Source organism: Tachyglossus aculeatus, chromosome 2 (genome assembly GCF_015852505.1).
Source record: "Tachyglossus aculeatus isolate mTacAcu1 chromosome 2, mTacAcu1.pri, whole genome shotgun sequence".
Taxonomy (NCBI): Eukaryota; Metazoa; Chordata; class Mammalia; order Monotremata; family Tachyglossidae; genus Tachyglossus; species Tachyglossus aculeatus.
In genome coordinates, this window is record NC_052067.1 from 15,999,541 (window position 1) to 16,143,719 (window position 144,179).

The 144,179-nt window shown below is 44.5% G+C and overlaps 3 protein-coding genes and 1 non-coding gene across 4 annotated transcripts; all 4 read right to left on the reverse strand.

The window, feature by feature from the left end:
• Positions 1-2,019: 2,019 nt before the first annotated feature.
• LOC119920877 (cytochrome c) lies at positions 2,020-9,701 on the reverse strand. The gene is made up of 3 exons (XM_038741102.1): positions 9,598-9,701; positions 3,353-3,529; positions 2,020-3,221 (listed from the first exon to the last, which is right to left on the reverse strand). Exons 2-3 carry the CDS (start codon positions 3,519-3,521, stop codon positions 3,073-3,075), a joined length of 318 nt encoding a protein of 105 aa, XP_038597030.1. The 5' UTR covers positions 3,522-3,529; positions 9,598-9,701; the 3' UTR covers positions 2,020-3,072.
• Positions 9,702-19,681: 9,980 nt separating this feature from the next.
• On the reverse strand, positions 19,682-61,235 carry C2H7orf31 (chromosome 2 C7orf31 homolog). The gene is made up of 9 exons (XM_038740870.1): positions 61,079-61,235; positions 51,867-52,043; positions 49,202-49,273; positions 42,005-42,034; positions 34,029-34,213; positions 30,430-30,518; positions 22,944-23,118; positions 22,605-22,696; positions 19,682-20,722 (listed from the first exon to the last, which is right to left on the reverse strand). Exons 1-9 carry the CDS (start codon positions 61,210-61,212, stop codon positions 19,928-19,930), a joined length of 1,749 nt encoding a protein of 582 aa, XP_038596798.1. The 5' UTR covers positions 61,213-61,235; the 3' UTR covers positions 19,682-19,927.
• Positions 61,236-98,288: 37,053 nt separating this feature from the next.
• Positions 98,289-102,559, reverse strand: NPVF (neuropeptide VF precursor). The gene is made up of 3 exons (XM_038741801.1): positions 102,371-102,559; positions 100,142-100,542; positions 98,289-98,615 (listed from the first exon to the last, which is right to left on the reverse strand). Exons 1-3 carry the CDS (start codon positions 102,509-102,511, stop codon positions 98,510-98,512), a joined length of 648 nt encoding a protein of 215 aa, XP_038597729.1. The 5' UTR covers positions 102,512-102,559; the 3' UTR covers positions 98,289-98,509.
• A 10,122-nt stretch (positions 102,560-112,681) lies between these two features.
• On the reverse strand, positions 112,682-112,819 carry LOC119925006. Its single transcript, XR_005449678.1, has one exon. It is a non-coding gene; the product is annotated as a small nucleolar RNA SNORA7 (small nucleolar RNA).
• Between the last annotated feature and the right edge of the window lie 31,360 nt (positions 112,820-144,179).

The window sequence follows — 144,179 nt, forward strand, 5'->3', positions numbered from 1 at the left end:
ACTGCGGAGAAGCATCGGAGCTGGAGACGGAGATTTGGGGATCACCCACATAGAGACAGAAGCGAATATGTTCATTCTCCATCCCCCCCATCCTACCTCCTTCCTTTCCCCACAGCAGCTATATATATGTATATATTTTTGTACATATTTATTACTCTATTTTATTTTACTTGTACATATCTATTCTATTTATTTTATTTTGTTAGTATGTTTGGTTCTGTTCTCTGTCTCCCCCTTTTAGACTGTGAGCCCACTGTTGGGTAGGGACTGTCTCTGTATGTCGCCAGTTTGTACTTCCCAAGTGCTTAGTACAGTGCTCTGCACATAGTAAGCGCTCAATAAATACGATTGATGATGAGTGGGTGGAGATGGAAAATAGAAGAGGATCCAGAGCTGAGCCTTGATAGATTCCCAGGTAGAAGGTGGAAGGCAGGGGAAAAGCCTGCAAGAGACTAAGAAAGAGCAGTAGGAGGGTTAGAACCAGGAGAGGACAATGTCAGTGCAGCCAAAGTCAGGTGTTTCCAGAAGCTGGGAGTGGGGAGAGGGTTTGTCAATGGCCTAGAATGCAGTTGAGAGGTTGAAGATTAGGATAAGGCCTTATCGCTTTACTAAACTCACCGGTGACCTTTGAGAGGGCAAGTGTCCGGGGATTTAAGGGAGTCAAGGAGAGAACTGGAGTGGAAGTGGAGGCAGCAGCTTGTTCAAGGAGTTTGAAGAGAAATGGGCAGTATAGTCACGGGAGGTTTTTTTTTAGGATAGGGGATACATGTGCATGTTTGAAAGCAGTGGGGCAGAAGCCAGTGGAGAGTGAACAGCTGAAGATGGTCAGGGAAGGAGAAGCAGCGTGGTTCAGTGGAAAGAGCCCGGGCTTTGGAGTCAGAGGTCATGGGTTCAAACCCCGGCTCCGCCAATTGTCAGCTGGGTGACTTTGAGCAAGTCACTTCACTTCTCTGGGCTTCAGTTACCTCATCTGGAAAATGGGGATTAAGACTGAGGGATTGGGGATTAAGACCGAGGGACAACCTGATCACCTTGTAACCTCCCCTGCGCTTAGAACAGTGCTTTGCACCATAATAAACACAATAAATGCCATCATCATTATTATTATTATTATAAATTGGTAAGGGATGGGGTTAGAGGCACAGGTGGAAGGGGTAGATTTTAAGAGGCAGGAGATACTCTCTTGAGACACTGCTGGGGAAGATGGGAATAGGACAGGGGAAATTTGAAGGAGTACCCACCTGATAGGTTTGCGCTGGGGGAGATACGGGTCCAATAGTCTCTGTCCCACATAGAGGTCAGTCTTAATCCCCTTTTTACAGATGAGGAAACAGGCACAATGAAGTGACTTGCCCAGGGTCACCCAGCAGACGAATGACGGAGCCAGGACTAGAACCCCAGTCCTGACAACTTGACTTCTCTGTTACTGATAAAACAGATATGAATCCCTCTTCCCTCCACCTTGACAGAGTCCAACCTGATCACCTTGTACCTAATCCCAGTGCTTACAATAATACCAGGTTACGTAGTGCACACTTAACAAGCACTATTAAAAAAAGTACTTTGGCTCCAACTACACACCCTTGAGGTATCATTCATCTTGGCCACAGCTGAAATCGAGGTTCCAAAGCAGCACTGAAAGCTACTCTCAATTCCTTCTACCTAATACTTTAAGGACTCATAAAGAGGTCGAAGCTGTAATAAAGCAGGACTTGTCTGCCCCAGAAACATCAGTGTGAGCCAATTTGGTGTACCGACCGTGCCACCAGGCTTGTTTCAAGACATCCTTCAATTGTAAACACTCATATCTTTTAAGACATGGGGCTAAGAAAATGCCCCTCAAACTGAAATTCTGTACACCTTTCCCTCTGTCACAGGGATTTGGAAACTCCTCTCAGAGTCAAATACACTACATGCTTGCTTAGCCAAGATGGTTGCAGGCCATTAAAACAACCTACTTAGCTGCACAACAAAGTAGTTCACAATTATAACTAACTCAAAAACTTTCAGAAAAGGAACTACGTTCAGAAGATTTTTAATTATGTTATTGATCACACCATTTACAAACTGTGTGGATGGTAATCTACACTTCTGACCTTCCAAAGGCGTTTGTTAAGAAAACATGGTACAGTATTCACATGTTCGTCTGCAAATTTTTACATTTTTGAACAACTGGATTCTCTATAGTAACCTTTAAATGAAAGGTGTTATATGCCCCAGTGCTCATAGCTACCATTTAGCTTGATCCGGGTACGCTAAAAAACCAGACAAAAAACTGATCAGGAGTCTGATTTCAATTCCTTCGGCATCAACCCATTAATGCTGGCTTAGCCATTGCTCGATACTTGATTTGGGAAGACCCTTTCCTAGAAACTGGGAAACCAGTATTCTAGGAGATTTGACAAACATATTAAAATGCCTCGGCATTTCTCTAATCAGGTCATAAAACTAGAATTTTACTTAAGCCACAGCAAAATGAATAGGAATCGACTGTGGAACGTCCTACTTTTATTTCTATTCAGTGGCCCGGCCCCTCCATCCCATTCACTTGGGTAGCAGGCTAGGGCACTTTGGCTCTAAATTATTTAAAAGCACCTTTTTTTTGCAGACCACACATAGGGTTTCCTCTCTCATGCAAGGCAATTCAGTTTTCCCCAGTGCTTAAAATAGTTATTTGACTGATACTATTACAAAATTAAAAGAGATTCATTTCTCCTGGGTTCTTCTGAGGGGTGGCGTTAACCATCGTTTCAAGCCGAGACTTCACTAGCCACTAGACTTGGGTAGTCTTGTTTTTTAAAAAAAGTGACACCATTCAATTTAAGTGATTTGGGATGACTACAAAAACACAGAGCGCATGATCGTATTATTTAAAACAAATGCCAATCTGGTTTACACAATTCTTTTTAAGTCATGACTAGAACAATAAATCTGAACAGCCATTTATAACTTTCTGGTCGAGGAGACTAATTGAAGGGTAGAGGTATGGTGCATGTACAAAAAAAAAAAGGAAAAGAAAATCAATCACAGGACACATCCCATTTCTGAAATAAATAAGGCGGGAAACAACTATTACTCCGTGGTAGCTTTTTTGAGATATGCTACCAAGTCTGCCCTTTCACCCTTCTTCTTAATGCCGGCGAAGATCATTTTCGTGCCAGGGATATACTTCTTGGGATTTTCCAAGTATTCCATCAGTGTTTCCTCACCCCAGGTGATGCCTAGACGACAAGTTAGGATAGTTAATTCAACAGACCCAACCGTGGGGAGTTCATACCACAAACGTAGTGAAATATACTGCCCACCTCCCTTCTTAAACAGCCCTTCCCACCATTTCCCTTTCCCCGTTTACCTTTGCTCTTGTTGGCATCTGTGTAACTAAAACCCGGAGCCTGCCCAGTCTTCCGTCCAAACAGTCCATTCAGGTTGGGTCCGGTCTTGTGCTTGCCTCCCTTTTCGACTGTGTGGCACTGGGCGCATTTCTGCACAAAGATCTTCTTACCCTTCTCAAAGTCACCCATTATGAATGCTAAAAATTAAAAGCGTAGTCTATAGTCACCTTTTTTCCCCCAGGGGCAGAATTATTCATCTGTAATCTCCGCGTGTTTCTCAAAAGTTAGCACTGGGTAGAAGATGGGCATTGAGGTTAGTTTTTTTTTTGTTTAATCCCTACATTATTGGTCCCTCTGAACACCTTAATTTTTTTTTTTTTAATACCAACAGGCTTATTTGGGGGGAGGGAACTTTATACATTCACAATAAGCTGCGTGGCTTAGTGGCATGATCACTGATGGGCCTGGCAGTTGGGTCACCTGGGTTCTAATCCCAGCTCTGCCACTTGCTGACTGAGTGACTTTGGCCAAGTCACTTCACTGGTCCGGGCCCCACCTTCTTCATCTATAAAATAGGGAGTACCTCTTGTCCCTCCCTTCCCGGACTGTGACCCATTTCCTCGCCCCGTAGCTCCCACAGTGCAACGAACGAATATTATTCCAATCACCCCAGAAGTGGGGCAAAACCCAATCTAAAGTTCCCCGTATTTATTAGGGGCTAGGTCAGAAACGGGGTCACGATCACCTTATGACCTTCGCTGCAGCCAAGCGGGCCAAGGTCAGAGCGACTCCTAACCATGGCTACTCCGGGGCTCAGGGCGGGGAGGAAAATAGCTCCAAAACTAGCAGGGAAACCCAAGGGGGCCGAGGTGGTTTGGGGGATAACGGGCCTGGAAAGGAATTTGTAGGGGGGCACGCTGCCGGGACAAACCAGGACCTCCCCCAACCCCCAGGACAAGGGTCCGGCATCCGGGTCTTTTTGGGCATTTGTTAAGCACTTACTAAGCGCCAAGCACTGTTCTGTACACTGGGGTGGAGTCAGAAGGTCACGGGTTCTAATCCCCACTCGCCTGCTGTGTGACCTCATCTCCAAAATGGGGACGGAGACTACGAGTCCCACCGACTCACTTGTACTCACCCCAGCGCTTAGGATAGTGCCTGGCACCAAGTAAGCACTTACAACAAATAACCTACTTATATTATTAGTCAAGCGACTCAGGGTGGGCAGAATCCCTGTCCCACAAGGGGCTTAACCCCCATTTTACAGAGGAAGAAACTGAGGCCCAGAGAAGTGACTGGCCCAAGGTCACATGCAGCAGCAGGTAATAATAATAATAATGGCATTTGTTAAGCGCTTACTGTGTGCCACGTACTGTTCTATACACATCAGGGAGGGGATTAGAAACCAGGCCCGGTTATTGGTCAAGTGATTCAGGCTGGACAGAATCCCTGTCCCACACGGGGCTTAACCCCCATTTTACAGAGGAGGAAACTGAGGCCCAGAGAGAAGTGGATGGCCCAAGGTCACACGCAGCAGCACATAATTGTAATAATAATGATAATGATGGCACTCATTAAGCACTTACTATGTGCCAAGCACTGTTCTATAGACGGCGGGGAGGGGATTAGAACCCAGGCCCGGTTATTATTCAAGCGAATCAGGTTGGACAGAACTCCTGTCCCATTCGAGGCTTAAGTCCCCAATTTACAGAGGAGGAAACTGAGGCCCAGAGAAGTGACTGGCCCAAGGCCACACATAGCAGCAGGTAATAATGATAATAATGAGGGCATTTGGTGAGCGCTTACTATGTGCCATGCACTGTTCTATAGATGAACAGGATTAGGACCCAGGCCCTGTTATTATTCAAGCAAATCAGGCTGGACTGATCTCCTGTCCCATACGAGGCTTAAATCCCCATTTTACAGAAGGGGAAGCTGAGGCCTACAGAAGTGATTGGTCTAAGGTCACACGTAGCAGCAGGTAATAATGAGGGCATTTGGTAAGCGCTTACTGTGTGCCAAGTACTGTTCTACAGATGTCGGGAAGGGGATTAGAACCCAGGCCCGGTTATTATTCACGCAAATCAGGTTGGACAGAATCCCTATCCCACACGGGGCTTAACCCCCATTTTACAAAGGAGGAAACTGAGGCCCAGGGGGAAGCGGATGGCCCAAGGTCACACACGGCAGCAGGTAATAATGATAATAATGAGGGCATTTGGTAAGCACTTACTATGTGCCAAGTACTGTTCTATAGATGGCAGGGAGGGGATTAGAACCCAGGCCCAGTTAGTACTCAAGTAACGTGGCTCAGTGGAAAGAGCCCGGGCTTTGGAGTCAGAGGTTATGGGTTCAAATCCCGGCTCCGCCACTTGTTAACTGTGTGACTTTGGGGAAGTCATTTCACTTCTCTGGGCCTCAGTTACCTCATCTGTAAAATGGGGATTAAGACTGTGAGCTCCCCCGTGGGACAACCTGCTTAATAAATGCCATTATTAATTAATTAATTCACGCGAATCAGGTTGGACAGCTCTCCTGTCCCATACGAGGCTTAAATCCCCATTTTACAGAGGGGGAAGCTGAGGCCCAGAGAAGTGACTGGCCCAAGATCACAAGCAGCAGCAGATAATAATGATGACAATGAGGGCATTTGGTAAGCGCTTACTATGTGACCAGCACTGTTGTATAGATGGCGGGGAGGGGATTAGAACCCAGGCCCGTTTATTATTCAAGCAAATCAGGTTGGACAGACCTCCTGTCCCACACGAGGCTTAAATCCCCCTTTTACAGAGGGGGAAGCTGAGGCCCGGGAAAGTGACCGGCCCAAGATCACACGCAGCAGCACATAATAATGAGGGCATTTGGTAAACGCTTACTATGTGCCAAGTACTGTTCTATAGATGGTGGGGAGGGGATAAGAGGACAGGCCCGGTTATTATTCAAGCAATCAAGGCTGGACAGCCCTCCTGTCCCACACGAGGCTTAAATCCCCATTTTACAGAGGGGGAACCTGAGGCCCGGGGAAGTGACCGGCCCAAGGTCACACGCAGTAGTAGGTAATAATCAGGGCATTTGGTAAGCGCTTACTATGTGCCAAGTACTGTTCTATAGATGGCGGGGAAGGGATTAGAACCCAGGCCCGGTTATTATTCAAGCAAATCAGGTTGGACAGACCTCCTGTCCCACACAAGGGTTAAACCCCCATTTTACAGAGGGGGAGGCTGAGGCCCAGAGAAGTGAACAGCCCAAGGTCACAAGCAGCAGCAGTTTAATAATAATGAGGGCATTTGGTAAGCGCTTACTATGTGCCAAGTACTGTTCTATAGATGGCGGGGAGGGGATTAGAACCCAGGCCCGGTTATTATTCAAGCTTATTAGGTTGGACAGAACTCCTGTCCCACACGAGGCTTAAATCCCCATTTTACAGAGGGGGAAGCTGAGGCCCGGGTAAGTGACCGGCCCAAGATCACACGCAGCAGCAATAATGATAACAATGAAGGCATTCGGTAAGCGCTTACTATGTGCCAAGCGCTGTTCTATAGATGGCGGGGAGGGGATTAGAACCCAGGCGCGGTTATTATTCAAGCAAATCAGGTTGGACAGACCTCCTATACCACACGAGGCTTAAATCCCCATTTTACAGAGGGGGAAGTTGAGGCCCGGGGAAGTGACCGGCCCAAGGTCACACGCAGCAGTAGGTAATAATCAGGGCATTTGGTAAGCGCTTACTCTGTGCCAGGTACTGTTCTATAGATAGCGGGGAGGGGATTAGAACCCAGGCCCGGTTACTATTCAAACTTATCAGGTTGGACAGACCTCCTGTCCCACACGAGGCTTAAATCCCCATTTTACGGAGGGGGAAGCTGAGGCCCGGGGAAGTGACCGGCCCAAGGTCACAAGCAGTAGTAGGTAATAATCAGGGCATTTGGTAAGCGCTTACTATGTGCCAAGTGCTGTTCTACAGATGGCGGGAAAGGGATTAGAACCCAGGCCCGGTTATTATTCAAGCTTATTAGGTTGGACAGAACTCCTGTCCCACACGAGGTTTAAATCCCCATTTTACAGAGGGGGAAGCTGAGGTCCGGAGAAGTGACCGGCCCAAGGTCACAAGCAGCGACAGTTTAATACTAATGAGGGCATTTGGTAAGCGCTTACTATGTGCCAAGTACTGTTCTATAGATGGCGGGGAAGGGATTAGAACCCAGGCCCGGTTATTATTCAAGCAAATCAGGTTGGACAGACCTCCTGTCCCACACGAGGCTTAAATCCCCATTTTACAGAGGGGGAAGCTGAGGCCCAGGGAAGTGACCGGCCCAAGGTCACACGCAGTAGTAGGTAATAATCAGGGCATTTGGTAAGCGGTTACTATGTGCCAAGTACTGTTCTATAGATAGCGGGGAGGGGACTAGAACCCAGGCCCGGTTACTATTCAAACTTATCAGGTTGGACAGACCTCCTGTCCCACACGAGGCTTAAATCCCCATTTTACAGAGGGGGAAGCTGAGGCCCGGAGAAGTGACCGGCCCAAGATCACACGCAGCAGCAAGTAATAACGATAACAATGAAGGCATTCGGTAAGCGCTTACTATGTGCCAAGTAATGTTCTATAGATAGCGGGGAGGGGATTAGAACCCAGGCCCGGTTACTATTCAAACTTATCAGGTTGGACAGACCTCCTGTCCCACACGAGGCTTAAATCCCCATTTTACAGAGGGGGAAGCTGAGGCCCGGAGAAGTGACCAGCCCAAGGTCACAAGCAGCAGCAGTTTAATAATAATGAGGTCATTTGGTAAGCGCTTACTATGTGCCAAGTACTGTTCTATAGATGGCGGGGAAGGGATTAGAACCCAGGCCCGGTTATTATTCAAGCTTAATCAATCAATCGTATTTATTGAGTGCTTACTATGTGCAGAGCACTGTACTAAGCGCTTGGGAAGTACAAATTAGCATCACATAGAGACAGTCCCTACCCAACAGTGGGCTCACAGTCTAAAAGCTTAACAGGTTGGACAGCCCTCCTGTCCCACACGAGGCTTAAATCCCCATTTTACAGAGGGGGAACCTGAGGCCCGGGGAAGTGACCGGCCCAAGGTCACACGCAGTAGTAGGTAATAATCAGGGCATTTGGTAAGCGCTTACTATGTGCCAAGTACTGTTCTATAGATGGCGGGGAAGGGATTAGAACCCAGGCCCGGTTATTATTCAAGCAAATCAGGTTGGACAGACCTCCTGTCCCACACAAGGGTTAAACCCCCATTTTACAGAGGGGGAGGCTGAGGCCCAGAGAAGTGAACAGCCCAAGGTCACAAGCAGCAGCAGTTTAATAATAATGAGGGCATTTGGTAAGCGCTTACTATGTGCCAAATACTGTTCTATAGATGGCGGGGAGGGGATTAGAACCCAGGCCCGGTTATTATTCAAGCTTAACAGGTTGGACAGACCTCCTGTTCCACACGAGGCTTAAATCCCCATTTTACAGAGGGGGAAGCTGAGGCCCGGAGAAGTGACCGGCCCAAGATCACACGCAGCAGCAAGTAATAACGATAACAATGAAGGCATTCGGTAAGCGCTTACTATGTGCCAAGTAATGTTCTATAGATAGAGGGGAGGGGATTAGAACCCAGGCCCGGTTACTATTCAAACTTATTAGGTTGGACAGACCTCCTGTCCCACACGAGGCTTAAATCCCCATTTTACAGAGGGGGACGCTGAGGACCGGGGAAGTGACCGGCCCAAGGTCACACACAGTAGTAGGTAATAATCAGGGCATTTGGTAAGCGCTTACTATGTGCCAAGTACTGTTCTATAGATGGCGGGGAAGGGATTAGAACCCAGGCCCGGTTACTATTCAAACTTATCAGGTTGGACAGAACTCCTGTCCCACACGAGGCTTAAATCCCCATTTTACAGAGGGGGAAGCTGAGGCCCGGGGAAGTGACCGGCCCAAGGTCACAGGCGGCAGCAAGCAGGTTAATACTAATGAGGGCATTTGGTAGGCGCTTCCTATGGGGCCAGCACTGTTGTCTGGAGGGAGGGGATTAGAAGCCAGGCCCTGGCTGAGGCAGTGAGGCGGTAGTCCAGTGCTCTGCACACTGTGAGGGCTCAATAAATACGATCGATTGATTGATTGATTGATTGAGGTCACCAGGGCTAGGGGGGGATGACCCTTGGGGGCCTGGCGGTTGTGTCTGTCAGGCCTCAATGAGGCCTAGGCCTCGAGCCTTTCTTCGTCCCTGTTTCCCTCCCTCCATTAGCCGTCACTCACCGTCTTCACAGGCCCAAGCACGTCCGTCGGGCGTCCCCTTCCTCTACCCAAGGACACGCCGTACCCGCCGCTATGTAACCGGCGCGGGTGCAACCTACCCCCCTCCCGTGACGTCACGCGGCGCCGACCAATCCGGCGCCCGCCCCCCGGGCCGCCATTGGCCGCGCCCCCCGTCCTTCAAGGCCGTCGGGCTGGGAGCCCCGCCTGGCCGACCAGCATGGTAGGTTGTGGCGACGGCGGGCCCTCACGCCGTACGCACGCCTTCGGTCAACGTCGGACACCCCGGCCGGGTGGGGCCCGCGCCTTACTGCGCAGGCGCGGTGGAGGAGGCCTCGCGGTGGGCTGCTCTGCTGCGCAGGCGCGGTGGAGGAGGCCTCGCGGTGGGCGGCTCTACTGCGCAGGCGCGGTGGAGAAGGCCTCGCTCATTCATTCATTCATTCATTCATTCATTCATTCATTCATCCATCCATCCATCCATCCATTCATTCATTCATTCGTCTTTATTGAGCGCTTACTGTGTGCAGAGCACTGGACTAAGCTCTTGGGAAGTACAATCAATCAATCAATCGTATTTATTGACCACTCACTGTGTGCAGAGCCAATCTCGTTCACTTCAAGTTTATCCTTTCCTGCCTTAACTCAGCCCTCTCTTCTGCCAGACAAAACTATTTCTCCTCCCTTATTGACACCCATGCCCATCACCCCCGCCAGCTCTTCCGTACATTCAACTCCCTTCTCAGGCCCCCGGTTCCTCCCCCTCCTCCTTCCCTCACGCCCAACGATCTGGCTTCCTACTTCATTAACAAAATTAAATCCATCAGGTCCGACCTCCCCAAAGTCACTTCCCCCCCCTTCTCCAACCCCCTGGCTCTCAACACTCTCTGCTACTCTCCCATCCTTCCCAGCGGTATCCTCAGAGGAGCTCTCCTCCCTCCTCTCAAGTGCTACTCCGGCCACCTGTGCTTCTGACCCCATTCCCTCTCATCTCATGAAATCTCTCGCTCCATCCCTTCTCCCCTCCTTAACTTCCATCTTCAACCGCTCACTCTCCACTGGTTCCTTCCCCTCTGCCTTCAAACATGCCCGTGTCTCTCCCATCCTAAAAAAACCCTCTCTTGACCCCATCTCACCTTCTAGTTATCAATCAATCAATCGTATTTATTGAGCGCTTACTATGTGCAGAGCACTGTACCAAGCGTTTGGGAAGTACAAATTGGCAATACATAGAGACAGTCCCTACCCAACAGTGGGCTCACAGTCTAAAAGGGGGAGACAGAGAACAGAACCAAACATACCAACAAAATAAAATAAACAGGAAAGAAATGTACAAGTAAAATAAATAAATAAATAAATAAATAGAGTAATAAATATGTACAACCATATATGCATATATACAGGTGCTGTGGGGAAGGGAAGGAGGTAAGATGGGGGGATGGAGAGGGGGACGAGGGGGAGAGGAAGGAAGGGGCTCAGTCTGGGAAGGCCTCCTGGAGGAGGTGAGCTCTCAGCAGGGCCTTGAAGGGAGGAAGAGAGCTAGCTTGGCGGAGGGGCAGAGGGAGGGCATTCCAGGCCCGGGGGATGACGTGGGCCGGGGGTCGACGGCGGGACAGGCGAGAACGAGGTACGGTGAGGAGATTAGCGGTGGAGGAGGGGAGGTTGCGGGCTGGGCAGTAGAAGGAGAGAAGGGAGGTGAGGTAGGAGGGGGCGAGGTGATGGACAGCCTTGAAGCCCAGGGTGAGGAGTTTCTGCCTGATGCGCAGATTGATCGGTAGCCACTGGAGATTTTTGAGGAGGGGAGTGATATGCCCAGAGCGTTTCTGGACAAAGATAATCCGGGCAGCAGCATGAAGTATGGATTGAAGTGGGGAGAGACACGAGGATGGGAGATCAGAGAGAAGGCTGGTGCAGTAGTCCAGACGGGATAGGATGAGAGCTTGAATGAGCAGGGTAGCGGTTTGGATGGAGAGGAAAGAGCGGATCTTGGCAATGTTGCAGAGCTGAGACCGGCAGGTTTTGGTGACGGCTTGGATGTGAGGGGTGAATGAGAGAGCAGAGTCGAGGATGACACCAAGTTTGCGGCCTTGTGAGACGGGAAGGATGGTAGTGCCGTCAACAGAGATGGGAAAGTCAGTGAGAGGGCACAGAGAAGTGAAGCGTCTTGCCCAAAGTCACCCAGCTGACAAGTGGCAGAGCGGGGATTGGAACCCATGACCTCTGACCTCTTTCCACTGAGCCTGGGCTCAAAAGAGAAGCCGCGTGGCTGAGTGGAAAGAGCATAAGCCCCCAAGTCAGAAAGACCTGGGTTCTAATCCCAGTTCTGCCTTGAGTCTGCTGTGTGACCTTGGGCGAGTCACTTCACTTCTTTGTGCCTCAATTACCTCATCTGTAAAATGGGGATTAAGACCGTGAGCCCAGGCGGGGAGTGGATTGATCCAGCTTGATTAGCTTATATCCGCCCCAGCACTTAGTACAGCAAATACCCCAGAATAAATAAATACCATTGATTGATTGATAAGGATTTGCAGAAAAGCCACGACTTCCACGTGTCTTGGTTATGAATATATACGGTGTGGAATTAAGAGAAGCAGCGTGGCTCGGTGGGAGCCAGAGGTCATGGGTTCTAATCCCGGCCCCGCAACTTGTCGGCTGGGTGACTTTGGGCAGGTCACTTCACTTCTCTGTGCCTCAGTTACCTCATCTGTAAAATGGGAATTAAGACTGTGAGCCCCAAGTGGGACAACCCGATCACCTTGTATCTCCCCGAAGGAGCTTAGAACAGTGCTCTGCACATAGTAATCAATCAATCAATCAATCAATCAATCATATTTATTGAGCGCTTACTGTGTGCAGAGCACTGTACTAAGCGCTTGGGAAGTACAAGTTGGCAACATATAGAGACAGTCCCTACCCAACAGTGGGCTCACAGTCTAAAAGGGCTTAACACATGCCATTATTATTATTAATTCAAATCATCATCATCAATTGTATTTATTGAGCGCTTCTGTGTGCAGAGGAATTCAAATGCTTGCACATGTATAGGGAGGGGCTTATTTTTAACCCGTTTCCTAAAAGTGGCAAATCCTCGAGGTCCATGAAATCGTCTTAATAGTCCAATTATAGGAGGGCATTTCACCTGAATATATTAAAAGACTCAAAACCGTTCTTCCCGGTTGGCATCCGCAGTTCTAACAAACCTTTTTAATGCTGTTGGTTTGCTGAGTCCACGGGTTTTATCATACCGAAAGTACCATTTTATTGCGCTCTGGCATCGTCGTCGGTGTTGAGCAAGAAATCTCAGAGGGCTTCCAGGGAAATTCGTCCAGTCAGATGATCACGAGCCTCTATATTTAGGTTGGAGATGCACTGATTGAACCAATAAAATGATATTTTATTTAAGACAGGATGGTGTGGGAGAGGTGATTTTTTTTTTTCAAAGTCTAATTAACACCGCCTGTAGAAATGAACTGAGAAGGGTTTTGTATGACATAAAATTTAGAAAGGTAGTTATAAAATTTAAAAAGGGAGACTATTAGGCAATTGGTAAGAGCATATTGATGCAGCGTGGCTCAGTGGAAAGAGCCCGGGCTTTGGAATCAGAGGTCATGGGTTCGAATGCCGGCTCCGCCAATTGTCAGCTGTGTGACTTTGGGCAAGTCACTTCACTTCTCTGTGCCTCAGTTACCTCATCTGTAAAATGGGGATTACGACTGTGAGCCCCCCGTGGGACGACCTGATCACCTTGTAACTGCCCCAGCGCTTAGAACAGTGCTTTGCACATAGTAAGCGCTTAATAAATGCCATTAAAAAAAAAGTGCTGTGATTCATTTACTTTCAGAGTGCATTGTACTATCAGATTTGGGATAAAAGATGTGAGGAAAACATACGAAAGGAATTTAATTCATTAAAAAAAATATTTCATATATGTTACCCACAACATACAGTAGAAGCAGCGTGGCTCAGTGGAAAGAGCAAAAAATATTTCATATATGTTACCCACAACATACAGTAGAAGCAGTGTGGCTCAGTGGAAAGAGCACGGGCTTTGGAGTCAGAGGTCATGGGTTCAAATTCCGCTCCACCAATTGCCAGCTGTGTGACTTTGGGCAAGTTACTTAACTTCTCTGTGCCTCAGTTACCTCATCTGTAAAATGGGGATTAAGACTGTGAACTGATCACCTTGTAACCTCCCCAGCGCTTAGAACAGTGCTTTGCACATAGTAAGCGCTTAATAAATGCTATCAAAACAAACAAACATTGGTGTGACTTTTTAGCATGGCATAATGGATAGAGCATGGCCTGGGAGTTGGGGCATGAGTTCTAATCCTGGCTCCGCCATTTGTCTGCTGTGTGACCTTGGGCAAATCACTTCGCTTCTCTGTGCCTCAGTTATCTTGTCTGTAAAATGGGGATTGAGACTGTGCACCCCACGTGGGACAGGGACTATGTCCAACCTGATTTGCCTGTCTCCACCCCAGTGCTTATTACAGTGCCCGGCACACAGTAAGCACTTAGCAAATACCACTATCACTACTATTATTATTATTATTTTCACTGCCTGAAGTCAGCCCGCTGCTGGAGAAAGTGGACTTTCATAAATGTTTACTCGTAAACTCATTAGTGATCATTTCTACTCCTCCATAATTCAGAACCCAAGAATGTGTGGATAATAGCCTGCTGCTGAAGAAAGTGGAATTTCATTAATGTTTACTGGTAAGCTCATTAGTGATCATTTCTACACCTCCATAATTCAGTCCCCAAGAATGTGTGGATAATATATATTAGGGCGCACGTTATTAAACCTGTTAAGAAAGATTAGGATAAACTCCGATTAGTGCAGATTTTGCATAGCAGTGATATCTGTTAAAGCACTGGGGTAGATACAAAGGTAATCTGATTGGAGAGAAACCCTGTCCAACATGAGGCTCAGTCTAAACAGGAGGGAGAACAGATATGGAATCTCCATTTTAGAGATGAGGAAACTGAGTCACAGGGAAGCTAAGTGACAATAAGGGACATGAACCATGTTTTATTCTCACCTGTGTATTTTTTCCTAGGCCTTGAAACAGTGGTCAGGTCTCTATATAGAGGTGTGGGTCATATCCCACTTCTGACACATAGTACTTAGGGAAGCAGTACGGGTTTGGGAGCCAGAGGATTTGGGTTCTAATCCCAGCTCCGCCACTTAATAATAATAGTAATAATAATAATAATAATAACGGTATTTGTTAAGCACTTACTATGTGCCAAGCACTGTTCATTCATTCATTCATTCAGTTGTATTTATTGAGCATTTACTGTGTGCAGAGCACTGTACTAAGTGCTTGGAAAGTACATTTCGGCAATGGATAGAGACGGTCCCTACCCAACAGCGGGCTTACAGTCTAGAAGGCCCTACTGAGAGCTCACCTCCTCCAGGAGGCCTTCCCAGACTGAGCCCCTTCCTTCCTCTCCCCCTCGTCCCCCCTCCATCCCCCCATCTTAACTCCTTCCCTTCCCCACAGCACCTGTATATATGTATATATGTTTGTACATATTTATTACTCTATTTATTTATTTATCTTACTTGTACATATCTATTTATTTTATTTTGTTAGTATGTTTGGTTTTGTTCTCTGTCTCCCCCTTCTAGACTGTGAGCCCGCTGTTGAGTAGGGACTGTCTCTATGTGTTGCCGAGTTGTACTTCCCAAGCGCTTAGTACAGTGCTCTGCACACAGTAAGCACTCAATAAATCCGATTGATTGATTGATTGATTGATTAGAAGGGGGAGACAGACAACAAAACCAAACCAGTTGACAGGTGTCAATACCATCAGAATAGATAAATAGAATTATAGCTATATAAATAGAAGAGAATTATATCTATTATATAATTAGAATTAAATATATTATAAATAGATAGAATTATAGCTATATGTACTATATAATATATACATTATATATAATAGTACACTGTAATATAATATATATATATAAAATGTGTATATATATCATCATCAATCGCATTTATTGAGCGCTTACTGTGTGCAGAGCACTGTACTAAGCGCTTGGGAAGTACAAGTTGGCAACATATAGAGACAGTCCCTAACCAATAGTAGACTCACTGTTCTAAGCCCTGGGGTAGATACTAAGTAAAGAAGTTGTCCCATGTGGGGCTCACAGTCTTAATTCCCATTTTCCAGATGAGGTAACTGAGGCCCAGAGAAGTGAAGTGACTTGTCCAAAGTCACATAGCTGATAAGTGGCAGAGCCAGGATCAGAACCCTCGACCTCTGGCTCCCAAGCCCGTGCTCTCTCCACTAAGCCACGCTGCTGTGTGACCTCAGGCAAGTCACTTCACTTCTCTGGGCCTAAATTTCCTCAACGGCAAAATGGGGATTCAATAGCTGTTCTCCCTCCTATTTAGACCGTGCGCCCCATGGGGGCAGGGACTCTGTCCAACTCAATTAACGTCTACCTACCTCAGTGCTTAAAACAGTGCTTGACAGATAGTAAGCATTTAACATATACCATAAAAGAAACCAGGGCTCTGCACACAGTAAGGACTTAATAAATACCATTTCTGCTACAACTACTATTATTACGTCACACAGCGGGCAGGTGCAGAACTGGGGTTAGGAGCCAGGTCCTCTCTCAGGCTGGTATTCTTTCCAGTAGGCCACACTTCCACATGAGGTGGGGGATGCCTACTGGGGCTGAACAAAGAACCGCCTAGGACAATCTGGGAGGAAGCCAGGCCCAGCAGAAGTGGCCACGATGTGTAGTGAAGACCACAGCAGCTAACAACTTAAAACCCTGGTGAGTCTTGGAGCTGTGATAGTGGACCCACATTAAGCTACAGTCATATCGGCCAGGTCCAGCCTGTAAAGAAAAAAATCTTTGCTTGTACTTCGTAGTGTGCTGCATCGGAGCGGAGCCCTGGAGGTTCAGAGTCCAGTGGCCGGGACTCTGGACTTCCCAGCAGTATCTTCAGAGGAGATCTCCTCCCTCCTCTCAAGTGCCGCACTCTTCACCTGCGCTTCAGACCCCATTCTCTCCCCCCTTATAAAAACTCTCGCCCCTTCCCTCCTCCCCTCCTTATTTTCCATCTTCAACCGCTCACTCTCCAATGGGTTCTTCCCCTCTGCCTTCAAACGTGCCCATGTCTCCCCCACCCTAAAAAAACCCTCCCTTGACCCCACAGCCCCCGTCAGCTATCGCCCCATCTCCCTCCTACCCTTTCTTTCCAAACTCCTGGAGTGAGTCGTCCACGTTCACTGCCTCGAATTCCTCTCCTCCAACTCTCTCCTGGACCTTCTCCAGTCTGGCTTCTGTCCCCTCCACTCCACCAAAACTACTCTCTCAAAGGTCACCAATGACCTCCTTCTTGCCAAATCTAACGGCTCCTACGCCATCCTAATCCTCCTCGACCTCTCGGCTGCCTTTGACACTGTGGACCACCCCCTTCTCCTCAACACGTTATCCAACCTTGGCTTCACGGACTCTGTCCTCTTCTGATTCTCCTCTTATCTCTCTAGCTGTTCATTCTCACTCTCCTTCACGGGCTCCTCCTCCCCCTCCCATCCCCTAACTGTAGGGGTTCCTCAAGGGTCAGTTCTTGGTCCCCTTCTATTCTCCATCTATACTCACTCCCTTAGTGAACTCTTTTGCACCCACGGTTTCAACTATCATCTTTACGTAGGTGATACCCAAATCTGTATCTCCTCCCCTGTTTTCTCTCCCTCCCTCCAGGCTCGCGTCTCCTCCTGCCTTCAGGACATCTCCACCTGGATGTCCTTCAGACACCTAAAACTCAACATGTCCAAGACAGAGCTCCTTATCGTCCCTCCCAAACCCTGCCCTCTCCCTGACTTTCCCATCACTGTGGACGGCACTACCATCCTTCCCATCTCACAAGCCTGCAATTTTGGTGTCATCCTTGACTCTGCTCTCTCATTCACCTCACACATCCAATCCGCCACCCAAACCTGCCAGTCTCACCTTCATATCGCCAAAATCCGCCCTTTCCTCTCCATCCAAACCGCTTCTGCGTCAGTACAATCACATCCTATCCCGACCGGATTACTGCATCAGCATCCTTTCTGATCTCCCCACCTCCTGTTTCTCCCCACTTCAGTCTATTCTTCACTGCTGCCTGGATTATCTTTCTACAGAGATGCTCTGGGCATGTCACCCCACTCCTCAAAAATCTCCAGTGGTTGCCTATCAACCTCCACTTCAAGAAAAACTCCTCACTGTTGGCTTCAAAGTTCTCCATCACCTTGCCCCCTCCTACCTCACCTCCCTTCTCTCCTTCTACATCCAAGCCTGCACACTCCGCTCCTCAGGTGTTAACCTCCTCACTGTGCCTCGTTCTCGCCTGTCCCGCCGTCGACCCCCGGCCCACGTCATCCCCCTGTCCTAGAATGCCCTCCCTCCTCACATCCGCCAATCACATTTCCCCCTTCAAAGCCCTACTGAAGGCTCACCTCCTCCAGAAGGCCTTCCCAGACTAAGCCCCCTTTTTCCTCTACTCCCCCCCATCACCACAATGTGCTCCCTTTGCTCTGCCCCCCGCCTCACGGCACCTGTGTATCTATATACTTATCTATAATTCTATTTATTTACATTAATGCGTGTTCACTTGTTTTGATGTGTATATATATCTATAATTCTATTTATTTATATCGATGCTATTGATGCCTGTTTGCCTGTTTTGATATCTGTCTCTCCCCTTCTAGACTGTGAGCCTGTAGTGGGCAGGGATTGTCTCTCTTTGATTGCTGAATTGTACTTTCCAAGTGCTTAGTACAGTGCTCTGCACACAGTAAGCATTCAATAAATGCGATTGAATGAATGAATATGCCCTGAACGATGGCCACCTACGATGCTCAATACCAGCATTCTTTTGCTGTTGACCGCCCCAACCCCAGAAATCAGGGCATGGGGGAGAGCAGCTGAAATTGGACTGTCTGGTACAAAACTGAACAAATGGCCACTCTTAAGCTATCCTAAAGATGGATTTCTTTCTCCATAAAATGTTCTTATCTCTGAATCAGAAAGCATTCTTTGGCATGCAAGTGAGCATCATTACAGCAGAATCTCAGGATTCATTTCAATTATTTTAATGTCTTCTTCCCCGCCACCTCCGTACATTGTCACTCCTTGTAGGAAGGGATTGTGTTTGGCAACTCTGCTGCACTGTACTCTCCCAAGCGTGTTCCGTAAACAATAAGTACTCAATAAATACCACTGATTAAGTGACGAGGAGGAGCATAGCCAAGTGGAAAGAGCAGAAACTGGGAGTCAGACAATCTGAGTTCTAATCCCAGCTCCGTCACTTTTCATTCATTCAATCAATCGTATTTATTGAGCGCTTACTGTGTGCAGAGCACTGTACTAAGAGCTTGGGAAGTACAAGTTGGCAACATATAGAGATGGTCTCTACCCAACAGTGGGGTCACTTGCTTGCTGTGTGACCTTGGGCAAGACATTTAATTTCTCTCTTCCTCAGTTTTCTCATCCTTACAGTGGGAATTAAATGCCAGTTCCCCCACCTACTTCAACCGTGAGCCTCATGTGGGACAGGGACTGTTTCTGATCTGCTCATCTTGCATCTAGCCAAACGTTTAGCACAGTGCTCGGTATATAGTAAGCACTTAACAATCTATTATTATTATCTGTGTGAGAATCCATTTGAGGATTATCTGTGGCAGTTTCAAACGCCAGCCTCTGTGGACTCGCTTCCCTTACCTGCTCGCCCGTGGTGGCATCCTCAGTCTTCAACGGGTTCCACTGAACTTAGCCATTCCCTCATTTACCCATATGTCCCCGTGACCCTGCCGAAGTCCAAACCGCCTTTTCCTCCACCCACACCACAATGGCAAAACTATTTTCCCCTTCTCATCGCCCCTACTCCCAATTCCACCACCCCAGTGTGTATGCGCACACACACGCAGACACACACTCAGATGCCAGAGATCCATCCCTTGGCGATACATTTGGCAAAACACCAGTCATCCCCAACAATGCCGCAGAAGTTCTGTAGGTCAGTAGGGAACGAATCCCTAGTGACCTTTTCTTTCTTACTAGGACTTCAGGTTAGTGCTTTGTCCCTCCTCATGACTCCAAGATGGCCTGTGTTGTGCCTGGAAATTTAATTTAATCTCTCAACCTCTTACACTGTTTTTTTTCTGATCCACAAAAATGCAAGAGTGCTTGACTTGAAACGGCAGGGGGAAGAGAGTTTGCGGCAACCCAGCAGTCTTCAGAGCGCTGCAACCCTAAGCAGGGGATTCAGTTCTTTTTTTTCCCTTGCAGTTGTGAAGTTTCCAAGGGACAAAGGAGTATATATCAATTACGGAAATAAAATGAATGGAAGCCGTAGAACTTGTATCTCCTCCCAAAACGATGATTATCCCTGAGGTCTTTTTTGCTTTGTTGGATCGATTCATGGAAGCGTCTGTGCATATCCGTTTTTGAAAAAGAATCCTGACGCTCCATCAGGGACGTCTGAGGGCGAGCCACCTCGGCATCGGTCATGGTGGGTCCCGCATCTTGCTTTTCTTCCAAGTTCCCAGCTTGCTGAGGGGCTGGGAGCGGGCTGGAAACAGGTTCTAAATGGGCGGCTCCTCGGTCTCTTCGATCCCCTGGAAAACCTGGCTTGCCAAGGCTAACCGAGTTTTGCCACACGACGTCCCGACTGTGAGGGCTGGCTTTCATATCTTCATAGAAGATGGGTCCGGGGCCCGGCTCAGACTGCGGTCTTAATGCTAGCTGCCTCCAGTACAAAGACTCTGTCTGGCAGGTGTCGGTGATTTTCGGGAAAGGGTTTACTTCATAAAGCACCACCCGATCACAGTGAGGTGGGAGTCGATAGAAAGCCTGGGGTGGTGGTACTCCCTTGATCTCGTTTTCAGTTTTCGAAATCCGCCCTCTGCATTCCCCGCCGGACGGTGTGCTTGTCTCCATCAGCCTCGGCCCTAGAGCGGTAGCCTGGGAGACGCACAGGGGTGCAGGGGTGCAATCCGGGCGGGAGGGCATTTTATCTCGTGATCCTGACTCATGAGGTCGCCGGCCCTGAAGCAAACGGGCAGTGCGTCCTTCCAGCGGTCTTGGTCGGGAGAAGGACGGATGGGATTTTTCTTTCTGAGGGGGCGGAAAATAGGATGGGAATAAGACTGGCAAGTAAATAATAATTACGGTAATAATAATAATAATAATAATGATAACATTTATTAAGCACTTACTATGTTCAAGGCACTGTTCTAAGCACTGGGGAGGTTACAAGGTGATCAGGTTGCCCCACGGGGGGGCAAACAGTCTTAATCCCCATTTTACAGATGAGGTAACTGAGGCCCAGAGAAGTTAAGTGACTTGCCCAAAGTCACACAGCTGGCTATTGGCAGAGCCGGGATTTGAACCCACGACCTCTGACTCCAAAGCCCGGGCTCTTTCCACTGAGCCACGCTGCTTCTCTAAGCAGCGTATTTGTTAAGTAGGTAAGTAGGTAAGGTAGGTAAGTAGTGTATTTGTTAAGTACCTAAGTAGGTATTTGTTAAGCGCTTACTATGTGCCAGGCATTGAACTAAGCACTAAGGTAGATACAAATTAGTCAGGTTGGACACAGTCCCTGTCCCACGTTGGGGCTCACAGTCTCAATCCCCATTTTACAGATGAGGTAACTGAGGCACAGAGAAGTGAAGTGACTTGCCCCAAATCACACAGCGGACAAGCAGCGGAGCTGGGATTAGAACAATGACCGTCTGACTCCTAAACCAGTGCTCTAGCCACTAGGCTATGCTGCTGAAAGGTTCAAAGACCCTCACCTCTTGACGCTACATAAGAAACCTGAAAGACAGAAATAGTCTCAGGGTTTTAGGTCATGAAAGCCTAAAGATCACAAGGACGAGACTGGGAGTCAGGAGACCAGCTTCTAATCTCGGCTTGGGGTCACTTGGCTTCTGTGAGACCTTGGACAAGTCACTTAACTTCTTGTGCCTCAGTTTCTTCACCTGTAAAATGGGGGATTCATCACCTGTTCTCCCTCCCCCTTAACCTGGGAGCCCCATGTGGGATTGTGTCCAAGCTGAAGATTGGGTAGCTAATCCAGCATTATAGTTCAGTGCCTGGCACGGGATAAGCACTTAATTAGTTCCACCATAACCGATTGATATCTTGTTCACTCTAAGACTCTCCTCACGTTCATTTGAGCATATGGAAAAAACCATATTTCATCCTGTCTCCTCTAATTATAGAATCAATCGAGCAACAGTGGTGTTTACTGAGTGCTTACTGTGTGCAAAACACTGTACTAAGCACTTTGGGAATGGATGAGAGTCTGCATCAACACTCTCATTCTGAAGAGACCACTGCAACCATTCTGCGGCATTGTATTTTATCCTGGTAAAAATATTAATTTCCTATTTAAACTTTTACAAGGGATGAGGCTCTGACCTCAAACTAAATCACTGTCATGAATGCCAAATAATTCAGAGCTGGACCCACCCTTTCACTTCACCTCTAAATCCACACCCACTCAGTCCACAAGAAGGAACTGTAATCACTAAGCTGCTTGTATTTACCTCAAGTAAATACAGCCAACTCTCAATTGTTAAGAATAATTGGAAAAACCTTTGCCAAAATCATCCAGATGCACAGATAATTGCTTAAAATGCAAAGTAGACACTAATTTGCCAGCACTGATTAACATTTCCATTTAAATTGCTATTTAAACTTTCTACCTATGACAATTATTTCAAAAACTGATTGGATGAGGAGAAAACAGAGCAGATACCTTAGAGCAGAAATATGACTGACTAGAAAATGTCTTCCTGTTGTTCACAATATCTGATTCTGGAAATGCATTTTCACTCAGTTTAGAGTGGTAGTGTAGGGCATTTGAAATGGGGCAACTTCCCCTTTGTCTCTCAACAGTGAAACAGTTCATAGAGAAATCAAGAAGAAATAGAAAGGGGGTTGGAAAATTCACAGTTATTTGAATAATTGAGTTTTGACCATATTTACTTACGGGCTCTGAGTCAAACCGTTTCTCTCCAGTTAATTTAGCAGTCTCCTTTTCATGATAATCATCCAGTTCAAGAGGGTTCATGGGCCCTGAACCTTAATGGAAACATTACATGCCATTATTCTTTGGTGAGGAAAAGTAATGAATAGTGTTTAAATCGTCTTGTGGGAAACACGTCCCCAGATTACAAGGAAAGAGCATCGACAACTACCCTCAGAAAACATTTTCACCCCTTCAGTTCCTCAAGGAGTTTGGATAAAGAATTGAAAAAAAAGAATACAGTGGACTAAGCTATGGAACCATGGCCTTCAAAACGCACACATTTATAAGAGAAAATAATACCTGTGAAATCACGCTTGTGAGACGTCATCCAATTGGCTCGCTCCAGATTTCTCTGGATGTTGGCCACTCTTGCAAGGAAACTGGGGTCCCAAATATTTGAATTGGTGTTAGGAGCCAAAACTTTAGGTGGTTTGGGGTAGAATAACTGGTTGCTTCCCTGAACGGATTTAGGAAGCTGGAATACAATACAAATAGAAAGTTGGTGAAATCAAGGTTTTCCGCCAGAGAGGGCTCCAAATATCTGTGTCGAGGAAGATTCCAAAGCACTATTGATCTTATTCCCCCGGCACATGACCAACTTGTACTTCCCAAGCGCTTAGTACAGTGCTCTGCACACAGTAAGCGCTCAATAAATACGATCGATGATGATGATGATCGATGCTACGCATCTTTAAGCCAATTTAAAATTAGTTGCCGTGTCTGTGGGGAACTGCTGTAGTTTTTGAAAGCGACTTTTTCGGACAGATCTCCATTTCTAGTCCATCTTGGCAGGAGTAAATGGAAGACGCTGATGGAGCCATATACCCCTGAGCCTACCCAGAACCCACCCAGGTATTCTACTGTGAGCATATCTGCCTGACGGATAGTTAGCTTTTGGGACTTTTCTAGTCCCCAGTGTGTATGTCCTGGTTGGAGCTTGAAAGTAATGCACAGAGGACAGACAGCTCGGTGGAGAAGGTGGGAGAAGAGCAGAGGGAGCAGCAAGATGCCAAGCAGGGAGATTTCTGACCACGAACAACAAAAAAATCAATCAATGGAATTGATTGATTGGACTCCTACAATGCGAAGAGCACAATACGCTGTATTAAATACACTGTATTAAGTGACTGAACGCAAAAATCCTTACCCTCTACAGGGCAAAACAAATGAAATGCACCAGATAAGAAGAGGAGGAGAATGGAAAGATGGATACATGGATAAGCAAGTGCTTAAATAAGACTGTGTTCGATCCGCTTATATTGACTCTACTCCGGTGCTTAGAACCTAGTAAGTGCTTGACAAATACCTCAGTGATATGGTATAACACTAGACTGTAAGCTCGGTGTGGGCAGGGATTGTCTCTATTGCTGAATTGTACTTTCCAAGCGCTTAGTACAGCGCTCTGCACACAGTAAGCACTCAATAAATATGATCGAATGAATGAACGAATGTGATGATCAAATGCCGTCGAGTTGTTTTCGATTCATAGCAACTTTGTGGATTTTCATCCATAGAGCTTTCTTGGTAAAAAATACAGAAGTGGTTTACCATTGCCTTTTTCCACGTGGTAAAAACTTAAGTCTCTGCCATTGTCTTTGATCAACATTTTGATAACTTGGTCATCTGCCTTTGACTCTTTCCCAGGGTGCTGCCGTCCAGCACAGGTGAATCAGCTTTGATGCTTTGGTTTAGACCTTTTCATTACGGATAACATTGACGGGAGAATATCTCCCAATGACAAAGCTCTAAGCTTCATCGGTGACGCAAATTCTCCTGCCACAATAAGGCGTTTATTCATAGATGAGAGAACAGAACTATATGTATGTTGAAAGAAATGGCTCGGGTGGTTGGGAATGCAGAAACACGGAAGAAGTGTAAGAGTGAGAAGCAGTATGGCCTAGGGGATAGAGCAGAGGCCCGGGAGGGAATCAGAAGGACCTGCATTCTAATTCCGGCCCCATCACTTGCCTGCTGTGTGACCTTAGGCAAGTCACTTAACTTTTCTGGCACTTAGGGAGTTACACTCAAGCTTCTTAGGACCATTTTGAATGCTACCATTGTGGTTTGGGTCAAGTACGGAAGCAGTGTGGCCTAGTGAAATGAGCATGGGGCCCGGGAACCAGAGGATTTGAGCTGTAATTCCAGGTTTGTTCCTTGCCTGCTGTGTCACAACTTCTCGGTGCCTCAGTTTTCTCGTCTGTAAAATAGGGATTAAACTCCTTTCTCCTTAGACTGATCCCCATGTGGAACAGACTGCTTCTGACCCGCTTATCTTGCAACTACCCCAGCACTTAGTACAGTGTTTGGGACATAGTAGGAGCCTAACAAATACCACGATTATTATTATTATTATTATCAGATCAATGAATAGTCCCCTAGTGACCTGAAGCAGTGCATTCCTAAGTGCCTGGTTTCACTCTCGCGACTGACCTGGAACTGGAGAGAACCAGACACCCTGTGTTTTCCGGAGAAGAAATCCTGTATTAAAAGTTGTCTCCAAAAGTGACTCAGGTCTTTTGACCTCCATATATTGCTGATTTTCTACACCAACAAGTGCTTGGGATATTTATGGTGGATGCGCCTACTGAAATGCAATCTACGCAAGAACAGTACAAAGAAACAGTAGCCAACGGAAATATAAAAAGGCTTGCTCTGCGTGAGGGTTATGACACTCAATTCTGAGAAGCAATTGAGCAAACAAAAACTCTCTTAAGAATAAAGAGTTTCTGCTTAAGGGGAAAACTGGCCCCACGGTGATTCCTCTCCTAAGAGGTGAGGGCAGACCACTCTGTATTTGTTACTAGACGTTGTGGTGGCTTGAGGGGCAAAGTAGAATTTTCTGGGAAAACAGGTCTCTAAAAATAATAATGATGGTGTTTTGTTAAGCGCTTACTATGTGCCAAGCACTGTTCTAAGTGCTGGGGTAGATACAAGGTAATTAGGTTGCCCCACGTGGAGCTCACAGTCTTAATCCCCGTTTTACAGATGAGGTAACTGAGGCACAGAGAAGTTAAGTGGCTTGCCCAAAGTCACACAGCTGATAAGTGGCAGAGCCAGGATTAGAACCCACAGCCACAAATTCCCAAGCCCGGGTTCTTGCCACTAAGCCAAGTTGCTTCTCTGAAAAAGGCCTCAGCATATAGGGGACTTTCCCATTTTTGGCACATCTGAGTTTGGATTGTGTTTCAAGAGTAGGTGAGGTTGTGTTACCTGTTGTTGCATGAGTACGTGTGTAAAACATCTAAAGGTATTCCAATTTTGTCAGGCAGCATCTATTTGGAACTGCAGACTCAGTGGCAGGTGAAAAGAATAGTGACCTTCTGAAGGACCTCACATTCCAGATTTTGGCCTGGGTTTAAGATGTGGCCTGGATCTCTGGACCCTGTCCTTCTGCCAGCTTCCAAACCTTCCACTCTCAGCACTAGCCTTGGAAAATAATAATAACAACTGTGGTATTTGTTAAGCACTTTATCATGTGCCAGGTACCGTTCTAAGCGCTGGGGTGGATGCAAGCAAATCGGGTTGCACACAGTCCCTGTCCCAAATGGGCCCCACAATCTTAATCCCCATTTTACAAATGAGGTGACTGGGGCACAGAGAATAGTAATAATAATAATAATAATAATAGCATTTATTAAGCACTTACTATATGCAGAGCACTTTTCTAAGCGCTGGGGAGGTTACAAGGTGATGAGGTTGCCCCGCAGGGGGTTCACAGTCTTAATCCCCATTTTACAGATGAGGGAACTGAGGCACAGAGAAGTGAAGTGACTTGCCCAAAGTCACCCAGCTGACAATTGGCAGAATCAATCAATCAATCAATCAATTGTATTTATTGAGCACTTACTGTGTGCAGAGCACTGTGCTAAGCGCTTGGGAAGTACAAGTTGGCAACACATAGAGACAGTCCCTACCCAACAGTGGGCTCACAGTCTAAAAGGGGGAGACGGAGAACAAAACCAAACATACTAACAAAATAAAATAAATAGAAAAGATATGTACAAGTAAAATAAATATATAAATAGAGTAGTAAATATGTACAAACATATATACATATATACAGGTGCTGTGGGGAAGGGAAGGAGGTAAGATGGGGGGAGAGGGGGGATGAGGGGGGAGAGGAAGGAAGGGGCTCAGTCTGGGAAGGCCTCCTGGAGGAGGTGAGCTCTCAGTAGGGCCTTGAAGGGAGGAAGAGAGCTATCTTGGTGGATGGGCAGAGGGAGGGCCTTCCAGGCCCGGGGGATGACGTGATTTGAACCGGGATTTGAACCCATGACCTCTGACTCCAAAGCCCATGCTCTTTCCACTGAGCCTCGCTGCTTCTCCTTACCTATAATTACCTATGTGGAGTCTCTAGCTAAGTAAATATGGTTACGTGATTACTTACAGTTCTCTAGACTGTAACTCCTCCTCTAGGCTGTAAGCTCCTCGAAGTTGTATTATTCTCTCCCAAGTGCTTTGTACAGTGCAGTCAGCGCTCAATAAATACCACTAATTGGGTGATTTTTGGGTAGTCACGCATTTTGCAAACTCACGCAGCCCCACATCAGCTTAATTGAATAGCCTCCCTTGGAAACATAAGCAGTGCCAGAAAGCAGACAACTGTCTCAACGTAAATGTCTGACAAGGACTTGGAACATCCAGCTTTTTTCCCCGAACTGAGCCTTTCTTTCTTGAGCCGAAGACTGAGGGCCCAGGATGAAATTTCATCCCCAGTGTAATTCACAGGCCAGGAAACATGAGCTCAATTTTCCTGGGCTCATGGGCTGCTGTAAAACTATGACAGGACATGTGGTCATCCTATGACGGGGGCATACATTCTGTGGAGCTCCATGGGACACATGTGTTCATGAGCTGTGGGCCTCCTCTAAAGGGAAGTTGGCCCACCACATTTTGGCCAAGAGCCTTTAAATGAGAAACAATTTTGTCCTCTTAACTGTTGACCCCCTTGGTTTTTCTCTGGAGGGGTAAGTAAGTGAGTCAGGATTGGAACCCAGGTCCTTCTGTCTCCCAGGCCTGTGCTCTATCCACTAGGCCAAGCTGCTTCTCACCTCTAGATGGGCATCAGCTCCTTTCTTAGGTCAATCATTTCCTGCTTCTCTTTAAAGTTTCCCTCAAAGCCTCTTCTCCATTTTAGCCCTCATCTCCATCACCGCTTCCAGGCTTCCTTCTTTTCTCCTAATACATGCCTCCATTTTTCACTCCAAAGTTAAGACTCCAATAATTAATTGGTCAATACAGTCTTGAAAACATTGTTTCTCTACATTAGAAATTTGGTGATTTCTTTCATCTTATTTCTTTTCTCACCTTAAACTCTGCTTTTCCAGTTTAATCTGGGCTTGTGGACAGGGTATATACCCAGGGTAAGGACGTATGGATGCTTAGAAGCAGCGTGGTTCAGTGGAAAGAGCCCGGGCTTGGGAGTCAGAGGTCATGAGTTCTAATCCCGGCTCTGCCATTTGTCAGCTGTGTGACTTCGGGCAAGTCATTTCACTTCTCTGGGCCTCAGTTCCCTCATCTGTAAAATGGGCATGAATACTGTGAGCCCCACGTGGGACAACCTGATGACCTTGTATCCCCCCCACCCAGTGCTTAGAACAGTGCTTAACAAATGCCATTATTATTTATTATTATTTCTTTAGGTTCATTTTTTTCCCCAATGAACATGGCACAGCGCTTATCGATTGTAGGCACATTCCTGCTAGATTGCAAATTCTTTGAGGGCAAGGATTGTTTCTATGTAGTGTTAATTCTCCCTAGTGTTTAGTACAGTGTTTTGCACACAGCAAGCACCCAATAAATATCATTATTCATTTATTTATGTATTTTTTTTTGAGATTTGTTAAGCATTTATTATGTGCCAGGCACTGTACTAATCTCTGGGATGAATACAAGCTAACTAGGTTGGACACGCCCACACCCTACATGGGGCTCACAGACTTACATGAGGTAACTGAGGCACAGAGAAGTTAAGTGACTTGCCCAAAGTCAAACGGCAGAAATGTGGTTGAGTTGAAATTAGAACACTGGATGTCTGTTAGGTCCCTACTCTTTCTACTTGGCCACGCTGTTTATTATTTATTATCAAAAATAATAGTTGTAGTATTGTTGAGTGCCATGTACCAAACACTGAACGATGCAGTAATATTTACTGAGCGCTTAATGTGTGCAGGGCACTGTACTAAGTGCTGTTCCCTGTCCACGCTTCATCATCACCTATGCACTTGTTCCATTCCCCTTAAGCACTTGATATTCATTCCATCCCCAGCCCCACAACATTTATGTACATAGACGCAGTTGCTTCCCCTCTCTGTAATTTATTATAATATCTGCCCATCTCCCCCCTCTAACCCCTTATGTGCAGGGAAAGTAACTATCAACTCTACTGTATTGTTCATTCATTCATTCAATCGTATTTATTGAGCGCTTACTGTGTGCAGAGCACTGTACTAAGCGCTCGGGAAGTACAACTTGTTCTCTTCCAAGTGTTTAGTACAGCACTTAGCACACAGGTGGTGCTCAATAAATACCACTTCATTCATTCATTCATTCATTCATTCAATCATATTTATTGAGTGCTTACTGTGTGCAGAGCACTGTACTAAGCACTTGGGAAGTACAAGTTGGCAACATATAGAGATGGTCCCTACCCAACAGTGGGCTCCCAGTCTAGAAGGGGGAGACATACTAACAAAACATACTAACAAAATAAAATAAATAGAATAAATATGTACAAATAAAATAAATAAATAAATAGAGTAATAAATACGTACAAACATATATACAGGTAGTGTGGGGAGGGGAAGGAGGTAAGGTGGGGGTGATGGGGACGGGGAGGAGGGAGAGACTCCTTGACTGGATGATAAGCTCTGGGGTAGAAACAAGTAAATGAGGTTGGTCACAGTCTAAGTAACTGATTGATGAGAGTTTTGTGACTATGAATTCATTTTCTCTTTTCCTACATCTCCTGGGAAGATCTAAGATCTTAGCTTTTGAGGTGAGGGCAAAACAGAGGACTAAACTAGCTGCTTTCTGAGAATGCAGAGGGCCACTATCCCTGCTTGCATCCTTTTCGAACCATTTAGAGTGTTTCCATTTCAAGTGGATCATTCATTTATTCATTCATTCAATCATATTTACTGATCGTTGACTGTATGCAGAGCACTGTACTAAGTGCTTGGGAGAGTACAGTATAACAACAAGCAGACACACTCCTGCCCACAACGTGCTCATAGTCTAGAGGGGGAGACAGATATTAATATAAATAAATTATAGATATATACACATGTGCTGTGGGGATGGGAGGGAGGATGAATGAAGGAGCAAATAAGAGAGGAGCAGAAGGGAGTGGGAGAAGAAGAGAGAAGGGCTTAGTCAGGGAAGGCTTCTTGGAGGAGATGTGCTTTCAAAAAGATTTTGAAGAAGGGGAGAGCAATTATCTGTTTGATATGAGGAAGGAGGGCGTTCCAGGGCAGAGGCAGGATGTGGGCGAGGGGTCCGTGGCGAGACAGAAGAGACTGAGGGACATTGAGAAGGTTAGCATTAGAGGAATGAAATGTGGGGGCTGTGTTGTAGAAGAGCTGCGAGTTGAGGTTGGAGGGGGCAAGGCGAGTAAGTGTTTTAAAGCCAATGGTGAATGATCAGAATGATAATCAGAAAAGCAGTTAGCTAGCTAGCAGCTAGCACCTCCTATACACTCCATAATACTTTCTGGCAGAGGTTATTTCTTTGTTTTACTTAAAACCAAACAGGCACTTATGCACAAATCAAAGCAGTAGCTACTTACGTGAAAATACATGTGTTGACCTGGCCACCATAAAGGTTTCTTCTGGGAGTCCGAGGGGAAATCAATGACTTCATGTCTGTATGGATTACCTGAAATTTTCAGGAAAAAGCACCGTTGGCTATTACACTATTTGGAGTGCTCTCATGCTCCTGAAAAGTCTGAAACAATTTGGAATCAAGTTTTTACTTGTTCATGCTAAGGACCGAAGGAAAGCAATACGCAGAGACGGACTTACATTTGGGTTAGCATTTCAGAAGGGTTCAGTGTTCCCTTGAGGTCGCTGGACGGAGGTGGTTTTGATTTCTGAGGCGTTTTCCTGATCAGATGGGCTGGCACAGACATTGTCTGGGAAATCCTGTGAGTTTAGCACCCTCTGCTGCAGTACTAAGGAGCTCATCTCAAGTTCTCTGTCAAAGGACTGAAAAAAGCTTCTGAATGCTGTCTGTGTTCTAGACTGTAGGCTCCACAATCAATCATATCTATTGAGCGCTAACTGTGTGCAGAGCACTGTACTAAGAGTGGACGGGATCATGTCTTCCAACTCTATTGCTTTGTACTCTCCCAAGCACTTAGTAGAGTGCTCCACACATAGCAAGTGCTCAGTAAATACCACTTTGATTGACTGATTGGTTTCTGAGGTCCCTCCTTAGTCTATATAGCTTAGCCCCCACAGGCTGACCACCCTTGTAGGGAGCAACTGAGGAGATTGCTAGGATAACGGTTCTTTTACTGATCGGCTTTACGGGGAATATAGCCTGGCCTCCATGGACCCCAAGGTAAATCCTAAGCAGAAAGAAGCTCTGCTCACTCCCGTCTAGGAACCCAGTTATTATTACATTTGTTGAGTGAGAAAGAGTCCGAGCTGTGTGGAAGCCTGCGATACCAAATGCCGTATTCCTGCCGGGAAAGATCTGGGTGAGAGATGGTCAAATTGGCCTCCTGCCACTTAAATCTCCACAGAGAGAAGCAACTGAGGAAGAAAGTGGACTACAGCCTTCCCTCAGCTCCTTCTGGTCTGGATAGCTTCTTATAAATCCAGCCCGTATTTCTGCAGCTAATTAAAATGGGTACAACTGGTGACGGCCCTGAGTTACCCTGCTATGCTAAAACAGGAAATCTGTCTGCGGCACCAAGCTAGTAGATGTTGTTTAAACGGCAGTTTGTTAACCAGTGGAATCTTCTGCGGGACGGAGAGCCATGTCCAGAAGGGCGCTGTGTTTCTAGGTCTTCTGGCTCCAAAGATGTTAATGGTCAGGGTCTGAGACTTGAGGAAAAAGTCTGAGACTGGGAGTCAGGATATCTGGGTTCTCCTCCCCCTCTCCATCCCCCCTGCCTTACCTCCTTCCCTTCCCCACAGCACCTGTATATATGTATATATGTTTGTACATATTTATTACTCTATTTATTTATTTTACTTGTACATATCTATTCTATTTATTTTGTTAATACGTTTGGTTTTGTTCTCTGTCTCCCCCTTCTAGACTGTGAGTCCACTGTTGGGTAGGGACCGTCTCTATATGTTGCCAACTTGTACTTCCCAAGCACTTAGTACAGTGCTCCGCACACAGTAAGCGCTCAATAAATACAATTGATTGATTGATTGATTGATTGTTACTAGTGGTCCAGGGGGCCACCAGACAGACAGTGTGCCAGCAGCAGAATAAACACAGAAAGACACAAGATCTCCAGAGAGAGCCTGCATCAGTCCAGGGCAGATAATCTGGTCATCTCCAGAACTGCTCCAGGGAAAAGATTCCTGCATCTGAGCATCGATGCAGAGATCTCTCAAGGAAAATCACCTCACATACTATCAACGGAAGGGGAGGAATCAGTCCAGTTTACATCATCTGGAGTGAAATTTGAGATTTTTTGGGGTTTCCTGGAGGAATTTCCTTTGAGAAGAGCTTAACAGAGAAGAGATAGCCCCGGATACTATCAGCAAAAGGCAAAGGACTCTGTTGGCCTGGAAATGAAGTGGAGGAGCCTGGGAAGCAGTTGAGCATTTGGATTCCTTTGGCTATAAAAGGCTCCAGGCTTTGCTGCAAAGATGTGCGTGTCTACCAGACGATGCTGGGATGGTGTATCCTGGAATGTGGTGCCCCTGGGTCTCTTTAATAAAGAGGATCTATTGAAAACTATAAAACTGGTGTGTATGGTCACTTTGGCAGTGGTTACCTAGAGGACAGTCCTGTTAACTATGTGGGCCAGAGGGAACAGTTTCCAATCTCAGTTCTGCCACGGCGTGACCTTGGGCAAGTCTCTCTATGTATCAGGATTTCCTCATCTGTAAATTGGGGTTAAAATACCTTCTCTTCTTACCTCTTAAATTTTTGAGCCCCATAAGGGATAGGGACTATGTCTGAACTGATTTTTTTGGATGTACTGTGTGCTTGGCCCGTAAGTGCCTATTAAATACTATAAAAATACCATTGCAGAAGGAGACATGAAGGTACTGAATACTCTTTTTATGGTATTTAAGTGCTTACTATGTGTCATACACTGTTCTGAGGACTGAGGTAGGTAGTAAAAGTTAATTAAGACACAGTTCCTGTCCCACATAGGGCTCACAGTCTAAGTAAGAGTCTAAGTCTAAGTGCTTAGTACAGTGTTCTGCACACAGTAAGCGCTCAATAAATACGATTGATTGATTAAGTAAGAGGGAGAACAGGTATTTAATCCTCATTTTACAGCTGAGGAAACTGAGGCACAGAGAAATGATTAAACTTGCTCAAGGTCACAAAGCAAGCAATTGACAGAGCTGGGATTAGAACCCAGGTCCTCTGACTCCCTCTGACTGTCAGCCTGTGCTCTTTCCATAGGCCATGGAAAGAGTCTAATAGATATTCCCCAAATATCACCAAGTGACAAAATGTTGAATTAAACTCAGATAATAATAATAATGGTGGCATTTATTAAGCACTTACTATGTGCAAAGTACTGTTCCAAGTGCTGGGGAGACTACAAGGTGATCAGGTTGTCCCATGGGAGGCTCACAGTCAATCCCCATTTTACAGATGAGGTATCTGAGGCACAGAGAAGTTAAATGACTTCCCCAAAGTCACACAGTGGACAATTGGCAGAGGTGGGATTTGAACTCATGACCGCTGACTCCAAAGCCCGTGCTCTTTCCACTGAGCCATGCTGTTTCTCTGCTCAGATAACCAAGCAATAGTAGCTGATCCATTAGAGGAGAACCGCTTAATATAGAAAACCATTTTTGGAGGCTATTTTCTTCCTGAACTCTGAATCATTAACAGTCGAGAGGCTCACGTTTGAATTCTGAGAGGGAGAGACTTTCCTTTCCAAGCGTGCCTTAGGAACAACACACTCATTTTCAGAAGAATAAAGACCATGGTACCTGTTAGGCATTTATTATGTATCAAGCACCGTACTAAGTGCTGGGATAGATAGAAGATCGTCAGCTTGGACAGAGTTACTGTCCCAAATGGGGCTCACAGCCTAAGTAGGAGAGAGGGCAGGTTGTAGAGTACTTGGGGCATAGTAAGCACTTAACAAATGCCATCGCTTAATTTCATTATTGATAGATTTTTGAATAGAACAAAACCAGCAGCATCCTGGAAACAGAAAATGGCCTTTACCTTTTGTCTTCTTCAAAACTGTTGCATCATAATTCTTGGTAGGCATGGTGGGAGGGAATGGTTGCTGTCCAGCTGCTAGGATACCCGTGTTTTGATCCCCGGGTGACGTAAAAGGTGGGAACAAAGCACATCTAGGAATGTGAGTGTGATAGGGATGCTCAGTTGGAAATGGCATGCACAGTTGTCTTGGGTTTGGTTTCGCAAAGGGAAAAAAGAAGGAAAATAAATAAGTTAGTAGAATTTAATCCTACTCTACATCAATGAAAATGAAACCATCTTAAAATTGTCACATATTCACCTGAAGAATAAAATCATTTTCTATTAGAAGACCTCTTTTCATTCCAGTTAATGAAACAGTGATTTCATTCATTCATTCATCCAATGAATCATATTTATTGAGTGTTTACCGTATACAGAGCACTGTATTAAGCACTTGGGAGAGTACAATATACAGACACATTCCCTGCCCACAATGAGCTTACGGTCTAGAGGGGTTTACAGAGGAGTCCCTGGTGCCCACAATTTCCCAGGCCAGGGGCACAGCTCAGCTGGAAGGAGACGAGAGGGAGGTGCCTTGTGGACTTGGTCCCAGCTCTACCACTTGTCTGCTGTGTGACCCTGGGCAAGTCGCTTCCCTTCTCTGGGCCTCAGTTACCTCATCTGTAAAATGGGGATTGAGACCGTGAGCCCCAAGTGGGACAGAGACTGTGTCCCACCTGCTTTGCTTGTATAATAATAATGATGGCATTTATTAAGCGCTTACTACATGCAAAACACTGTTCTAAGCACTGGGGAGGTTACAAGGAGATCAGGTTGCCCCACGGGGGGCTCATAGTCTTAATCCCCATTTTACAGATGAGGGAACTGAGGCCCAGAGAAGTTAAGTGACTTGCCGAAAGTCACACAGCTGACAATCGGCAGAGCCGGCATTCGAACCCCTGACTCTTTCCACTGAGCCACGCTGCTTCTCTGGGTAGGGACTGTCTCTATATGTTGCCGACTTGTACTTCCCAAGCGCTTAGTACAGTGCTCTGCACACAGTAAGCGCTCAATAAATATGATTGATGATGATGATGATTCTCTAAATGCTGCGTCCACCACAGCATTTAGTACAGTGCCTGGCGCATAGTAAGCACTTAACAAATACCATCATTATCATTATTATCATTATAAAATGTATGTGCTTTCAGGGCTGTGACCCCAGAGGTGAATCTGGCTCATTTCCACACGTCGTTTGTTTGTTTCCAGTATTTGTTAAGCGCTTTCTACATGCTGGGCACTGTGCTCAGCAATGGGGTAGATACAAGCTAACCAAGTTGGACGCAATTTATGTCCCACAAGAGGCTCATAGTCTTAATCCCCACTTTCCAGGTGAGGTAACTGAGGCACCAAGAAGTGAAGCAACTTCCAACAGCAGACAAGTGGCAGAGTGGGATTAGAACGCAGGTCCTTCTGATTCCCGGGCCCCGCGTCTATCCACTGGGCTGCCACGCTGCTTCTCGGTTGGGGCTTGCCTCCCTCCTGCTGCTGCTGCTGCCTGGGCTGGGCCGGATCGAGCGACGCCCTGGACTTCTGGACTCTGCCACGCTCACGGAGGGGTGGTGGTTCAAGTGCCACTGGGGCAAAATGACGCCCTTTTCCCTAGAAGCCAAGAACTGTGGATGTAATTGCTCCCACAGCATTGGTGCCTGTGAGCGCCAAGGACTGATCCACGTTAATGAAATCTCCTACACTTCCCCTCCGCCGCCACTGTATTCCTATCCCGCTCAATTCAATCATTGACGGGCAAGAAGGGCTCTGACCCTGTTGAAGCTGAGGACCACCCGAAAGGTTTGGGGGAGTCATTTCAATTAGGAATCAACATTTTAATCGACCCCCAGGGCAATGGCTTGTCCAGAGGTGCATTCCTCCCCGGAGCTGATGCCAGAGGGGGAGTCTTTCTAATATCCCTACATCTGCCAATATTCACGCATCACTAGTGACTTTCCCGTCATTGGTCGTATCTCCTTGGGCAAACCTAATGGAAAACTGATTTTTTTTTTGAGAAGCCGCCTCCTGTTTTTAATGACTTTGACAACATTCCCCATGATAACCCACGTCAGCAGGATTTACTGCGGTGCTCTTGGCTATAAGTCAGCAATTAAGGATTCAAAAGTGTTGGGCTATTTTCCCTTGAGAGCGTTTCCCCATAGCAGGGACACCGGGTTGGCTTTAGAACCGCTGCTTGGGGCTGGTGGTTTTGTATTGACTTCTCTTCCACCACTGCCACAGCATGATGGACTCTGGGAGGGGAGGAGAAGGGGAGGCTGCCTTGAGGCTTGTCTGCGAGGGAGAGGGGAAAGAATAGAAGCCTTGCCAACTTGTACTTTCCAAGCACTTAGTACAGTGCTCTGCACACAGTAAGTGCTCAATAAATACGATTGAATGAATGAATGAAGTCTGGAGAAACCCCAAATGCTATCAGTCTGATGAATGTGCTGATGGCAGCACTCATTCATTCATTCATTCATTCATTCATTCATTCAATTGTATTTACTGAGAGCCTACCGTGTACAAAGCACTCTACTAAGCGGTCGGGAGAGTACAATATAACAATAAACAGACAGGCAGAAATCTGAGGCTTCGACTGGCTCGCAATTGCCAAGATCATCTCTGACTCTCTGATAGCTGGGTCCTCAGACATTCAGACCCAGAAAGGGAAAACTCCACCCGAAAATTCCTTTCAGGTAATATGCCAGCCTCCACGCAAACAAGGTCGCTTACTTTTGACTCTCTTTCACTCCTGACATCAACCACTTCATCCCATCCTTCGACGACAATGCGCTAGCTGTTCACCTGTTCCTTGACTGTTCTGCTCCTTTCCCGCTGATGAATAAAATCGACGTCATGGCCCCATAGTGTTCCTCTTTCATTCAGTCATATTTATTGAACGCCTACTGTGTGTGAAGCACTGTACTAGGCACTTGGAAGAGTACAATATAACAACAAACGGACACATTCCCTGCCCATAAGCAGTTCACTCCTCTGGCAGGATGCACTGCTAGGTTGGCAGGTGAGAGTTAACCACTGCAATCGCAGCCCCACGGCACTTAGGTACACATCCGTAATTTATTTGTGTTAATGTCTGTCTCCCCCTCTAGATTGTAAGCTCGTTGTGGACAGGGAATGTGTCTACCAATTCTGTTATATTGAACTACCCCGAGCGCTTAATACGGTGCTCTGCAGACAGTAAAGCTTCAATAAATATGATTGACTGACCGATGGCTATTGCTTCTTAGGGTCTGTGACATCATCAGGCTGTGCTTCCATGTGTCACACTGAAGGACATTCCTTCATTCATTCATTCAATCGCATTTATTGAGCGCTTACTGTGTGCACCGCACTGTATTAAGCGCTTGGAAAGTACAATTTGGCAATAGATAAGAGACAGTCCCTACACAACAACAGGCTCACAGTCTAGAAGGGGGAGACAGACAACAAAACAATAACATCAATAACATCAAAAAAATAGAATTACAGATATATACAAAGCATTAGTAAAATAAATAGAATAATAAATATGTACAAATATACACAAGTGCTGTAGGGTGGCGAGGAGACACACTGTGACATATCGCTGCCCCACTGGGTAAGTCACACCGAATAAAGCAGTGTGGCTCAGTGGAAAGAGCCCAGGCTTGGGAGTCAGAGGTTGTGGGTTCTAATCCTGATTCCGCCACTTGTCAGCTGGGTGACTTTGGCCAAGTCACTTAACTTCTCTGTTCCTCAGTTACCTCATCTGTAAAATGGGGATTAAGACTGTGAGCCCCACATGAGACAACCTGATTATCTTGTATCTACCCCAGTGCTTAGAACAGTGCTTGGCACATAGTAAGTGCTTAACAAAACCATTGTTATTATTATATCATTGCAATGCTGGGTAAGTCAAACTGAATGACACACTGTGACACAACATTGCACCACTGGGTAAGTCAAGGCCCTACTGAGAGCTCACCTCCTCCAGGAGGCCTTCCCAGATTGAGCCCCCTCCTTCCTCTCCCCCTCCTCCCCCTCTCCACCCCCCCACCTTACCTCCTTCCCTTCCCCACAGCACCTGTATATATGTATATATGTTTGTATATTTATTACTCTATTTATTTATTTTACTTGTACATATCTATTCTATTTATTTTATTTTGTTAATATGTTTTGTTTTGTTCTCTGTCTCCCCCTTCCAGACTGTGAGCCCACTGTTGGGTAGGGACCGTCTCTATATGTTGCCAACTTGGACTTCCCAAGCGCTTAGTACAGTGCTCTGCACACAGTAAGTGCTCAATACATACAATTGATTGATTGATTGATATTGAAGGACACACTCTGACAGAGCACTACACCACTGGGTAAGTCACACTGAGTGACACACTGTGACCCATCACTGTCCCTCTGGTTAAGTCACATTGAAGGACACACTGTGACACATTAAGCGCTTAGTACAATTAAGCGCTTAGTACAGTGCTCTGCACATAGTAAGCACTCAATAAATACGATTGATGATGATGATGACACATCACTGCACCACTGGATAAGACAGTGAATGACCCGCTGGCGAAGTCACACTGAATGACCCAATCTCACATAGCACTACACTGCTAAGTCACACTGAACAACACACTACACTGCATGACACACTGTGATGGACCCCTGCACCCCTGGGTAAGTCACACCGAATGACACACTGTGACACAGCACTACATGCCTGGGAAAGCCACACTGAAGGACACACTATGTGACACCACATAGCAGCCTGGCTCAGTGGAAAGAGCCCGGGCTTTGGAGTCAGAGGTCATGGGTTCCAATCCCGGCTCTGCCACTTGTCAGCTGTGTGACTCTGGGCAAGTCACTTCACTTCTCTGGGCCTCAGTTCCCTCATCTGTAAAATGGGCATTAAGACTGTGAGCCCCAAGTGGGACAACCTGATCACCTTGTATCTTCTGCAGCGCTTAGAACAGTGCTTTGCACATAGTAAGCACTTAATAAATACCATTATTACTATTATTATAGCTGCTGGAGAAGTCACACTGAAGGGCACACACTGGAACACATCACAACATCATGGGATAATGGAATTTACGATCTTATTAACAACACTGATTTTATGGATGACCAGGAAGATTTAAACAAACTAAAGAATTCATTCGATCGTATGAAGCCCTTGCATATCGGAGGTTAATTACACTACCTCTTCCCAGAGGCAAGTACTAAACAACCTATCCCTTTTTTCCCCAGGAGGCATTCTATGTTCTCTGGTGCCTCAGAGGAGCGGGTCACTGAGACTCAGCTCTGAGAAAATTTTCTACTTATCCTGCCTCATCAGGGGACCTGGACCTAATTTTCTACTGATGGAATCATCTTGGCACAATTTCAGAACATTCTATTTTCATTATTATTTTCATTAAGTCCTGTGTTAATCACAGAGAAATGAGCAAATGGTAATTTAAGTGAAGCAGCGTGGCTCAGTGGATAGAGCCCGGGCTTGGGAGTCAGGGGTCATGGGTTCAAACCCCGGCTCCACCACCGGTCAGCTGTGTGACCTTGGAAAGCCGCTTAACTTCTCTGGGCCTCAGTTACCTCATCTGTAAAATGGGGATGAAGATTGTGAGCCCCATGGGGGGCAACCTGATCACCTTGTATCCCCCCAGCGCTTAGAACAGTGCTTTGCACACAGTAAGCGCTTAACAAATGCCATCATTATTATTATTATAGTAAGCACTTAACAAATACCACTATTATTATTATTAAGTCACTAAGAGATGATTAGACCCATTGTTGGGTAGGGGCCGTTTCTATATGTTGGCGACTTGTACTTCCCAAGCGCTTAGTACAGTGCTCTGCACACAGTAAGCACTCAATAAATAGTGTAATTTTTTACTCTATTTATTTATTTATTTATTTTTATGTTGCCAATTTGTACTTCCCAAGCGCTTAGTAAAGTGCTCTGCACATAGTAAGCGCTCAATAAATACGATTGATGATGATGATGATGATGATGATAAATATAATTGAATGAATGAATTAGAGCTTAAAGGCCAGCCGGATAGTAAATGGGGGAAAAAATTTGACAAAAACATAAGTCTGTCCATTCCTGTGATTGCATTACTGGTTTAAGGAATCTAAAGTGCTCAGGGCTTTATGTGAGCCCACTGGGGGATATATTAAATGCACTTGCATGTTTTGGTTTCAGCACTACACCCAAGAGTTTTTACTTCACTACCATTTTATTTTACATTTAAGACAGACCTTCACATAGGGGAGATGAGGGTTTTCTGAGGAATGCCCCATTGCTCTGACTGGGGTTTTTGTTTTTTCCTTTCATTTTCAAAGTCTTAATTTGTGGCAAGTGGATTCATTGAACAAAAATGTTTGGTTTCAAATAAAGGAAACTAACTGACAGCCCTGAAAAATTCATGCAATTTTTGTGTTTCCCCTCTCGCACCGCCTTTTTCTTCTCCTCACCTCACCCCTTCCTCCCTTTCCCGTATTATATGCTGTTTTATTCCATCTTTCTCTCTTGGCTTCTCTCTCTCCTCCTTTATGTCTCTGTCTTTCTTCCATTTCTCTATAATTCATTGAATCGTATTTATTGAGAGCTCACTGAAGAGCACTGTACTAAGCATGGGGGAAAGTATAATACAGCAATAAAGATAGACAATCGCTGCCCACAATGACTTGTACTTCCCAAGTGCTTAGTACAGTGCTCTGCACACAGTAAGTGCGCAATAAATACGATTGAATGAATGAATGAGCTCACAGTCTGGGAGGGACGTGGGGGGTGAGGGAGGAATATAGTAATAGTGATATTTGTTAAGTATTTACTATACACCAAGCACTACACTAAGCGCTGAGGTGGATGTAAAATAATCAGATAGGACCCAGTCCTCGTCTCACATGGGGATCCCGGTCAAAGGAGGAATGAATAACAGGTATTTATTTAATGCTTATTTTACAGATGGGGAAAACAAGGCACAGAGAGATGAACCAACTTGCCCAAGGTCACAGAGCGGGCAAGTGGTGGAGCCGGGATTAGAATCTGGATTAGTACCCTGATTTTCAGTCATTTGTTCATTCAATCGTATTTACTGAGCACTTACTGTGTGCAGAACACTGTACAGAGTATTTGGGAGAGCACAGTATAACCATAAACAGATTCATTCCCTGCCCACAATGAGTTTACAGTCTAGAGGGGGAGACAGAAATTAATATAAATAAATAAATCACAGATATGTACATAAGTGCTGTGGGGCTGGGGTGGGGGCGAGCAAGTCAGGGAGACACAGAAGAGAGAGGGAGAAGAGGAAAGGAGGGCTCAGTCAGAGAAGGTCTCTTGGAGGAGATGTACTAGCGCTCAATAAATACGATCGAGTGAATGAATTTCCAGAACGTATTTTTCTCCTCTCTGGTCTCCTGCTGCCTTTGACTGGCAGAAATAAAGCACAGGGAGGATCTGTTTTCTCACCCACCCAAATCCTTTACACTCAGTTAACCCCCCGATTAACCTCAGTTTACCCAGTAGTCTTCCCAGGAGTCCCAATCTATTACAATACATTGGAGGTATTTCCAGCAAGGAATTAGGGAAAAACATGAACTTCTTGGGGCTGAATCTAGAGAGCTAAAAGAAGAGTCCGTGGAGGAAAAAAAATGAAGTAGAAAGATCTGCCATTAAGCCCTTGAAGCCATAGTTATGGAAGCAAGACCTTAAATTTTCTCTGCAGAAACTTTGCCTCCAAGGTGTCACAAAACTCTAGTGTTCACATTAAACACTCACTTGCAGCTGTTAGGACACAGAGCAATAATAAAACGCTACCTGCAGTGTACTTTTCCTGCAAATAGTTCAAAGTGCTTTCATGAATCACATCTCATTTGACCTCCCTTCTTCCTTGTGAGGTAGGTAATAAAACATTCCTGATTACACTAAAAGAGAAGTAATGTAGCATACTCACTCAGCTTCGGTGCTAGGTGGTTTAGGAAGCCTAGGATAAAAAACAAGACAAAACAAAAAATGCCTTAGGTCATTCTCTTTAGAAGGGGCACTTTTTATTCCTCAAACTCGATCAGATGGGAAATCCTGGTGCTTCAAAACAGTCCAACTCCACGCTAATTCATTCAATCGTATTTATTGAACGCTTACTGTGTGCAAAGCACTATACTAAGCATTAATATTACTGTCGACGCTTCTCTTAATTACCCCTCTGGAACTCTGAAACATACTTACGGATCGTAACGCTTTCGTTAGTTTGTTCTTTCTCATGTTTCTTTCCTGTTGGGTTTTGCTCGTTTTTCCCCGCCTCTGACGGGTGAGTCCGGAGGTTATTAATTTTGCTAATTGTTTCTAATGGTACTAGTACACAGGGCAGTGGGGTGAGTTCATATTGACACTGGCTCTCAAAACCCTGGCAGCAAGTCAGAGAGTCACTGACATCAGACCTGTGGGACAATCTTATGACCTGACACAACCTGGGAATGTTGGAAATGTTGCCCAGGTGGAAATGATATTTGAGCACTTTGTGAACTTTCCCCCTTAGTCCAAAATTGCATTTATCTTTTGGTAGTAGATGAAGCGATAATTATAATCAGCCACCGGACTCAAACTTTCCAGTGAGCCAGCCCCGGCCTACCCCTTTTTTCTTTCTCCTTCCTCTACTTCCTCTTTTTTTTCCCTCTTCTCCCCTTTTCCCATTAGAATCCTCTCTCCTTTCCTCCTCTCTTTCCTTTTCACCCCAGCTTCCGGCCCCCATTAGCTTGACTGTGACTGTTTTATTACATTTTATTTTATTTTGTTAATACGTTTTGTTTTGTTGTCTGTCTCCCCCTTCTAGACTGTGAGCCCACTGTTGGGTAGGGACTGTCTCTATATGTTGCCAATTTGTACTTCCCAAGTGCTTAGTACACTGCTCTGCACATAGTAAGTGCTCAATAAATACGATTGATGATGACAGCACTGGTTTCCCCAGTGAAGTGGTCGCTAAGGTGTTCCATCCTAATTTGCCAAGGACGTGGGTGGTATGAAAAATATGGGAGCAAGGAAGGGGCCAAGGATGGGGCATGGAGAGAAAAGAGGGGGCCAGAGAGGCGGCTTGTTCCTTAATTTCCTTCCCACCTTGGCCACACAAAATGAAGGACAATGTGTTGGCTACTGATGGGCAAGCCTTTCCTTTGAATTATTGTTATAAAAAGAATAAAAAAAACTGTGGTATTTGTTAGGTGCTTTTTATATGCCAAACACTCTACTGGGGCAGATACAAGATATTCAGCCTGGACGCAGTTCATTTTCCACATGGGACTCACAGTCATTCATTCATTCATTCATTCAATCACATTTATTGAGCGCTTACTGTTGGGTAGGGACCATCTCTATACGTTGCCAACTTGTACTTCCCAAGCGCTTAGTACAGTGCTCTGCACACAGTAAGTGCTCAATAAATACGATTGATTGATTGATTGATTGCAGAGCACTGTACTAAGCGCTTGGGAAGTCCAAGTTGGCAACATATAGAGATGGTCCCTACCCAACAGAGGGCTCACAGTCTAGAAGGGGGAGACAGACAACGAAACAAAACATATTAACAAAATAAAATGAATAGAATAAATATGTACAAGTAAAATAGAGTAATAAATATGTACAAACATATATATATATATGTTTGTGTATATATATATATATATATATATACAGATGCTGCGGGGAGGGGGAGAGGGAGAGGAAGGGGGGACTGGAGGAGGCCTCCAGTCGTAATCCGAATTCTTCGGATGAGGAAAGTGAGGCACAGAGAAATTGTGACTTGCCCAGATCACACAGTAGGCAAGTGGCAGAGCTGGCTCTGACTCCTAGTCCTATGCCTTTTCTTGTTTTTGTATTTATTAAGCGCTATGTACCAGGCACTGTACTAAGCACTGGGGTAGATACAAGATAATGAGGTTTGCCAGAGTCCTTGTCCCACATGGGGTTCACAGTCTTAATCCCCATTTTACAGATGAGTTGACTGAGGCCCAGAGAAGTGAAGTGCCTTGTCCAAGGTCACACAGCCGACAAGTGGCGGAGCTGGAATTAGAACCCAGGTCCTCTGAAACCCAGGCCTGTGCTTTTCCACTGGGTCGCACACTGTTCCAGTATTGGGCTTTGTGTCCCAAGTACCACTGGGTTGACTAATCCCAAATCCAACTGATCAATGAGATTTTGAATTAAATGTTGGCATGGAATTAACTGTTCAGGTTAAAAGCAAAGGGAAGCAGCGTGTCTCAGTGGAAAGAGCACGGGCGCTTAAAGCAATGCTTTGCGCATAGTAAGTGCCTAATAAATGCCATAAAAAAAGTCAGAGGTCACGGGTTCAAACCCCGGCTCCGCCAATTGTCAGCTGTGTGACTTTGGACAATTCACTTAACTTCTCTGTGACTTAGTTACCGCATCTGTAAAATGGGGATTAAGACTGTGAGCCCCCCGTGGGACAACTTGATCACCTTGTATCCTCCCCAGCAATTAGAACAGTGCTTTGCACATAATAAGCACTTAAATGCCATCAAAAAAAAAAAGCATGGCCTTGGAAGTCAGAAGTCATGGGTTCAAACCCAAGCTCCACCAATTGTCAGCTGTGTGACTTTAGGCAAGTCACTTCACTTCTCTGGGCCTCAGTGACCTCATCTGTAAAATGGGGATTAAGACCGTGAGCCCCCCGTGGGACAACTTGATCACCTTGTATCCCCCCAGTGCTTAGAACAGTGCTTTGCACATAGTAAGTGCTTAATAAATGCCATCAAAAAAAAGAGCATGGGCTTGGACGTTAGAGGTCATGGGATCAAATCCCAGCTCCACCAATTGTCAGCTGTGTGACTTTGGGCAAGTCACTTCACTTCTCTGTGACTTAGTTACCGCATCTGTAAAAATGGGGATTAAGACTGTGAGCCCCCCATGGAACAACTTGATCACCTTGTATCCCCCCAGCGCTTAGAACAGTGCTTTGCACATAGTAAGCCCTTAATAAATGCCATCAAAAAAAAAAAAAAGAGCATGGGCTTGGAAGTCAGAGGTCATGGGTTCAAACCCCGGCTCTGCCAATTGTCAGCTGTGTGACTTTGGGCAAGTCACTTCACTTCTCTGTGACTTAGTTACCGCATCTGTAAAAATGGGGATTAAGACTGTGAGCCCCACCTGGGACAAGATGATCACCTTGTATCCACCCCAGCTCTTAGAACAGTGTTTTGCACATAGTAAGCGCTTAACAAATGCCAACATTATTATCATTATTATTATTATTATCAACAAATGGATTAAACATTCAAAGTGTAAAGCACACTGAAGTGTTTGGGAACTCATGAAACTCAAAGCAAACCATTTTCTGGATCCCTATTGGCCCATTAGCCATATTGGCCATAGAGAAGCCGCGTGGCTCAGTGGAAAGAGCCCGGGCTTTGGAGTCAGAGGTCGTGGGTTCAAATCCCTGCTCCGCCAGCTGTCAGCTGTGTGACTTTGGGCAAGTCACTTCACTTCTCTGGGCCTCAGTTCCCTCATCTGGAAAATGGGGATGAAGACTGTGAGCCCCCCGTGGGGCAACCTGATCACCTTGTATCCTCCCCAGCGCTTAGAACAGTGCTTTGCACATAGTAAGCGATTAATAAATGCCATTATTATTGTTATTATTATTAATTTTACAGTGAAGTATAAAAGCGGCCGCTCTTCAAAGTGGAAACAGGCAGAAAAACTTGGAATATTAAGTTTAAATGTTCCTTTGGTGCCCTCGAGTGGCTAAACCTTACGTTGTCTGACATCTTCATCAAATTTCTAATTCAATATCAGTTCCTTGCCTCGAATAAAACAACGTCGACTAAATACCAGGCCCTAAACACGCTAATTCTAACAGAAAACTCAATGGCTAGTTTGATCGCTCCTTCAGAGCTAAGTCCATCCTATGTGCCGATGGGATTTTTCTTTGTTTATTCTTATTTGGTGTGTACATGCCAATACGGATGGAACACAGAGCAATGTATTTGTTTCTTTTTGGGCACAGATAATGAAAAGGCTAGAAAACAGGGTGGTAAAGCCTCCGTTATCCAGACTGTCCAGATGCCTGATCTTCCAGAACATTGAGATTACAGTACTTTGTGGTGGTGCGCGCATTTTAGGGGACCATTGCCACCTCCAGATGGTAAGCAGTGAGGTGGGTGCCTTGGAATACATTAACTGGGAAGGGGGGAGACAAGAGTGGGGGAGTGGTGGGATATTTGGACAGCCAAAGGTGAGAAATGTAAAATCTCCCTTTGGAATAATAATAATAATAATAATAAAGTCATTTATTAAGTGCTTACTATGTGCAAAGCACTGTTCTAAGCGCTGGGGAGGTTACAGGGGGATCAGTTTGTCCCACGGGGGGCCTCACAGTCTTAATTCCCATCTTACAAATGAGGTAACTGAGGCACAGAGAAGTTAAGTGACTTGCCCAAAGTCACACAGCTGACAACTGGTGGAGCTGGGATTTGAACCCCTGACCTCTGACTCCAAAGCCTGTGCTCTTTCCACTGAGCCACGCTGAAGTGGCGCCTGTGTCCACGGGGATCTTGGCGGGGGCACAAAGGCCTTCTTCTAGACTGTGAGCCCACTGTTGGGTAGGGACCGTCTCTATATGTTGCCAACTTGTACTTCCCAAGTGCTTAGTACAGTGCTCTGCACACAGTAAGTGCTCAATAAATACGATTGATTGATTGATTGATTGATTGATTGAAGCAAAGTGTGGATGGCTCAGGGGTCTCCTGGAGAAACACTCCAGGTTTGGGGGTTTGAACGGCTTCCGTGTGACATCATGATGATGCTGTACGGAATATGGATCGAGGTGGCAAATCATTTCCTGTCTCAGGCGGGCGAAAAGTCTGAAGCCGGGCTTGGGGTCACAATGAACTGGGGCTATCACAGATGTCAGAGGTTCAGGGAGCTGATCTCCAGTGACCTTGAAGGGGATAATAATAATAATAATAATAATAATGATGATGGCATTTGTTAAGCGCTTACTATGTGCAAAGCACTATTCTAAGCCCTGGGGAGGTTACAAGGTGATCAGTTTGTCCCACGGGGGGCCTCACAGTCTTAATCCCCATTTTACAGATGAGAGAACTGAGGCACAGAGAAGTTAAGTGACTTGCCCAAGGTCACACAGCTGGCAAGCGGCAGAGCCAGGATTTGAACCCATGACCTCTGACTCCCAAGCCCGTACTCTTTCCACTGAGGCATGCTGCTTCTCTGATCACAGCAACAACACTACATCGAGTGCCTCGATGTAGTGTGATTTAAAAATTTGCCTCCATCTTTTTTTTTTAATAGGCATTTGTTAAGCGCTTACTATGTGCAAAGCACTGTTCTAAGCGCTGGGGAGGATACAGGGTGATCAGGTTGTCCCATGTGGGGCTCACAGTCTTAATCCCCATTTTACAGATGAGGTAACTGAGGCACAGTGAAGTTAAGTGACTTGCCCAAGATCACACAGCAGACATGTGGTGGAGTCGGGATTTGAACCCATGACCTCTGACTCCAAAGCCCGTGCTCTTTCCACTGAGCCACGCTGCTTCTCTATCTTTATTCTGGCTATTTTTTTTCTTAGGCTAGTTATTCCCCTCCTCTAAGCCGTAAACTCAATATGGGCAGGGAATGGGTCTGCTAATTCTGTCGTATTTCAAGCACTTAGTACAGTGCTCTGCACAAAGTAAGTGCTCAATAAGTAGCCTTGATTGATTGATTGATTGAATTGGCAGGCAGGCCCATTAGACATCTGTTGGATACCTGCACAACCCTGATCCCACTGGAGACTCTGAATGTCTAGCAAACTACAAGAGGCATATTTTACCAGATCTATGAAGCAAAGGTGATGGAACCAGGAGAAGAGATCGGAAAGCTCTCCAAAAGTCTTTGATTGGCTGAAGAGTTTTTACAACAGATTATTGTCAGAGGATGAGCCTGTTGTTGGGTAGGGATTGTCTCTATCTGTTGCCAAATTGTACTTTTCAAGCGCTTAGTACGGTGCTCTGCACACAGTAAGCACTCAATAATACGAATGAATGACTCTTCTCTTCCTCCACTTTACACTGAAAAAAAGGAAATGGGTTTCGGAAGTAACTTGAGGGATTTAGACATCAGGGAGAATTTCCTGTTCAAGAGTTTGGTTAAACGTTGGTACCATTGTCTGAGGATAGTTTTGGAAACTCCTTCTCCGGAGGTCTTCAAAGACAGGAAGTCTCATCTTCCTGAGTGGTTAAGAAGTGAACTAACCAAAGCCAGACAATAGATGGGGGTTTCAAATTCCCTTCCCACCCAACGATTCTATTAGTCTTGCTCTACAGCTTCTCTTGACTGCTCCAAACTGGATTCTTGGCCTGAACTTCATTTTGCTTTACTTCCCTGACCATCTCGATTTTTCATAAAGCAAAGATGCTGCACTTGCGGGCAAGTTCAAATCACCACTACTGGCTTGGTTTATGACATGTCCTACTCCTTGCAGATCTGCTGTGACTGAACCTTCAAAACTTGGGGTGTGATATCTGGGGAGCTGAGGTAGTCATACCATCCAAGGCGTCCTCCCCCCCCAGAATTACGTCTGGCCTGAGAGATGAAAGAGGCCAAGCCCCTTACCAGGACCCTCCCCCTACATCAACCACAGCCACCAGGAGAGACCCCTCTTCATTAGAGCAGAGAGAAAAAGGAGGAAATTTTATTCATCAACCAGCCCCTTACATCACTGGGTTGGGCCAAGTTTCTCCCCACTGTTGAATATTCTTGGTTGTGTTACTGCTTCAGTGGAGGCTACTGACATAAAACTGTTATATTTTCCTTCGCTTTGCAAGCAAATATTTTGTACACTTATAACACGATCTCAGAAAGAGCAACAGCATTGCCTTCTGATCAAAGGACAGCCCTCCTGTACTGTCTCCCTGCCTCAACTGAGCTCTCCTTAAGGGCCTATGCACTCTCACGGATTCATTCATTCAATCGTATTTATTGAGTGCTTACTGTGTGCAGAGCACTGTACTAAGCACTTGGGTAGTACAAGTTGGCAACATATAGAGACGGTCCCTACCCAACAGTGGGCTCACAGTCTAGAAGGGGGAGAAAAAATAATGACTGCGAGGGTGGCAGCTTTAGCTTAGAGAACAATGGAACTTACAAGGAGTCGTTTCCATATAGTTTGCTCTTTGTCTTCTGGGTCAAATCATAGTACTGTTCAATGGGATAGCCCCTGAGAAGAAAAAAAAAACACAAAACAATTTCACTTTCTGAAGCAGTTATCCGCCAATCCCATATCCAGCACTTAGAACAGTGCTTTGCACATAGTAAGTGCTTAATAAATGCCATTATTATTATTATTATTATTATTATATCTTCATTTTAGAGGAATACCGGGGTTAGAGTGTCTCTCCTAAACTCACTGGGTTAAAAAGAGCTCTGTAAGTGGAAAACATAAGGATGGATGGATGGATGCTTGTGTGTGTAGCTGTCTCTTGGTGTGCTTTTATAAGGAGAGAAAGTGAGGGATCGGGAGAGATGGGAAAGTTGAGATCAAAATTCACCTGGTTCACAACGTGAGGCGAGACTGATCTCCATCCCTTCCCTAACCTGCCCCGAACGTGGGCTGGGAAGAGAACCCGTGGTATTGTCCTGCAAATCCAACCAGCAGCTGGATCATCATCAATCGTATTTATTGAGCGCTTACTGTGTGCAGAGCACTGTACTAAGCGCTTGGGAAGTACAAATTGGCAACATATAGAGACAGTCCCTACCCAACAGTGGGCTCACAGCTGGATGGCCTGAGAAATGAGCCAGTGACCCCACGGGGTATCCTGGGCAGAACCGGGCCACCTGCTTCAGCCACTGTGTAGGGACCAACCCAAGAGAAGCCGTGATTTCGGGCCTCGTTGTTCCAAAGACAGACTGCAATCTGGGAAAAGTTGGAGGGGACTCTCTCCTGCCCCATCCACATCTGAAACGTGAGTCGGGCAAGCCCTCCTTTCCCAGCAGCCTAAGAGGCCGGCCCCGGCCTGGAGATCCCAGTTATTACAGAGCCAGGATGGGGAGAGGAGGCTAAAGCAGGTGACTTTTCCATCTACATGGAGTAAAAGTGTTGTGCTGTGCCGTGCTGTAGGTGGGAGACTGCTGACACTCTCCTCCCTCCCACCCTGGCTCAGTCCCATCCTGTGGCTTTCGTGATGGTCCTATTTGTTAAGCGCTTAGTACAATACCTGGCACATAGTAAGTAGTGGGGTAGATGCAAGGTAATTGGGCTGGACACACTCCTTGTCCCACATGGGGCTCACAGTCTTAATCACCATTTTTACAGATGAGGGAACTGAGGCACACCAAGTTAAGTGACTTGCCCGAGGTCATCCAGCAGATAAGCGGCGGAGCTGGGATTAGAACCCAGGTCCTCTAACTCCCAGCCCATGCTCTTAAAAAGGAAGCAGCGTGGCTTAGTGGAAAAAGCACAGACTTGGGAGTCAGAGGTCATGGGTTCTAATCCTAGCTCCTCCACTTGTCTGCTATGTGACCTTGGGCAAGCCGCTTAACTTCTCTGTGCCTCAGTTAACTCATCTGTAAAATGAGGATTAAGACCGTGAGTCCCTCGTGGGACAACCTGATTACCTTGTATCTACCCCAGCGCTTAGAACAGTGTAGGCACTTAAAAAATACCCTTATTATTATTATTTCCACTAGGCCATTTTGCGCCTCAGAGTTTATCACAGAAGCTCGTGTGTGGTAGAATAAACCTGCCATTAAAAACTGTTGGGAGGAAGATAGGCTTTGGATAGAGAGATGCTTCCTCTTCTGAGGTTGGGGGATTTCTTCCGTTTAATTTTTTTTTTTTTTTTTTTTTTTTTTTTAGGAAATTAACCTGCCAAGATGATGAGCCACTAGTGGGGATTCTATGACATTCAAGTGACTGATGGAAGACTGCAGCAACTGTGATCAGCAGAGCATCTGTGAACTGACTGAGCCTGTGTGGGGCTGAATGACCTTTTCTGTTGAAAAGACAGAGTCTTCCTCTTTTGGTGTCTTCAAGTCTCATTTCAGAAAATCACCCAAGAGAGCCGTTCTTCCCTCATTCCAATCTGGTTTCCCTTTGAGAAGGTGAGAATCTGACGTTAGCCATGACCTCTCTTCTATTGACTGTTCTTTTTCCAGTTGATTTCTCTCCTCTATTTTTCATTTGGAACATTGCGCTTTTTGAGAATGAAAGTCTATTTGGCTTACAAAGTCTATTGTGGTTCTAAATCATGACCCAAGTTTCCGGAGAACCCTGCCATGACCCCTCCTGAGGTCTGTAGTGGCACCAATCCCCTAATCTCAAATACATGTCAAAAATCTGTTCAGTACGGAGTTATACACCAGTGCTGAGGGTTATGGTTGGTGTTTAATAAGCATAGATAGGGCTTTCATCTTTTTTAAAAAAATGGTATTTGTTAAACGCTGATTATCATCATCAATCATATTTATTGAGCGCTTACTGTGTTTCAGAGCACTGTGGCAGGCACTGCACTGAGTGCTGGGGTAGATACAAGATAATCAGCTCGGCCACAGTCCACGTCCCGCATGGGGCTCACAGTCGTAATTCCCATTTTACAGGTGAGGTAACTGAGGTACAGAAAAGTGAAATGACTTTCCCAAGGTCACCCAACAGACAAGTGACGGAACCACTTACTCTAAGCTTTGGTTCCACGTTTGAGATCTTTAACGGGCTTCTGATTTGTAGCGGAGGAAAGAAATGTTTCATTTTACAAAGAGAAAGGAAAATCAAGAATACCATCCTTTAAACATGATACCAAAAACTGACCTACCTGGGCCATGGATCTCCACCAAACCCATAATGCTGGCGCCCTTTACTGAGGAGAGGAGGAGGCTCAGATTTCGGTCTGTGATCTGCTGGCAGGGACACTGGGGCGATCCCACCATATTCCCGTTCCGATCCCCATGGCAGCCTGCACACTTGAAGTGATTTTCTTAACTCCTGATACCTGTGAATGATGAAGATAATTATATTGGGATACATTAGCTTACTAAGTGCCGAGCCCCGTGGTAAATGCTGGAGTAGATTTAAGACTATCCAACTGGATGTAGTCTTTATCCCGCCCGGGGCTCAGGATCTAAGAGACAAGGGAGAACAGGCATCTTGTTCCCATTTCACAGAGGAAGAAAGTGAGATACAGAGAGGTTAGGTGACTTGCCCAAGGTCCCACAGCAGGCTGGTGGCAGAGTTGTGATAGATAGAGAAGCAGCGTGGCTCAGTGGAAAGAGCACGGGCTTTGGAGTCAGAGGTCACGGGTTCAAATGCCGTCTCAGACACTTGTCAGCTGTGTGACTTTGGGCAAGTCACTTAATGTCTCTGGGCCTCAGTTCCCTCATCTGGGAAATGGGGATTAAGACTGTGAGCCCCCCCGTGGGACAACCTGATCACCTTGTAACCTCCCCAAGGCTTAGAACAGTGCTTTGCACATAGTAAGCACTTAATAAATGCCAATATTATTATTATTATTATTATGCCTCTTGCCTCCTGGCATCACAGGGCCCTCCCCTCGCCAGGATGGGGATGCCAGGGTTAGGGGGGCTGGATAGTGGTGCTTCTGCTGACAGTCTTAGACTTTTTCCCAATTCTCACACTGGCAGCACCCCACCCTCCCTCTGGCCCTGAGCATACGGCTGGAGAGTGAGGCGGGGAGTCTAGGCAGGGACTGTATCTGTTTGCTGCTGCATTGTACTTTCCCCCACTCTTAGTACAGTGCTTTGCAAACAGTAAGTGCTCAATAAATACGACTGACTGACTGCTCACTCCAGGAATCACTAATATCACAGGGGTTAGGGACCCAGATGACGGTCTCAAATCAGCAGCCCCGTCTCAATCCTGTTCCACACGCCTCCATCTCTTCCCATTCCAAAGGCTCACTAGGTGACTGGATTTCTGGCAGGCAAATTACATGACGGTGTCCCCCTCTTGAAGATATAAAACTAATGTTATGCCCCAGAATGTCGGGTTGGTGAGGAATCTGCCCCGGCCTCCAATCCCCTGGATTTGCCTATATCCACCCCAGTGCTTACTACAGTGCCTGACAAATAGTAAGCGCTTAACCAATACCATTATTATTATTTTTTTTATTTCTTCCCAGCGGAAATGTGTAGTCCAAGGAGAAGATCTTTTCTACCAGGGAATGCCAGGGATTGTTCTTGGGAACCCTTCCAACCTAGCTCTCAGCCTGCTGCCTCCCAGCTGGATCTGGCCATGGAAATGACACTAGGGAAGGGGCAATGAGGAAGAGGAGGAGGAGGAGGAGAGGAGAAGGGGTAGGGCATGAATAGAGCCAGGGGGCATATGCCCTGTTGGTGCCCATGAAGGCGTAAGGACGCTCTCAGCTTCACACTACAAATCCGTGGGAGCCGTTGGTCTCTTCTCTTTCACAGAAGGGGTACCCATATCTCTGATGCCACTCCTCTGTGGCATCGTTTGGGATGTGCCCACCACCAGATCCTCCTAGAAGTCCCACCCCTGAGTAGCTGCACTCAGTTGCTTGGTCTGCTCTGAGGATGCGGTCGGACGCTGAAGGTCCCGGTCATCAGAGCGGCTAGCGGCGGTCACAAGCAAATCCAGTCCCAGAGCAAACCGCTTTCCTACAACCAAAGAGGTAGTCAAACCCAGGATTTAGTTCCTATGGAAACAGAATAAACCTATTTAATGGGCTTAATCTGAGCATTTAAGGTTAAAATAGAAGGTTACATTTAAATGGAAAATGGGTTAACACTTCAGTATCTAATCACTATACGCTATTTGTGGAGCTAATGATCAGTAAGCTGAACCTGTGGGAGATGTTAATGAATCATTCATGTTAGCTTCAATTTACAGGTTATTGAATTGCAGGAAGTCATTTATGTTATAAACTAAACCCTAACCTTCAGAAGCCATATTAATGTGATTGGTCATTAAGACTGGGCTGTTTTGTTTTTTTTTTAATTTAGTTTTTACACTGCAGGTCACACAAAGAACCTGTTTAAATATTGGCTTTTTGAAATTATAACTTTTCAAAAACTTGGAAGAGCGTCTTCACAGAAAGGAAAATAATACCTCAACCTAAGATTTAAATTTTGGAACAATCAGTCTCAGAAATCGACACATTGAATTGTGCATTGTTCTTTAAATTAAACTAATGACTCTTATTGAAGCCACACCCTGTTAGGTGACTAGGATGACAAATTTCACCAATTTAGAAATATTGGACCTCAAAGGAAAACCAGGTTTTCTGATCTTTCAGCTAATACTACCTTGATTTCCAAGTTAATGAAAGCTTAATGCTCAAACAAACTGACCGGACTCCTGAAAGAGGCCAGCAATAGAGAGAGAACCAGCAGCGAAAGGGAGGCCTGGGTTGGGCAGATTAGTGATTGCTAGCGAGTGTCCTTAAATGACATCTGACTTGGAAACCTTGCTGGGATTGAGTGAGGTCAGCTAAATTGACCTAATTTGTGCTTATTATGACTTGCTGTACATTTGCAGGGAGGATCTGAGGGATTAGGTAACAAGAGGTTTATATTAACACTGCCTAAAATTGGGTTATTAGTGGTAAATTTTCACAGTAAATCCACTGCTTTAGCATTTCTCTCTAAGGAGTTCAGTACCTAACAGACACTGAGTTCAACCTTGAGGAAACTGAGACAAAAGTTTACACAAAATAAGGCACTGGCTGGGTTAGAATTAAACCAAGTTTTGGTGTCTTAATCCAGCACTCTATTGGCCTCTTTTTGAAGATAAATGTTCGGATGGGTTTCAAACTGAATGTCGACAAGCAGCAGTGACCTAGAAATCCAGGACCTCTTTTGGGAGTGTGGTTGTGAACTACGAAGTGGAAAGAAGAGGAAGAGCAAGGGAAACTGAAGAACAGAAAGGCAGCAAAACTTGAACCCTTGAACCATTGGAGATGAGGTGGAAGAGGGAAAAGGCCAGCATGGGGGGGAGGCTGAGCTGATGCCAGAGGTGGAGAAGAGGGTTGAGGGGTAATTACTCTGTTGGTTGTTTCCTGTCTCCATTTTTTCCCCTTCTCCAAAGGAACCGGGGGCCTGAAGCAATGCAATTTATCTTGGGAGGCAGGAGAGAAGATGAGTAGGAATTACAGGGTGGTTCTGATTGTCTGAGTATTGACTGGGGTACAATTAGTCAACCAGTCAATCCTATTTACTGAATGCTTCCAGTGTGCAAAGCACTGTATTAAGTTCTGGGGGGAATACAATACAATAATTAACATTCCCTGCCCACAACGAGCTTAATGTCTACAGGGGGGAAATTAGCTATTACAAGCGTGTGACACCGACCTTAATTCTTTTGACAGAAGTTAAGAATCACTGATAAGGGTTGATGTGATCTAACAGTGTTACTGTTGGCAGGGAACATTTTTACCAATTGTTACAGTGTACTTTTCCAAGTGCTTAGTCTGGCGCTGTACATACAGTAAACACGCAAAATATATACGATTGATTGGAAATTGCATTTTTCTATTCCTGGGATCTTATTTTGTGATCACATGTAAACTACTTAACGACTTGGGTCTGATTTCTCATCTGTAAAACAGGAGTAACACCAGTCATTGGGGATATCACCATTAATACTATTTATTGAGAACCTAATGTTTGTGGAGCACTGTCCTTAGCAGTCATTCAGTCATTGTATTTATTCAGCGCTTACTATGTGCAGAGCACTGTACTAAGTGCTTGTCCTGGTGCTGTTCTCTGGAAGAGCAAACAGCAATGAGTGGAGGAAAGAGATGGAGAGGGTCTCTCCACAGGGGAGAGATCCCGGCACCAGGGAGAAAGTCTCACTGGAGACCCAGATGGTTGGGAGGCGATGAGCAGTTCATTAATTCATTCATTTAATCATATTTATTGAGCGCTTACTGTGTGCAGAGTAAATTAGCCTGTAATTCATTCAATCATATTTATTGAGCACTTACTGTGTGCAGAGCACTGTACCAAGCGCTTGGGAAGTACACCTAATGCTATGAATGAGGATATGACAAGTGCCTGGCCCAGCTTGGTGGGCTGTTTGGATGGAGAGGATGGAAGGATCCTGGAAATATTGTAGAGGAAAAAGGGACAAGACTTAGGGATAGACTAAAATGTGAGAGTTAAAAGAGGTTGTCGAACTGAGGATAATGGCAAGTTGCTATGGCATCTGCAAAGATTATTCCAACTGCAGCCACCACTGAAGCAGGCCCTTCCTTGCTTGCCGTATCCCCACTCGGAGAGGACTACATGAGGGGTCATAATGCTCCCGTGCATCTCAGGAATTTCTGGGGGGGTCACAGTGGTGGCAGTTCCCTAGTCTCTCCCACTGGGATCCCACAGCGAGCAGTTGCCCACATATCTGTGCATGGGGGTCAAATGAAGCAGTGTGGCTCATTGGAAAGAGCATAGGCTTTGGAGATAGAGTTCATGGGTTCAAATCCCAGCTCTGCCAAATGTCAGCTGTGTGACTTTGGGCAAGTCACTTAACTTCTCTGTGCCTCAGTTACCTCATCTGTAAAATGGGGATTAAGACTGTGAGCCCCCAGTGGGGCTTCCTGATCACCTTGTAACCTCCCCAGCGCTTAGAACAGTGCTCTGCACACAGTAAGCGCTCAATAAGTATGATTGATGATGATGCTTTGCACATAGTAAGTGCCTAATAAATGCCATTATTATTATTATTATTATTATTATTCTTTTCCTGGGATCTGCTACTCTGACAGCTCGCAGAGGGACCAAGACCAAAGGCATTTTCTGTAGGGAAGGGTAAGAGAGAGGTAAAATCAGAGGCAGGCAGGCAGAGCTGGAAGGAAGACTTCACAGCACCGCCAGGCTCCAGGCTCCCCGCCTCATCTACTTGTTCTGTTTTGTTGCCTGTTTCCCCCTTCTAGACTGTGAGCCCGTTGTTGGGTAGGGATTGTCTCTATATGTTGACGAATTGTACTTTCCAAGCGCTTAGTACAGTGCTCTGCACACAGTAAGTGCTCAATAAATATGACTGAATCAACAATCAATCAATCCTATTTATTGAGTGCTTACTGTGTGCAGAGCACTGTACTAAGCGCTTGGGAAGTACAAATGAAAGAATGAATACAATACAACAATAAAACACATATTCCCTGCTCACAATGAGCTTAGAGTCTAGAGGGAGAGATAGGTATGTATGTATATGTGTGTGTGGTGTGTGTGTGTGTGTGTGTGTAATGCACTTGAGTACAATAGAGTTAATAATCAGGACCTCTGCCCTCAAGGAGTTTACAGTTTAGTGGGAGACAAACACTGAAATAATTTCCAGATAGGATGGAGAAATAGAAATGTATTTGATTATTATTGTATTAAGAGCTTGCTTTTGGATCAGTTTCCTTATAGGTCAAGCACACAAAACAATCAGAGCAAACCCGGTCCCTGTCCCACTCTGGAGAGATAAACAGGCTTAAAAAACGAATAGGCTTATAAAGGCAGAGAAGCCCCAGCCCTCCCAGAGATAAGCACTACCTAAACCCAATGCAAGGCGTTGAGCTTCCCCTTTTAAATCATTGAATGTGAGGGTGAGCTGTCCACATCCCCAGGTTAAGGGAGTAAAAGAGGCTTACATAAGCTCCCTCTGCCATTTTTAAAAAGTCTGGAAGGCCTGGTGAAGGAACAGAGAAGCTGGGAAGGCAGACTTTAGGGACTGAGGAATAAAGTCTCTCGGGGGAAACTTGTCCAATGTGCAGTGGCATTCTGGGGATCATCCTCTGAACCACCCTGCCCTAACCAACAATTCCAATCAAGACACAAAGTGGGATAGGATTCTATTCAGTAATTTTTTTCAACATTTTGTGCTTATGCGAAAGATGTTTCAAATAAGAGGGCCAGAAAACCAGCAAAATAAAATTAAAAGAATGCCTAAATGGGGCACTAAAACAGACTCAATCTGATTGCCAATAGTCTGGCAGTTACGTTCTTTGGAGAACTGGGGCTAAGGAAAACTCGTGCTCCAGTACAAGCACCCTGACTGACATTCATTCATTCATTCAATCATATTTATTGAGCGCTTACTGTGTGCAGAGCACTGTACTAAGTGCTTGGGAAGTACAAGTTGGCAACATATAGAGACGGTCCCTACCCAACAGTGGGCTCACAGTCTAGAAGGGGGGAGACAGAGAACAAAACAAAACATATTAACAAAATAAATTAAATAGAATAAATATGTACAAATAAAATAAATAGAGTAATAAATATATACAAACATATATGATAATATACAGGTGCTGTGGGGAGGGGAAGGAGGTAAGGCGGGGGGATGGAGAGGGGGAGGATGGGGAGAGGAAGGAGAGGGCTCAGTCTGGGAAGGCCTCCTGGAGGAGGTGAGCTCTCAGTAGGGCCTTGAAGGGAGGAAGACTGACAGAAACAATGATGTCTGAGCCCGCTTTCCCATGTGTTCTACAAAGATGCACTTGCCCTGTCATAATTCCCAATTTTCTAACCAAAATGCACATTGAAAAAACACACACTATGGGATAACGGCGTGTTTTAGCAACCTGCTGCATGAGTGCCAGAACTGGGAAAAGCCAGGCCATCCTAGCTGACTTGTCAGTTTCTAGAACCACAACAGAGTGTCAGCATTACTCGTTCTCTACCCCCCAGGACTATGGTATCCTGAGCTACCATGTTATGTTTCCGAATGCCCTGGAAACTTTCCTCCGTCTCTTCCTGCATCTTCTTAGGTGGCCGGGATGGCGGTCTCAGCGGTTTGGACCCAAAACCACTACACTGTGGCTACAGCTAGTCCAGAGAACCCAGTTCGCACCACATCTACTGTGGCTTTGGAGTCAGAGGTCATGGTTTCAAATCCCAGCTCCACCAATTGTCAGCTGTGTGACTTTGGGCAAGTCACTTAACTTCTCCGTGCCTCAATTACCTCATCTGTAAAATGGGGATGAAGACTGTGAGCCCCCCGTGGGACAACCTGATCACCTTGTAACCCCCCCAGTGCTTAGAACAGTGCTTTGCACATAGTAAGCGCTTAATAAATGCGCCTCTAGACTGTGAGCCCACTGTTGGGTAGGGACCGTCTCTATATGTTGCCAACTTGTACTTCCCAAGCACTTAGTACAGTGCTCTGCACACAGTAAGCGCTCAATAAATATGATTGAATGAATGAATGAATAAATGTCATTATTATTATTATTATTATTATTATTATTTTATTATTATCTACATATTCAATCTACCCCTAAATCCCTTTGGTTCAACCTTCACAAAAATCGCTAAAATCCACCCTTTCCTCTCCATCCAAACTGCTACCACATTAATCCAAGAATTGATCCTACCCCTCCTTGATTACTGTATCAGCCTTCTTGCTGATCTGCCTGCCTCCTGCCTCTCTCCACTCCACTCTAAACTTCACTCCGCTGCCTGGATCCTTTTTCTACAGAAATGTTCAGCCCATGATTCCCCACTCCTCAAGAACCTCCAGTGGTTGCCCAACCACATCTGCATCAAACAACACTCAATCACCTTTCCCCCTCCCACCTCACCTCATTACTCTCCTACTACAATCCAGCCGGCACACTTTGCTCCTCTAATACAAACCTACTGACTGAACCTCAATCTCACCTATCTCATCCCTGACTTTTCACCCACATCCTACCTCTGGCTTGGAATACCCTCCCGCTTCATGTCCGACGATTACGCTTCCCACCTTTAAAGCCTTATTGAAGGCACATCTCCTCCAAGAGGCCTTCCCTGACTAAGTTCTCATGTCTTCTTTTCCCACTCCCTTCTGCTCAGCCTGACTTGCTCCCTTTATTCACCCCCCTCCCCCAAGCCCTTCGGTACTTACGTACATATTTCTAATTTACTTTATTTCTATTAATGTCTGTCTCCCCCTCTCGACTGTAAACTCGTTGTGGGCAGGGAATGCGTCAGTTATATTGTTGTGTTGTACTCTCCCAAGTGCTTAGTACAGTGCTCTGCACACAGTATTGAGTCTTACTCAATAAATACCGTTGATCGATCGACTTCCTAGGTCCTCCAAATCCTCCAAACTATGTGAAATGGCAGCTGATAACTTCCTTAGGATTTACCTTTAATTCAAAAGGACATCACGATGAACATTAGATGGGAGGATGAGGAAGCACTCATGTACGTGCGTACTCAATTATTGATCTTGAACACCCGAGTTGTACAAAGGTGTGTTTCAATTAATAGTACTTGAATGCTTACTGGCTCCCCTGGTAATATAAGCGCTTTGTGGGCTGGGAACATCGATTTTCTCTGTATCTTTATAGATTCATTCAATCATATTTACTAAGTGCTTACTGTGTGCGGAGCACTGTACTATGTGCTTGGGAGAGTACAATAAGAAAGGGGAAATGAGAGATTTCCAAAAGCCTAAGGTGATCTCTTGAAACCTTTTCTCATTGTTGGGTAGGGACCGTCTCTATATGTTACCGACTTGCACTTCCCAAGCGCTTAGTACAGTGCTCTGCACACATTAAGCGCTCAATAAATACAATAGAAGGAATGAATGAAGTGCAGCAGTGAGGAACAAATTCAATCAATAAACCTCTTAAAATAAAAAAAATTTAAGAAATGTAGATAAGTCTATAGAAGAGCTGACTCCTCTTCAGTTCCAAATTATGGTACTGATTAATGAACAAACTCGTGACCTTATTTTAGGTTTGCATGCCAGCCCAGTGAAATATTGTTGACTTAAAGCTTGGTTTTTTCCCAAAATGATGTCTCATTTGCTCACTTCAGCTTTTTCACAGCACCCACAAAAAACTCTTACTTCTTCCAGTTTACTCTCCTAGATTTCTAGTTACCACTATGACACAAGAGTTTCTCATAGCCTAGATACTAATGCCGTCTCCAAGATACTTTCTGAATGGTTAGTTGCCAGGTTATGGTTTGAGGATTACAGTTTTCCTTCAAATCCTTTTTACGAGAGTACACCTTGGAACGATGAAGACCAATCCAATCTATCAACCAGTATAGCTCTGTAAAAGTCTTTTCTCTTTACCTGATCTGTGAAGAAGTTGGTCGCGTCGGTGTTTGTAGGGGCGTCAGGATCTGGTTAGATTTAAAGGTATCTGATAAAATGTCCGCTCCTTCAAGTTCTCTGTAATAATAGGGCAGGCCCCGCAACACTTCCATGCTTTCCAGTTAAAATACCTGATCTGGAAAGGAAAAGAAGGGACGGACCCGTGGGTTTGGTGGTCAACCAGTTCTCAGTTACTTAAACCACTCAAACCAGTCAGGGCAGCTCAGTAACGAGGGGACCTGATCCTGAATTCTTAGGAAATTCTGCCCAGGGGCAGGGCCTGGCCTTTCAACACCAGCAGGTTCATTTGTTTATAAGGAGAATGACTCTCTGGTTGTAATACGATTCAAATAAAACCTTCAAAGTCATCACCGCAGGAATGAATGAGAACTGGAAATCGACTTGGATGGGAAAAAATGAATTCAACGAAGCAAGAATGCTTTCAAATGATTTTCCGTTTCACGTCAATGGATTTTTTAAAGTAACAAATTCAGTTCTATCTACCTCAGTGCTTAGAACAGTGCTCTGCACACAGTAAGCACTCAATAAATGCAATTGATTGATTGATTGATTGATTGATTGGCACATAGTGCTTAACAAATACTATCATCATCATCATCAACAACATCATTCAAAGGACCATCTGATCAATTTTTCTTTCCTTTTCAAAGATTATGAAGGTGAGATACCTGTGGTGTTTGTGAAATGCTCACAATGTGCCAAGCACTGGGGTAGCTGCAAGATAATCCAGTCACAGTAGAAGCAGCTTGGCTCCGTGGAAAGAGCACGGGCTTGGGAATCAGAGGTCATGGGTTCTAATCCCAAATCTGCCACTTGTCAGCTGTGTGACCTTGGGCTAGCCACTTAACTTCTCTGTGCCTAGGTTACCTCATCTGTAAAATGGGGATTAAGACTGTGGGCCCACTGTTCGGTAGGAACCATCTCTATAAGTTGCCAACTTGTACTTCCCAAGCACTTAGTACAGTGCTCTGCACAGAGTAAATGCTCAATAAATACGATTGAATGAATTACCTTGTATCTCCCCCAGCACTTAGAACGGTGTTTGGCACATAGAAAATGTTTAACACATATTATTATTATTATTATTATTATTAGTCCCTGTCCTACATGGAGCTTGCCATCTAAGGGTGGGGGGATAGACAATGAGAAGCAGCGTGGCTCAGTGGAAAGAGCCCGGGCTTCGGAGTCAGAGGTCATGGGTTCAAATTCTGGCTCCGCCAGTTGTTGGCTGTGTGACTTTGAGCAAGTCACTTAACTTCTCTATGCCTCAGTTTCCTCAACTGTAAAGTGGGGATGAAGACTGCGAGCCCCCCATGGGACAACCTGATCACCTTGTAACCTCCCCAGCATTTAGAACAGTGCTTTGCACATAGTAAGCGCTTAATAAATGCCATCATTATTATTATTGTAATTATGGTATTTGTATGTGCCAGGCACTGTACTAAGTGCTGGGGCAGATATAAGGTAATTGAGTGAGCCCTGCCCCAAATGGGGCTCACAGTCTCAATCCCTATTTTCCAGATGAGGAACCTGAGGCATACAGAAGTTAAGTGAGCTACCCAAGGTCACCCAGCAGACAAGCGGCAGGGCTGGGATTAGAACCCATAACCATCGTACTCCCAGGCCCCTGCTCTATCCGCTAGACCATGCTACTGAAACTCCCTTTCACAGATGAGGAAATCGGGGGCACAAAGAGAAGCGACTTGCCCAAGGCCCGCCGGCTGGCAAGTGGACAGAGCTGAGACTAGAATCTGGGTGGTCTGTCTCCCAGCTCCCTGCTTTTTCCTTCCCGATTCCGGGAGATGGTGGTCCACCCTCCAGCCCCCTAGAACCTGCCCGAGACTCACGGGGCGATGCGGGCCGGTCCGCCGTGAAGACCCTCTGGGCCGCAGGGCCAGGGCTCTCTAGGCGGCCAGGACGGGTTGTGACATAACAATCGAGCAACAATAAGGATGAAAAAGGTCACTCTGGCAGCAGCCAACCGCCGCTGGGGTTACAGACTGCGCTCACTACTTCCTCCTTACTTTATTTACTTACTATATTTCCTTTATACTATACTTTATTTACTATACTATCCTTCCCCCTTACCATACTGCTCAACCACTCCAAGTCTCTAAGTCTCTCTCTTTCACACACTCACACCCCCCCACCTGCTTTCTTCATTCCCCCCGGCCCCAGCCCCACATGTACATGCTTGGAATTTATGAATTTGTTTATTCACATTAATGTCCGTCTCCCCAGCTAGACTGCAAGCCTGTCGTGGACTGGGAATCTGTCTGTTCATTGTGCTAGTGTACTCTCCCAAGGTCTTAGTGCGGTGCTTGGCCCATGGTAAGCGCTCAATAAATACGACCAGCTTGACTGTGAGCCTGTCATGGGCTGGGAATCTGCCTGTTTGTTGTGCTAGTGTACTCTCCCAAGCACTTAGTGCGGTGTTTGGCCCACGGTAATCGCTCAATAAATACAACCCGCTTGACTGCGAACCTGTCGTGGGCTGGAAATCTGCCTGTTTTTTGTGCTAGTGTACTCTCCCAAGCGCTTAGTGCAGTGCTTGGCCCACGGTAAGTGCTCAATAAATACGACCTGCTTGACTGCGAGCCTGTCGTAGGCTGGGAATCTGTCTGTTTGTTGTGCTAGTGTACTCTCCCAAGTGCTTAGTGCGGTGCTTGGCCCACAGTAAGCGCTCAATAAATACGACCCGCTTGACTGCGAGCCTGTCGTGGGCTGGGAATTTGTCTGTTGTGCTAGTGTACTCTCCCAAGCACTTAGTGCAATGCTTGGCCCACGGTAAGCACTCAATAAATATGACCCGCTTGACTGCGAGCCTGTCGTGGGCTGGGAATCTGCCTGTTTTTTGTGCTAGTGTACTCTCCCAAGCGCTTAGTGCAGTGCTTGGCCCATGGTAAGCGCTCAATAAATATGACCCGCTTGACTGTGAGCCTGTTGTGGGCTGGGAATCTGCCTGTTTTTTGTGCTAGTGTACTCTCCCAAGCACTTAGTGCAGTGGTAAGCGCTCAATAAATATGACCCGCTTGACTGCGAGCCTGTCGTGGGCTGGGAATCTGTCTGATTGTTGCGCTAGTGTACTCTCCCAAGCACTTAAGGTGGTGCTTGACCCACGATAAGCGCTCAGTAAATACGACCCGCTTGACTGCGAGCCTGCTGTGGGCTGGGAATCTGTCTGTTTGTTGTGCTAGTGTACTCTCCCAAGCGCTTAGTGCGGTGCTTAGCCCACGGTAAGCACTCAATAAATACGACCCTCTTGACTGTGAGCCTGTCGTAGGCTGGGAATCTGTCTGTTTGTTGTGCTAGTGTACTCTCCCAAGCGCTTAGTGCAGTGCTGGCCCACGGTAAGCGCTCAATAAATACAACCGAATGAATGAACTGAATGGGAAGTTTGACACACGTACACACACACATACACACACACACATTCATTCAATTGTATTTATTGAGCGCTTACTGTGTGCAGAGCACTGGACTAAGCGCTTGGGAAGTCCAAGTTGGCAACATATAGAGACGGTCCCTACCCAACAGCTGGCTCACAGTCCAGAAGGGGGAGGCAGACAACAAAACAAAACGTATTAACAAAATAAAATAAGTAGAATAAATATGCACACACACACACACACACACACACACACCCCCCACACACAAGCCCAACTACTGAAGGGGAACTTTAACGGACACGGGCACGCACGTGCACACACCCCCACACACATGCAGACTTGCTGACAGAGAAGTTTGAGACACACACACACACACACACTACCTGCCCAACTGCTGATAGGAAAGTTTAACGGACATGGACACACAAACACACACACATGCGCCCAACTGTTGAAAGGTAAGTTCGACGGACACATGCGGACACGCACGCATACCTGCCTAATTCATTCAATCGTATTTATTGAGCGCTTACTGTGTGCAGAGCACTGTATTAAGCGCTTAATAATAATAATGACATTTATTAAGCGCTTACTACATGCAAAGCACAGTTCTAAGCGCTGGGGAGGTGACAAGGTGATCAGGTTGTCCCACGGGGGGCTCACAGTCTTAATCCCCATCTTACAGATGAGGTAACTGAGGCACAGAGAAGTTAAGTGACTTACCCAAAGTCACACAGCTGGGAATTGGCGGAGCCGGGATTTGAACCCACGACCTCTGACTCCAAAGTCCGGGCTTTTTCCACTGAGCCACGGTATTGACACCTGTCTACTTGTTTTGTTGTCTGTCTTCCCCTTCTAGACTGTGAGCCCATTGTTGCTGACTTGTACTTCCCAAGTGCTTAGTACAGTGCTCTGCACACAGTAGGCGCTGAATAAATACGACTGACTGACTGAATGAATGAAAAGGAGCTCTTCTGTGACTTGGAAAGAACAACACGAAACTTCAAAAGCTTTTCTCTTTCCAGCTTCAGCAAACCTTGACACCCGCAGGGTGGTCAGACTCTTCTCAGTGGTAGGCAGAGCAGTGTAATGAGCTTTTACATTTAAGGTTTGAGTTTCTAGGACCAAATCACCCATTGATGCTAATGATTTTTGCTTCTATTTTATTTTGTTAGTATGTTTGGTTTTGTTCTCTCATTATCTCATTATCTTACCCACCCCAGCATTTATTTTATTTGTACATATTTACTATTCTATTTACTTTGTTAATGATGTGCATCTAGCTTTATTTCTATTTGTTCTGATGACTTCACACCTGTCCACATGTTTTGTTTTATTGTCTGTCTCCCCCTTTTAGACTGTGAGCCAACTGTTGGATAGGGACTGTCTCTATTTGTTGCCAATTTGTATTTCCCAAGTGCTTAGTACAGTGCTCTGCACACAGTAAACGCTCAATAAATACGATTGATTGATTGATTGATTGATTAACAGGCTTCTATCATTTAAATTCAGGTCCCTTTAAACACGAAACTTCAAAAGCTTTTCTCTCTCCACCTTTAGCAAACCTTGACACCCTCAGGGTGGTCAGACTCTTCTCAGTGGTAGGCAGAGCAGTGTAACGAGCTTTTACATTTAAGGTTTGAGTTTCTAGGACCAAATCACCCATTGATTTTAATGATTCTTGCTCCTTTGAAACCCAAACACTTTTAACAGGCTTCTATCATTTAAATTCAGGTCCCTTTAAACTACACGAAACTTCAAAAGCTTTTCTCTCTCCACCTTTAGCAAACCTTCACACCCTCAGGGTGGTCAGACTCTTCTCAGTGTAATGAGCTTTTACATTTAAGGTTTGGGTTGCTAGGACCAAATCACCCATTGATGCTAAAGATTTATGCTTCTTTGAAACCCAAATATTTTTAACAAGGTTTTATCATTTAAACTCTGGTCTCTTTCAGCGTTTCATATATCTTAGAACACCCCTGAAGTGAGACAGTTCCAAAATAATCAGAAGATTTATTTCCCTGACTCTCCAGCCTCTCCATGGGGCTTTTTTTTTTAACCTCTGGGCAATTATTAGCTCCTGTTTAAATCCACACCCCCCCAACCTCCACCACCATCCCCGTTGTTTTTTTTTGCTGATGATTTATTTTTTGCATATCCACAGAAAGTGCCATGTATTCATTCAATCGTATTTATTGAGCGCTTACTGTGTGCAGAGCACTGTACTAAGCGCCTGGGAAGTGCAAGTTGGCAAGTTGGAAGTCCAAGTTGCATATAAATGCAGCCTCAAAGTTTTTTTTTACTTTGATCTCCACATTGTCTATTAACCTCCCCAGCGCTTAGAACAGTCCTATTCACATAGTAAGCGCTTAATAAGTGCCATTATTATTATTATGTTAGATGCAGCGTTAGAGAAGCAGTGTGGCTCAGTGGAAACAGCACAGGCTTGGGAGTCAGAGGTCAGGGGTTCAAATCCCACCTCCTCCAATTGTCAAGTGTGTTACCTTGGGCAAGTCACTTAACTTCTCTGTGCCTCAGTTCCCTCATCTGTAAAATGGGGATTAAGACCGTGAGCCTCCCGTGGAGCAACCTGATCACCTTGTAACTTCCCCAGGGCTTAGAACAGTGCTTTGCACATAGTAAGTGCTTAATAAATGACATTATTATTATTATTATTATTGTTATATATATAGAAAGGCTGTGGGGCAGGGGAGCTGAGAAAAAGGGGGCTTAATCTGGGAAGGCCTCTGTAGCTCAGTGGTAGAGCGCATACTTTGCATATACGAGGCCCTGGGTTCGATCCTGGCATCTCCACTGATTTGGAGAAGCAGTGTGGCTCAGTGGAAAGAGCCCAGGCTTTGGAGCCAGAGGTCATGGGTTCAAATCCCGGGTCTCCCAATTGTCAGCTGTGTGACTTTGGGCAAATCACTTCACTTCTCTGGGCCTCAGTTACCTTAACTGTAAAATGGATTAATACTGTGAGCCCCCCGTGGGACCACCTGATCAGCTTGTAACATCCCCAGCGCTTAGAACAGTGTTTGCACTTAATAAATGCCATCATCATCATTATTATTATTGAAAGCAGCGTGGCTCAGTGGAAACAGCACGGGCTTTGGAGTCCGAGGTCATGGGTTCAAATCCTGGCTCCACCAACTGTCAGCTGTGTGCCTTTGGGCAAGTCACTTAACTTCCCTGGACCTCAGTGACCTCATCTGTAAAATGGGGATGAAGACTGTAAGCCCCCCCGTGGGACCACCTGATCACCTTGTAACCTCCCCAGCGCTTAGAACAGTGTTTTGCACATAGTAAGCGCTTAACAAATACCACCATTATTATTATTATTATTAGACTGTGAGCCCACTGCTGGGTAGGGACTGTCTCTATATGTTGCCAACTTATACTTCCCAAGTGCTTAGTCCAGTGTGCTGCACATAGTAAGAGCTCAATAAATACAATTGAATGAATGAATGAATGCATATACGTTTGTACATATTTATCACTCTATTTTACTTGTACATATTTATTCTATTAATTTTACTTTGTTAATATGCTTTGTTTTGTTGTCTGTCTCCTTCTTCTAGACTGTGAGCCCACTGTTGGGTAGGAACCATCTCTATACGTTGGCAACTTGGACTTCCCAAGCGCCTAGTACAGTGCTCTGCACACAGTAAGCGCTCAGTAAATATGATTGAATGAATGAATGTATCTATGCTTGTTCATATTTATCACTATTTATCAATTTTACTTGTACATATTTATTCTATTTATTTTACTTTGTTAATATGTTTTGTTTTATTGTCTTCCCCTTCTAGACTGTGAGCCCGCTGTTGGGTAGGGACCGTCTCTATATGTTGCCAACTTGGACTTCCCAAGCGCTTAGTACAGTGCTCTGCCCACAGTAAGCGCTCCGTAAATATGATAGAACGAGTGAATAAATGTATATATGTTTGCTCATATTTATCACTCTATCTATTTTACTTGTACATATTTATTCTATTTATTTTACTTTGTTAATATGTTTTGTTTTGTTGTCTGTCTCCCCCTTCTAGACTGTGAGCCCGCTGTTGGGTAGGGACCGTCTCTATATGTTGCCAACTTGGACTTCCCAAGCGCTTAGTACAGTGCTCTGCTCACAGTAAGCGCTTCATACCTTTATTTCATTCGTAACAGTGCTTGACACATAGTAGGTGCTTAACATATACCATCCTCATCATTATAATTATAAAATGCCAGTGGCTGCTTTGCACATAGTAAGCGCTTAACAAATGCCATTATTATTATCATTATTATTATTATTATTATTATTATTATTACTGAGAAATGCAGGCGATGAGTCCTTTTGCTTCCTGGGATAGGGAGCAGACAAGGAGCCATCAAGCACAGTTAACAAAGAGGCCCAGAGAAACTCTTCTCCTTCACCTTCCTCTCCCTGCTCTTGCTCTCTAAATCCCTTGCCAACCTCCCACCATACCTCTGATTATGGAGTTTGAGAAGCAGTATGTCTTAGTGGATAGAGCGCTGGCATGGGAGTAAGAAGAATCTGGGTTCTAATCCCAGCTCTGCCAGTTGCCTGCTGTGTGACTTTGGCCAAGTCACTTCACTTCTCTGGGCCTCAGTTCCCTCACTGTAAAATGGGGATTAAGCCTGTGAGACCCGTGTGGGACGTGGACTGTGGCCAATCTGCTTAGCTTCTATCTATTCCAGCACTTAGTACAGTAGCTGGCACATAGTAAGCGCTTAACAGATACAATTAAAACACACACACACACACTCTCTCTCTCTCTCTCTCTCTCTCTCTCTCACCAAAGATTGGCCAGCGTGGCTCTGTGGAAAGAGCCCGGGCTTTGGAGTCAGAGGTCATGGGTTCAAATCCCAGCTCCGTCAGCTGTGTGACTTTGGGCAAGTCACTTCACTTCTCAGGGCCTCGGTTACCTCATCTGGAAAATGGGGATTAAAACTGTGAGCCCCCGTGGGACAACCTGATCACCTTGTAACCTCCCCAGCGCTTAGAACAGTGCTTTGCACGTAGTAAGCGCTTAACAAATATCATCATCATGTAACAGCGCAATCTCAGTTTGTGAGGGCCTAGAGGAAGGGGACTTTGATAATGACATTATAACTGATTATAGTGATTAAGTAGTTCAACGCATCTCTTGGAGGGAGGACTAGTCTTTGTTTAGAAACGATTGCGGATTGTGAATAGCTCCGAATGATAATAATGGCTTTTATAATTATTGTTATTAAGATCTTGTTATGTTAATACTGGGATAGATGCAGGACAATCAGATTGGATGTAGTCCCCGTCTCCCACAGGACTCACAGTCTAAGAGGGAGGAGGAATAGGGCTCTTATCCTCATTTTAAGGATGAGAAAACTGAGGTTCAGAGAGGTTAAGTGATTTAGCCACTGCCCTGCAGCAGCTGGGATTAGAACCCACGCTCTTCCTAGTGGTTCCCGCTGCCTCTCCGAAGACCGGCTTCTGTCCTACTTTGTTCTGGTGGGAGGTAACGAGGCAACTCCACGATTAGACAGCTGCAGGAACCCTGGATCATCATCAATCGTATTTATTGAGCGCTTACTGTGTGCAGAGCACTGGATCTTCGGGTCTGGTCTGGTCTTATCTTCTGGGCCTTGTGAGTCCTTGCTTGGACTCACTGCTACTCCAGCTGGATCAGGGGGTTTCCATTCCATGCCGAGCTCTTTGTCCTTTGCTTTTAATCTGCCAGTGGTGTTACCTTCCACCTGTACAGGTATGGACACAGAGCAACGTTACTTTCTGGGAGCCACTTAGTCTGACCTTCATAGCAGTCTCAGTTGTATTTATGTACAATATACGTACAATCATTATAATAATGATGGTATTTACTAAGTGCTTACTATGCGCCAGGCACTGTTCTAAATGCTGGGGTAGGTGCAAGATAATCGGGTTGGACAAAGTCCCTGTCTCATATAGGACTCACAGTCTTAATCTCCACTTTACTGATGAGGGTATTTACGTAGCCTAGTGGATAGTTCCTGGGATTCAGAAGGACCTGGGTTCTAAACCTGGCTCTGCCACTTGTCTGCTGTGAGACCTTGGACAAGTCACTTCACTTCTCTGGGCCTCAGTTACCTCATCTGTAAAATGGGGATTAAGACTGTGAGCCCCATGAGGGACAGGGACTGTGTCCAACCCGATTTGCTTGTATTCACCCCAGTGCTTAGTACAGTGCCTGGCACATAGTAACACTTAACAAATACCTTAATTCTTATTATTATAAGGACCAGATTGGAATGATCTGTCCAACATCTTCGGATTGAAAATCACCTTGTGATTTTAATGTTTTTACGGTTTTAATCAATGAAATTGAAAAAGTGAAAATGTTGTGGCTTCGCATCAGATGAAATAACGTTTTTGTTCCTGGGTTGGAAATGACCTAATTGGGGACAAAACCCGAGAAATTAATTAGACCTAAGACTTTAACAGGAGTTAAACGAGAACAGACCTTGTGATCTGTTTGGCTGTGAATTGCTCAGCAGATGTTGCAAGGCTGATTTTCGTTTTTCACCCAATGTCCTGGTTTGTGACATTCAAATTCTAACGATTTGGTTCAAAATATGAAAGAACATACTTAAAGATTTTCTTTTACATCCAGAGTCGAGCTAATAGTTTCATCAGTGATATCACCGTGTCTTCATTTTGGGGCTCGAGGGATGGTAGGTTGTGGAGGGAAGTGTGGAGTCCGGATTTGTTTGGGAAGGAAACGAGGCTTCAGGGATGATTTAGTGTCTCTAATGATGTCATCCGTAATGCTACAGGGTGAAAAGCTTTTGCAGGTTTGATTGGCAATTGAAGGAGTCATCCATCTCCAGGAAGTCAACCACCCCACGATAAATAATGCCCACTATCAGACGGCCACCATTTTCCACTTGTGACAGTGGAAATATCCAAGATTGACAAAAGAAGGAGGTTGAAGGGACAGTAGTTAAAATGTCACCCACCCAGACTGAAATCCAAAGGGCTTAATTTAAGTCTGACGGGTTTTAATCAATGAAAGTGAAAAAGTGAAAATGTTGTGGCTTCGCATCAAATGAAATAGCGTTTTTGTTCCTGGGTTGGAAATCACCTAATTGGGGACAAAACCCCAGAAATTAATTAGACCTAGGACTTTAACAGGAAGTAAACGAGAAGCAACTATATTTTCCCACAGTTACGGTGCAGGAATCTCAAGTAGATTTGAACTGCAAATGCTTTTAGGGTTTGATAGTTTTGTGACTATTTTGTCTCCTCAATGATCCAACTTCCCAAGCGCTTAGTACACTGCTCTACACACTTTAACCGCTCAATAAATAAATACGATTGAATGAATGAATGATACAGTTCCCAAAGCTTTATCTTCCTGTATATATGTATATATGTTTGTACATATTTGTTACTCTATTTGTTTATTTATTTATTTATTTATTTTACTTGTACGTATCTATTCTATTTATCTTATTTTGTTAGTATGTTTGGTTTTGTTCTCTGTCTCCCCCTTTTAGACTGTGAGCCCACTGTTGGGTAGGGACTGTCTCTATAGGTTGCCAACTTGCACTTCCCAAGCGCTTAGTACAGTGCTGTGCACACAGTAAGCGCTCAATAAATACGATTGATGATGATGATGATGATAACGCACCTATTTCCCCTTATTTCCCAACACGTTTTAAAAAATAAATTGTAATCGTGTAAGTTTTCCTTTCTTAGAAACTAAAAATGAGTCCCTTTCTTTCAGTGTTCGCTCTGCATTTCCTCATATGACAACATTATTTATGTAAGTGAAGGAGGCTGCAATATAATAATAGCAGTAATTATAACAATGATAGTATTTGTTAAGTGCTTACTATGTGCCAGGCACTGTTCTAAATGCTGGGGTAGGTACAAGATAATTGGGTTGGACAAAGTCCCTGTCTTACATAGGACTCACAGTCTTATTCTCCATTTTACTAATTGCCTCTTTCATTCACACAAGAATATTTATGGAGCACCTACCTTGTTCCGAGCACTGTACTAGGTGCTTGGAAGTATCCAAAGAGTAACAGAAGCTGTCTTATATAGGACTCACAGTCTTATTCTCCATTTTACTGATGAGGGAAGTGAATAAAAACGAAACAAAGTGAAATGACTTGCCCACGATTGCACAGCAGACTTGTGGCAGAGCCGGGATCAGAACCCATGACCTTCTGACTCCCAGGATTGTGCTCTATTCATTCATTCATTCAATCGTATTTATTGAGCGCTTACTGTGTGCAGAGGACTGTACTAAGCGCTTGGGAAGTACAAGCTGGCAACATATAGAGACGGTTCCTACCCAACAGTGGGCTCACAGTCTAGAATCCACTGGTCATGCTGCTTCTCTATGTAGTACAAATGTGGGGGCAGGGAGAGAAACAGTACAAAGAAGCAGTGTGGCTCAATGGAAAGAGCCCGGGCTTTGGAGTCAGAGGTCATGGGTTCAAATCCCGGCTCTGCCACTTGTCAGCTGTGTGACTTTGGACAAGTCACAACTTCTCTGGGCCTCAGTTCCCTCATCTGTAAAATGGGGATTAAGACTGTGAGCCCCCTTGGGACAACCTGATCACCATGTAACTTCCCCAGCGCTTAGAACGGTGCTTTGCACATAGTAAGCGCTTAATAAATGCCATTATTATTATTATTATTATTATTATTATTACAAAGTTCTACCTGTATACCCAGTTGGGAAGACCATTATTTTCACTCCTAATATCTTTCAAACCCTGGCAAATGAGGCAGGTGGTTAGAGGAGTGGAAATTCCTTTGTTTCCACCAGTCTGTAGACTGTAAGCTCCTCTCTAGAACATAACATAAGCTTGTTTGGGCAGGGAATGTGAATGTGTATATGTATATATTTGTAATTTATCTATCTGTCTGTCTATTTATTTATTTATATTTATGTCTGTTTCCTCCTCTAGCATATGAGCTCCTTGGGGTCAGGAATGTGTCTGTTGTTATATTATACTCTCCCAAGTGCTTAGTACAGTGTTTTGCACACAGTAAGAGCTCAATAATTATGGTTGGATGTGTCCGTTGTGCTCTGTACAAGATAAGCACTCAATACATACAGTTGATTGATTGATTGATTTATTCATCCCACCAGGCTCCTTCTTTCCTGACTCCAAGAGGTTTCCTTGCTCAGAGCCAATTAGCAGAGCAGAGTGGAAGGAAACGGAGCAGCTCCTGATGCCCCCAACCTAACCCACCCTAATTGCCACTTTCATTCACACAGGAATATTTATGGAGCACCTACATTGTTCTGAGCACTGCACTAGGTGCTTGGAAGTATCCAAAGAGTAACAAAACCTATTTCTGCCCTTGAAGTGTTTTCAACCTACATAAGTAACCGCCCACTTTGGCCTGACATTTGTTGATCAAAGCATTTCTCTTTCGCACCAGTGTAAACTCATTCATTCATTCATTCAATCATATTTATTGAGCGCTTACTGTGTGCAGAGCACTGTACTAAGCACTTGGGAAGTACAAGTTCATTAACTCATTCAATCATATTTATTGAGCACTTACTGTGTGCAGAGCACTGTACTAAGCGCTTGGGAAGTACAAGTTCATTAACTCATTCAATCATATTTATTGAGCGCTTACTGTGTGCAGAGCACTGTACTAAGCTCTTGGGAAGTACAAGTTCATTCATTCATTCATTCAATCGTATTTATTGAGTGCTTACTGTGTGCAGAGCACTGTACTAAGCGCTTGCGAAGTACGAGTTGGCAACATATAGAGATGGTCCCTGCCCAACAGCAGGCTCACAGTCTAGAAGGGGGAGACAGACAACAAAACAACATGTATTAACAAAATAAAATCAATAGAATAGTAAATATGTACAAGTAAAACAGAGTAATAAATCTGTACAAATGTATATATAGGTGCTGTGGGGAGGGGAATGAGGTAAGGCGGGGGGGATGGGGAAGGGGAGGAGAGGGAGAGGAAGGAGGGGAAGCTCAGTCTGGGAAGGCCTCCTGGAGGAGGTGAGCTCCCAGTGGGCTTTGAAGGGAGGAAGAGAGCTAGCTTGGCGGATGTGCGGAGGGAGGGCATTCTTGGCCAGGGGGAGGACGTGGGCCAGGGGTTGATGGCGGGACAGGCAAGAACGAGGCACAGTGAGGAGGTTAACTCGTGCCTGGGCTAGAGAGAGCCACGCAATTCAAAGTAAAATCCCTAGAAAGAATTGCAAGAAGTAGTCATCAGCGGCAAGAGAGAGCCCCCAGATTCACTTAGGTACTTGTTCAGGCATTTGAGGGGGTGTCTTGTCTTGTCTTATGCCGTCGAGTCGTCTCCGACCCGTAGCAACGTTATGGACACATCTCTCCCAGAATGCCCCATCTCCATCTGAAGTTGTTCTGGTAGTGGATCCATTGAGTTTTCTTGGTCAAAATATGGAAGGGGTTTACCATCGCCTTCTTCCACGCAGTAAACTCTAGTCTCCACCCTCGACTCTCTCCCGTGCTGCCCAGCACGGGGAAGTTTTGACTCCTAGCAGATCGCCTTCCACTCACTAACCACTGCCCAAGCTAGAAATGGAATGGATATCATCATCATCAATCGTATTTATTGAACGCTTACTATGTGCAGAGCACTGTACAAAGCACTTGGGAAGTACAAATTGGCAACATATAGAGACACCTCTGCTAGACTCTCCCTCCCATAGTCCAGACTGGTAGAGTACTGGAAACTCTCCAGACGCGACCCTGAGAGGGGCTTGAGGGGGAGTTTATGGAAATCCTTTCCCGTCACCAGGCGTTAAAATTGTTATTAAAGCAGGGATTTAGTTAGAGTAAAGGATTCCCCGTCTTGTTGCCCGCTCTTTGCTACTAAGGCAACATTCCCTTGAACTGGGATTTTCACCCCACCCTCAATCCCACAGCACTTATGTGCACATTCGTAATTATTGATATTGATGTTTTTTTCCTCCTCTAGGTTGTAAGGTCTCTGTGGTCAGGGAACTCTGTTATATTGTACTCTCTCAAGTGCTCAACATGGTAAGCGCTCAATAAATTGATAGATTAATTGCTATTAATTGCTATCTTCTAGACTGTGAGCCCACTGTTGGGTAGGGACTGTTTCTATATGTTGCCAACTTGTACTTCCCAAGCACTTAGTACAGTGCTCTGCACAGTAAGTGCTCAATAAATACGAATGATTGATTGATTGATTGATTAAATGAATAGCAGGCAAACTAGCTGTGCATTTGCTCTTGTTATTTTTGGGCCCATGTCTCAGGCACTGGGAGATTTGTAGGTGTAATAATAATAATAATAGTGATGGCATTTATTAAGTGCTTACTATGTGCAAAGCACTGTTCTAAGTGCTGGGGGAGATACAAGGCAATCAGGTTGTCCCACGGGGGGCTCACAGTCAATCCCCATTTTACAGATGAGGGAACTGAGGCAGGGACTGTCTCTATATGTTGCCAATTTGTACTTCCCAAGCGCTTAGTACAGTGCTCTGCACATAGTAAGTGCTCAATAAATACGATTGATGATGATGATGATGACAGAGAAGTTCAGTGACTTGCCCAAAGTCACACAGCTGACAAGTAGTGGAGCCGGGATTTGAACCCATGACCTGTGACTCCAAACCCCAGGCTTTTTCCACCGAGCCATAGTGGTTATAGATCCAACAGTAAATGAATCAGGCTGCCACCACGCTGACTGCTTAATAAATTGAGCCAAAGAGCAAAGCAGCCACTCAGTTGATTTGATCAATCAATCAATCGTATTTATTGAGCGCTTACTGTGTGCAGAGCATTGTACTAATTGCTTGGGAAGTACAAGTTGGCAACATATAGAGACGGTCCCTACCCAACAGTGGGTTCACTGTCTGGAAGGGGGAGACAGAGAACAAAACCAAACATACTAACAAAATAAAATAAATAGAATAGATATGTACAAGTAAAATAAATAAATAGAGTAATAGATACGTACAATCATATATACATATATACAGGTGCTGTGGGGAAGGGAAGGAGGTAAGGTGGGGGGCATGGAGAGGAGGACGAGGGGGAGACGATGGAGGGGGAAGTAGGGAGATCGATTTCGATCTCCAAACTGGATCACACAGACCCCAAATCCCTCTGTTTCACTGTGGCATTTTTTTGTTGTTGTTGACTTTTATTTATTAGTTACTTTTATCCTTTTCACTTTATGTAGGGACAGCCCAAGAATTCCTCAGTTAAAAGCTCCCTTCCCACTCCTAGGAAAACTAGTATTTTATTGCTACTCATTGCCGAAAAATGACAGAAGTGTTGCAGAAGTGATGTCTCCCACAAATAAAAGTTTTCCCAAGTGGGTCTAGAAAGGCAGTTACTTTTGCCATTGTTCTGTTGCATCAAATTCTGGATTGAAATTCTGCAATTTTAGATTAATTGAGATTGAGGTGATGAGATTACTTCATTCAATAATATTTGTGTGTTCTTAGGTCCTGATTTTTTTTCTGCAGTGATCGGTGTGATGTCATAACCTGTATTTAAATGTTTAAAAGCTCTTTTATTATTTGAGAATAGGAATTCAAGTTGATTGTGCAAAAAAGTGGCCTTCTATGCCCTCTTGTGGCTAAAAGAGATTTTGCAACGATGTCTTACATTTACCTGTCATCTAATCTAATAATCAATCAATCAATCAATCAATCGTATTTATTGAGCGCTTACTATGTGCAGAGCACCTTACTAAGCGCTTGGGAAGTACAAATTGGCAACATATAGAGACAGTCCCTACACAACAGTGGGCTCGCAGTCTAAAAGGGGGAGACAGAGAACAAAACCAAACATACTAACAAAATAAAATAAATAGAATAGATATGTACAAGTAAAATAAATAAATAAATAAATAGAGTAATAAATATGTACAAACATATATACATATATACAGGTGCTGTGGGGAAGGGAAGGAGGTAAGATGGGGGGATGGAGAGGGGGACGAGGGGGAGAGGAAGGAAGGGGCTCAGTCTGGGAAGGCCTCTTGGAGGAGGTGAGCTCTCAACAGGGCCTTGATAATAATAATAATAATATAATACTATAATTCATTCATTCAATCGTATTCATTCGTTCATTCATTCAATCGTATTTATTGAGCGCTTACTGTGTGCAGAGCAGTGTACTAAGCGCTTGGGAAGTACAAGTTGGCAACATATAGAGACGGTCCCTACCCAACAACGGGCTCACAGTTTCGAAGGGGGAGACAGACAACAAAACAAAACATGCAGACAAAAAACATAATATTCATTCATTCCATCGTATTTATTGAGCGCTTACCGTGTGCAGAGCACTGTACTAAGCGTTTGGGAAGTACAAGTTGGCAACATATAGAGACGGTCCCTACCCAACAGTGGGCTCACAGTCTAGAAGGGGGAGAATATCATCTAATAATATCTAATGTCTAATTATATCATCTAATACCTGTCTCCATGGTTTTTTTTGTTGTCTATCTCCCCCTTCTAATAATAATAATGATAATGGCATTTATTAAGCGCTTACTATGTGCAAAGCACTGTTCTAAGCGCTGGGGAGGTGATCAGGTTGTACCACCTGATGGGTGGGGCTCACAGTCTTAACCCCCATTTTACGGATGAGGTAACTGAGGCCCAGAGAAGTGAAGTGACTTGCTCAAAGTCACACAGCTGACAATTGGTGGAGCCGGGATTCAAACCCATGACCTCTGACTCCAAAGCCCGGGCTCTTTCCACTGAGCCACGCTGCTTCTCTAGACTGTGAGCCCATTGTTGGGTAGGTACCATCTCTATATGTTGCCGACTTGTACTTTCAAAGCACTTAGTACAGTGCTCTGCTACTTTCCCAGTGCTTAGTGATCTGCACACAGTAAGTGCTCAATAAATACGATTGAATGAATGAATGAATCTAATAGAATTTGGAGAGCATTTTCTAGGCTTAACAACTATATTTGTAAAATTGAATTTGTTGAATTATTTTGTCGCATGGAATTTTCTAATTGATGTAATTCTACGCTATGAATGGGGAAATATTTCTTCTTCACATAGGATTCTGTACCTCGTTCTTCGTGGAAAGCAGCACGGCTTAGTGGGTAGAGCACGGACCTGAGAGTTAGAAAGTCATGGGTTCCAATCCCCGTTCCACCACTATTCTGCTGTGTGGCCTTGGGCAAGTAACTTCACTTTTCCAGGCCTCACTTACCTCATTTGAGGATTAAGACTGTGAGCCCTATGTGGGACAGGGAGTGGGTCCAACTCGATTTGCTTGTATCCACCCCGGCGCTCAGTACAGTGCCTGGCACAAAGTAAACACTTAGATACCATAATTGTTATTATTTATCTTTCCCGATACTGACCCCTTAGCCACTTCCTCCAGCAGGCCTGTAACTCACTCCCCCTTCCTATTTTAAAATCCATGATTCTCCCCACCTTCAAAACTCTCCTAAAATCCCATCTCCTCCAAGAAGCCTAAGTCCTCATTCCCCTTACCTGCCCTCTCCCCCACTGCATTGACTCTGCATTGGCTGTGTACCCCTTAAATGCTTTCATTCAATCGTATTTATTGAGCACTTACTATGTGCAGAGCGCTGTACTAAACACTTGGGAAAGTACTGTATTCTCACTTCAGCTCCACAGCTCTCACGTAAATATCCTTCCACTTTCCTATCTCCTCTATCACTAATTTATTTTAATGTTTGTCTTCTCCAGTAGACTGTAAAACACCTTGTGGGCAGGGATTGCTTCTAACACCCCTATATAATTTCACTTTCCCACAGTAAGCGCTCAAATACTATCGATTGATTGACTGATTATTAACGTATTTCATATGCATATTTATATCTAAGAAAGGCAGGTGTGAAGTCTAACAAAACTTGGTTTGAGATTGTTTTCCTGTAGGATTTGAAATAAGGTTCCTATTGACAGAGAATGAATCCATAGTACTATCAATCAATCAATCGATTGTATTTATTGAGCGCTTACTGTGTGCAGAGCACTGTACTAAGTGCTTGGGAAGTACAAGTTGGCAACATATAGAGACGGTCCCTACCCAACGGTGGGCTCACAGTCTAGAAGGGCGAGACAGAGAACAAAACCAAACATACTAACAAAATAAAATAAATAGAATAGATATGTACAAGTAAAATAAATAGAGTAATAAATATGTACATAAATAAATATGTACTACTAATAATAGTAATAATAATAGTATTTTTAAAGCACTAACTATGTACCAAACACTGTACAAAACACTGCAGGAGATATGAGATAATCAAGTCCCACAGTCTTAATAGGAGGAGAACAGGTATGGAATTCCCATTCTGCACAGGAGGGAACCGAGGCACAGGGAAGGAAAGTGACTTGCACAAGGTCACAAGGAAGACAAGAGGAAGAACTGGGATTCATTCATTCATTCAATCATATTTATTGAGCACTTACTGTGTACAGAGCATTGTACTAAACACTTTGAAAGTAACAAATCGAGACAATCCCTGCCCACAATGGGCATACAGTCTAGAAGGGGGTGGACAGACATCAAAACAAGTAAACAGGCATCGATTAAATAAATAGAATTATGTACTTCCCAACTGCTTAGTACAGTGCTCTGCACACAGTAAGCGCTCAATAAATACGATTGAATGAATAGCTATGTACACATCAAGGTCTTCTGACTCCACTAGGCCACGCTGCTTTTCTGTGGACAAGGTCTGACACTAATTTCTCTAGATGACCTTGGCTAAATCATTTCGCACACTAATATCTTAGGTTCTCCTCTTGTAGAAAGGACAATAAATAATCCTGCTTGCTGCTCCCTCCCTGACTAGGCCCTCATTTCTATTCATCCTCCCTTCTTCATTGTCCATGTGTTTGGCTCTGTGTCCCTTAAGCCCTTGATAATTACCGCACCTCTAGCCCCGCAACACCTGTGTACATATCATTATACTCCCCCATTCCTCTTTTAAAAATGTATTTTAATGTCCAACTGCCCCCCTCTAGACTGTGAACTCCTTGTTTGTAGGGAACATGTCTTGAGGAAGCAGCGTGGCTCAGTGGAAAGAGCCCAGGCTTTGAGTCAGAGGTCATGGTTCAAATCCTGGCTCCGCCACTTATCAGTTTTGTGACTTTGGGCAAGTCACTTAACTTCTCTGGGCCTCAGTTACCTCATCTGCAAAATGGGGATCAAGACTGTGAGCCCCCCGTGGGACAACCTGATCACTTTCTAACCTCCCCAGCGCTTAGAACAGTGCTTTGCACATAGTAAGCGCTTGATAAATGCCATTATTATTATTATTATTACCAACTCCTCTGTATTGTTCCCTTCCAAGAGCCTAGGACAGTGCTTGGCAGACAGTAAGTGCCCAATATGTATTATTGATTTATGGACTTCTCATGTTCTTAGAAGTTGTTAGGAGCAGCGGAATCTTAGATGGCCCATTTAGTGAATATATAATGTAAACTAGAGTGTAAGAAGACAGGGATCGTGTCTCCTATTGTACATCAAGCGCTTAGTACAGTGCTCTGCACACAGTAAGCGCTCAATAAATATGATTGATTGATTCCCAAGCGCTTAATACTGTGTTCTGCGTACAGTAAGCACTCGATTTACACTGTTGATGGATTGATTGATAAAAGGAGTTACTAACATGTTCAAAATGTCTTATTTTTTAAATCCACATTTCCAAGAAGATAAAGATTTCCATTTCCCCTCCAGAATTAGCTTTCCTCTGGACCTATAGTAGCCTTTAGAATTGCTTCAGATTGCCACTGAATCCAAACCTGGTCTTTTTGCTATCCTAACGTTTCTTCACTTGTCTTATTTCAGAATTGGCACAGGGGAAGGGGCTGAAGTGAACCTTTACCTGGTGCCATTTACACAGTGCTGAATTTTTTCAAAGAAAATTCAAAGCGATATACACAATGGCTAATGTCTTGGGAAATTCAGTTTATTCTTTCAGAGATAAAGAAGATGATAAAGTAGATAGATAATAATACTAATGATAATAATAATAATAATGATGGCATTTATTAAGCGCTTACTATGTGCAAAGCACTGTTCTAAGCGCTTGGGAGGTTACAAGGTGATCAGATTGTCCCACAGTGGGCTCACAGTCTTAATCCCCATTTTCCAGATGAGGTAACTGAGGCCCAGAGAAGTGAAGTGACTTGCCCAAAGTCACCCAGCTGACATCTTCTAGACTGTGAGCCCACTGTTGGGTCTCTATATGTTGCCAACTTGCACTTCCCAAGCGCTTAGTCCGGTGCTCTGCACACAGTAAGCGCTCAATAAATACAATTGAATGAATGAAAGTGGCAGAGCCGGGAATTGAACCCATGAACTCTGACTCCAAAGCCCGTGACCTCTCCACTGAACCATGCTGCTTCCCTTAATAATAATATAACACGCTGCTTAATAATAATGATGATAATAATGGCATTTGTTTAGTGCTTAGTATGTGCTAGGCACCGTACTGAGCGCTGGGGTGGGTACAAGAAAATCAGGTAGGACAGTCTTAATCCCCATTTTACACATGAGAGTATAGAGGCATAGAGAAGTGAAGTGATTTGCTCAAGGTCAAAAAGCAGCCAAGTGGCGGAGGCAGGATTAGAACCCAGGTCCTTCCGACTCCCATGCCTGCACTCTATCCACTAGGCTACGCTGTCTTATGATAAATCAATCAATCAATCATATTTATTGAGCGCTTACTGTTTACTGAGCACTGTACTAAGTGCTTGGGAAGTACAAGTCGGCAACACACAGAGACAGTAAATCTATTCTGTCCCTAGAAAATGCTAGTTTTTCTTCATTCGCGTATCTTTACTCAGGCAGTACTCAGGCAAAAGCGACTGTTTTGTTGGCAAAAGGGTGACAGAACTAAATAATAGTAATAACGATATTTGTTAGGCACTTATTATGTGCTAGGCACTGTTCCAAGTGTTGGGGTAAATACAAGGAAATCCGGTTATCCCACTTGAGGCTCACAGTCTTCTCCCCCATTTTACAGATGAGGGAACTGAGGCACAGAGAAGTTAAGTGGCTTGCCTGAGGTCACACAGCTGCCAAGTGGCGGTGGTGGGATTAGAACCCAGGTCCTCTGACTCCCAAGCCCGGACTCTTTTGTTTCTCTAAAGCAACTAAAGTGTGTTGAGGTCAGAGATGAGGACTTTTATAGAGGAGGTGGAGTATTCATTTATTCATTCATTGGATCGCATTTACTGATTTAATGTCCAACTCCCCCCTTCTAGACTGTGAACTCCTTGTTTGTAGGGAACATGTCTGCAGACATGCAGAGCACTGTACTAAGCGCTTGGGAGAGAACAATATAAAAATAAACAAACGTATTCCCTACCCACAACAAACTTACGGTCTAGAGGGGGAGACAGACAGAGTGAAAAACAGCAAGGGTGACCAGATAAAAAAGCCTTTCTCGGGTGCTTGTGTTTGCCTCTGTCCATCGTGAATATCCAGTCTTTCCTGGTTTTTTTGCACATCCTTGAAAATTGTTTCGAGATACCGTATAACATCCTGTTCACGTTTTCACACACTGTGATGCCGACTCAGTGGTAAACACTAGCTAGAATAATGACAGGCAGGTGCCTCCCTTGTAACATTTTTCATCTTCTGGGCAGATTCCAAGAAGCCCAAGTTATTATTTTTGCATGGAGAATTTAACGATGATCATAAATACTGGGTGAGTGGGAGGGAGAGATTCCAACACCTGAACACTCCTAGATTTCATTCCCGTGGGCCTGAATCCTCTCACACATGATTTACTTCTAGGCTTTCGCTGCTTCTCTCCAACTCATGAATAATATCTGTTTACGGACTATAAATAACCTGGTGAGGAATAGATCTACAGCCCCGTTGTTGCCCACTGACTTTTCCTCGTCCCACTCCACCTGATAACGGCTGTGTTCTTAGTTGCTTTCTTGGCTCTTCCAACTCCTCGTACTGAAGAAGATTGCACTGAATCGCATTATTTCTCCGAGGTAGTCGTTCTCGCTTTCCGGAGGTCTCCAACTTCCCCGGGAAAAGCAGAAAGAAATAAATAAATGAGAAGTCGCAAGTTGAAGTTTGGAACCAGGAGTCAAATAATATCCACTTTTACTCTCTCCCTCTGTCCCAGCTTGCTTATTTTCCCCACCCAGAGACAGAGCTGAGTCCTATTTATTTAATGGGGGTTTATAGATCCATGTAGCCCCCAGACCAGTGGAGCTCCAAAATCCACAAGGGTTGTTCCAGCACCAGGGCGGATCTCTCCCGTCCCGGCATCCTCTCCGCCATTGCCCGGGAGAAGCACCAATCTCCAAAGAAATGCACTTTGCACATGGTAAGCGCTTAATAAATGTCATCATTATTATTATTATTAAATGGAGGATGAGCCAAAAGCTGTCTAGCTGATCTTTAGGGCCCGCTATAGGGGTGGACCCCTCTCAAGTTTAAACCTGGAAAATTTCCTGTACTCTACCAGTCTCGGCTACGGGAGGGAGAGTCAAAGCAGAGCCATAGCCATTCCATTCCTAACTTGGGCAGTGGCTAGCGAGTGGCAGGCAATCTGCTACGAGTCCAAACTCCCCTGTCCCGGGCAGCGGTGACACGGGAGAGAGTCAAGGCTGAAGACTGTGAGCCCAATGTTGGGTAGGGACTGTCTCTATATGTTGCCAATTTGTACTTCCCAAGCGCTTAGTCCGGTGCTCTGCACATAGTAAGCGCTCAATAAATATGATTGATGATGATGACTCACATTTACCACGTGGAAGAAGGCAGTGGTAAACCCCTTCCGTATTTTTTAACCAAGCAAACTCTAGCTCTCTTCCTCCCTTCAAAGCCCTACTGAGCGCTCACCTCCTCCAGGAGGCCTTCCCAGACTGAGCCCCCTTTTTCCTTTCCTCCTCTCCATCCCCCCGCCCTACATTCATTCGTTCTTTCATTCAATCGTATTTATTGAGCGCTTACTGTGGGCAGAGCACTGCACTAAGCGCTTGGGAAGTACAAGTCGGCAGCATATAGAGACGGTCCCTATCCAACAGTGGGCTCACAGTCTAGAACGGGGAGACGGACAACAAAACAAAACATATTAACAAAATAAAATAAGTAGAATAAATATGTACAAATAAAATAAATAAATAAATAGAGTAATAAATACATACAAACATATATACGGGTGCTGTGGGGAGGAGAAGGAGGTAAGGCGGGGGGGGGATTGAGAGGGGGAGGAGGGGGAGCGTGAGCCTCCTTCCCCTCCCCACAACACCTGTATATATGTTTGTACAGATTTATTACTCTATTTATTTTACTTGTACATACTTACTATTCTATTTAGTTTGGTAATGATGTGTATGTAGCTTTATTTTTATTTATTCTGGCGACTTGACACCTGTCCACATGTTTTGTTTTGTTGTCTGTCTCCTCCTTCTAGACTGTGAGCCCATTGCTGGGTGGGGACCGTCTCTGTTGCCAACTTGGACTTCCCAAGGGCTTAGTACAGTGCTCTGCACAAAGTAAGCGCTCAATAAATACGATTGAATGAATGAATGAATGAATACTACTGGAATGATTGCAGATGGAGGTGGGGTGTTCTGGGAGAGATGTAACTAGGGAGTTGCTGTGGGTTGGAAAGGACTTGGCAGTATAAGACAGGGTGGGATCGTAATCTCTGTCGGCTCTATGAATCTCTCTTTTTCCAAAGAACATTTGTTGGATAGGATGTGCATGGTTAGGTTAGCCCTGTGAATATGGTGCATGTAATAACATGACTAACACATTCTAGATGAGCAGTATATATACTGTAAGTTGAGACACTTCACGCATTAGGAGGATTTATTATATCTGTAAGTTTTTTATTTATGCTAATGTCGGTCACCCCCTCTAGACTGTAAGCTCGTTGTGGGCAGGAAAAGTGTGTGTTGGAAATGTGTGTGTTTATTATATTTTACTCTTCCAAGTGCTTAATACAGTGGTCAGGACACAGTGAGCGCTCGATAAATATGATTGAATGAATGATTGAATGAGAAGCACCATGGCCTAGTGGAAAGACCATGAGCTTGGAAGTCGGAGGACCTAGGTTGTAATCCTGGGCCTGTCAATTGCCAGCTTTGTGACCTTGGACCGGTCACTTCTCTGGTCCTCAGTTTCCTCATTGTAAAATGAGGATTCAATACCTGTTCTCCCTCCTATTTAGACTGTGAGACCCCTGAAGGACAGGGACGGTGTACGATCCGATTATCTTTCAATCAATTGCATTTTTTGAGCGCTTACTATGTGCAGAGCACTGTAATGTACACTTGAGGGAGTTCAGTACAACAGAATTAGCAGGCACATTCCCTGTCTGTATGCTTATTACAGTTCTTGGCACATAGTAAGTGCTTAAGACATTCCATGATCATTATCATTACTTGTGTAACAACAGTGGGGTCTTAAACATTTTTTTTTGAATGGTATTGGTTAAGCACTTATGTGCCAAGCACTGTCCTAAGCTCTGGGGTAGATACAAGATAACCAGGTTGAACACAGTCCCTGTCCCACATGGGGCTCTCAGTCTTGATCCCCATTTCACAAATGAGACAACTGAGGCAAAGAGAAGTGAAGTGACTTGCCCAAGGGTTTTCTTCAAATATGGAGGACAACTACTCTATGTTTCTGTCACAGCAATGGTGAACTTCCTCTAGACCGTAAGCTCTGTGTGGGCAGGGAACGTGTCTATTACAATGTTACACTGTATTTTCCCAGGCGCTTCTGCACCCAGTAAGTGCTCAAAAAATAAAATTGATCGATTGATTGACTGAACTTGAGACTGGAGGAGAAAATGAACTTGGAAAACTACAATGTGAGAATTGGGGTTAAATTTACCATTTGAGTAAAAAACAGTGATTGTCTGCAGCCCAGTATGATTCAAGGTCATTGACCTATTGGGCCAGTCTGATGGAACTAGTAGTATTACTACTAAGAATAGTAGTTACTATTAGTTAATAGTTAATAGTTAGTAGTTAATATTTAGTAGTTAATATTACTACTGGAGAAGCAGCGTGGCTCAGTGGAAAGAGCCCGGGCTTTGGAGTCAGAGGTCAGGGGTTCAAATCCTGGCTCTGCCAGCTGTCAGCTGTGTGACTTTGGCCAAGTCACTTCACTTCTCTGGGCCTCAGTTCCCTCATCTGTAAAATGGGGATTAAAACTGTGAGCCCACCCGGGGGACAACCTGATCACCTTGTAACCTCCCCAGCGCTTAGAACAGTGTTTTGCACATAGTAAGTTCTTAACAAATACCATTATTATTATTATTATTATTATTATTAATGGTGTCTTTTAACCGCAGTTGATAGAATATGAAATTCTTCAACCTGGGTCTTGGCAATAGAGGAAAGTATAAATGAAACTTTAGCTGTCGTTATGATACTTTGTCAAGAAACCATGATGTCACGTGCCTCCTGTCGGGAAGTTAAGAATACTGGGTTCTAGTTCTAGAGGGTTTAGGGTTAAATTTGGGCCAGGCTCTCCTCCAGGGGTTAAGGTTACTGTTATTCCATTTTACCCTCTTCTATTTCCAGTAAATTGGGGTTATAGGTGCCCATTCCATGGGGTTAATGGGCAAATTCCCTCCCCAACGTTTTGAGGAAAACACCCAGATTTGCACAAGGGCTTGGGAGTCAGGAGGACCTGGGTTCTAATCCCGGCACCACCACATGTCCTTTCTATGACCTTGGGCAAGTCACTTCATTCATTCATTCAATTGTATTGATCGAGCGCTTACTGTGTGCGGAGCACTGTACTAAGCGCTTGGGAAGTACAAGTCGGCAACACATAGGGATGGTCCCTACCCAACAACAGGCTCACAGTCTGGAAGGGGGAGACAGACAACAGTGGGCCTCAGTTACCTCAAATGTAAAATGGGAATTGAGAGTGTGAACCCCATTTGGGACAGGGACTATGTCCAACCTGATTACCTTGTACCTACCCCCGTGTTTTGAACAGTGCTTGGCACATAGTAAGCTCTTAACAAGTACCATAATTATTATTATTGTTATTATTACATCTCCTCCAAGAGGCCTTCCCTAAACCCTCATTTCCTCTTCATTCATTCATTCATTCATTCAATCATATTTATTGAGCACCTACTGTGCACTGAGCACTGTACTAAGCGCTTCTGCTTCTCCCACTCCCCTCCGTGCCACCCTTCTACCTGGATTTGAACACTTTATTCACCCCTCCCCTGCCCCCACAGCACTTAAGTACATATCCATAATTTAATTAACTTATTTATAGTAATGTCTATCTCTCCCTCTATAATAATAATAATGGCATTTGTTAAGCACTTACTATGTGCAAAGCACTGTTCTAAGCGCTGGGGAGGATACAAGGTGATTAAGTTGTCCCACCTGGGGCTCACAGTCAATCCCCATTTTACAGATGAGGTAACTGAGGCTCAGAGAAGTTAAGTGACTTGCCCAAGGTCACACAGCAGACATTTGGCGGAGCCAGGATTCGAACCCCTGACCTCTAACTCCAAAGCCCGTGCTCTTTCCACTGAGCCACGCTGCTTCTCCGCACGCCGCTTCAGGAACGTGCCTACCAACTCTGTTTTATTGCACCCAAGCACTTAGTGCAGTGCCCTGCTCAATAACTATAACTGTTTGATTGGCTGATTGATCCGGTCAGCGTGAAAAGACATAAAAACATTGGCTTTTTGGAGTATTATCTTTCGAAGACTGTCCCCTACCAGATCTCACCTTCTAAAATACCCACCCCTATATATCCTCATGCTTAAAACGAAAACTTGGCTCCTATGGTTACGTTTAAGATGATCAATCAATCAGTCAGTGGTATTTATTGAGCACTTACTATATGCTAAGCACTGTTCTAAGCTCTTGAGACAGTATATATGTTTTGTTTTGTTGTCTGTCTTCCACCTTCTTGACTGTGAGCCCGCTGTTTGGTAGGGACCGTCTCTATATGTTGCCAACTTGTACTTCCCAAGCGCTTAGTACAGTGCTCTGCACACAGTAAGCGCTCAATAAATACGATTGAATGAATGAATGAATCTCAGACCAACCCCGAGTTTTGTTTCCAGCTCATTGGATGGCTGTGGTCCATCATGTCCCTGTTCGTATTAGAGTTTCTGCCACTTGTGCGCTGTGTGGCCTTGGGCAATTCACTTCCCTCCTGCTTTCCTCAGTTACCTCATCTGTAAAATGGGGATTCATTCATTCATTCATTCAATCATATTTATTGAGCGCTTACTGTGTGCAGAGCACTGTTCTAAGCGCTTGGAAAGTACAGTTCAGCAACAAATAGAGACAATCCCTGCCCACAACGGGCTCACAGTCTAGAAGGGGGGAGACAGATCGCAAAACAAGTAAACGGGTATCAGTGGCATCATTATAAATAACTGGAATTATAGACATATACACACCATTAATGAAAATAGAGTTGTAACTATAAATATGTACATATATACACAAGTCCTGTGAGGCTGGGAGGGAGGTAGAGCATGGAGAGCGAGTTGGGGTGATGAGGAGGGGAGGGAGAGCAGAGGAAAAGGGGAAAAGGGGGATTAAGACTGTGAGCCCCATATGGGATAGGGACTGTGTCCAACCCTATTTCCTTGTATCCACCCCAGTGCTCAGTACAGTGCCTGGCACGTAGTAAGTGCTTAACCAATATCATAATAATAATTATTATTATTACTATCAAGTTACTGATAATGCTGTTTGCGGAGTGCTCCAGGGCATCATTTGCAAGGGGGCTACATAGTTGTAAAATATCACTAATGATTTAGGAACTTTGAACTGTTGCATTTACTTATAAAGCTTTTAGCCTGATGTTTTCTAAATCTCTCCTTGTGAGTCATCCTTTCATTCCTTTTTTCCCTGTCTTCTTTGGGTCCAAATTTTTTTTTTATTGTTCTTGTGATGGTAAGTGGTACGGTTGACAAATAGGCATTGTACCTCGTGGGAGGGTGATTCATTGAAGAACTTCAAGACCATTTTGTTTCCATTGGCATCAGGAGAATTGTGGAAATGATGTCTTTAGACCGCAATACAAACACTTTCCTAATCTTTTACCCCTTAACAATTCTATTATATTGTACACTCTCAAGCGCTTAGTACAGAGAAGCAGCATGGCTCAGTGGAAAGAGCACGGGATTCATTCAATCATATTTATTGAGCGCTTCCTGTGTGCAGGGCACTGTACTAAGTGCTTGGGAAGTACAAGTTGGCAACATTTAGAGACAGTCCCTACCCAACAGCAGGCTCACAGTCACGGAATTTGGACTCAGAGGTAATGGGTTCAAATCCCGGCTCCGCCAATTGTCAGCTGTGTGACTTTGGGCAAGTCACTTCACTTCTCTGTGCCTCAGTTACCTCATCTGTCAAATGGGGATTAAGACTGTGAGCCCCCTCTGGGACAACCTGATTACCTTTTAACCTCCCCAGCGCTTAGAGAAGTGTTTTGCACATAGTAAGCGCTTAATAAATGCCATCGTTATTATTATTACAGTGCTCTGCACACAGTAAGTGTTCAATAAATATGACTGATTCAATTCATTTATTCTTTCAATTGTATTTATTGGGCACTGATTGTGGACAAAGCACGGTACTAAGTGCTTGGGAGAGTACAATATAATAACAAAGACACACTTTCCTGCCCACGATGAGCTCACGGTCTAGAGGGGGAGACAGACATTAATATAAATAAATTGCAGGTACATACATATATGCTTTGGGGATGGGAGGGAGGATGAATGAAGGAGCAAGTAGAAGCGGCCCAGAAGGGAGTGGTAGAAGAGGAGAGGAGGACTTAGGGAAGGCTTCTTGGAGGAGATGGGCTTTCAATAAGGCTATGAAGTGAAGGAGAGCAGCTGTCTGTCTGACATGAGGAGGAAGAGAGTTCCAGGCCAGAGATAGGATTTGGGCGAGAGGTCAGCAGCAAGGTAGACAAGATTGGGGTACTTGTACTTCCCAAGCGCTTAGTATAGTGCTCTGCACACAGTAAGCGCCAATAAATACGATCGAATGAATGAATGAATGAATGCAGGCTAGCATTTGAAGAGCGACATATATGGTCTGGCTTATAGTAGGGAGAGTAGCGGGGTGAGGTAGGAGGGGGCAAGGTGGTGGACTGCTTTAAAGCCAATGGTGAGGAGTTTTTTTTTGGTGCGGAGTTGGACTGATGGATTGAAAAGCAAGAAGTTGCTGATCTGCAGGCATATGTGGGAGCAAAGGCGCTATTTTGGGAGATTTGCTTGGAGATGTGTGGTACTTTTTAAACGGTAGACCCTGTAGAAAGGTATTTTAGTGAATGCCAGTATGGTCTTTTCTGTCCTGTTTTGTCTGGAGAACAGGAGCGTGGAGGACAGCAGATGGATGGAGCAAGCTATAACCAATTGGAAATTTGTGCTAAGGAATCAATTCGTCAGTCAATGACATTTATTGAGCACTCGTATGTAGGGAACTGTACCAAGTGCTTGGGAGGGTACAACTTGAACGAGTTGTCTACACGCGCTGCCTAGAATTCCTCAACAACAACTCTCTCCTCGACCCCCTCCGGTCTGGCTTCCGTCCCCTTCATTCCACGGAAACTGCCCTCTCAAAGGTCACCAATGACCTCCTGCTTGCCAAATCCAACGGCTCATATTCTGTCCTAATCCTCCTCGACCTCTCAGCTGCCTTTGACACTGTGGACCACCCCCTTCTCCTCAACACGCTATCTGACCTTGGCTTCACAGACTCCGTCCTCTCCTGGTTCTCCTCTTATCTCTCCGGTCGTTCTTTCTCCGTCTCTTTTGCAGGCTGCTCCTCCTCCCCCTCCCATCCTCTTACTGTGGGGGTTCCCCAAGGTTCAGTGCTTGGTCCCCTTCTGTTCTCAATCTACACTCACTCCCTTGGTGACCTCATTCACTCCCACGGCTTCAACTATCATCTCTATGCTGATGACACCCAGATCTCCATCTCTGCCCCTGCTCTCTCCCCCTCCCTCCAGGCTCGCATCTCCTCCTGCCTTCAGGACATCTCCATCTGGATGTCCGCCCGCCACCTAAAGCTCAACATGTTGAAGACTGAACTCCTTGTCTTCCCTCCCAAACCTTGTCCTCTCCCTGACTTTCCCATCTCTGTTGACGGCACTACCATCCTTCCCGTCTCACAAGCCCGCAACCTTGGTGTCATCCTCGACTCCGCTCTCTCATTCACCCCTCACATCCAAGCCGTCACCAAAACCTGCCGGTCTCAGCTCCGCAACATTGCCAAGATCCGCCCTTTCCTCTCCATCCAAACTGCTACCCTGCTCATTCAAGCTCTCATCCTATCCCGTCTGGACTACTGCACCAGCCTTCTCTCTGATCTCCCATCCTCGTGTCTCTCTCCACTTCAATCCATACTTCATGCTGCTGCCCGGATTATCTTTGTCCAGAAACGCTCTGGGCATATCACTCCCCTCCTCAAAAATCTCCAGTGGCTACCAATCAACCTGGGCATCAGGCAGAAACTCCTCACCCTGGGCTTCAAGGCTCTCCATCACCTCGCCCCCTCCTACCTCACCTCCCTTCTCTCCTTCTACTGCCCAGCCCGCACCCTCCGCTCCTCTACCGCTAATCTCCTCACTGTACCTCGTTCTCGCCTGTCCCGCCGTCGACCCCCGGCCCACGTCATCCCCCGGGCCTGGAATGCCCTCCCTCTGCCCCTCCGCCAAGCTAGCTCTCTTTCTCCCTTCAAGGCCCTGCTGAGAGCTCACCTCCTCCAGGAGGCCTTCCCAGACTGAGCCCCTTCCTTCCTCTCCCCCTCGTCCCCCTCTCCATCCCCCCATCTTACCTCCTTCCCTTCCCCACAGCACCTGTATATATGTATATATGGTTGTACATATTTATTACTCTATTTATTTATTTATTTATTTATTTTACTTGTACATTTCTATCCTATTTATTTTATTTTGTTGGTATGTTTGGTTCTGTTCTCTGTCTCCCCCTTTTAGACTGTGAGCCCACTGTTGGGTAGGGACTGTCTCTATGTGTTGCCAATTTGTACTTCCCAAGCGCTTAGTACAGTGCTCTGCACATAGTAAGCGCTCAATAAATACGATTGATTGATTGATTGATTGATTAAAGCAGAATTGGTAGACACGTTCTCTGTCCACAGTGAGCTTAGTCTAGAAGACTGGGAGATGTGTGGTACTTTTTTTAATGGTAGACCCTGTAGAAAGATATTTTAGTGAATGCCAGTATGGTCTTTTCTGTCCTGTTTTGTCTGGAGAACAGGAGCGTGGAGGACAGCGGATGGATGGAGCAAGCTATAACCAATTGGAAATTTGTGCTAAGGAATCAATTCGTCAGTCAATGACATTTACTGAGCACTCGTATGTAGGGAACTGTACCAAGTGCTTGGGATGGTACATTAAAGCAGAATTGGTAGACACGTTCTCTGTCCACAGTGAGCTTAGTCTAGAAGACTGGGAGATGTGTGGTACTTTTTTTAATGGTAGACCCTGTAGAAAGATATTTTAGTGAATGCCAGTATGGTCTTTTCTGTCCTGTTTTGTCTGGAGAACAGGAGCGTGGAGGACAGCGGATGGATGGAGCAAGCTAGAACCAATTGGAAATTTGTGCTAAGGAATCAATTCGTCAGTCAGTGACATTTACTGAGCACTCATCGTATGTAGGGATCTGTACTAAGTGCTTGGGAGGGTACAGAACAGCAGAATTGGTAGACACGTTCTCTGCCCACAATGAGCTTTGTCTAGAAGACTGTTTCCTGTACAAAGTAATGTGTATGTAATGTGCTTAACACTACTATTAGCGCCCTTTTTCCTCTCCTCCTCCCCATCACCCCCGCCCCAGCTCCTTCTCCCCACAGCACTTGTATATATATTTGTACAGATTTACTACTCTATTTTACTTGTACATATTTACTACTCTATTATGTTAATGATGTGCATATAGCTATAATTCTATTTATTCTGACGGTTTTGACACCTGTCTACATGTTTGGTTTTGTTGTCTGTCACCCCCTTCTAGACTGTGAGCCCGTTGTTGGGTAGGGACCGTCTCTTTATGTTGCCGACTTGTACTTCCCAAGCGCTTAGTACAGTGCCGTGCACACAGTAAGCGCTCAATAAATACGATTGAATGAATGAATGATCAATCATATTTATTGAGCACTTTGTAGGTGCAGGGCACTGTACTAAGCACTTGGGAGAGTACAGTACAACAGATTGGCAGACACATTCCCTGCCCATAATTAATTTACAGACTATAGAGGGGTTCCAGGGTTCTGTTCAGCAGGGGTGAGAGCAATTTGAGTGTGAACACTGGGGAAATTGCTCTGGATTGGCCGAGGAAGGGACAGTCCTGCCTTGTAAGTGTCTTGTAAGTGTAAGTGTTGCCAACTTGTACTTCCCAAGGGCTTAGTACAGTGCTCTGCACACAGTAAGCGCTCAATAAATACGATTGATTGATTGATTGATTTTCTCTGGTCAGTTGGGTATGTGGGACAAGCTCCGCCAACTGTCAGCTGTGTGACCTTGGGCAAGTCACTTCACTTCTCTGGGCCTCAGTTCCCTCATCTGGAAAATGGGGATTAAAGACTGTGAGCCCGCCGTGGGACAACCTGATCACCCTGTAACCTCCCCAGTGCTTTGAACATAGTAAGCGCTTAGCAAATGCCGTCATTATTAAGCCTACCTTCCAGCTACCAAATAATAATAATAATGATAATAACAATGATAATTGTGGCATTTTTAAGCACTTATTATGTGCCTGGCATTTTACAAGCACTGGATGTATACAAATAAATTGGGTTGGATACAGTCCAATGTGGAGCTCACAGTCTTAATCCCCATTTTACAGATGAGGTAACTAAGGCACAGAGAAGTGAAATGACTTAGCCCACTGTTGGGTAGGGACCGTCTCTATATGTTGCCAACTTGTACTTCCCAAGCGCTTAGTACAATGCTCTGCACACAGTAAGCGCTCAATAAATACGATTGAATGAATGAATGAATGAATGACTTGCCCAAGGTCACACAGCAGACAAGTGGCAGAGCTGATATTTAGAAACCAGGTTCTTCCGACTCCCAAGTCCGTGCTCTATCCACTAATTCAACTTCTCTGTGCCTCAAGCTACCTCATCTGTAAAATGGCGATTCATACTGTGAACCCCACATCGGACAACCTGATTACCTTGAATCTACCCCAGCGTTTAGAACAGTGTTTGGCACATAGTAAGTGCTTAACAAATACCATAATTATTATTAATATTATTATTATTACTGTGTGCAGAGCACTGTACTAAGTGCTTGGAAAGTACAATTTGGCAACAAATAGAGACAATCGCAACCCAATGGGCTCACAGTCTAGAAGATGGGGAGACAGACAACAAAACAAGACAAGTGGACAGGCATCAATAGCATCAATATAAATAAATGGAATTATAGCTATATGTACATCATTAATAAAATAAAAACAGTAATAAATATGTATATATCCAACTTCCTCCCATCCCACAGTGCTTTCCCCGCTCCCATCAGCCTCAGACTGGGGTCCCTCCTGATCCGGGGGTCATCTCCAGGTTCACCCATATACACTTTGGGTTCCTTTCTCCAGACCCCAGAAAGTCCCACCTACCCTTTTCCTGGCATCCATCACCCCCTGCTCCCCAAATTGGGTCCAGATTATGAGATTATTATTATGGCATTTGATAAGTGCTCACTATGTGCCAAGCACTGTTCTAGGTGCCGGGGTAGAGACAAGGTAATCAGGTTATCCCACGTGGGGCTCACAGTCTTAATCCTCATTTTACAGATGAGGTAACTGAGGCACAGAGAAGTTAAGTGACTTGCCCAAGGTCACGCAGCAGACAAGTGGCAGAGCCAGGATTAGAACCCGCGACCTCTGACTCCCAAGCCCGGGGGGGCCTACTGGGTAAAGCACAGGCCTGGGAGTTAGAGGACCTAGGTTCTAATTCCGTCTCTACCCCTCGTCTGCTGCGTGACCGTGGGCAAGTCACTTACTTTCTCTGTGCCTCAGTTACCTCATGTGTAAAATGGGGGATTAAGATTGTGAGCCCCGTGTGGGACAACCTGATTACTTTGTATCTACTCCAGTGCTTAGTACAGTGCCTGGTACAAAGTAAGTGCTTCCCAAATACCGTTAAAAAAAATTGCTCAGCTCTGCCACGTACCTGCTGTGTGACCTTGGGCAAGTCACTTAACTTCTCTGTATCTCAGTTCCCACATCTGCAAAATGGGCGTTCAATAGCTGTTCTTCCTTCTACCTTGACTTTGAGCACCATCTGGGATCTGATTCATTCATTCATTCATTCATTCATTCGTATTTATTGAGCACATACTGTGTGCAAAGCACCTGTTGATCTTAGCAGAAAGAACACGGGCTTGGGAGTGGGTTCTAATCCTGGCTCAGCTGCTTTGTCAGCTGTGTGACTTTGGGCAAGTCACTTAACTCCTTTGTGCCTCAGTTACCTCATCTGTAAAATGGGGATTAAGACCATGAGCCCCACGTGGGCAACCTGATTACCTTGCATCTAGCCCAGTGCTTAGAACCGTGCTTGGCATATAGTAAGCACTTAACAAATACCACAATTATTATTATTATTATCTGTCCTAGCGCTTGGTACAGTGCTTGGCACACAGTAATCATTTAACAAATACCACAATTGTTATTAGGCATTAAAAGGTCTATGATTGTAATATTATCTTGAGGGGTTTTTGCCTGAATAAGATTTCAAAGAACAAAACATGCCATCGCTCCGGGGAACCCTGGCCACACCCCGGCTGTGGGGTTTTACTTGTACATATCTATTCTATTTATTTTATTTTGTTAGTATGTTTGGTTTTGTTCTCTGTCTCCCCCTTTTAGACTGTGAGCCCACTGTTGGGTAGGGGCTGTCTCTATATGTTGCCAATTTGTACTTCCCAAACGCTTAGTACAGTGCTCTGCACACAGTAAGCGCTCAATAAATACGTTTGATGATGATGATAATGACCCAACACGGAACAAAAGCCCTCAAATTCAGTGTTTTGGGAAAGCTCACAGTTTACAGCATTATTTCTTTGGGGGAGGGTTTTAGTTCCATTAGTTGAATTGCTCTGCTGATTTATACTATGGCACAGAAAACAGCCGTGCCATTGCTCAGGTAATAAATAATATAATTACAGTTAAGTGGGATGGAGAACATGTTTCTACCATGGTCCAGATTTTCATTTTAAATCCCTCTGTGGATTAAAAGCATCCCCGAGGGTCAAAGTTGACAGTGCCATTCAGACTCCCTTCTTCCAAAACACTGAGTATAGACAGTTTCCTTGAGCAGGAAACAAGGGGACATTTCAGAATAGCACAGATTTCATCTCTGTCTGAAGAAATATCAGAAGTCAGGAGGACCTGGGTTCTGAGGCAAGATGCTGGTTTAATTTGAAATTTTGTTGTAGTTACGATTGCCTGGAAGTAGAACAGCAGAAAGCAGAGTATCTCCATTTGAATCAGTCCCATAAAACTTTTCAACTCTTTTCATTTTAGACATCGTGGACAGGGATTGTCTCTATTTGTTGCTGAATTGTACTTCCCAAGCGCTTAGTACAGTGCTCTGCACACAGTAAGTGCTCAATAAATACGATTGAATGAATGGATTGAATGAATAATCCCAGCTCTGCCACTTGTCTGCTGCGTGACCTTGGAGAAGGCACTTCACTTCTCTGTAAAAAGGGGATTAAGACTGTGAGTCCTATGAGGGAAGGACTGTCTCCAACCTGACTAATTTGTATCTACCCCAGCGCAGTGCCTGGCACATAGTAAGCGCTTCAAAAATGCCATTAAAAATAATCACTGTATTGATAAAACACATATTTTAAAAGGAAACTGAAAAGGCCTTTTTTCAAGAACGGAAAATTTGTTTAAAAAGCAAAAGAATAATTTTGAACGAAATCAGAGATGCCGTCAGTCAAATCGGAGAAACTGAGCTCCTGTTCATCCCTATTTCACCAAATGCCACAGACTCTGAAACTAGAGTGTATTCTCTCTTCCAGATCTCTTCTTTGGGTTAAGAGGTGTTGAAATTCAAACTCATCATAGGACAAGGGCAAACCAACAGGGTATGTGGGGGAAGAAATTAATTTTACCAGAATGCAGATTTTTACCAGAATCTGTTACATCATTCATTCATTCAATCCTATTTATTGAGTGCTTCCTGTGTGCAGAGCACTCTGCTACATCAGTGTATTATGTATTGAGAAACAGTGCAGGCTAGTGGAAAGAGCACAGGACTGGGGGGTCAGGACACCTGGGTTCTAATTCCCATCCCTGCCACTTATCTGCTGTGTGACCTTGGGAAAATTACTTCGCTTTTGTGTGCCTCAGTTTCCTCATCTGTAAAATGGAGATAAGACCCAGCCTCTCTTTCCCCCTTGAATTGTGAGCTCTACTCTGTCCAATCTGGTTATCTTGTAACCTATCCCAGTGTTGAACAAACACCATAATTCCTATTATGTCCCCACAATGCACTATCTTTTATTTCTGGACCATGACAAAGATGAATTCCCTGTATTTTCACACATCTTTTTGAGAATTATATGTTCAGATGGATATTAAAAATTTTCCCTGGCCACCAGTTTCTCTGAAATGGGGGATGTGATTTCAAATCATCATCATCAATCGTATTTATTGAGCGCTTACTGTGTGCAGAGCACTGTACTAAGTGCTTGGGAAGTACAAGTTGGCAACATATAGAGACAGTCCCTACCCAGCAGTGGGCTCACAGTCAAATGTTTCCATTACCAGAGATTTCTTATAGTTGCATGATTTTTTATTTGGTCTCAAATTATTTCAGGTAATATATTACAACTAGTCTTGAAAAGTACTCCTTATAACTTCCAGGTCCTCAGTGGTAGTGAGTATTCATGAAAATCTTGTTGATGGTTCACGGCCAGAGACACAAACTAATACACGACAACTACTACTTTTCATCACTCTAAGGCTATTTTCTTCAAAAGGCAGCGTCCTGTCCACGTCACGACTTTCACTCCATTTTTAGGTTAGGGTTCTGGAGCCACGTTTCCAAGGTATCTTGACGTGGTTGACCACCACCTGATTTCTGTCCAAAATAATTGCCAAAGCCCTGGTTCCTGAAAGGAAAGCAATACGAAACCACGTCTGTGAAACTGGAACCAATGACGACAATAGTAGAAAGGGACGTGGGGTTTTGAGGAGGGGGAGCGTTTAATTCAGTCGTATTGATTGAGTGCTTACTGTGTGCTAAGCACTGTCCAAATGCTTGGGAGTGTAGAATATAACAACGAGCTTACAGTCTAGAGGGGGAGACAGACATTACTATAGATAAATAAATGACAGACATTTACAGATATACACATATGTGTTGTGGGGGTAGAAGGGGGGATGAATGAAGGAGCAAGTAATAATAATAATAATGATATTTGTTTAGCGTTTACTATGTGCCAAGCGCTGTTCTAAGGTAATCAGTTTGTCCCAGGTGGGGCTCACAGTCTTCATCCCCATTTTACAAATGAAGGAACTGAGGCACAGAGAAGTGAAGTGGCTTGCCCAAGGTCACACTGCAGACAAGTGGAGAGGTGCAGAAGGGAGTGGGAGAAGAGGAGAGGAGGGCTTCTTGGAGGAGATGTGACTTCAATAAGGTTTTTAAATGGGGGAGAACAATTATCTGCCTGATATGAGGAGTGAGGGCAGATCCTAGCTCCAATCCAGTTCTTTGCACTTAGACTTTGAAATGAGGAGTGGGCTATGTTTTCATTACAAGCGGTTTTAATGATCGGGTAACTGGGGCCCTGGTCCCTGGGGGATGGGTTCACTGACCGTCAGGTGAGGCTGACCAACCCAGCTATCCCAATGTGCTCCCCTCCTCTAATCTTACCTTTACAGCAGCTGCTACTCCAGGACACATTCCCCCCGACTCAGTTTCCCCTTTCCCCCATAGAGTCAGGAAGGTGGCAGGAGGGAGAAGGGGAGAGAGAGGGAGTGAGGGTGTACTTCTGACTGGGATCCCCTAAACCTTAACCTGACGCTATTATCCCAAGGGAAGGCAAAGAAATAGAGTTTTCTTTTTTTTTAAGGCACATTTTAATGGCAGAGAAAGGAAATTTGAACCACTGCCGTAGAAGCTTAGAATCATTAGGCTCAAAGGATCCTCAAGCGGTCGTTCAGTCCTCATCCCAACTCCTGCCAAACCACAGTCCTCACAGATGGCTCTCAGAGATTGATATTTTAAAAACCCCTAGGGAAGGAGAAATAGCATGGCCTAGTGGATTGAGTACAGGCCTGGGAATCAGAAGGACCTGGGTTCTAATACTGGTTCCACCACCTGTCTGCTGTTATGACCTTGGGCAAGTCACTTCACTTCTCTGGGCCTCGTTTACCTCATCTTTTAAAATGAGGGTTAATCTAATAATATAATATCATCTAATACCTGTCTACATGTTTGGTTTTGTTGTCTGTCTCCGCCTTCTAGACTGTGAGCCCGTTGTTGGGTAGGGACCATCTCTATATATCGCCAACTTGTACTTCCCAGTGCTTAGGACAGTGCTCTGCACACAGTAAGCGCTCAATAAGTACGATTGAATGAATGAATGAATGACTATAACCGGCTCTGGATTTCAAATTGTTTTTGTGCACTCACCTGAAGTTCTGTTGTTGAGGCCTCTGAAATGTCCAAGGCTGGCTGGTCGTGGAGTATCTTAATTGGTAGGGAGGGAACGGATTTTCAAATTTTTGTGCCAAATTGGAAAAAGCTTTAGAGACACTGTTGGCAGTTGTCCTTCCGAACCTCTGTGGCAGATTAGGAAGGCGTTTTGGGATTCCACCCTCAAAATGTCTTCCAAAGTGAAGAGGCAAATTAACGAATGGCTTGATGCTCCTTTCCCCTTGAAAGGTTCTCCCAAATCTCAAAGGTAAATTGTTTAGAGAGTTTGGCACCCTATTGGCTGCAGGGTTCAATTTCACGAACCCTGAGTTTTGGGGCCAGTCTCTTAATCCTTCAAAATCGAGGCTTCTCTGCATTCTCTCTTGATCTTCTCTAGGCTAAAATTAGAAACAATGATGAAAAAATATATACATTTTTTGCATTAGAAATAAGTGAATGCTTAAACTCCAAATTAATTTGAATTCAGATTTTAATTCACCCAACTACTTGGATGGAAAATCTTCAGATTCTCCTGCGGAGAACCGTTGGATGAATAGTAATAGACTTCTCAAAATAATACGGATCCTCTGTGAATTCTCCAAAATTTTGGAGGGAGTGGTTGAAAGACGATAGAAAAGGATTTATGGCAAATATAACAAGGCGGTGTTAAAATTTAAAACAATTATTCAGTTGGTAGTCATCGCCTTGTAACTTAAATTACTGAGACCTATCTAATGCAATTTTTAGATTTTGGAAAGTTTTCCCATTGAGTCAATTTAGGAGCATTATTTTTGGGAGCAGTTAGGATCTGAACTTTTCAACCCAGCTATATTTTCATTTAATCAGTAGCTTAATTGATGGTATTTATTGAGCACTTACTAGGTGTAGAGCACTGTACTAAGCACTGGTAATTATAAGCAACAATCTCAGTTTACACAGAGCTGCAGCAAAGGTGGTTTCTCTGAACTGGGTTCCAAGACCTGTTTTTGTCCCAAGAGTTAATGGGACATATAGGTCCAGTAATACTGTGCATTTACTGAACGGTGCCCTAAAAAGACTTTTCCCAGAAATGCCTATTGTTTTTATTATGTTAAGGATGACAGTAATAGCAATTATGGCCTATATTAAGCCCTTACTATGTGCTAAGCGCTGAGGACGATACAAGGGATTGAGACCAGACACCATCCCTATCCCACACGGGACTTACAGTCTATCTTATTCCTATTTCACAGGTGAGGAAACTGAGACCCAGAGAGGGAAAGTGACTTGCCCGTGGTCATGTAGTGGCAGATAAATAGTGCAATGAAGCCTCTGCTCCTCATCCTCACCTTCCTCTTATCATTTTCACCAGTCTGAGTATTTTCTTTGATGGTCTGGTTCACTTTGAATTTCCAGAGGGAGTGGCAGGGAGAAATGACCTCTCACCCTCACCCTCCCACAGAGTCTCCATTTAAAGCAGAAGTTTGTCTGCTTCAAGAGAGAAGCTTCTTCTTGGTTTGGACCTGCTTTTTAACATCCCTGAGATAAAATAGCACAGCAGCAGAACTGTTTTCCACTCCAGAGAGTCATTTTTCCCCCATGCAGGAGGGAGAATAGGGCTCAATATTATCAACCCAACCAGGTATCTCAATAGTTCTGCAGTTGCACCAATAAATCACATTTATTGAGCTCTTACTTTGTGCAGAGCATTGTGCTAAGCACTTGGGAGACTACAATCCTGAGGAACACAAATCTCTGAAGAATCCTTCAAATTCAGTAAGTCCCCTGAATAAGCATTCTATCCATAAATATCTGTATGTTAAGAGATTGTTAAGACTTCAACATTTGGTACTTATCTACTGGACATCATATATATAATAACCCATTATATATAAGTTCAGTGTTAAGAACATATTTAAATTGCTTGTAAAAAATGTAAACACAATATCTCATTCTATAAAGTTTGTTATTGTAAACAAGTATTCTTTCCTAAATTGAGAGTTAGTAATGTGCCATTTGGCATTAATCACCATTCTACAACTAATTCTGCTTTGTTGAAGCCAGTAAAATTAAAACAAATATCACTGTGAGGCTGAGGTCTCTTACAAAAAATAAAGACTGGATCCAGTGACCACAACTTAGAAAACAGACTTAAGAAAGTTGTCACAGTTATTAGTTACTTATAAGAACCCCCTCTTATCATTGTGCAATTAAAGGCAGTCACATTACATAAAATTTCAAGATTACCTTAAAATATTCATCACCAACATTTTCTCTGCTGAGAAGATTGGTCATCGTGGATTCATCTACACATAAGATGTTTGATATTAACAAAATTGAAGTGGCTATAGTCAAAATTATGAATCGTCTGACTAAAATAATATCCATTTCCAATGACAACTCAAGTGAAGTTTATATTACAGACCAGTCTCTTTGGCAAAGGAAACCTGACCTTTTATACTGTCACCTAACAAAGAAAGGTTCTTTCAACTGTGACATCACTCCCACATACCCCAACTGCTTAGATTCATTATAGAGAGCAACTAAAATATCTATGTGAAGAATGTGGATAATTTTATTTGTGAGGGCAGCTTCCAAATTCATTAACTTTGAAAATAATATTCCTCGTTACAAAAGAGTTTCTAATTAGGTAAGTTTGAGAACTTTAGTAATTAGTACTCAAAATAAGTATGTTTCATTGCTTAATCCTTGAACAAAAGTATCTTGCTTCTGGTCTACATGTCAATCCTCATGTTATTTCTTAGAAAAATAGATTCAATGCAATCCATTTTTATCCATCCATTCAATTCCTTTTGATTAACATTAGAAATAATATTTTCAAAATGTCAGGAAGAATTATGAATAAAAAAGAATCCTATCCACAGAAGATCAAGACAAGCATGTTACCAACTGGATTTTGGATCTGTTCAGTTTTGAAAAAAGTTTTCAGTGTCAGCTTTTAGAATGATGTATTGGATGTTAAAATGTGCATAGAATCATTTCATAGGCATTTCGTCGAGCCATCAGAGGAAATCTGAAGTAAGCTGAAGGGCTTTTGTATTTGTCCTAAGGGCCCCATTTGGCAAAACTCTAGACGTCAACAGGATTTTATTGGTCGTGGGCTGCCATATTCCTGCTTCCTCCTCAAAGTCCTTAAGAACACTAGCAGAAATATAGTAAATACACACACATGCATGTTGATTTTGTTGTTCCTCTGGTCCACATTACTCCAGTAATCTTGCCACACTCACATTGTGACTCATGAGGAGAATTTCCCATGATAAATACATATCATTTACTTGAATCCCACTAAGAGCCTCATTGGAGATACTTATCTGGCTCCTAAGGATCTGCCTCACTATAGTGGCATGCCCAAGGCTTTAGAGCAACCTTTAGGGTGATCCCAAGGCTACCTGGGATGGTGAATGAATGAACACGAATAGAGTGGCTCAGTGGAAAGAGCCCGGGCTTTGGAGTCAGGGGTCATGGGTTCGAATCCCGGCTCTGCCAATTGTCAGCTGTGTGACTTTGGGCAAGTCACTTAACTTCTCTGGGCCTCAGTTCCCTCATCTGTAAAATGGGGATGAAGACTGTGAGCCCCCGTGGGACAACCTGATCACCTTGTAACCTCCCCAGCGCTTAGAACAGTGCTTTGAAAAAGTAAGCGCTTAATAAATGCCATCATTATTATTATTATTATGTGTGGGAACCAATGACTGCCAACATTGCAGCAGCTTCAAGGCACAGGCACCCAACTGATTGAAGCCCCCTGGTTGCTGTAAGAAATGTGCTACCCTGTCCCTCAGGATCACTACATTGCCGGTCTGTGTGATAGCCACTTGTGGACATCTCCATCTCCTTCTCCATTCTGCTCTCTGACCGATTAGTTTCTTAACTTCCTCAAAACATCATGGAAGATGAGAAACACCAGCAGAAGCTAGAGGAGGGGGAGATGAGTGAGTCAAGGGATCCATTAGAGAAGTTGCTTGGAAAAGATTCTGGCATCGTTTCTGCCCTTTTCTTCTGCCTGGGTTTTATTTTTTCTGAAGGTGTTTGCATCTGGGGTCTCTTCTCTTTTGGACAGTGGCAGGCCAACACCCACAGAGGGAGGTAAATGAAGCATTTCATCGTCCTACAGGGACAAGATTTTTCTTCAAGTCTGAGACTGGCTTATACGGAGACAATTTCCCACTGGAGCCAATTAATTTTCATTCCAAACAGTTTCTTGTTAAGAAACTTAGAGGACTCTCTTCTTTATATTCAGGAGATTCACTTTTTCCCCACCAGATGTGTGAAGTGAGTGGCAGGATCCATCCTGTGAGCTGAAACCCTGAAAAAAAGAAGCAGGAAGGGAAACATAATTTTTCAGAAACGTTTTTTTCTGTCTTGCAGCTTTATTTCCCCTCCAAATTGCACTGAAAGCTTAGCCGTGTGATGTCTTCGTGATGGTGGTTGGGGATTTCCATATCACAGGTGACTCTCGACACCTGGATGACCTCATCCCCAAGTTGCACTTTCAACACTGGCTGGATGTAGCATGGGGAGCCATTCTAGAGCCTTCCCCCTAGGCTGCAAACTCGCTGTGGGCAGGGAAAGTGTTGCTAATTCTGTTATATTGTACTCTCCCAAGTGCTTAGTCCAGTGCTCTGCACATAATAAGCACTCAATAAATGCCATTGATTGATCGATTCTCTCTCTTTCTCTCATGTGTATGTGTCGTGTGGGGATTGGAAGGGGTGGGTCTATGAACAGGTAGATTTGGTTGACTCGAGCCCTAGATTTTGGTGGGATCTTGCATTTGTTGTAGCGGGGACTCTCACGCAAGCAGGGGCCTCCATAATAAGGGACTTTGTATCCTCTCCCTCCTACCCTCCCTCCTGCTTTGCCACATGCCTGCTGTGTGACGTTGGGCAAGTCGCTTAGCTTCTCTGTGCCTGTTACCTCAACTGTGAAATGGGGAGTCACTTCCTTCAACTTTGATTGCAACCCCTGTGTGGGTCAGTGTTTGTGACTGACCAGATTATCTTGTATCTAGCCCAGTGTTTAGAACAGTGCTTGACACATAGTAACTACTTCTTCTTCCTCCCTCCTCCCTCCTTCCTCCTTCCTCCTCCTCCTCTTCTCTCTCCTTCTCCTCCCTAACACAACTTAAATTAGCACCTCTATGTGAATGACTTCCAAATCTACAAGACCAGATTTCAGCCCCTCTCTTGCTTTACAAACTTGCTTATCTTTCTGCATCCAGAATAGCTTCATGAGGATGTCCTTTCTGCATCTTTCAACTGAGCATGTCTAAAGCTAGACTCTCATTTACCCTCCTAAATCCACTTCTTGCCTCAATGTTCCCCTCTCCTTCAACCATATCTTCCTGGTCTTCAGAGTCTGCAACCTCGGTTTTATCTTTGGCTGCTCCCTCTGTCTTGCCCCTCACATGTGGTCTCATGTCAATCAATCCTGCCAGTTCTTTTTCTATAATATTTCTCAGATCCTTTTCCTTTTCACTCCATCTGCCACCACCATCCTGGTTCGAACTCAATACGATGATGGTATTTTCCTACTTAGTGGTCTCTCTGACCTCTCCCCTCTTCTGACTGTATTTCTGACTATATTTCACTTTCTATCCTAAAACATTCTATTCTTATCTCTCCTTTCTTAAAAATCTCCAATAGTCTTTCAGTTTCAGTTTCTGTCTGCATGAAGCAAAACTACTGATCATTTGTTCACAACGGCTTTCCACCAGCTTTTTCCTAGTTGCGTAACGGCCCTCTTTGCCAGTTACTTTCTTTAATGGTATTTGGTGAGCACTTACTATGTGCCAGCCATTGTACAAAGCACTGGGGTAGATACAGTGCAGTCGGGTTGGACACAGTCTCTGTCCCACCCGGTGCTCACAGTCTTAATCCCTATTTTACAGATGAGGGAACTGAAGTACAGAGAAGTAAAGTGACTTACCCCAGGTCACACAGCAGAAAAGTGGCTGAGGCAGGATTAGAACCCAGGCCCTCTGATTCCCAGCCTATGCTCTATCCACTAGGCCATGCTGCTTCTCATACTGCTTCTCCTTTCCGCGTCACCTATGCCCTTGGGCCTGTCCCTCGTAAATATTAGGTACTCAGCTCACAGCACTTACCTGATTTGCTTGTATTCACCCCAGTGGTTAGTACAGTGCCTGGCACATAGTAAGCAATTAACACACGCCACAATTATTATAATTATTATTACTAATATTATTATTATTTGCATACCCGTATACTCTGATACATCCCCTACCTGTAATTTATTTTAATTAATTAATTCATTCATTCAATCGTATTGAGCACTTTCTGTGTGCAGAGCACTGTACTGAGCACTTGGGAAGTACAAGTTGCAACATATAGAGATGGTCCCTACCCAACAACGGGCTCACAGTCTAAAAGGGGGAGACAGACAACAAAACAAAACATGTGGACAGGTGTCGTCATCAGAACAAATAGAATTAAAGCTAAATGCACATCATTAACAAAATAAATAGAATAGTAGATATGTACAAGTAAAATAAATAGAGTAATAAATCTGTACAAACATATATACAGGTGCTTTGGAGAGGGGAAGGAGGTAGCGTGGGGGTTGGATGGATTTAATGCTTGGACTCCTACTTTATTGTACTCTCCCAAGCACTTAGTACAGTGCTCTTGCAGATCTAAGCACTTGATAAATTCCATTCATTGATTGATTGGAATGAACAACTCCTTTATAGAGAAAAGGGTTTTTTTCCTACTTATTTTTCTAAATGTATTCATCACGGTCCATTAGCATTTGTTGTTGGAAGGAATGCATTGTTCTTATATTCTTATTTCGCATCTTTTGCTGCACCTAAAATACACAGGGAAATTTACACACATTTATTAGTTAATTCTCATAATGTTCTCTGTGGCAGGTGGGTTGTAAATGCTGTTAAATTGTCATTTATTTCCTTGCAAGAAAAAGCAGTATTTGACTTTGGCTAGGTGAAAAAAATCAAAGTCTATACAAATTGGCTAAGATCATTATTTTCAGAAGTGTCGTGCCTTTGTTCTGAGATTTATAAATGGTTTGTTATAATTAGCTTGTCGTATATCTGTAGGAACACTGTGTTTATGTATCTAGCTTTTACCATGACAGATTACAATGTCAGAACCTCAAAGAGGTGCAGACAATGATACATGAAAGGATGACTATTCCACCAGAAAGTAAAAGCAGCTGAAATTCAATACCCACTGAAATAACTTTAAAGAATCAGTTTCTTCAATAGGAGAATGAGCATTAAATATTTATAAATACTCATCGAAATTATTTCGTGCCTTTTTTTCCACTGGTCGTTTGATTAAATGGTAAGGACGTATTGCAGTATATTGAAGAAGACTTCCGTTCTAGACCTCTTAAGACTGAAACTCCTCACTCTCAGCTTCAAGGCTGTCCATCACCTCACCCCATCCTACCTCACCTTCCTTCTCTCCTTCTCCAGCCCAGACTGCATCCTCCGCTCCTCTGCCACCGCTAATCTCCTCACCGTGCCTCGTTCTCACCTGTCCCGCCGTCGACCCCCGGCCCACGTCCTTCCCCTGGCCTGGACTGCCCTCCCTCCACACATCTGCCAACCTACCTTTCTTCCTCCCTTCAAAGCCCTACTGAGAGCTCACCTCCTCCAGGAGGCCTTCCCACACTGAGCCCCTACACATAGTGCTCTATTGTGTTTTGATTTGGTGTATCTATCCAAATCTTTGCGCTAGTTTTTGGTTTTGTCTCTTTGTACCGGTCTGCAGCCCCCTCTTCTCACTTTTATAATCAATCAACCAATCAATCAATCAATCGTATTTATTGAGCGCTTACTATGTGCAGAGCACTGTACTAAGCGCTTGGGAAGTACAAATTGGCAACATATAGAGACAGTTCCTACCCAACAGTGGGCTCACAGTCTAAAAGGGGGAGACAAAACCAAACATACTACAAAATAAAATAGAATAGATATGTACAAGTAAAATAAATAAATAAATAAATAGAGTAATACATATGTACAACCATATATACATATATACAGGTGCTGTGGGGAAGGGAAGGAGGTAAGATGGGGGGATGGAGAGGGGGACAAGGGGGAGAGGAAGGAAGGGGCTCAGTCTGGGAAGGCCTCCTGGAGGAGGTGAGCTCTCAGCAGGGCCTTGAAGGGAGGAAGAGAGCTAGCTTGGCGGAGGGGCAGAGGGAGGACTCTCCTGAAGTGCAGGGGCTGTGTCTCTGTATTCTTTCCCACAGTGCTCTGCACAGAGTAAGCACTTAATAAATACTATTGCTACTAAAAAGAAATTGAACAAGGCAAATGAGGAAGCAACGTCTCTAAGTCACCCGTCTTAGGTTTGAGCTATTCGTTCTTTTATGTTCCTTTTTTATGGACTTTATTACATGCGGGAAAAATGTGTGAGTTTTACTGGCTTGGTGGGAGCTGGCTGAGTTTCTTGCCAAAGTGTTGAGAAAACTCTGAATTCTGTGTACGCAAGGGACGAGTCCCAGATGCTTAGTTATTATAACAATGCATATATTTTGCACAAATATGGCTGTTAGGAACCAAGACTTTCATTGCAATTTTTCAGCCAGTATCACTTCATTGTTTTTCTCATAAGTACACAGCCAACTTGTTGTTCTAACTTGAGTTGAAAGATTATAACTTTTTAAAAAGATCTTGTTTGTGATCCATAATCGGGGGGCCTGACTGATAGACAACAGAATCCATGGATCGTGTTCCTTCTGTACTTTTCTTTCCAGAAATTGGTCATTTAAGATTTTCTGCAAAGTCCAAAGGCAGAATTATGTGTGACATTTAAGTGCTTAATGTTGGCATTTGTTAAGCACTTACTATATGCCAAGCACTGTTCTGAGCGCTGGGGTAGATACAAGGGGATCAGGTTGTCCCACGTGGGGCTCACAGTCTTAATCCCCATTTTACAGATGAGGTAACTGAGGCCCAGAGAAGTTAAGTGACTTGTCCAGAGTCACACAGCTGGCAATTGGCGGAGGCGGGATTTGAACCCATGACCTCTGACTCCCAAGCCTGGGTTCTTTCCACTGAGCCATGCTGCTTACTACATGCTAAGCACTGTGGTAGATATAAGATAATCAGGTCAGCTACAGTCCCTGTCCTGTATGGCACTCATGTTCTAACGGGGAGGGAGAATAGGTATTTAATCTCCATTTTACAGCTGGATAAAATGTGGTACTGACAGTCACGGGACTTGTGGCTCAGTGGAAAAAGCACGGGCTTGGGAGTCACAGGTCATGGGTTCAAATTCCGCTTACCAATTGTCAGCTGTGTGACTTTGGACAAGTCAGTTCACTTCTCTGGGCCTCATTGACCTCATCTGTAAAATGGGGATTAAGACTGTGAACTCCACGTGGGACAACCTGATCACCTTGTATCCTCCCCAGGGCTTAGAACAGTGCTTTGCACATAGTAAGTGCTTAACAGATACCATCATTATTATTACTCAGCCTTATGCAGCAGGTAAGTGACAGAGCCAATATTAGAATTCAGGTTCTCTGTCCTTCAGGAAGTGGACTAGTATAAGTGTAAAGTATCATTACCAATAATTATTTACAAAGCATCTGTTTAAGGAGCTGACTACAGAACTGTAGAAAACAAGTGACACTAACAGTATCCCTGCTTTTTAGAGAAGCAGAGTGGTTCAATGGAAAGAGCACGGGCTTTGGAGTCAGAGGTCATGGGTTTAAATCCCAGCTCCGCCAATTGTCAGCTGTGGGCAACTCACTTAACTTCTCTGTGCCTCAGTTACCTCAACTGGAAAATGGGGATGAGGACTGTGAGCCCCACGTGGGGCAACCTGATCACCTTGTATCCTCCCCAGCGCTTAGAACAGTGCTTTGCACATAGTAAGCGCTTAACAAATGCCATTATTATTATTTTTTTTAGGAACTTGCAATTTAGGAGTTATTTTCTACGAACGAATGCCCTCCCTCCGCACATCCGCCAAGCTAGCTCTCTTCCTCCCTTCAAAGCCCTACTGAGAGCTCACCTCCTCCAGGAAGTCTTCCCAGACTGAGCCCCCTCCTTCCTCTCCCCCTCCTCCCCCCACGTTACCCCCTTCCCCTCCCCACAGCACCTATATATATGTATATATGTTTGTATGTATTTATTACTCTATTTACTTATTTATTTTATTCATACATATTTATTCTATTTATTTTATTTTGTTAATATGTTTTGTTTTTTTGTCTGTCTCCCCCTTCTAGACTGTGAGCCCGCTGTTGGGTAGGGACCATCTCTATATGTTACAAACTTGTACTTCCCAAGCGCTTAGTACAGTGCTCTGCACACAGTAAGCGCTCAATAAATATGATTGAATGAATGAATGAATGAATGAATGAATGAACATTAATGCGGTGAAAAAACAAACAGGATGTAAAGGGACACTTTGAAGCCTCACAGACATTAGCAAAAACAGTTAATAGTAGACGTATCTTTTTTTTAACCTTCTGTTACGTTTAATAAAGTGGGATTGAGAAACATTTAAAATGTCTTTGGCACTTTGGCATTTATATAGCAGGTGCATTCATTCATTCAATTGTATTTATTGAGCGCTTACTGTGTGAAGAGCACTGTACTAAGCGCTTGGGAAGTACAAGTCTGCAACATATAGAGACGGTCCTTACCCAACAACGGGCTACTCAAGGGGAAATTCTCTCTGTTTCTTTAGGAGCTAATTTTTCATTCATTCAGTCATTCATTCATATTTATTGAGTACTTACTGTGTACGGATCACTGCATTTGGGAGAGTAGAATATGACAATAAATAGACACATTCCCTGCCCACAACAAGCTTCAGGGATGTATGTATGTATCTTCCTTTTTCTTCCAAGATGAATTTTCATTGCTGGTGAGATTTTATTGTGTGGTTGTGGGCAACTCTAGACTGTGAGCCCATTGTTGGGTAGGGACCGTCTCTATATTTTGCCAATTTGCACTTCCCAAGCGCTTAGTACAGTGCTCTGCACACAATAAGCGCTCAATAAATACGATTGAATGAATGAATGAACCGAGAGACCTCTCTATACTGGGTAAATGGCAAGCTCTCCCTTTGCTGTGTTTTTACCATTTCTTCAGTCATCTCAGTCTTCGTATATATTTATCTGTTTATGTGTCTGTTACTGATTTACTCCTTTGTGTTTTTGATATATATAGATATTCTCAGGGTCTTTTAACGATTGTTTGTCTATTTATGTCTGCTCATCTTCCCCATTTGATACATTTATCTGTTTATGTGTCTTACTGATTTAGTCCTTTGTGTTTTTGATATATAGATATGCTCAGGGTCTTTTAACTATTGTTTGTCTATGTCTGCTCATCTTCCCCATTTGAGTGTAACTTCTGTAAGGATGAAAATAACATATTAAAATTCTTCTGGGTCCCCAGTGCCTACTGAAGTGCCTTGATCACAGGAGATGCTTAATCAATACTGTTGATGATAATGATGATTTTGAAGTATTGATAAGGTGTTTAATCCATCCCCTTGGTCTCATGATCTTCTTAAAGCTTCTGCTCTAGAGAATTAGCATGGCCTCGTGGACAGAACACTGGCCTGGGAATCAGAGGAGCTGGGTTCTAATCCCAGCTCTGCCACTTGTCAACTGTGTGACCTTGGGTGAGTAACTTCACCTCTCTGTGCCTCAGTTCCCTCAGCTGTAAAATGGGGATTAAGACTGTGAGCTTTATGTGGGACAGGGACTGTATCCAACCCAATTTGCTTGTATCTACCCCAATGCTTAAAACAGTGCCTGGAACCTAGTAAGCGCTTAACAAATGCCACGATTGCGGCTTAGTGGACAGAGCATGGACTTGGAAGTGAAAAGAACCTGGATTCTAATCCCAGCTCTGCCACGTCTTCTGTGTGACCTTGGGTGAGTAACGTCACTTCTCTCTGCCTCAGTTCCCTCATCTGTAAAATGGGGATAAGACTGTGAGCCCCTTGTGGGACAGGGACTGTGTCCGACCTGATTAACTTTTATCTACCCCAGTGCTGAGAACAGTGCTTGGAACACAGTAAGTGTTTAACAAAGACCATAATAATAATAATAATAACCTTACCAAGTTTACCCAAACTGTCAAACAGCCAATAGCAATGTTGTCTTGTTTATGGCTTGTCCCTCTAGGTTGCAAGCTCCCTGTGGGCAGAGAACATGTCCACTGACTGTTATATTGTTCTGTTGCACTCTCCCAAGTGCTTAGCATAGTGCTCTGCACCCAGCAAGCGCTCAATAAATACGACTGACTCCTCCTTATTTATGGTTCCCCTATTTCAGATCACTGGGAGGAAGCTGTGTCGTGTCTTATGCTGTCAAATTGCCTCCGACTCATTGCGGCTCCATGGACACATGTCTCCCAGAATGGCCCACTCCCCATCAGCAATCGTTCCGGTAGTGTATTCATAGAGTTTTCTCTATGAAGTGGTTTACCATAGCCTTCTTCCACATAGTAAACTTGAGTTTTCACCCCCAACTCTCTCCCATGCTGCTGTTGCCCAGCACAGGTGAGTTTTGGCTTGTAGCAGATTGCCTTCCACTCACTAGCCACTGCCCAAGCTAGGAAAGGAATGGGTAGGCCTCTGCTTGACCCTCCTTCCCATAGCCGAGACTGGTAGAGTACTGGAAACTCCCCAGGTGTGATCCCGAGAGGGGAGAAGCTGTTTAGTTATCCTGTTATCATCCATTCTTGTCCCCTGAGGAAAGCTCAGCATGGCTGAGGAAAGCTGGGTAGCACTGAGCATTGCTTCAGTGGTGGATTGACTTTGTCCCAAGAGCCTCTTGGTGATTGTTGTTGCTTTGTCATTTTAATGTTCTGGCACACAAGAGATCCTAGTGAATGCTGAAGGAGTTGGGTTGATTTATAATGACTTATAATGGTATTTTTTAAGTGCTCACCGTGTTCCAAACACTGTTCTAAGCATTGGGCTGGATTATTGGGTTGGACACAGTCCTTGTCCTATATGGGGCTCATAGTCTAGGTATGAGGGAATCCCCATTTTATAGATGATTTTAGAGTAAAATCCCCATTTTACTTGTACATATTTACTATTCTATTTATTTTATTTTGTTAATATATTTTGTTTTGTTGTCTGTCTCCCCCTTCTAGACCATGAGCCCACTGTTGGGTAAGGACCGTCTCTATATGTTGCCAACTTGTACTTCCCAAGCACTTAGTACGGTGCTCTGCGCAAAGTAAGTGCTCAATAAATATGATTGAATGAATGAATGAATGAATCAATCAATCGTATTTATTGAGCTCTTACTGTGTTAGAGCACCGTACTAAGCGCTTGGGAAGTACAAGTTGGCAACATATAGAGACAGTCCCTACCCAACAGTGGGCTCACAGAATGAATGAATGAATGAGGGAATGGAGGCCAGAGAATTTAAGTGACATGCCCAAGGTCACACAGCAGACAAGGGGCAGAGCTGGAATTAGAACCCAGGTCCTCTGACTGTCAGGCCCGTGCTCTTTCCACTAGGCCAAGCTGTTTCACTGACTTGTTGGAGGTCCCAGTCCTGTGCTTCATAAACGGCTGGACACTACAAAGGTGCTATATATTTTCAGTTGCATCCCAAATCTGATGACAAAATCCTGTAATAATGGCGGTAATGGTTGTTAGAGATAGAAACCGTAGCAACGAGAATGAAAGAGCCGTTATCAAGGTTACGGATTATGACAGAAGATTGGACGTTCTGGAGAAAGAAAATATGTCTATAAAGTCGCTATGAATTGGAAATGACTTGATAATATTTGAGATATATACAAATATATATAAATATAATATACATATATATATATATTCATGAGAAGCAGTGTGGCTCAGTGGAAAGAGCACGGGCTTGGGAGTCAGAGGTCATGGGTTCAAATCCCAGCTCTGCTGCTTGTCTGCTGTGTGACTTTAGACAAGTCACTTAATCAATCAACCAATCAATCAATCAGTTATATTTATTGAGTGCTTGCTGTGTGCAGAGCACTGTACTAAGCACTTGGGAAGTACAAGTTGGCAACATATGGAGACGGTCCCTACCGTTAAGTGGGCTCACTTAACTTCTCTGTGCCTCAGTTACCTCATCTGTAAAATGGGGATTAAGATTGTGAGCCCCACATGGGACAAATTGATCACCTTGTATCCTCCCCAGAGCTTAGGACAGTGTTTTGCACATAGTAAGTGCTTAACAAATATCAAAATTATTATTATTATTATTATTATTATTATTAAGCACAGACTTTATGACTAGAACTGGGGTGGTTCCAAGAAAATCAGATTAGCCACAAAGGGGAATCACCATCTCTCCCCATTTTACAGATGAGGAGACTGAGGAGGCACAGGGAAGTTGTACCTTCCCAAGCTTTTAGTACAGGACATTGCACTCAGCGGGTGTTCAATAAACGCTATCAATGCTACAATTATTGTTAAGTTGTAACTTGTCCAGCAGACCAGTGGTAAAGCTGTGTTAGAAGCTGGGTCTCCTTATCCTAAATTCTGTGCTCTTTCCACTGGGCTACACTGCATCCTTGACTTCATTTTCTACTTCTTTGTCTGTCTGCATTGGATCGAATAGAGTACTTCCTGGGGAGCAGGATTCTCTGATTCGATAATAAAAATCTTTGTATGGTTGTAAGGTATTCTTGCGTACAGACTAAAACCAACTTTGGTACGCTTCAGGCTTATTGTTTGTCCGGAGAGCTTCATTGATTCTGTCAAGCCGTTCACGTCTTCTTGCCGGTGTCTTGCTAGAGCACAGTTATAATCGTACAATGGAGCTTTTAATGATGTCTCTATAGTTGATTTGGGTGATTTTCAGAGGACCGGAAAGATATTTTGATACCAGGTTTTGGGTCTCTTGCCATGCCTTCAAGCCTGGATATATAGAATTAGGTTGACAAACACTGCACCCTATACCTAGCTCTGAATTACTTCGTGAGTATTGGCATGGGTTAGTTCCGCCACTGCAATACATCCCAACGAGTTGCTTTGGTTTTTAGTAGAGTTCTGTGCGCAACCGAATTTATTAGTGGCTTTTAGTCGTCATGGCCCTTGGATAGGGACAAAAGTTTTTCAAGTTCTTCGAGTACTGGTTAATGATCTTAGTGTTCCTCCTTGCCTGTCTCTTGGGTTTGCGGTGTAGTATCAGGGCCATCGCCAGGGAGAAGAGAGGTGGTCTGGGTAGTTTCTGCTAATACCCATCTCACCTTTATTCCTGAAGGAAGTGATGGGTCATGGCATGTGATCTTGTCAAGGAAAGCAGCCTAGACTAACGGAAATGACGTGGGTTTGGGAGTCATCATCATCATCATCATCATCATCAATCGTATTTATTGAGCGCTTACTATGTGCAGAGCACTGTACTAAGTGCTTGGGAAGTACAAATTGGCAACATATAGAGACAGTCCCTATCCAACAGTGGGCTCACAGTCTAAAAGGGGAAGACAGAGAACAAAACCAAACATACTAACAAAATAAAATAAATAGAATAGATATGTACAAGTAAAATAAATAAATAAATAAATAGAGTAATAAATATGTACAAGCATATATACATATATACAGGTGCTGTGGGGAAGGGAAGGAGGTAAGAAGGGGGGGATGGAGAGGGGGAGAGGAAGGAAGGGGCTCAGTCTGGGAAGGCCTCCTGGAGGAGGTGAGCTCTCAATAGGGCCTTGAAGGGAAGAAGAGAGCTAGCTTGGCGGATGGGCAGAGGGAGGGCATTCCAAGCCCGGGGGATGACGTGGGCCGGGGGTCGATGGCGGGACAGGCGAGAACGAGGTACAGTGAGGAGATTAGCGGCGGAGGAGCGGAGGGTGCGGGCTGGGCTGGAGAAGGAGAGAAGGGAGGTGAGGTAGGAGGGGGCGAGGTGATGGACAGCCTTGAAGCCGAGGGTGAGGAGTTTCTGCCTGATGCGCAGATTGATTGGTAGCCACTGGAGATTTCTGAGGAGGGGAGTGATATGCCCAGAGCGTTTCTGGACAAAGATAATCCGGGCAGCAGCATGAAGTATGGTTTGAAGTGGAGAGAGACAAGAGGATGGGAGATCAGAGAGAAGGCTGATGCAGTAGTCCAGACGGGATAGGACGAGAGCTTGAATGAGCAAGGTAGCGGTATGGATGGAGAGGAAAGGGCGGATCTTGGCAATGTTGCGGAGCTGAGACCGGCAGGTTTTGGTGACGGCTTGGATGTGAGGGGTGAATGAGAGAGCGGAGTCGAGGATGACACCAAGTTTGCGGGCTTGTGAGACGGGAAGGATGGTAGTGCTGTCAACAGAGATGGGAAAGTCAGGGAGAGGGCAAGGTTTGGGAGGGAAAACAAGGAGTTCAGTCTTCGACATGTTGAGCTTTAGGTGGCGGGCAGACATCCAGATGGAGATGTCCTGAAGGCAGGAGGAGATGCGAGCCTGGAGAGAGGGGGAGAGAGCAGGGGCAGAGATGGAGATCTGGGTGTCATCAGCGTAGAGATGATAGTTGAAGCCGTGGGAGCGAATGAGGTCACCAAGGGAGTGTGTGTAGATCGAGAACAGTCGAGATCGAGTCAGTAAATGTGATCCTTTTCCAGCACTCTCATTTTACAGATGGGGGTACTGAGGCACGGGGAATTTAAGGGACTTGCCTACAGCAAGCAAGTGGCAGAGCCAGGATTAGAAACCAGTTCCTTCGAGTCCCAGACCTGTGCCCTTTCTACTAGGCTGTACGGTTTCCCCAAAACAAATCCGGTGGTGATTCCTTGAGGCCCCTACGTTTAGGAATGCCTGATCCAAGTGTACAGGCATCTGAACCATCAGATACGGGGGTTTATTATTCTTCACGCTTTTAAGTGTAGTGGTCATTTCCAGGTTCAAATGAAAGCTATCTCTTTCATTCAGGAAGCTTTCTATTGTCCATAGCGGTACACCTTCAACAGTGAAAGCTTTGTCCAGAAGAGCCCTGTTTTCAATCGCTCTGGCTGTGTTACATTTTTCTTTGACCTTAAACTGGACTTCCTCCATTAGCTGGTGTGGCAAAAACCATTTTTTAGTACTCCCACAGGGTTTTGATGGCTTAAAAAATTTGCTTTTCCCTCCCATTTTCCGAGCAACTGTGGGTGCATTTCTGAGCCCTTTTTGCAACCAAAAATTGTGTCCGTTCTAGGATGCCGTGAGGCTTTGTATGTCACCTCAAACCAGGTGAGAAGTCTCTTTCTAGAGCTCAGTAAATTCATCAGTGGTACTTATTCGGCTCTTACTGCGTGCAGAGCTTTGTCCTGAGAGTTTATGAGAATACAATACAAACAGAGTTGGTCGAGAGATCCCCAGCCCATAACAAGCTTACAGTCTATAGATGGAGAGAGACATTAATATAAAGAAATTACCCCCCTGAATTTTGCAGAAGCAGTGGTCAAATTCTCCAATACTGTAGGCCTCTTTTCTGGAACATTTTACCACACTATTTTATTGGGGGTGAGCTTTTTCTGAGTTTTGCAGCTTTCACTGAGTTTGGGGCCCTGGGGAGAGGTTGTTAGCAATTTTCTGATAGAGAAATTAATTTTTCCAATTATGCTCACAGAATAACTTGGGGGTTGGCCTTTGGTATCCTTCAGGGGGGACGTAGTCAAAATTTTCCTTTGCAACTAGGACACGTCACTGACGCATCTACTGTGGAGTATTTATTTTGTAGGTAGAGAAAATGCGACTCTGGTGTACCATTCCAAAAGTGAGTATATAATCCTCTGGTAATTAACTTCATTGGTCTCTGTCAATTCCTGACGCTATTTACATTAAAATGGAATTAGTAATAAGACTATGCAGTGTTTCAGTCGTATAAGCTTATCAGTCTGTAATAAAATATTTGCTCTCAGTGACAGAAAGTGTTTTAAAATTGTTCATAATAACCTAATTTGATAACTGCTTATCCATTATTAATAACATCTGGCAGGGAAATTACACAGGCTTCATGACTCATGCGACCAATAAGGAACCTATCATTTCCGTAATTATAAAGAATTCATATCCCATTCATTTGACCATTATGGCTCATTTTGAAGTAGCAGGATTTAAAAATTTATACAGTTTTTTGAATGAAAAACCTGCCTGGTAATTTCTCAGTTAGTCATGTACACTTTTAGATGAGAGGGCCATTTGATGGAGGAGGGAAAGATACGCTATCGAGTCAGATGCAGTGTGGTGCTCTGTTGCTAGCCCGATGACAAGAAGCAGCATGGCATAGTGGATAGAGCACGGGCCCAGGAATCAGAAGGTCAGGGGCTCTAATCCCTATTCTGCCACTCATCTGCTGTGTGATCTTGGACAAGTAATTTCCCTTCTCTGTGCCTCAGATCCCTCACCTGTAAAATGGAGATTGAGACTGTGAGTACCATGTGGGACAGGCACTGTGTCCCACCCAATTTACTGGTTTCCACCACAGTGTCTGGCATATAGTAACCACTTAATAAATACCATTATTATTATTATTGTGATTTGCATCCCCTTTCCATCTTCCTTTAAATGCTGAGCCTAATTCTCCAGGCTTCCATTTTCCTGCTCTCCTGGGGGAAGCTAAGACTTGGCCTCCTGGAAGAATTTCCAGATTATTGGGGGGTTCTTTCTTCTCCTGAACAACATGGCCTTTCTCCAGGTTGGGACTGTAGCCTGCCCCTGGTAGGCCGAAGGTATCGTGGGAAGGCTTCTGGGTACGGAAAGAGGTCATGGGTTCAAATCCCGGCTCTGCCAACTGTCGGCTGTGTGACTTTGGGTAAGTCACTTAACTTCTCTGGGCCTCAGTTACCTCATCTGTAAAATGGGGATTGAGACTGTGAGCCCCCCGTGGGACAACTTGATCACCTTGTAACCTCCCCAGTGCTTAGAACAGTGCTTTGCACATAGTAAGCACTTAATAAATGCCATTATTATTATTATTACCCTGGGGAATCTGGCTCGGCACTGGTCAATTTCTCGTTTAGAGAACACTGCTGCGGAACTGGGATCATGTTGAACAGGTCCTGGGAACTAGTCTTATTCAGGGGGTGAGGGGGGTGAATGGTTGGGGAGGGAGTAGTCCTGCCACTCAGGACAGACAGCTTCAAGCCCTGAAATGTCTTGAGGTCCTGAAGGCACCCTTGATGCCTCGAAGCTTGGAAATTGGTCCTGTTTGCTTTTCGGTGTGCTTAGAAGGGCGTGTTGCCAGGGAAAACTTGACTAGGGCTGATTCGGGACATGACGGCTGCCAGCCTTGACTTCAAATGCATAACCTCCTCGGTGTCTGGCTACATCGTGGTGGGGGGGTCCTCTCACAAACTCAGAGGAGGCAGTCTCCACAAATTCTCCCCTTCTCATAGGGCTGCCAAAAATTACTGACACGAAGACGTAAGCCTGAGCTCCCGGTAATCAAGGTCAAAGATATCCCAGGATAATTTTCACTGTTGTGAAACTCTCAACAAATCTGTGGTTATTAGGTGGTGAGTCAGTTTTGTGGGACAGAAAAGCCCTCTCCCACCCTCCCTTTTCATCGCCGCTCATCTTTATTTGGAGATGTGCAAATACAACAGTCGCTGATGTGATTTTGATGAAAAGTGACATTGGCAGACAATGACTCCTGACCAAAGAATCTGAGCTTTTGGATTCCAGCATTTTATGGTCTGCAAGATATAAGCTTTCTGGCATTTGCTGCACATGCTGACAGCTTCAGCCGAGTCCTTTTAAGCTTACGGGGGCCGTTTCTCACTACTCATTTGGTATTGTCAGTAAAAAGGACGCAGCAAATGGAACAGTAGAGAGTAGACTGAATGAAGCATTTGACTTGGTAGTGAAGTCCAGTAACCTATCAAGAGCAAAATCAATACTCCATTTTCTTGGACTCAAGGTGCACAGAGTCATATGGAGAAGGCACTACTATACTGCAAACAGTTTGTCAGGAAGGAATTTTTATTTGTTTACCCCAACAGCAAAGACTTTAGATACAGAAGCAACCACGAGGGAAATGGTTTGCGTTCTCTAGGGTGAATTTTCAACAAGAGCAATGAGGCTTTAATATTAATAGACATCATCTTAATAACGTAGTGGTGAATCTAAATCTTCCTTCGTCATTTGAAGATTTTGCCTTTAAACTCATTGAGGAGCAGCGTGGCCTAGTGGAAAGAACACGGGCTTGGGAAGCAGAGGTGGCGGGTTCTAATCCCAGCTCTGCCACTTATCAGCTGTGTGAACCTGGGCAAGTCACTTAACTTCTCTGTGCCTCCGTTACCTCATCTGTAAAATTGTGGATTAAGACTGTGAGCCCCAGATGGGACAACCTGATTACCTTGTATTCAACCCAGCATTTAGAACAGAGCTTGGCACATAGTAAGCGCTTAACAAATGCCACCATTATTGTTATTGATAAGAACCTTGATTTTTATTGACTTCTGGTTCTCTGCCCTCCTTCTTCAGGAAGGCTTCTCCCTCTAGACTTTGAACTTATTGTGGGCGGGGAACGTAGCTGACCTCTCTGTTGTGTTGTACTCTCCCAAGCTCTTAGTAGAGTTCTCTGCGTACAGTAAGTGCTCAAAAATATAATTGTTCAATTAATTCAGGCTACCCTTGGCACTGATGTATTTTTATCCTCAATCCTTATACAGCAGCATGGCCTAGTGGAAAAAGCACAGACCTGGGACTCAGGTGACCTGTGTTCTAACCCTGGCTCTGCCACTTGCCTGCTGTGTGACCTTGGGTAGCTCACATAACTTCTCTGTGCCTCAGTTACCTCATCTGAAAAATGGGGATTAAATCTTACTCCCTCTACTTAGTGAGCCCCATGAGGGACAGGGGCTGTGTCCAACCTGAATACCTTTACCTACCCCAGTGTTTAGAACAGTGCTGGCACATAACAAGTGCTTAACAAATACCATAATTATATATTATTATTATTCATATTCTTATACTTAATCCTTTAGCTATTTCATCCTCTAGTGGGTATTACTACCTGCTATATCCTTATTCTTTCTTCTGCTCCTATTATAACTATTATAATAACAATAATAATCATATTTATTGAGCACTTATTGTGTGCAAAGCACTGTACTAAGTGCTTGGGAGAGTACAATATAACATCAAACACATTCTGTACCCACAACCAGCTCAAACCATTTGTAAATAATTTTTGCCTGCCTGTATTCTCCATTAGATTACTCCTTTACTGTTGCCAACTTGTACTTCCCAAACACTTAGTACAGTGCTCTGGGCACAGTAAGCGCTCAATAAATACGATTGAATGAATGAATGAATGAATTAGATTATTATTTGCAGTCAAAGAGCATGGGTTGGGCTTAGTATTGTGTTAGTGCTCAATAAATACCCCTGATTGATTTCTTTTAAAACTCTGACACTTAATTCTCTCCTCCCCACTCCTCCTTAAGGGGTGGAAACTGCCTCCCCTCTCCCTTATTCTTAGGTGCATCCCTGATTGGGGATTCAGCTGGTCTCCTATGGATTCCTCCAAAGTTTTCCTTAGACACTTCCTTGAGGACCGAGGGAAACTCTGGAACAAGGCCTATGGAAAATCAATCCAGCTCAACGAAACCATATGGGCGGGGAATGCGTTTGCTCACTTTTCCAAGCACTTAGTACAGTGCTCTGCACATAGTACATGCTTAATAAATACCACTGCTTGCTTGACTGTTCGATACAGATTTCTCCATGGCATCTAGTGGGAAACTAGTCTACATCACTGTGAGCTCTGGGACAAATGGACTTGGGTAGGGACCGTCTCTACATGTTGCCGACTTGTGCCTCCCAAGAGCTTAGTCCGGTGCTCTGCAAACAATAACGCTCAATAAATGTGATTGAATGAATGAATGAAATGGACCACTTTTATCCACGGACAGAGAGTCTCTTCTGTGCTGCATTTCAATTATTCTATGTCTGCCCAGCTTATCCATTCAAACTGTTGCACATCATATGCCAAAATCTAAAGAAGACCAGTCATGTATCTGATTGAGAAAAAACACTTTTATTTTGATAAAAGAAATAGTTGAAAGGCTCATCAATCCTCCTGTCATAAGAGTGCTCATTAGCTGGGAACTGGGGAAAAAGAATTCCAGCCCTCCCCTCCATGCTGTGCCCCCCTCTTCATTTCAGGGGGGCACTCCGGCCCTCTGGAGAGTTTAAACAACTCCTCAGAACAGCCAAGAAAATCAGCATTTGGCCAGGGCCTGGAGATCTGATAGGGGTCAGAAGGGAAGTCAGGCAGAGGGAGTAGGAAAAAATCAGGCCTGGGCCACAAGGAATTGGTCATGTTCCCTCTCCTTTCTCTTCCCTTCATATTTTTCCGTGGGAAGCTGCATGTGGGGAGGGAATGTCGAGCCTGGGTCTGGGAGCAAAAATCTCTTTTTTCTACCAGTGTTCAGAAAATCGGGAGGGAGGATTCAGGCACCACTGACTCCTCTGACCCGGCTGCGACAGACACCGTCGTGGGGAGCAGGGAGAGAAATGGAGGGAGGCTCTTCTTCCTCTCTGCCTAGGAGGACACATTGCAAGCCACTTCTTAGTCATAAGGGGAGAAGCGAGAGAAAGGAAAGCAGGACCTTGTTTGTTCTAGCAACCTTCATCTTAGCACCTCTTCTACTGCTTCTAGTCTCTTTGCAACTCACAGCCAGGGCCCAGCGGGGTGCTGAGGGAGCCACCCAAGCGCTTAGTACAGTGCTCTGCACACAGTAAGTGCTCAATAAATACGATTGATTGAATGAATGAATGAATGAACTAGCATGGCCGATTTGGTGCAGAGCTTAAGATTGGCGGGGGTGGGGGGGTCCTACTCTTAAAAAAAAGAACAGGCCTTTTATCATCAAAAGGAGAGCATGGCCTTATGTATCGGAATAGAGTGTCACTGTTTCTATGAGCAGTGTGTGTTAAAATGTGGTCTCATCACTTCAGCTCTTTCCCTCCCCATAATTGACCTTGCGCTGTTCGAAGCGATAGAATTGCAAAGATGTCCAGGCTGCAGCACAGAGAGAAGGTGCGACATGGGCGCTCAAACAATTTATGCCAGAGGAGGCCCAAGCAGAATCACGTGGGATCAGGGGAGGGAGGCCCGTCCCCTGTTTGTCACCATCATATTTATGCCTGGTGTTTTTTTTTTAATCTCCCTTCACTTCAGCTCCTGCCACCTCATCCCATGGCTCTGAAGTGACACCATTCTTTCATTCATTCAATCGTATTTACTGAGAGCTTACTGTGTGCAGAGCACTGTACTAAGCGCTTGGGAAGTACAAGTTGGCATCGGAAGTAGGGGGCATAACAGCTCCTGGACAAGGGAGGAGCAACACCCTTTTGGATTTTGGATTCCATCGAAGGTCCCATGTGACACCATTGTTGTGGGTAGGGAATGTGTCTGTATATTGTGTTTTCCCAAGTGCTTAGTACAGTGCTCTGCACACAGTAAGTGCTCATTAAATACGATTGAATGAATGAATGAATCATTGCCATATGTCACGTACCTGCCACATAGTACCGCACGTAATGTAATGTACCAACAGCGTGGCCGAAAGGAGCCTGGTATTTGGAAGTGCTGTCTGCGGTCACTCTGTGGGTGGCTGCAGAGAAGCGGCATGGCCTAGTGGATAGAGCATGGACTTGGGCATCAGAAGGACCTGGGTTCTAATCCTGCTCTAATCCTGAGTCTGCTGTGTGAACTTGGGCAAGTCACTTCACTTCTCTGACCCTCAGTTACCTCATCTATAAAATGGGGAATAAGACCGTGAGTGCTATGCGGGATAGGGACTGGGTCCAACATTATATCTACCCCATCTCTTAGTATAGTGTCTGGCACATAGGAGGTGCTTAACAAATACCACAATTCTTTTTTTTTGCCTGGGGGTGGGCTGGCCTCAGCAAACCAAGAATCTGCTCTGACCTCACATATGAAAGCAGAGCTCTGGCCCCCATCATAGTTCCTGGAGTGTTCTGCTGGACCAAGAAGATCCAAATGACATCAAGGTCAAAACGGCAATTTTTCAGCATCTAAAACCACAACAATCCCCAAAGCAGAAACTGTGGTTATCGGCAACCTTATCCACACTTTACAAAATGGGAAATCTGTCCATTGGGAATGGCTTCTTTGATCACCACAAGTAGCCTCTGTTTTCCCCATCAATTATTTGGCAATTCATGAGAGTAATTGCGGCTTTAATGGGTGATTTGTCTTGTGAAGGCATGAGAACTGTTTACCACACAATGTAGGGCTTATTGAGATTTCTCAAATGTGGGTAAAGGGACTCTGAGTTGAAAAAGCAGTTTGAAACTGAACAGTTGTGAAAACATTTCCTATAATTAACATAATTGAATTCTAAAGTTTGAATGCTATTTAAATAGACCTCTCCTTTATAATAGTTGACCCAAGTGTAATAGGGTGAATTGCTCAGCCCTAAATATCATATATGCCAGCCTGTATTCTAGAATAATGATAATTACTGTAATTGTCCCAAGCACTATATCAAGCCCTGAGGTAGATACAAGATGATCAGGTGGCATGGGGTTCACTGTATGAGTAGGAAGGAGAACAGGTATTGAATCCCCATTCTGCAGATGAGGGAACTGAGGTAGGGAGAAGTTAATTGATTTGCCCGAGGTCACACAGCTGGTAAGTGGCAGAGCCGGAATTAGAATCCAGGTCTCTGTGCCTCAGTTACCTCATCTATAAAATGGGGATTAAGACTGTGAGCCCCATGTGGGACAGGCACTTTGTCTAACCTGATTATCTTATATCTACCACAGTGCTTAGTACAGGGGCCTGACACATAATAAGTGCTTAAGAAATATAGACTGTGAGCCCACTGTTGGGTAGGGACCGTCTCTATATATTGCCAACTTGTACTTCCCAAGCGCTTAGTACAGTGCTCTGCACACAGTAAGTGCTCAATAGATACGATTGAATGAATGAATGAATGAATTAAAATATCATAAAAAATAGAAATTATGTATTGATTGAGAGATAAACACAAAAATATGCATGGCAAACAACAAACATATTAGCACAATATAGGACAATCTTCGTGTGGTTGGAACTGTGAGTCCCACACTGACCTTTCAACTTAATATGCTTCCACAGGTGAACAACCCCATCAGTGACTTCATCTTTGAATAGAGATGATCCTTCCTTTTCTTCCCTTCTTTCCTTTCTGTGCCATCTTTCTCTCCATACCAAATGTTCTTGCATTATTGGCCCACTTTTAGGCATAATATTTGCAACCCCAAAATGGGAGAGGGGTTATTATGCTGAGAATTAAGTCTGTCAAAAAGAGGAGAAGGAAGAGAAAGAGGGTGCTTGAGATTGCGGATTTCCCAAGTGCCACATTCAGCAGGCGCTCAATGAATTCTAGTAATTCCCTTACTTCTGTCACAACCAGTCTTCCTATGCCAGAGTTTGCACCCCTACACAGGTCTCTATTGACACAGTGTGTTCTGACCCTTCTTTTCCTAACCCAGAGTTAGGAAAAGATACTACTACCGGTCAGTATCTATGGCGTTCTGACCTGACTCCTCTTCTTATCGCTCTCCCTTCTTACAAAAAAAAAAAAATAAATCTCCAGTTTTCTCGAAAATCTTGTGAGGGGATGGACTTTGTGGTGCATGCAATTATACTGACAAATTCGGTAGAAGAGTGCATGCAGAGGCGACTCCTCAAAATTTAGGCTATAGTAAAGTCCAGCGCTTTGCACATAGTAAGCGCTTAACAAATACCGCATTATTATTAAAGCACCACCAACTTGTGGTGGCCCCTGAAGTTGACAATTAAGCGTTTTAATTGCATTTGATGATTTGTACTGCCACATGAAGGGTGGGCCCCAGCGGGGAGAGCTGGAGACAGGGAGAACTGAGAAGAGGTTATTATTATTATTGTGGTATTCGTGAAGTGCTTACTATGCGCCAAGCACTGTTCTAAGCACTGGGGTAGGTACAAGTTAATCAGGTTGGACACAGTCCCATATGGGACTCACAGTCTCAATCCCCATTTTACAGATGAGGGAGCTGAGGCACAGAGAAGTGAAGTGACTTGCTCAAGGTCACACAGCAGACAAGTGGTGGAGCCGGGATGAGAACCCAGGTCCTTCCGACTTCTAGGCCTGTGCTCAATCTGCTAGGCCATGTTGCAGAAATCCAGTTGGGAAGTGATTAGGACTTATGCTAGGTAGTGCTTGTAAGCCCACTGTCTTTTAGACTGTGAGCCCACTGTTGGGTAGGGACTGTCTCTATATGTTGGCAACTTGTACTTCCCAAGCGCTTAGTACAGTGCTCTGCACACAGTAAGCGCTCAATAAATACGACTGATTGATTGATTGATTAAAAGTAGAGAAGAAGGAGGGAGATCCGTGAAACAGTAATCAAGAACATCCTGGAACTTGACAAACTGCCCCGCTCCAGTTCTGAGTGAGGTAAATCCAGGGACAGTCAATTTTTTTTTTTAAAAATGGCATTTACTAAGTGCTTACTATGTGCAAAGCACTGTTCTAAGCGCTGGGGAGGTTACAAGGTGATCAGGTTGTCCCACGGGGGGCTCACAGTCTTAATCCCCATTTTACAGATGAGGTAACTGAGACACAGAGAAGTGAAGTGACTTGCCCAAAGTCACACAGCTGACAATTGGCAGAGCCGGGATTTGAACCCATGACCTCTGACTACAAAGCCCGGGCTCTTTCCACTGAGCCACGCTGACGCGAAAGGGAGTGGTTGGGGAGGGGCGGAGGCTGTTAGTTGATTTCCCCAGAAAGCAGTTGCTTGATGCAGTTCTTATTTTTACATATGGTATATCTGAGAAAGGGATTTTTAGGGAATGGCCGCATTTTTTGTTTTATGTGCCTCCGAAGGCGAGATAGGTTTTGTTCTCGTATCAAGTCTTGAAAAATATTTATCCTGGCATCTTCTTGCCTTACTTTCCACATGGAGGCTCTCCGCTGTTTTCCAGCCCAATTACGAAACCCAGCCCAGACCTGTGTTCTCTGTAGAACTTCGAGTCTTTCAGCCAACTTTAGATGAAGGGCTGTCGGAAATGATGCTCTTTTAAATACCGACCCTTGTAAATCAGTCCACGGTTGCTTTCCTCTTGATTAGCCAAGTCCGGCAAATGGAAATGTAATCTCACCCTGGGTCAGGCTTGCTCCTCCGTTGGGCGGAACATGAGCGATCGGCGTTCAGGAGAGGAAATAATGGGGGATTTTTTAGTGGTTGCTTTGCTAACAGATTGAAAACAACATTATCTTCTTGGTAAATAAAGCATGAACAATAACTCCAGGTTACTCATGTTCCTCAATTATACATTCAATTTTGGTAATAAAATGAACATGTTTCTCAATAATACTTGGAATATAAATATACTGCCACTTTCTGCTAACTACTTTGTGTCGTGGAGCACTTCCCAATACAGACGTTACCTCTTACCCACTCTCGTCCATTAAAAATTAAATGCTTTTACCATAAATTATTAAAAGTGCTTGGTTGGCTGCAAATCAACAGTGGCATCATAAACTATTACGCAAGCAAGGGAGAGGTCTGATTAAATCTAAAAGATCAGAGGCTGGTACATCCCTGGGTATCCACCGGGAATTCAAAAGTGCAGGAACAACAATAAAATAGTACATTAAATGAGATTTTAAAAGTCTTTCAGGACTCTCAAAATTCATCAGTGGCTTTGCTTTCCAATTAACTATTAACTGAGAATCTTCTCCTCCATATATCGGTTACTCTGCCATTTATTTGAGTGTAATCTCATCACCCCCAACTCAGTAGCATATTTACATGTTTTACTAACATATTGGTAAACTGCCCAGCCCCTTAGGCCTGGACCTTATTGATTCCATTTCTCACCTTCAAACCTGAAGGGCAGAACGGTGTATTTTGTATCCCGATCTTGATTAAAGATGTTTTCTTTCACAAAATGCTCACCCGTACTACAGACATTCAGGAATCAAGTGCTCAGTACAGTACTCTGCACACAGCAGACTGAACGAACCTCGGATCGGACGGCAGTCGTCTTCTAGACCATCATTGCTTTGGGATAACTGGAGGAAAAACTTGTCTTTGACTCAAAACAAGTTTGGACTAATTAGGTTCAGTTGCTGAGCCTCCTTTTCCGGAGAGAACGTTCCTGTTAACGGATGAAACTTTCTTTATTTGTGAAGCAGGTTAAAAAAGGAGAAAGATTAATTATGAAATCTGCCTGGCGGATTCATGAGCTACGGATGAAACAGACTGTTTTCCCTTGGCCAGATTGGGGATGGTATTTTGAGGGAGGAAGAGAAATAGGGCACTTGAGATTGGAAGCTGACATTTAAATGAACTCTGTGGAAAATAGAGTAGGTATTTGAAATTAATAATAATAATGGCATTTATTAAGCACTTACTAAGTGCAAAGCACTGTTCTAAGTGCTGGGGAGGGTACAAGGTGATCAGGTTGTCCCACAGGGGGCTCACAGTCTTAATCCCCATTTTACAGATGAGGGAACTGAGGCACAGAGAAGTGAAGTGACTTGCCCAAAGTCACACAGCTGACAATTGGCAGAGCCGGGATTTGAACTCACAACTTCTGCCTCCAAAGCCCATGTTCTTTCCACTGAGCCACTGAGCTGCTTTTCTAATCAAATTTGCTTATCAAATTACTTTGATATATCTCCCACAAAGCTAAACAAAACAAATAAATCCTTCGCATCCTCTATCTCCCGACCCCCAAAGGTATTGGTAATTAGTATCACATCATCAAAACGAGGCTCAGTTAATAGGAGATGACCACTGGGATGATGTGGAATGCTAATGACAAGTAATGGCAAAGATGAGTCTGATATTTGGGCTTGGGGCAGCGCTCTGGAGAGTAGCCCGCTTGTCGCCTTAAAAGGCAGGTGGCAGAATCACAGGGCTGCTAGCCCACGAGTGGCACACACCAACTGCCATCAGCCCTGTGCCAAGGATGAGATGGGCAAAGACAGTGCCCAGGACCCATGACGGAAAACCGCGGTCATAGCAACCCCAGTCCTACTCAGAAAAAAAAAAAAATCAATCGTATTTTTTGTGCGCTTCCTGTGTGTAGGACAATCAGTCGCATTTCTAGAACACTTACTGTGTGCAGATCACTGAATTAAGCACTTGGGAGGGTACAGTATAACAGAGTTGGTAGAATGGTTCCCTGCCCACAGTGAGCTTACAGTCTAGAGGGGGAGAAGATAACCAAAATTACAGGGAGACGGCCTAGAGTATCAGTCAGTCAGTCAATCTTATTTATTGAGCACTTATTATGTGCAGCACACTATACTCAATGCTTGGGAGAGTACAATAGAACAATAGAACAGATACATTCCCTGGCCAAAATGAGTTTACAGTCTAGAGGGGGGAGACAGACTTTAATATTAATGAATCTAAACTGTAAGGTCATTGTGCGCAGGGAATGTGACTGTTTATTGTTGTACTTTCCCAAGTGCTTATTACAGTGCTCTGCACACAGTAAGCACTCAATAAATACGGCTGAATGAATGAATGAAATAACAGATATGCATGTAAGTGCTGTGGGGGATGACTTAAGGGAGCAAATCGGGGTGACTCAGAGCTTGGAGGCAGGTAAACTGGCTGGAGGAGGATAGGATGAGGCAAGTTTGGACTTCTGAGGCAATGGCATAGACGAGAGGGTGAAAAACACCCAAATGGACACCCGGACTGTTACGCGTGCATTAGCTCAGTCAATCAAGCAAAAACTCCTCACTCTTGGTTTCAAGGCTGTCCATCACCTCGCCCCCTCCTACCTCACCTCCCTTGTCTCCTTCTCCAGCCCAGCCTGCACCCTCCTCTTCTCCGCCGCTAACCTCCTCACTGTACCCCGTTTTTGCCTGTCCCGCGGTTGACCCCCGTCCCACATCCTTCCCTTGGCCTGGACTGCCCTCCCTCCACACATCTGCCAAGCTAGCTCTCTTCCTCCCTTCAAAGCCCTATCGAGAGCTCATCTCCTCCAGGAGGTCTTCCCAGACTGAGCCCCCCTTTTCCTCCTCTCCATCCCCCCAGCCCTACCTCCTTCCCCTCCCTTCATCTCTTGTTCATATTTGTACCGATTTATTACTCTATTTTACTTGTACGTATTTACTATTCTATTTATTTTGTTAATGATGTGCATATAGCTTTAATTCTATTTGTTCTGACTATTTTGACACCAGTCTACATGTTTTGTTTCGTTGTCTGTCTCCCCCTTCTAGACTGTGAGCCCGTTGTTGGGTAGGGACTGTCTCTATACGTTGCCGACTTGTACTTCCCAAGCGCTTAGTCCAGTGCTCTGCATCATCATCATCATCAATCGTATTTATTGAGTGCTTACTGTGTGCAGAGCACTGTACTAAGTGCTTGGGAAGTACAAGTTGACAACATGTAGAGACAGTCCCTACCCAACAGTGGGCTCACACAGTAAGCGCTCAATAAATACGATTGAATGAATGAATGTTTTTCTGTGCGTGTCTTCCTATGAGTCTGGGTTCCACCCACTTTCCACCCACACTGGGGCACAAAAGGGGTGGTGAAACCTGAACATATGCACATATACGTAGACACACAGCACAGATTATGTTTATATACATCCATGGAAACCCACAGTGGAACAGACACATTTGGAGACACAGACCTAGCATTACCATTACCTATGTCATTACCTAGCATAGATAATGACAACGATCATAATAATAATAATTGTGGTATTTGTTAAGTACTTACTATGTGCCTGGAACTGTGCTAAGTGCTGGAGTAGATGCAAGCCAGTCAGGTTGGACACAATCCCTGTCTCACATGAGACTCCGAGTCTCAGTCCCCATTTTACGGATCAGCTAACAGGCATAGAGAAGTGAAGCGATTTGCCCAAGACGAGTGGCAGAGCCAGGATAAGACCCCATGACCTTCTGGCTCCCAGGCCTATCCTGTATCCACTACATTATTAGCAACCTGATAAGCAAAGTGGCTAAATGTACAAACAAAGTTTGTGCTAAAGAACTTATGGCAGAAAGTCAGTTCTTTCCCCTCAGCCAAGCTCTCCAGGGTGAGCAAGAGAAAGCAGCCAACTGCTTCACTCCCAGCTTCCCCTCTATCCCCTGGAACCCCTTCCTGCATCCAGGACTATGTCTGGACAAAAAGGAAAAATGTCAAAGCAATAATAGCAGCTTGCGCAGCATGGTTGCTGGGTGAAGGTGAAGCCAACACTTTCCTCTTGAGTGGAGCTGTCTCCAGCAGGGACTGGCCGACAAATGGTTGCCTAGGCCAGGGGGTTATGGAGATGGGGTGGAAGAAGTTGGCAAAGCTCACGACTGGCTCCCATAAGGAGTTACAGGTGCAGGGCAGCCTCCTCAATCAATCAATCAATCAATCAATCAATCATATTTTTTGAGCGCTTACTGTGTGCAGAGCACTGTACAAAGCACTTGGGAAGTACAAGTTGGCAACATATAGAGACAGTCCCTACCCAACAGTGAGCTCACAGTCTAAAAGGGGGAGACAGAGAACAAAACCAAACATACCAACAAAATAAAATAAATAGAATAGATATGTACAGGTAAAATAAATAAATAAATAGAGTAATAAATATGTACAAACATATATACATATATACAGGTGCTGTGGGGAAGGGAAGGAAGTAGGATGAGGGTATGGAGAGGGGGACGAGGGGGAGAGGAAGGAAGGGGCTCAATCTGGGAAGGCCTCTTGGAGGAGGTGAGCTCTAAGTAGGGCCTTGAAGGGAGGAAGAGAGCTAGCTTGGCGGATGGGCAGAGGGAGGGCATTCCAGGCCCGGGGGATGACGTGGGCCGGGGGTCGATGGCACAAGGAGAACGGTGAGGAGATTAGCGACAGAGGAGCGGAGCTTGCGGGCTGGGCTGGAGAAGGAGAGAAGGGAGGTGAGGTAGGAGGGGACGAGGTGATGGACAGCCTTGAAGCCGAGGGTGAACATTTCCTCTTTTCCCACTCCCTCCTTTATCATTCTGATTCTCTCCCTTTATTTACCCCTTTCTCATCCCCACAGTACTTATATCCATAGCTATAACTCATTTATTTATTTATATTAATGTCTGTCTCCCCCTCTAGACTGCAAGCTTGTTGTGGGCGGGGAATATGTCTACCAACTCTCCCCCAAGCACTTAATACAGTGCTCTGCTCACAATGTGCCCAATAAATATGCTTGATTGATTGATTGGAGACCGACACTAAAATCAGTTACAGGAAGGGGGAAGCAGCAGTTTAAAGCTATGCACTCAGTTACCACAGGGAGTAGAGGATGATTAAGAATAATAATAATAATAATAATAATAATGGTGATATTTTTTAAGCACTTACTATGTGCCAAGCACTGTTCTAAGCACTGGGGTAGATAAAAGGTAATCAGGTTGTCCCACGTGGGGCTCACAGTCTTCATCCCCATTTTACAGACGAGGCAACTGAGGCCCAGATAAGTTAAGTGACTTATCCAAGGCCACACAGCTGACAGTTGGCGGAGCCAGGATTTGAACCCATGACCTCTGACTCCAAAGCCTGTGCTCTTTCCACTGAGCCATGCTGCTTCTCTAACCAAGTGCTTAAGTGATGTGGAAGTGAAGTAGCAATCGGAGGGGAAAAAGGGTGGGGAAGTATGAAATTAATCAGGGAAGGCCTCCTGGAGGAGATGCCATTTTCAAAGGTCTTTGAAGTCAACAAGAGGTCGATGGCAAGAGAGAAGAGTTCGGGGCACAGTGAGTAGGTTGTCGCTACAGAAGTGAAGTGTGTGAATTGGGTTGTAGTAGGAGTGGAGTGAGGAGAGGTAGATGGGAGAGAGCTGATTTAATCTAGCCTGAACCAAGAATGTTTATCTGAGGGGGACCAAGGATCCATCATATCTGGTCCAGACTTTTGTGTTCTCCTCTCAGGTCCATGTAAACTTTGTCACTGCTTCCAAGCCACAGGCTCCTCCAGTGGTTAGGAGAAGAGTGGGTAACAACTAGAGGATTTTGATGAGTGGGGAGACTGGCAGCTTATCTGATAACAGAGCAATGATTGCAGCTTGTTACTCCTGAAGCATTTCTATATTCATCCTATCCCCAGCCCCATAGCTCTTATGTTCCTGTCCCTGTGATTGATTTTATTACCTGTCACCCTGACTAGATTGTAACCTCGTTGAGGGCAAACATCATGCCTACCAACTCTGGTCCACATCCTGCCTCTGGCCTGGAATGCCATCCCTTTTTATATCTGACACTCACTCTTCCCCCCTTCAAAACCTTGTTAAAAGCACATCTCTTCCAAGAGGCCTTCCCTAACTAAGCCCTCAATTTCTCTTCTCCCACTCTCTTCTGTGGTGTCCTTGCACTTGGATTTTCATTCTTTATTCACTCCTCTCTCAGCCCCATGGCACTTTTGTACAGGAAACAGGAAAAGCATGTCACTTCCTGTCCCTCAGACTAAGGTCGCTGTGGTTCTTCGCTGAATGGGCCAAATTCTGGAGACGAACCCTTTGCTCTTTCTGGGTTCCGTGTGCCAAGGAGCCAAAGAAGAGCAAAGAGCTACAGTGGGGATTAGGAAGATGATGGAGACCCTCATCTAGGTCTGCAGTGCCACTCATAGCTCAGAGCTGTTGCTCGGCAGCCTGGCACTGCCCCTGCCTGTGCCAGCTCCCATTCGTCCCTTAACGTTGGTGTGGCATGGTCAGAGCCACAGGACTCCATAAGAGCAGTTGTCCAGTCATAGACTGTGATGCCGCGATGAGAACCGCGAGGTGGATACAATTCCCTCTGGGAGTCTAGCGTTTGTGCCTCATTCTTCTCCAGCCCTTCCTGGGATCCGTGTGGCATCAGGTAGACAACCCCAAAGCCCAAAGCCGCTGGAGTTTCACATTACATAAGGCCAGCGTCTCCGGCCAATCCTTCCCGCTTGGGGATCTGAGGAGCGCCCAGAAATCTTTATTCTCCTCTTCACGGCTCCATTCTCACCCTTAATAGTCAGGAAAGGAAGCTGCCAGCTGCCCTGTCTCCGTTAATAGCACACGAACAACGCTCCTCACTCTGGTCTCCTGGTGACAACAGCAGATGGAGGATGGGCAGAGCAAATTAGTCAAGCAGCCAAATGTTTCCAGATTTGGTTTTCAAATTCACTGAACAGGCTGCAGGCGGCCATTACCGTTGCTCCTCGGCATGTTTATTCAATAGCATCGTCCGTCCCTAATACTCCTTTGGATGGCTCAGGCTAAATAATTTGGGGTATTGCATTCCAAATGTATTAAAATTAGTGCCTTGTAGAATTCAAACATTTTTTTCAGCCTAAAATGGTGACTCCGAGTCCCTCGTTATACAGATTCCTTAAAATGGTTTGACTCTCTGCTTTTCTTCCTCTCCTCAAAGATCCACAGACTCTTGATTCAGGGTCCTAGCTGTTAGTGAGATGGTGGAAAGAAGATTTTTCAGTAAAGCCCATCCCATTGGATTGTCAAGTCCTCCAAGGAGAGGGCCGTCGTATTCCCGAAAGCACAAAATATAACACTCCAGGCCCTTTAGGTGCTCCCGAAGTACTGATTCATTCATTCGATTGTATTTATTGAGCGCTTACTGTGTGCAGATCACTGTACTAAGTGCTTGGGATGTTCAAGTCGGCAACATATAGAGACGGTCCCTACCCAACAATGGGCTCCCAGTCTAGAAGGGGGAGACAGACAACAAAACAAAACATGTAGACAGGTGTCAAAATAGTCAGAATAAATAGAATTATAGCTATAAGCACATCATTAATAAAATAGAGTAGTAAATATGTACAAATAAAATAGAGTAATAAATCTGTACAAATATATACAAGTGCTGCGGGGAGGGGAAGGAGGTAGGGCGGGGGGACGATGGGGAGAAGGAGAGGAAAAAGGGGGCTCAGTCTGGGAAGGCCTCCTGGGGAAGGTGAGCTTGATAATAATAATAATAATGGCATTTATTAAGTGCTTACTATGTGCAAAGCACTGTTCAAAGCGCTGGAGAGGTTACAAGGTGATCAGTGATGCCCGACAAAATCTTGGGGGCTAATCTGAGGGCCCCTGAACAGCTATTTTGGTGTTGCTTTAAACACGCCTCGATCGTCTCCTAGCCCCGTGTTTGCTATGGCCATTTTTTAGAGGATTTTGCAATGTATCTCTCTCCCCTTTCTGCACTCAAAGCTCCATTCCAGGTTATTGGGGGGATGCCAGCCCTCGTTTGATTAGTGCATGAACACCTCAAGGCCATGTCTCCTGCTTCAACACCCCAGTGAGGATATCGTGTGGAAATGCTGCATCCATCCTTTTGAGGGTTCTTCTCTGGCTAGACTGTAAGCTTCTTGTGGGCAGGGAACTTGCCCACTGACTCTGTTGCATTGTGCTCCTCTTCACATGTTGAGAAGCATCTTGGCCTAGTGGAGTCAGAGGACCTGAGTTCTAATCCCGGCCCCGGCACTTGTCTGCCGTGTCATTTAAGTTCTCTGTGCCCCAGTTTCCTCATCTGAAAAAGGGGGATTCAATACCTGTCCTCCATCCCACTTCCCTAAATCATCAGAGCAGGGCAAATGGCAGGTGTCTGCCGGGGGGGATGGCAGGGAGGGGTGAGGGTGAGGGTGGAAGGTGGCTAGTTAACAGCACAGCATCAGAGCCCTACCTCTTCACCATTGCATTAATATTGGAGTAAAGGTCGCCCAAATTGCAGGCAGAAATAGTGCCTGACTAATAGTGCCGTGGACAAAACGCGCAACGCAGAGACTTTTTCAAAGGCTCTGTCTTCACCTCAGAACTGTAAGCGCATTGCAGGTGGGGAATGTGTCTGTTGTTATATTGTACTCTTCCGAGCACTTGTAACAGTGCACTGCACACAGCAGTGCTCAATAAATACAATTGAATAATGAATGACTGAATGAATCTTGCATTTACCCCAGTACAGTGCTTGCTTGGCATATAATAAGTGTTCTAACAAATATCACAACTATTATTATTACTCTCCCCATTGTGCTCTGCATACAGTGGGCGTAAGTAAATGCCACTGATTTATTGATTGCTAATGTGATGAACATCTTAGAAATCATGTTCACTTCATTCTTTTCTATCATATTTATTGAGTGCTTACAGTGTACTAAGTACTAATACTGTGTACACTGTACTAAGCACTTGGGAAAGTACAGTATAAGAATGAGCAGACACATTCCCTTCCCACATCAAGTTTACATGTACCTGGGCCAACCCTCCTTAACCAGGAACTGCAAGGGACACCGAGATTGTAATCTCTTTGACCATGCTTGCCCAGCATGTTATATCATAATCTCAGGAGAGCTTACTACAATGCCGTGCACACAGTAAGGGCTCAATAAATACCACTGATTGATTAATTGAAAGGTGGCATAAATTTGGGGACCCTTAGGACAATGGAAAATAATTCACCTAAAGAGAAAAGCAAGGCTAGGCTGAAACAACTGTCTAAACCACGTAGGAGATTCAAATCAATCATTCAGACCATAGACTGTAAGTTCGCTGTGTTCAGGGAATGTGTCTGCTGTTGTATTGTACTCTTCCAAGCACTTAGTACAGTGTCTGCACACAGTAAGGGCTCAATAAATGTGATTGACTGACTGTCTGACTTGTATTTATTGAACCCTTACCGAGTGTAGAACACTAATTCCCCTTAGCCCTGTGATACAATGCATTCTTCACAGTAAGAGCTCAGAAGCTGTTGGTGATAATCGAGTGATAGGACTCAAGAAGGAGGGATTTTTCCAAGCCAGAACCATATGCCAGTGAGGCAAAGAACTTTAGGTGAGAAGAGCCCTAAAAGAAACCATCACAGTTTGGAGTTAAAGGGGCAGAATCTTGTACCTGCAGCTAGTGAAGAAAGGTCTGGGATAGGCTGTGTTCTGTTCCACTTGGACACAAGTTGTCAGCAGGATTGTGGGAGAACACAAAGAAAAAGATCAACTGCCGTCACGGTGTGTTGGAACTGTGCCATGAGCATTAAATTAACAGCCAAGGAAAACAGGGAGGCAGAGCTTCTCCTGGAAACCTTTCCACCCAGGGCCAAGTTTGGCCCATGTGGTTAGAAAACCAGGGGACCGGCCAGAGCTGTGCCGCTGTCCCACTCTCAGTGACCTTTATCTTTTCCTTCCTCCCTGATGGGAGGGGTGAGCCAGTTGCTCTCCTGGGAAGGAGTAAGGGTGACCTGAAATGACACCAAGTCAACATCTGAGCAGGAAGTGATTCCTGGAGTCTCTGTGGTTTTGATAAAGCATTGAGCAGGACTGTGGGGGAGAAAGGCCTCCCAGGACACATTTCTTTTCTTGGCCTTCAGTTACTTGGGTGATAGGAAGCACACTCACCCTCCCCAGCCAGAGGAGACACTTCTACCCCAACCGAGGGGATGTCTGGGAAGGAAGCTTGGGGAGGCTGTGGAAAAGGGGAGGTGGGGCAGAGTGGAAATGTGTGTGGGGGTCATGAGTGCATGTCTCCCATCCAGATTCCAGAAATACGGGAGTGGGGGCAGGGAGGGATGGGGAACGGGGAACAAGCTTTGAATTATGGTGCCATAATTCCATCTCAGGGTCCTGGCAAGGGCATCAGCCAATTCAAATCCACTCCCATAATTTATGATTTCACCAGACCTCCTCTGGGAGATGAACAGGTCTGTAAATTACAACTGTATTTAGTTTTCCATGTTTGTTATGTTTCAAGCAATATGGATATTTAAGTTCCCTCATTTGACCCTGCTCCTATTACTCTTCACCCCCCAATTTTTGGGAAGGAGAACTGGTTTAGGGGAAAACCCAGGTTTGGCCAAGTCCCTATTGTTTGTTCTCAGAACCTGCACTTATTTAACAGGAACAGAAAAGCATCGACGCCTCACTCATCTATGCCTGGAGAGTAAACGGCATAGTCTGTCACTACAGTTTGCACATCAATTCTCAATCTAATACTTTGATCCGCTCTTTCCCCCTCTTCTTGGTTCCTCCAAGAACAAGGGTGGGAAATATAGCTCTATCTGGGAGGATGCCAAGCCAGCACTTTCTGAGTCTGAAGGGTAGAATTAAAGCTTGGCAATATTTACTCTCTTTGTTTCCTTCCCTGCCCCGGCAGGCATACGCTGTGGTGGGCAGGTCTTTACAAGCAGAGTTAAATGGATTGGGTCTCACTCTAGACGGGAAGCGATCAGTGGAATGGTTATGTCTGGCCATTCCCAATGCTTGCTATTCTCACATGACAGTATGGGAACCAAAGCAGTGATAAGTGGAGAAATACCCAAGTGTTCTCATCATGTTATAGTCTAGAAGAGTGGCACAGCACACGCAACTCAGCACATGAAGACTTCAGTGTCGATAAAGTATTTATAGTGCCCCAATGCCCAACCACCCCATTGCCCAACCTCTAAAATTACATTTTTAATATGGTGCTAATGATAATGATAATTGAGGTATTCATCAAGCACTTACTACATGCCAGGCACTATACTAGGCTCTGGGGTGGATACAAGCAAATCGGGTTGGACACAGTCCCTGTTCCACATGGGGTTTGCAGTCTTAATCCCCATTTTATAGATGAGGTAACCGAGACACAGAGAAGTTAAGTGACCTGCCCAAGGGTCACACAGCAGACAAGTGGAGGAGTCAGGATTAGAACCCAGGTCCTCCCGACTCCCAGGTTTGTGCTCTGACCACTCGGCCTTGCTGCTGTGTTGTCCATCCTTTAACCCGTTCCTTCATCCAGGCTGTGTTTCAAGAACCAAACCTTTGTTGGAGTTGATTGGAACTGTTTTAGCAAACCACTTTCCAGTAGCTATTTGGCTTGAGGTTTTAAGGAAAATTCATTCAAGATTTAAAATCCGCAACCTATGACGGACACCAAAACTTCCTTAGACTGCAAACCGAATGTGGGACAAGGGACTGTGCCCAGTCTGATTATCTTCACTCATTCAATCATATTTATTGAGAAGTTACTGTGTACAGAACTCTGTACTAAGAATTTAGGAGAGTACAATATAACAATAAACAGACACATTGCCTGCTCAAATAACAATAATAGTAATAATAATAATAATAACGATGGCATTTGTTAAGGCTATGTTCAAAGCACTGTTCTAAGCACTGGGGGATACAAGGTGATCAGGTTGTCCCATGTGGGGCTCACAGTCTTAATCCCCATTTTACAGATGAGGTAACTGAGGCTCAGAGAAGTTAAGTGACTTGCCCAAGGTCACACAGCAGACCCATGGAGGAGCTGGGATTAGAACCCGTGACCTCTGACCCCCAAGAGCATGCTCTTTCCAGTGAGCCATGCTGCTTCTTGAGCTTAGAGTCAAAATGAGCTTACAGTCTGCACTTGGCATATTGTAAGTGCTTAACAAGTAGAAATAAACCTTCTCCCCTACCTGTTCTCCCTCCCACTTAGACCATGAGTCCCATGTGGGACAGGGACTGTGTCTGATCTAATTGTATTTCTATCCACCCTGATGCTTAGCACATAGTAAGCACTTAACGGATAGCACAGTTATGATGATGATGTCACTAATTAAGACCAACACACTATTCCTCCAAGCATTCTTGGATGCCACTGTTGAAGGCAGAATACCAATAATAATGAAGTGTTTGTTTAGCATTAATTATATATATATATATACATTATATACATTATATATTATAATTCACTGAGGTTGAATTCAGTACCTGTTCCACGGGAGGTTCACAATCTAAGGGGAGGAGAACAAGTAGTTCACCCCCATTTGGTTGACGAGGAAACTAAGGCAGAAAGAAGTTCAGTGACTTGCCCAAGGCCACACAATAATCAAGTGGCATATGTGGGATTAGAACCCAGGCATCCTGACTTCCAGATTCATGCTTTCTCCAATAGACCATGTTGATTTCCTGTTAGAAAGACCTTTGCTCTGATCCAGTAACAGCTTCGCTTATCCCTTTCTCCTATATACCTCGCTCTCTCTATTAATAATAATGATAGCATTTATTAAGCGCTATGTGCAAAGCGCTGTTCTAAGCGCTGGGGAGATTACAAGGTGATCAGGTTGTCTCATGGGGGGCTCACAATCCTAATCCCCATTTTACAGACAAGGTAACTGAGGCCCAGAGAAGTTAAGTGACTTGCCCTAAGTCACACAGCTGGCAATTGGCGGAGTCGGGATATGAACCCATTAGCACCAGTGAATCCCAAATATTTGCGTTGTGGAAAGATATATATGCATGCATAGAACCCCCACCTAATAGATATTTTTAAGAAGCTGTCTCCACTGAAGTCTCCTTCTAGACAAAGTAATTTATTATTTGGGAGTAGGAGGCTATCAAACAAACCAGAAGACGAGAACAGTAAAAATGTCAGACAGTATCTATCAATCTTATATCCTGAAAATAATGAAGATGATATGATTATGTGTGCCTTCCAAAAAAAAAAAAAACCCACAACGTAGAGATTTTCTCAGGTATTATATTGATTAGGCAGGTGAGTTGTGTGGCCAATATTATCTCCGGTGGAAGATATGGAGATGCTTTATGCTTTGGTACCATTTGTAAGCTGCTCTTGAGTTCAGGTATTTTATAAAATAAAATCAAGTGCGGATTCTTTTGTTCAGAGCGTCAGATCATCTACCTCAACGGAGATTGAAAAAGCAATTTAACAGTCAAGGACTTGATTTTACCACACGGGGGCACGCAATACTTAGAAGAAACAGCAAACCCTCGATGGGGAAGAAGAAAAGCAAGGCCAGAGATGTTACATTAACGCACGGAGAGTTAAATCATCACCTTTTCCTTCTGTATTGTTCACCTAGAATTTATCCAGTTGGTAAGGGTGGAAAGCCCACCTCTCACTAAATTCCTCACTATCCTAAAGCACTTACTTTAGCCAAAATCCCAGTATGGATTTTTTGTTTTCATGTATCTGCTTGGCCTGCTTTAATTTCTTAAGCCAGATCTTCAAATATGTTGAATTTCCTATCTCATTTCAACGAACGTCTGTGAAACGTCAACTTCCGCGCCTTTCATCCGATCTTTATCATCGGAAAACAGCTCAACTCTTAGACTCCATCTCCTCTCATCTCTTAAAAAAACTCCTGCTCTTATTCTCCTCCCCTTCTTTTTTTTTTTTGTGGTATTGGTACTGGATATCATTTTACAAGTAGTGGCAGCTAGGGGAAGAACAAAGATACAGCTGGTAGTAACAAGATTACAGAAGGTGAAATAGATGAATAAATAAGTGACTATGTAAATAACTTAAGGACATTAATAATTTAATAATGGCATTTGTTAAGTGCTTACTATGTGCCAGGCACTGCACTAAACACAGAGGCAGAATAATCGGGTTGGACAAAACCTCTGTCCTACATAGGGCTCACAGTCTGAATCCCCATTTTACAGGTGAAGTAACTGAGGCACAGTTACTTCAGAGACGTTAAGTGACTTGTCCAAAGTCACACAGCAGGCAAGTGGCAGAGCAGGAATTAGAACCTAGGTCCTGGCTCTTTCCACTAGGTCATGCTATTATCTTCCTTTACTTACTGTTTCGACCACTTCTGCCTTCAAACATGCCCAATTATCCTCTACTACAAAAGGGTCATCTGCTCACATGCCTTTGGCTTCCAACTCTTAAGTGGATGATTCTCAAATCTACTTCTAGTACACAATCTTACGTTTCCTCTTTCCTCCAGGGCTTCTCATGTAAATATTGCCAGCATTTCAAACTCAACAGGTCTAAAATGTAACCTCTCATCTTCCCTCATTGAGTCACTCCTCCTCCTAAATTTCCCAACTCTGTCGACAACACCACGGTCCTTCTCGTTTCAGAAATCCGCAACCTTGGTGTTCTTCTCACCTCCTCTCGATCTTTTAGCTTCTATAGTCTCTCAGTCCTTAAATCCTGTCAATTCTTTCTCCGTAACATTTCCCAGATCCACCCCTTCCTCTCCACCCAAGCGGTCAACATAGTAGTTGGGGCTGTGGTCACCTCACAGTTAGACTACTGAATCCAGTATCCTTAATAATAATAATAATGAAGGCATTTATTAAGTGCTTACTATGTGCAAAGAGCACTGTTCTAAGCGCTGGGGAGGTTACAAGGTGATCAGGTTGTCCCACATGGGGCTCACAGTCTTAATCCCCATTTTACAGATGAGGGAACTGAGGCACAGAGAAGTGAAGTGACTTGCCCAAAGTCACACAGCTGACAAGTGGCGGAGCTAGGATTTGAACCCATGACCTCTGACTCCAAAGCCCGTGCTCTTTCCACTGAGCCACGCTGCTTCAAGCCTTGCTGGCCACCCCATCTTCAGCCTCTCCCTCCTTCAGTCTACAACAGCAGCGTGACTTAGTGGAAAGAGCACTGGCTTGGGCGTCACAGGTCGTGAGTTCTAATCCCGGCTCCGCCACTTGTCAGCTGTGTGACTTTGGGCAAGTCACTTAACTTTTCTGTGCCTCAGTTACCTCATTTGTAAAATGGGGATTAAGACTGTGAGCCCTATGTAGGAGAGAGGTTTTGTCCAACCTGATTATGCTACCCCTGCGCTCAGAACAGTGCCTGGCACATAGTAAGCACTTAACAAATGCCATTATTAAATTATCAATGTCCTTAAGCTATTTACATAGTCACTTATTTATTCACCTATTTCACCTTCTGCAATCTTGTTACTACCAGGTGTATCTTTGTTCTTCCCCTAGCTGCCACTACTTGTAAAACGATATCCAGTAAAAATGCTCAAAAAATACCATTGCTTTGTCTATTTATCTCCCTAGTAAATTGTAAGTACTTTGAGAGCAGGTACCAGGTTAGCCTTCTGTTCATTCGTCGTATTTATTGAGCCCTTCTGTGTACAGAGCACTGTACAAAGCGCTGGGGAGAGTACAATACAACAATAAGCTGATACATTCCCTGCCCACAACCAGCTTACAGTCTAGAGGGATTGTTAAACTGCTGAGCTCTCCCAAGCGTTTAATATAGGTGCTCAATAAGTAGTATTGATGGATCGATCCAATGGGCTTCTCCCTGCTGGATATGGATTTTTAGTTTTAACTCCATTGCAGGGATTTAAAAGGAGACCTTTTTCATCCCTCTTCCTGTTGCTTAAATTTGTTTTCGAAATAGAACTAGAAGTCCAGACGGAGTGCCTAGGCTGCCAATTTTTACAATCTTAGTTTGTGCTAGCAGAGATTCTTTTTCCTATGCAAACAAGTTGAAATATTGAGGTGTAACAGCAGAGTTCTGAGGATCTTGAGAAACAGCAGCCTTCCTGCATCTGAGCGCTCCTGAAATTAATGCGAACAGGATAGCGCGAGCAAAGGGGAGGCAGAACTCATTTATCACCGGTGAATACTTGTTTTTTCTAAATGATAAAATATGACTGTTCCAAATAACTGCATCCTGATGTCCAGGCAGGTCTCCTACTGCATTCGTCGAAGGAAAAATCTGTCCCTTAGAACAATGAGAACCCGAACCGGTAAACTTGTGTGTGCGTCTGTGAGAGCTTTCCAAATCCGATCAAAAGCAGCCTCTCTCCCAAACAAAAATAATCTTCCCTCTGAACTGGAGACAGAATCACTGAAGTGAGTGAGCCTGCTTCCCAGAGAAGAAGGAAAGGAGCTGCTCTTCATTCCTAATTATGTAGGGGCAGGAGAAAAAAGGTCTTTGCTTGGCAAAGAGAGATCAGCTGGGAAAATTAGTGCATGAGGGTAAGTTTGGCTGTATTTGATTTCACGTTTCTCTGGTCTCTTCAAGGAGCAACATCCTCGTATAAGTGTCTTGTCCAAAATGCATTCACGCTCCTCAACCCTCCCTCAACCCCACAGCACTGTTGTACACATCCCTAATTTATTTATATTAATATCTGTCTCCCCTCTAAGATGTAAGGTTGTTTTGGGCAAGGGTCTTGTCTACTCTGTTATACGGTTCCAAAGAGCTTAATACAGTGCTCTGCACACAGTAAAAGCTCAGCAAATCATAACAATAATAATAACGATGATGTTGTTAGGCACTTACTATGTACTGAGTACTGTACTAAGCACTGGGGTGAATACAAGTAAATCGGATTGGACACAGTCCCTGTCCTAAGTGGGACTCAC

What these genes read in the sequence shown, in the direction of transcription:
- C2H7orf31 (XM_038740870.1), bottom strand. Translation starts at nt 61,212, where the DNA reads ATGGAAGTGTTGCGGGGCCTGCCCTATTATTACAGAGAACTTGAAGGA. An exon ending in TCACAAGCGTGATTTCACAG is followed by an intron (nt 22,697 to 22,943) that starts GTATTATTTTCT and finishes GTTTCCATTAAG; the next exon opens with GTTCAGGGCCCATGAACCCT. An exon ending in AACGGTTTGACTCAGAGCCC is followed by an intron (nt 20,723 to 22,604) that starts GTAAGTAAATAT and finishes CCGCCCCCTCAG; the next exon opens with AAAGAAAAATCCCATCCGTC.
- NPVF (XM_038741801.1), bottom strand. Translation starts at nt 102,511, where the DNA reads ATGGATATTATTTTAGTCAGACGATTCATAATTTTGACTATAGCCACT. An exon ending in TTGGTGATGAATATTTTAAG is followed by an intron (nt 100,543 to 102,370) that starts GTAATCTTGAAA and finishes TTCTAATTTTAG; the next exon opens with CCTAGAGAAGATCAAGAGAG. An exon ending in CCTCAACAACAGAACTTCAG is followed by an intron (nt 98,616 to 100,141) that starts GTGAGTGCACAA and finishes CTTTCCTTTCAG; the next exon opens with GAACCAGGGCTTTGGCAATT.
- LOC119920877 (XM_038741102.1), bottom strand. Translation starts at nt 3,521, where the DNA reads ATGGGTGACTTTGAGAAGGGTAAGAAGATCTTTGTGCAGAAATGCGCC. An exon ending in AGATGCCAACAAGAGCAAAG is followed by an intron (nt 3,222 to 3,352) that starts GTAAACGGGGAA and finishes CTTGTCGTCTAG; the next exon opens with GCATCACCTGGGGTGAGGAA.